Source organism: Oncorhynchus tshawytscha, linkage group LG04 (genome assembly GCF_018296145.1).
Source record: "Oncorhynchus tshawytscha isolate Ot180627B linkage group LG04, Otsh_v2.0, whole genome shotgun sequence".
Taxonomy (NCBI): Eukaryota; Metazoa; Chordata; class Actinopteri; order Salmoniformes; family Salmonidae; genus Oncorhynchus; species Oncorhynchus tshawytscha.
Genome location: NC_056432.1, coordinates 65,946,876 through 66,090,735, shown reverse-complemented (window position 1 = coordinate 66,090,735; position 143,860 = coordinate 65,946,876). Strand labels below are relative to the sequence as shown.

Genomic DNA, 143,860 nt, shown 5'->3' with positions numbered 1-143,860 from the left:
ACAAAATTGAATTCAAATAATTGAACTGAAGTCAATTAGTTGTTAAAAAAAAGAAAGAAAAAAGAAAACATTTAACTTAATTGCTCAGCACTAGTGAGAAGGGACTGACTCGCCTGCGAGGTGGAGCACACTCTCAGTTCTTCTTTGCTTGCTCCCTCAGGCGGGACAATCTTATTGAAGAGTCCTGTGCGAAGGCGAGGGGTCGGCACCAGCAGGGTTTTCCTCGCCTGGAAGCCAGAGGCCAGAGTTTAGTAAGATAAGAGAATATAAACCATAGACAGATGAGTAAAGGGCATCTAATACAAATAACCTAATTCCAGCACTCCATGGTTATGATCTGGTGATGAGACAACACTACTGAACCAATGGCCCAGGCTCATGGTGGCCTGTGACCCAGGGCTACCTGCAGCACGGCCAGCCTCGCCCCCTCCAGCGGCTTGTCAGGGTCCACCTTCACCTCGTCAGTCTCATTGAATACCTGCAGCTCCGACACCTTGGCGCAGGCAGTGTGGGCACCCTGGGGGCAGAGAGGGGGAGAGGGGGTAAGGAGAGAGGATGTGGGTGCACACTTACATCCAGGGTGATGTAGCGTGCCTGCTGCTGGGGTCGGTCCGGGTTCACTTTGACCGTCTGGCTGGACTTGAACTCCTGCAGGGCTGAGAGACGGTCACAGGCCGGGACCGCACCCTGACCGCATAGACAACCACATACAGCAAGACAAGCACGCATCCACACACACAAAGGATAAGGGGTTCAAAAGCATGTGTGTCAAAAATAGGTTTTCTGAAAATAGAGATTTTACCACAGGTCAAAGACAAAGGTACTATGATAGCTACTAGCTTACAATATGACATATCTAATAAGGTAGTTAGGCTAGCTATAGCCTGAAGAACCCAAGTTTAATTGCGTAGAATTCTACTTCGGCAGAAATGAGCGTTTGGATCAGGAAATCTTCCTCTCACGACCTCTACATACCGGTTGTCTGTGTGGTTGGTCCTTTTCAGGTAGGAATGTGAGACAAAACATCTACAGAGTAGCGGTATCAACCTGACCTTCCGTGTGCTAGTCGTCTGTATATCGTTTGTATTTTCAATACTGATGCAATTTGCACGTGGCAAAACACTTGTACAATATGGCAGAGCGTAACCAACGACAAACACTTGTACAATATGGCAGAGCGTAACCAACGACAAACACTTGTACAATATGGCAGAGCGTAACCAACGACAAACACTTGTACAATATGGCAGAGCGTAACCAACGACAAACACTTACAGATACTTGTGAGAAAACGTGCTCGAGTTGACTGAAGGTATGGCAAATAGGTCTGGCAACACAACCGATTAGTAAACATACTGAACATTTAGAAATTATGTGACTAAACTGAATAAAAAGGAACAATACTATGAAATAAAAGATAAATGACAAAGAATGATAGTAAAAAGCGTTGGAGCACCTTAAATTACATTAGGCAAAAAGGCACACTTGGCTCCATCATTCATTGAATCAGATGGCTCATTCATTACAAAACCCACTGATATTGGCAACTACATTTTTTCTTTTCATTGGCAAGATTAGCAAATTCTACACATCCAAGTATAACTGACCAAATTATGAAAGCCAAGCATTGTAATTTTGAACTCGGCAAGGTGAGTGTGGAAGAGGTCAAAAAATAGTTGTCTATCAACAATGACAAGCCACCGAGGTCTGACAACTTGGATGGAAAATTACTGAGGATAATAGTGGACAATATTGCCACTCCTATTTGCCATATCTTCAATCTAAGCCTACTAGAAAGTGTGTGCCCTCAGGCCTGGACAGAAGCAAAAGTCAGTAAAGCCCCCATTACTTGCTCAAATAGCTGACCAATCAGCCTTTTACAAACCCTTAGTAAACTTTGGAAAAATTGTGTTTGACCAGATACAATGCTATTTTACAGGAAACAATTGACAACAGACTTTCAGCAAGATTATAGGGAATTACAATCAACAAGCACAGCACTTACACAAATGACAGATGATTGGCTGAGAAGAAATGATAAAAAGATTGTGGGACTGTTTTGTTAGACTTCAGTGTGGCTTTTGACCATATCGATCAGTCTGCTGCCAGAAAAACATATGCGTATATACACTTCAGCTACTACAGCGACTGTAATGACTGCAACACTGAAAGAGCTGTGGTTAGTTTCAGAATGGGTAGAAAGGAATTAGTTAGTCCTAAATATTTCAAAAAACTAAAAGCATTGTATTTGGGACAAAAAAATAAACCACATCTAAACCTTGTAATGAATAATATGGAAATTGAGCAAGTGGAACTTACTAAACTGCTTGGAGTTACCCTGGATTGTAAACTGTCATGGTCAAAACATGTTGATACAACAGTAGCTAAGATGGGGAGAAGTCTATCCATAATAAAGCTCTTCTCTGCCTTCTTAACAGCGCTATCAAAAAGGCAGGTCCTACAGGACCTCATTTTGTCACACTTGGACTACTGTTCAGTCATGTGGTCTGGTGACAATTGGCTCAGAACAGGGCAGCAAGGATGGCCCTTAAATGTACACGAAGAGCTAACATTAATAACATGCATGTCAATCTCATGGCTCAAAGTAGAGAGATTGGCTTCCACACTATTTGTTTTTGTAAGAAGTGTTGACAAGCTGAATGCACCGAGCTGTCTGTTTAAACTACTATCACACAGCCCAGACACACATGCATACCCCACAAGACCTGCCACCAGAGGGCTCTTCACAATCCCCATATCCAGAACAGACTATGGGAGGCACACAGTACTACATAGAGCCATGACTACATGAAACTCTATTCCACATTAGGTAACTGATGCAAGCAGCAGAATAAGATGTTTAAAAATAATAATAAATACACCTTATGAAAGTGGGTACTGTGAAGAGACACGTACTGACACGCACACTACACACACGTACATTGTCATAATGTTGTATGTGGTATTATACATTCTGTATTTTAGCTATGTAGTGGTGTAATAATGTTATATAAAACCCTCTTAGCCCCCCCCCATATCTGAGATATCTACTGCAGCCCTCATCCTCCACATACAACACCTGTTCTGCCAGTCACATTCTGTTAAAAGTTCCCAAAGCGCACACATCCCTGGGTCATTCCTCTTGTTGAATCCATGTGCACTGGGGCTGGATGGAGAGGGATATGTTAGGCGGCGTCTGGGTGGGTGTTGGGGGAGAAGTAGTGTTGAGCAATCAGTGCTTTTTGAGGTTTGTTCAGTTTATTACTGCAATTCTTTATAAACATGAAATGTACTACGCATTACGTGCGTTGAATGCTGTAACAGAACACAACTGCTAAAAGTCCCATGATGGTAGGGGCTGCTTTTCACTTATTAACATGACTTTACTTTAATATTGCAGCTGTGTGTACATTTGTTTTATTTGATGACTTTATTATTAAATTCCAAGTTATCATCTCATCTCTATAGAGCTGCTGCCTATGCTGTCTGTCAAAACCATTATCTCAGCAGGTCTTTAAAGTAAATAAAGCACGAAGCAACTGCTCTCTATGTGTCCCTTCTTGGTCGCGCATTCTTCTCTCTCTTACATAGCAGGCGTAAAAGAATCCGACCGGACAAGTAGATGCACAATGGATTATGTTCATTGTATTCAACTATCAAGTTCTGTACCAAACTATGTTGGAAACTACAACGTTGCACAGTTTGGGCTGGATCTGATTTATCTCTAGAGAAACTGCAGTGCAATGAGCTCACAGAAGAAAAAAACAGGACAAAATTTAATTCAAATAATTTAACTGGGTCATTCCTCTTTTCAGTTCACTGCAGCTAGCGACTGGAACGAGTTGCAACAAACACTCAATCTCTTCATTCAAAGACTCAATCATGAACACTCTTACTGACAGTTGTGGCTGCTTTGTGTGATGTATTGTCTCTACCTACTTGCCTTTTTTTGCTGTTGTCTGTGCCAAATAATGCTTGTACCCTGTTTCATGCTACTACCATGATGTGTTGCTACCATGCGTTATCATAGGATGGCAGCAACACGTCTTAGGTCTCTCTTTATGTAGTGTCGTCGCTCTTGTCGTGATGTGTGTTTTGTCCTATAGATTTTTTTTTAAATTAATTTTAAAATTTAAATTTATCCCAGCCACCATACCCGCAGGAGGCCTTTTGCCAGGCCATCATTGTAAATAAGAATTTGTTCTTCACTGACTTGCCTAGATAAAAAAATAAACACATTTTTAAATATGATGTACTGTGTTAATGTTTTGTTTTGTGTGTGATGTAAGTGCCTTAATGTGTTTGGACCCGAGGAAGAGTAACTGCTGCCTTGGCAGAAGCTAATGGGGATCCCTAATAAATACAAAGCATATTCGGTTACATTCGGCTATTGTTAACATATTGTGCAAAAAGTCGGGTAAACACTTTCCTGTTGATACCTGATCTCAACCTCCTACAGCCGAAAGGACCAACAGCATGTACAACCGGTAAAGTGTAAATATTATTTTCTTCAACATTGTCTTGTAGAGACTACGGAGTCTTTTCTACAGCTACTTTCAGACTGGTGTCATGGAGTAACCATGGTAGCAGTCTGATGTTTAGGTAAGGCTAGCTAGAGACATTTATTAGTGCAGACCAATGGCTGTGGAGAGCGCACAATGAACATTTTACAATACTTTTCAAAATGGCTATATGGGACCTTACCAGCAGCACATGCAAAATATACATTTAAACTATAGACAAACATGGTTTCAAACTTGATATTTTGACAAATACTAAGAGGGTTAGCTTTAGGAATAATTCAATCAAATTGCAGTACACTGAACCTCCAGAAATGCCCTACCTTAAAATTGGGGATTCTGTTGTGCACAGGCCTTGGAAAGTTTGCAAGATTCTTAGCTTCAATGTAATCCCAAACTTTCTCTCGGATGTCCCATTTCGTGGCCCCTAAACAGAAAACAATTCACATGCTTGATGAAATGACAGTTTTGAAGAAAGGGTCATGTAAATCCCAACTTCATAACGGCAACTGCTAGGCTACCATCCATTGGCATGCGTTAGCATTAGTGACTTTTCGCTAAACACGCAGCAATCATTTACCCGGATTAATCGTAATAACGGCCTCCATTGTCCTCTCGTCGAAGATGTAGACAATTCTCACAAATCACTGACGATTAGTCAAACTATCACAAAGTGACCACAGATTGATTTGCGCACGTGGGAGTTCTGTAACATTGTAGCAACAGCTGCTTGTCAGGGATGTTTTTTTCTGTATGGTAGCTCGGAAAGACCAAACCTTACACCGTCAAAAGCAAACGTGGGGTGCATTCATTAAGCAGATTCTGTTACAAAACGTATAACGCAAGCAACCGTAACTAACGGGGAAGGACATTCCTAAATTTGTGTTAAAGAAACTAACGTTTTAGAACATTTTGCAACTGTTTGGACTAAAGATTGCACATGTCGATTCTCCACTGAGAAATCGCACACTGCACACAGTGGTTGAGACATTGATTTAGCCTATCAGATAAGTGTCTAATTACAATGTTTTATTACTAAGCAGAAGGACAATCATCTAATCAGTCACACTTAATTATTTTATGGCTTTAATGGACATATGAACACAGCAAGATAAAAATAAACTACATAAATGTTAAACAATTGCTAAATAAAATATATATATATTTTTTAAATCAAACCATTAAAGAAAATCTGGAATATTAAAATGGCCAAAATGACACAAAATAAGGAAAAGGCAAAGAAAGCCTCATATACTGTAACCTAATAGCAGACTGGAGTGGAGGGCAACAATATGGACACTCCTAGAACAACATTTGACATAGTGAACATTCAGTTCTACTGGTCACTCTGTGCGTCTTTGTGTCCAGCAGTCCTTTAGGGAAATCTTCTCTCAAGAACTGGGCTCTCTTCTTCTCTGAGACACTGCCCAGCCCGAGGTTGGCCTGGATCTGTAGTGAGTGTCGGCCAATCAAACACACTCTCTCCATTAGGGTTACTACAGGAACAGAGAGACAACCCATTGGCATCATATGAGCTGGTGCACTTATGAATACTTCATCTTACATAGTGTATTCAGACCACTTCACTTTTTCAACATTGTTAAATCTATTCCGAATAACAATATAATGTAAGACACCAAATCCTCAATCTACACACAATACCCCATAATGACAAAGCAAAAACAGATGTTTTCATTTTTGCAAATGTATTAAAAATACAGAAATACCTTATTTTCATAAGTATTCACACCCTTGCTATGAGACTCAAATTTAGCTCAGGTGCATCCTTGAAATGTTTCTACAACTTGGAGTCACCTGTGGTAAATTCAATTGATTGGACATGATTTGGAAAGGCACACACAGTTGACAGTGCATGTCAGAGCAAAAACCAAACCATGAGGTTGAAGGAATTGTCTGCAGAACTCTGAGATGGGATTGTGTCAAGGTACAGATTGAGGGAAGGGTACCAAAACAATTCTGCAGCATTCAAGGTTTCCAAGAACACAGTGGCCTCCATTCTTAAATGAAAGAAGTTTGGAACCACCAAGACTCTAGAGCTGGCTGCCCGGCCAAACTGAGCAATCAGGGGAGAAGGACCTTGGTCAGGGAGGTGACTAAGAACCTGATGGTCACTTTGACAGAGCACCTCTGGATATGGGAAAACCTTCCAGAAGGGCAACCATCTCTGCAGCACCACCAATTAGGCCTTTAATGGTAGTGGCCAGACAGAAGCCACTCCTCAGTAAAAAGGCACATGACAGCCCGCTTGGAGTTTGCCAAAATGCACCTAAAAAGATTCAGAAAAAAAGAAAATTAAAAAAAGATTTATGGTCTGATGAAACCAAGATGGAACTATTTGACCTGAATGCCAAGCATCAGGTCTGGAGAAAACCTGGCACCGTCCCTACGGCGAAGCATCGTGATGGCAGCATCATGCTGTGGGGATGTTCTTCAGCGGCAGGGACTGGGAGACTAGTCAGGATCGAGGGACAGACAAAAAAAAGAGATCCTTGATTAATACCTGCTCCAGAGAGCTCAGGACCTCAGACTGGGGTGAAGGTTCACCATGCAACAGGACAACAACCCTAAGCACACAGCCAAGACAACGCAGGAGTGGCTTCGGGACAAGTCTCTGAATGTCCTTGAGTGGCTGCTTTCACAAAGCCTACCCCAGTGGTCTGCTTTCACAAAGCCTACCCCAGTAGTCTGCTGATGTGACCATGGAGGAGCACTGCTGGAACTCATAGTAGTAGATTAAGCAACCTGAATCTTGCATAGACAGACAAGTGTGTAATGTATCTGTGAATATCAACAGACGATGTCTGTCAACTAAAAAGTCTCAATCATTTAGATATACCATCTTAATTATTTATTCATAATTATCAAATAATGTCTTCCAGGAGGTTTCTAAAGAGAAGAAAAAAAAAATATGGCATCTGATTGGTATAGTTCCCAGTGTATGCCTCACCTCTACACCCCCTGGGACCACAATCAGTAGATCTCCCATAAGCTCCAAGGCATCTGATCCCCACGGGGTCCTTCATGTCACCAAAGTACTCCTCTACGATGATCCCCAGGGCAGAGTGTGGCAGACGCTACCAGGGAGATACAGGGTTTAAAATACAGCTCATGGACCAGACTGCTAGATGTTTCATTATAAAGCTGCCACCAGGGTTGGGGAGAAACTGATAACAAAAAAAAGTAGTGTATTAAGTGTCACTAGTGGATTTTTAATATACCATGTATGTATACATAAACATTGTATATACAGTACTGGTCACAAGATTGGACCCACCTACTCATTCAAGGGTTTCTTTATGTTTACTATTTTCTACATTGTAGAATATTAGTGGACCTCAAAACTATGAAATTACACATATGGAATCATGTAGTAACCAAAAAAAGTGCCAAAACAAAATATGAGATTCTTCAAAGTAGCCACCCTTTGCCTTGACAGCTTTGCACACTCAGCATTTTCTCAACCAGCTTCATAAGGAAAGCTTTTCCAACAGTTTTGAAGGAGTTCACACATATGCTGAGCACTTGTTACCTGCTTTTCCTTCACTCTGCGGTCCAACTCATCCCAAATCATCTCAATTGGGTTTAGGTTGGGTGATTGTGGAGGACAGGTCATCTGCTGCAGCACTCCATCACTCTCCTTGGTCAAATAGCCCTTACACAGCCTGGAGGTGTGTTTTGGATCATTGTCCTATTGAAAATCAAAATGATAGGGGGACTAAGCACAAACCAGATGGGATGGTGTATTGCTGCAGAATGCTGTGGTAGCCATACTGGTTAAGTGTGCCTTGAATTCAAAATAAATCACAGACAATGTCACCACCAATGCACCCTCACACCTCCATGCGTCATGGTGGGAACCACACACGTAGAGATCATCCTTTCACCTACTCTGCATCTCACAAAGACACACCGGTTGGAACTAAAAATCTCCAATTTGGACTCAGACCAAAGGACAGATTTCCACCAGTCTAATGTCCATTACTTGTGTTTTTTGGCCCAAGCAAGTCTCTTCTTCTTGGTGTCCTTTAGTAGTGGTTTCTTTGCAGCAATTCGACCATGGAGGCCTGATTCACACAGTCTCCTCTGAACAGTTGATGTTGAGATGTGTCTGTTACTTGAACTCTGAAGCATTTATTTGGGATGCAATTCCTGAGGCTGGTAACTCTAATGAACTCCGCAGCAGAGGTAACCATGTGTCTTCCTTTCCTGTGGCGATCCTCACGAGAGCTAGTTTCATAATGACTATGTTTTTTGCAACTGCACTTGAAGAAATGTCCAAAGTTCTTAATTTCCAGGATTAACTGACCTTCATGTCTTAAAGTAATAATGGACTGTTTCTCGTTGCTTGTTTGAGCCGTTCTTGACACATGTCAATTTGCCTGTTAATAAAAATGCATTCCAGGGGACTACCTCATGAAGCTGGTTGAGAGAATGCCAAGAGTGGGCAAAGCTGTTATCGAGGCAAAGGGTGGCTATTTAAAGAATCTCATATAGAACATATTTGGATTTGTTTAACACTTTTTTGGTTACTACATGATTCCATGTGTGTTATTTCATAGTTTTGATGTCTTCACTATTATTATTCAATGCAGAAAATAGTCAAAATAAAGAAAAACCCTTGAATGAGTAGGTGTCCAAACTTTTGACTGGTACTGTATATTTCCCAGAGTGTACAGACTTGTTTTGTAGATCCTTTAGAATACTCAATTTATCCATGTCAAGCAGCTGCAAAACTTGTCTTTTGACAAATCACAATCTTTGGTCTGCCTATTATCAGACAAACGTAATTTATATTTTGCATAAAGCCTACCCACTGTTCTATATTAACCAATCAAGTAACAGTCTTGTGTGACAATCAAAGGAGGAACTCTAGGATCTCCTCTTAAAATCAACAGGTTGATAATATTCTGTTATCATCCCAGTGTGTATTTTCCCGTGTACATCATGGTATTAAAAAAGTGGAAGTGAAGTTCCGATTGTTCTTTCACCAGCAAAAATATTGTAATCAGCGGCAGGGTAGCCTAGTGGTTAGAGCGGTGGACTAGTAACCGAAAGGTTGCAAGTTCAAATCCCCGAGCTGACTAGGTACAAATCTGTCATTCTGCCCCTGAACAGGCCGTCATTGAAAATAAGAATTTGTTCTTAACTGACTTGCCTGGTTAAATAAAAAGGTTAAAAAAAAGGATTACAGATACTTTTAAAAAGCTAAATTATTCCTTCATGGATGCTTTTGAAAGAAAATACATTGACACCTTTCTGATGTCATTCAAATCATCATTGAAAAAAGACGCAAGTTTAAGTTCGTTCCACCTGAGCAAGTCTGACCACAAGTCAGAGACCACCATGATGACACACCAAATGCATTTGATGGATCCTTTACTTCGTCTTCTAGTGCCTCTTAAGGAGAAAGTAATCAAAAAGCAACTGAAAGTAATCTGATTATGTCACTGAGTTTGGGCAATCCAAAAGTTACATTACTGATTACAGTTTTGGACAGGAAACTAGTAACTCTAAAAAAAAATACATTTAGAAAGTAACCTACCCAACCCTGTCTGGCACCATACTTCACTAACCAGTTTCTGAAGCATAAACGCCAGGATCATAATCATCATGTTTTCACTGGTCATTTCAAGATCCCATCTAGGAAACAGGAAAAACTGGTAAAAAATAAAATGATAAAAGTACATTTACCTGTAAATTATATGACAGTTTTCATATCTTCATGCAGGGACATACATGTGGGAGCATCCAGCCATACTCATGGTTGTTGATCCCTAGGATGCTGGGGAAGCCCAAGAAGCTCTTAGTCTGCAGGACTTCCTCCGGGTTGGTAGGGATGACTGTCCCATCCCTGTGCACAGACACAGGGATGGGACAGTGGAGAGAGAGGATGGGCCCCAGAATGGAAGTCACAAACAGCCATGTTGTTGCATTCAACAGCCCTATACAGTACAAGTTAGCTAAAGCAGAAACAGCTTGGCATTCAGATACATACACCCCACATACTGTAGGGTGAGTGTGAGGCTCAGAACAAACCTACCAGTGCAGGTGTAGCCACCTCTCTGTCCTGTGGGCTGAGGGCACTGAGGCAGGTCATGAGCTCTGCAGAGTCATCACTGAGACAGCCTGCTCTCTGTGCCACCAGCTGGAAGGAGGAGAGATTGAAACCAGAGCATTTGAATGACTAATTACAACACGTTACATTGTACCAGAATAATAATGACAGTCATAAAACCACTGAAGGTTTTACCAGTTCTGATATTGTATATGAAACAATGTATGGGATCCTTGAGACTTGCTGTTATGATCAGCACACAGTGAAACAGCAGATCACCTGTGCAGCAGGTTTGGGGTCATCCTGGATGAACATAGAGACGAGGGGTTCTCCACTCTGACTGATGGCCTTGTGGAACAGTCCTGATGACAGACAGAACCATGGCTCAGTGCCCAAAGTAAGCCTGCCTACATACAGACAGCCAGTGCATCTTTCTGTATCAGCAAATATCTGTTTTCCTAGATGCACAGTACACACACGCAAAAAAAGACAGCAACACCACCAGCAGACTCTAAAAATGGTGACAGATCCTGGGTCTCCCCTGAAACTGCTGATGGTCTCATGCACCCAGCGCAGGGCACACACCTGGTCCAGAACACCCACGTTCCGGGGTACTGGCCATCTCCAGTGCTGGTCACACAGATATTAGATCAGATATGCCAGGGTTGTGTTCAGTAGACACCAAACAAGAGAAGATATTACTGACCTGAATTTGTGCATTGATCATATTGACCAAATGCCGTACATATGGAAGTGTACCTGAGGAACCCTGGGATACACAAACAGTATTGGAGGATGACCACCAATGTCCCCGAAGGCAGCCAATGAGGAGCCATCACAGAGTGAAGCCCCTCCCATGAGGACCACCAAACCAAAGACATGTTTGTCTACTCTTAAGGTAGATATGAGTACATTCTCATGTCTCTCCTCACTGGTAGTTTCCTTGGGTCCCCAGGTTTGACTGGTGTGTAGATATTCAGATAAAGGGAGTCCTCTGAGGTGGTTAGGACAGGGAACCGACCTCCGTACAGGTCCCCCATCTGTCTAGTGTGGTTCATGTTCTGCAGACACCTATGTGTTAGGAGGACAAGAAAGGTGACATTTTCTTACACTATCAATACAAACATGAATGGCTGAATGTTAATCAAAATACACATGATTCAGAGTTCCCCATTAAACAGTATAGGCTGTTTGTCTCCCTGTCTGTCTGAGACATTACTGCTTAGGCTCATACAGAGGTGGGTAAGCCTTGGCGGCTCTCAGTCCCTGCCACACCCGGGGAGGCTGGGGGACCTGGAACTTCAGCGGCCCGACAAGGGGGCTCAGGGGATCCCCAGGTAGGCAGCCACCTTCCACTGGCTCTCTCTCACTCTGACAAGTCTGTCCTCCAGCTGACCATATCTAGTATGAAGCTGGATGAGGCTCTCTGTACCCTGGAAAAGATTTACATGTTATAGAAAAGGGAATGTAGTAGTCTGTCAAAGGATGCATTAATTGGGAAAGGAGCGATTTACAGCCATTTACAAGCATACCAAATTTTAATATATATATATATATATTTTTGTTTTTGTTTACAGCTAATCAATGCATTTCATATAGTTGTTAAATGTGAATTAAACAGGACATACATTCTTACCTTTGACTGTATGGAAACTCAAACAGGCTCAGACTAATCCATGAGAGTAGGACTCTTCTGCCCCAACCCATCATAGTGGTGCCAGAGAGATTATCCATTCACATCTGTAGAATATCAAACCACATATACTATTTCAGCTGTTGCCGATTTACATAATCTCTATACATTAATGCACAATACATCCCTATCCAGTGAGTAACCAAATATCAATACATTAGAGAGAAAAGTATACCCTCCAGCTAAAGGAATATGAACCGTATGGAGCCCCAATTCAGTTAAATGCCTTCAGTAAATCTGTGGAAGACTGAGGATTGAGCTGCTCTTCATATCACAGGCTGGCATTGGAAACTCCAATGCAACCTGTTATGGATTTTCTAAAAAGCCAGCCGAGTTGATTCAGTCATGATCGAATGTCAAACAGCAGTTTGAAAAGGGTGAGTCCTCTGAAAGAACATCCTGGTTTGTTTTAATCTGCTATAGCTGCCTGGACATGCACTATGAAATTAGATGTCATGCTACTAACTCCACTTATTTATCTTGGGTCTACATTTCTGCCGAGTTCAGAGTGTGCAGAACATCAATAATGACATGATATCAGGCAATCAAATATAAGTAAATTACCTTCAGTTTGGCTCAGGACAGGCCTAGACCTTGAGCTAACCTGGACAGAGATTACATTGAACTAACAGCACCATCATTGACAATACAGTAATCTAAAGTGCTGAAGTTACAGCAGGCTGTAATGTACATTTTAATAGTCCCTGGTGTCACGTATATTCCCTCTCCGACGCTCTAGGTCACCAGGCTGCTCATTACTACGCACACCTGTCACCATCGTTTCGCGCACCAGCGACTCATCAGACTCACCTGGACTTCATCACCTTCCTGATTATCTTCCCTATGTTCGGTCACTTCCTTTGGTTCTTTCCCTAGGCGTTATTTTTTTTCCTGTTTCAGTGTTTCATGTCTGTACACTACTCGTGTTTCTTGTTTTGTTCTATGTTCATTTATTTATTTAATACACTTCCTGAACTTGCTTCCCGACTCCCAGCGTACTCATTACACCTGGTTTTAATGGTATGTCGAATAAGCAATGCATCAAATAAATTATGGGATTACAGTAAACTAGCTGAATGCAATCAACCCACAATGAAACAGTTTATAGGCTAGGCTATAATAGTATTATAATAGTCAACTTACATTTTCAACTATCATGCATTACAGTAAAAGCAGAACTAGAGGCAGCTACTTCAAATCATTTGCAAAATAAAATAAGTATCTTGGCTCACCAGTGAAAGCTGCTCTCCAATTGATAACTCGGTGCAATATCAGGGATTGACATGATTAAAGTCTGCTGTTTAGAAATGCCATAACCTGACAATCTTTCAATACGAAGGAACCAGAAATATCAGTTTTAGTCTACTGGAATCCTGTGCAGTTAGGTTGTTTTCAGTGAAAAGAAAAGGCGCATGCCCAATGAGGCAACCGAGGAGGATCAATTGGACCGATTTTATGTAAATCCCTGACTGTTGCCTAGGGATAGTCACGTGTGTCCACTAGAGAGTTCCTGCACCCAGATGCGGTTACCATGGAGGTAGGATAGACTGAGGCAGTTGTGCTAAGTGCCGACAAAGGCATAAAAGACAGAGGCAGCCTCAGGCTAGCAGGCTCGTGTAAAATGGATGTCTATATTCCCTTTAAGTAAATCAAGATGCAATCCACAACAGAAAAACACACCCACCACAAAACTTCTACCCCCAAGCCATGAGACTGGTAATAGTTAACCAAATAGCTACCAGGACAATCTGCATTGACCCTTTTTGCACTAACTCATTGTACTCATCACATATGCTGCTGCTACTGTTTATTATCTATCCTGTTACTTATATGTACATATCTACCTCACTTACCTCGTAACCCTGCACATATTTTATGTATTCAATATTTTATCAGGGAATAATACTGTGACCAAGGTCTCTTTTACAGATGAGCCCGGAATTACATACATTACAGAAAATACACACATCAAAATATAAATACAAAATGGAAGCAGAAAGAAAAACATGGTCATAATAACAAACACAGCAATCAGTAAAAAGGTCCTCAGTCAGTGTTGATTGAAGACCTTTGGTCTAGAGGCAGCAAAACATCACCTTTAAGAACATTTTGAAGATTGTTTCACAGATAAGGTGCAAAAAAACTCAAAGCTGATTTACCTAACTCATTAGAGACCAAAGGAATTCCCAGAGTTAGCCATCCTTGAGCTCGGGTGTGGTAACTCATGTGTCTACAGTTTAGTAATGATGTTACAATGGGACTTTTTTGTAAAAAGGCTTTATAAATGGAAACATATCAATGTGTCAACCTATGTGACATCAAAGAGGGCCAACCAACTTTCTGGTAGAGAATGCAGAGATGACATCACAGAGGGCCAACCAACTTTCTGGTAGAGAATGCAGAGATGACATCACAGAGGGCCAACCAACTTTCTGGTAGAGAATGCAGAGATGACATCACAGAGGGCCAACCAACTTTCTGGTAGAGAATGCAGAGATGACATCACAGAGGGCCAACCAACTTTCTGGTAGAGAATGCAGAGATGACATCACAGAGGGCCAACCAACTTTCTGGTAGAGAATGCAGAGATGACATCACAGAGGGCCAACCAACTTTCTGGTAGAGAATGCAGAGATGACATCACAGAGGGCCAACCAACTTTCTGGTAGAGAATGCAGAGATGACATCACAGAGGGCCAACCAACTTTCTGGTAGAGAATGCAGGGATGACATCACAGAGGGCCAACCAACTTTCTGGTAGAGAATGCAGAGATGACATCACAGAGGGCCAACCAACTTTCTGGTAGAGAATGCAGAGATGACATCACAGAGGGCCAACCAACTTTCTGGTAGAGAATGCAGAGATGACATCACAGAGGGCCAACCAACTTTCTGGTAGAGAATGCAGAGTACTAAAATTGTCACCCGTAATAAAGCGCAGTGTGCTAGGATAAACTGCATCTAATGGCTTTAATGAAGTGGCAGCTACGTTCTTATTGATGATGTGGCCATAGTCGAGGACTGACAGGAACTTTGACTGAATAATCTGCGTTCAACTATTAAGCGAGAGGCAGGACCTATTTCTATAGAATAACCACATATTGAGAATAACTCCTCAATATGCTTTTTAAAAGACAGCATTTCATCTATCCAGAGGCCTAGATATTTGTAAGCACGGCTCGATCAATATGGGCACCGTCCAAAGTACATATGCTTAAATCATCAGAGTTATTTTTATGCGCTCTTGAGAACAGCATATACTTAGTTGTACCTGCATTCACAGGTAGATCGCCATGCACAATGCCAAGCGTCGGCTGGAGTGTTGTAAAGCTCGCCGCCATTGGACTCTGGAGCAGTGGAAATGCATTCTCTGGAGTGATGATCATGCTTCACCATCTGGCATTCCAAAGGACTCATCTGAATTTGGAGGATGCTAGGAGAACGCTACCTGCACGAACTGTAAAGTTTGGTGGATGAGGAATAATGGTCTGGGGCTGTGTTTCATGGTTCGGGCTAGGCCTCTTAGTGAAGGGAAATCTTAACGCTACAGCATACAATGATATTCTAGACGATTTTGTGCTTTCAAATTCGTGGCAACAGTTTGGGGAAGGCCCTTTCCTGTTTCAGCATGACAATGCCCCCATGCACAAAGTAAGGTCCATACAGAAATGGTTTGTCGAGATCGGTTTGGAAGAACTTGAATGCTCTGCACAGAGTTCTGACTTCAACCAACTGATTTAACACCTTTGGCATGAATTGGAACGCCGACTGCGAGCCCGGCCTAATCGCCCAACATCAGTGCCGGACCTCCCTAAAGATCTTGTTGCTGAATGGAAGCAAGTCCCCGCAGCAATGTTCCAAGATCTAGTGGATAGCATTCTCAGAATAGTGGAGGCTGTTATAGTAGCTAAGAGGGAACCAACTCCATATTAATGCACATGATTTTGGAATGAGCTGTTCGACGAGCAGGTTCCCACATACTTTTGGTCATGTAGTTTATTTTACTGGTTTGTGACTCACTGACACTGCCCCCGGTTAGAGAGGAATAAAGTAGCCCAAGAGTTAACACACAGGAACTTTAATCACACACAATCGTTTTAATCACACACAGGAGAAGATGAACATGGGTATGTACATGGGTATGGTTCTGTAAAGGTACAGAAACAGAGAGACAATGAATGTACACATGGAATGCAATGAATGGAGCAGGATGAATGTATGCATATCAATTGGCCCACATCAGTGAATAAAAATAGAACTGCAATAGCACAATAGGTAAGGACTGTATCTAATAGCCAGGTATTAAATAATTGCACAATAATAACAACAGCAGTTAATGTAAACATATTACATAATACCCTACAATGTGGATATAAAAATGGGCAACATAAATAGTAGCGGTGTGTGGGTAAAATATGTGGCTGTCCATGGTTCTGATTTCTGTGTGCGTGTGTGGATACGTCCATGCGCTTTCATCCAAGTAGAAAACATGTTGACTCACCCTACATGTAGAGAAACGCCAAAGCCATCCTCCTCTCTTTCATGTTGATGAAACGGTCTGTCATGCAGTCCTTGGCTACCTGCCTAAAATGCTTGCTCGCTAGCCTAACTTCCATTCATGGGCAACGTTAGTTAGTTAGTTAACATTAGCCTTCTACATCTAGCTACATATATAGCTTTTGATAACAAATGTGTATTTTGTGGTTGTGACCCAGAAACTCATGACCATTTATTTCGGGATTGTTCTTATGTCAGAACATTTTTGAAGTGAGTTCGCATATTTTATTTTAAAAGAAATGACTATTAATGTTAATCTGAGAGACTCTGATAATATGTTTCATTTTGATCCAAATAATATTGACCCTGATTTAACTTTCCTTGTTAATTTGTTTATCTTTCATGGAAGATTCATTATCCATAAAAGGAAGTGGGCAGAGAACAAACCTCTCTTCACATTATTTAAGATAGAATTTAAATATTATTTTGAAATGATCAGTAAATGTAAAAACAAAAAGCAATACGCACCATAAAAGTATTTAACAAATGTAAAATGAATATTAATATGTAATACCCCTGTCTGTTAGGTGTATGTACTCTTGTTTGTATATTTCAGTTTTTTGTGTTTGTTGTGTTCATAAACAACAACAACATCTAGCTACATATTAAACTTCCATCCTCTCTGGCCAGGGGCACAACAACAATGTATGAATGAATGGTTGGATCAGAATTGCTGTTATAATCATTGGCCAGTATGGAGAATTAAGTAAAACCACTAACATTGAGTGGCTGCTGCCAACACACTGACTCAACTCCAGCCACTTTAATAATGGGAATTGATGGGAAATGATGTAAAATATATCACGAGCCACTTTAAACAATGCTACCTTATATATTGTTTACATACCCTACATTATTAATCTCATATGTATACGTATATACTGTACTCTATATCATCTACGGCATCTTTATGTAATACATGTATCACTAGCCACTTTAACTATGCCACTTTGTTTACATACTTATCTCATATGTATATACTGTACTCGATACAATCTACTGTATCTTGCCTATGCCGCTCTGTACCATCACTCATTCATATATCTTTATGTACATATTCTTTATCCCCTTACACTGTGTATAAGACAGTAGTTTTGGAATTGTTAGTTAAATTACTTGTTGGTTATTACCTCATTGTCGGAACTAGAAGCACAAGCATTTCGCTACACTCGCATTAACATCTGCTAACCATGTGTATGTGACAAATAAAATTTGATTTGATTTGAAGTCCAAATCCATATCTACAACCATGGCTAATTTAGGAAAGGGTCACTTTTAGCTAGCTGGCTAGCCACCAGAGGACAACAACACAACGAGATGCAAAAATGTAAGTTTTTCTGTCAATGATGTATGCTCTCAATGGAATTTGAAAGGATTCAAATCCAAGATGGCTTCCCTTTACACTTTTTTTTGGTACGCCAGGACCATTAACAGTTGAGCTCGCTCAATTTAGCTCAACACTGACTGGCTAATTATGTATACTTTTTTTTGTCAATGGAGGCCAGATGCTCGCAGGCTTCCCTTGACTTCAATGCTACGAGAAGCAACAATGTCATACTTGTTTTGACCAGACAGCATCAGACAGATGACGTACACGTAGAGAGACAGATTGGCTCTGTTTTGCTCACTCGGATGCTTTCTCCTGTGAGATGCGTCCAGCCTCTTGCGAATTGAAGGAAATGATGAAACACAGAGAGATGAAAGATAAATAACTGAATGTATTTTTTTCCTTTGTCAATTTTTTGGGGAAGCCTGGCTTCCCTTGGCTCCATGAATACAAGCCACTGCACTAAAGGTAATAACAGCCAATACAAATAACAACTTCAGCATATAACATTGTACTTAGCTACGTAGTTATATACAAAGCCAAGCTAATCAACAACAAGAACCTACTCTGTTTTCACGCATTCTATCCACATATGTCCACCCACACAGACTGGAATAACATGTTCAGTAATGGCAATATTTACTCTGTTGGAGAGTGTGGGTCAGGCTGACTAGCCAATCAGGACCTGGAGAGACTGCAAGGCTAGAGCGTGCACAAGGGTGAGACATGGCTATTGTCCGATTGGCTGAAGCTATGAGCTGGCGGAGAGATTGGTCTCCCAAGTGAAGGGGAGAAACGGTGAGGATGGGTGAGAAACAGCGCGGCTCCAGAAAAGCAAATAAACAAATGCTCACACAAACAGTGATATAGCGCCCTGTAGCACCCTGTAGCGCCCTCGGCAGGGGGATTCTGTAACAGACACAGCAGGACAGAGGGCTTAAAGTGACCATGCGGGTTGCACGTTAGAGTAGGGCCAGCCCACTATAACAAGTCAGGTGCCGGGGGGAGGGCCCCCGTGTCCAGGGCCGGGGAGAAGAGCAGGCCCAGTGGTGGCGGCTCCCCAACTGAGGCAGGCCAGACCCCAGTAGCGGAGAGCAGATGCGGTGGTGGCTCCCCCACAGAGGCGGGAGGTGCCCCAGCAGAAGAGAGCAGGCACGGCGGCAGACATTCCCTAATTGAGGCAGGCAAGTCCCCCAGTGCAGGAACCAGAGGAGGACCAGATCAGGAGGCAGTGCTGGTGAGTCCAGGACAGATGGTGGATCAGCTCAGACCCCAGGAGCAGGAATAGGTAGTACTCCTGGGACAGGACACTGGAGTGCGAAGTCTGAGTGGTCGGCCCCAGTGAGGTCTGGTGTGTCCCCCACAATCACGTCGGGGGTTGAGTCCAGCGGCAGCAGGACCTGGATTGGAGCTGGGTCAGGTGGTGTACGTTGGGCAGGGACATCCTGGACACAGAACAGGACCCAGGGCTGTGGCTGGGTCAGGGGAAGCTGTATTGTCAGTAGCTGGTGAGGGTTCTGTGGCTGGGTCCCCCCATGGGCCCAGGTCATGGCTGGACCGGTCATCCGGGTAAGCATTAGACAGGTCCAGTGCAGCTGGAGGGTCCCTGAGTGCAGGGACAGGCAGAGAGTCAGACTCGTCAGGTACGTAGCTTTGATTGGGAATTAATTATTGTGTGGGCTCAGTTTCCGTAGAAGGCAACTGAGTACCATGACATGTCCCTGCCCAGTCTCAGTCGAAGCTGTGCCCGACAATGGTGCCGGGGCTGGAGAGGCAATATAGTCACCCCGATGGTCACGGTCACCCGATGGTCACCTGATAAAATTGCTGTACAATATGATCTTGTTGCCATCTGATGCACATTCAGATGTCATAAATCAGCACTGCAGAGCTCTCCCTGTCCTCTGCCGTGCCTTGATTGTATTACTGCTGATGATATCTAGAAATGTGCACGTACACCCTGGCCCAGTTACTGTTGTTAGCCCCAATTCTGACTTGTGCGTTGATATCTGCTTCACTGATTTCTGCTCACGTAAAAGTCTCGGTGTTCTGCACGTTAACACTAGAAGCTTTTACTTAAAATGGATCAATTGAAAGGGTGGGTTCACAGCTTCAATCCAGATGTGTTGGTCATTACTGAGACATGGTTAATTAAGGAAGAGTGTTTGAAAACTGACGTTAACCTTTCTGGTTATAACCTTTTTCGGCAAGACAGATCTTCCAAAGGTGGGGGAGTGGCAATCTTTACCAAGGATCACCTTCAGTGCTCGGTTGTCTCCACCAAGTCTGTCCCCAAACAATTTGATTTGCTGGTTTTAAGCATTAAACTTTTAAATAGCTCTTTGTTGACTGTTGCTGGGTGCTATCGTCCTCCATCAGCACCGGCCTGTACCCTACCTGCCCTAAACTCTCTCCTGGCCCCTTACACTAAGTCTGAATTTGTCCTGCTAGGTGACCTAAACCGGGACATGCTTAAACCACCTGACCAAGTCCTAAAGCAATGGGACCCCCTAAATCTTTCTCAGATTATTCCGAATCCCACAAGGTATGACTCCAAACACCCAGAAAAGGCTACTCTCCTCAATGTTATCCTCACAAATAATCCTGATAGGTATCAGTCTGGTGTTTTCTGTAATGACCTTAGTGATCACTGTTTTACAGCCTGTGTTCGTAATGGCTGCTCAGTGAAACGACCTGTCCTGATTTGTCATAGACGCTTGCTAAACAATTTTAATGAGCAAGCCTTCCTTCATGAACTGGCCTCTGTAAAATGGTATAGAATCAGCTTGATCCTCTCTGTTGAAGACACTTGGACCTTCTTTTTCAGTGGTATTGTTAACAATCACGCCCCAATAAAGAAAATTTGAATTAAAACAAGTTCAGTCCCTGGTTTGACCTTGATCTTGCAGAGTTACTCCACCTCAAGAATTGCATTTGGCGAGAGGCTTGGCACACGAATACTCAGGCTGACTGGCTCTTGTTCAGGCAAATGAGAAATAAGTGTGCTTAGGCTACCCGGAAGGCCAAAGTTAGTTACTTTAAGGAGCAGTTCCCTCTCTGTGGGTTTAACCCCAAGAAGATCTGCAAAACGATTAAAGATCTTGAAAATAAACCCTCCTCCTCACAGCTGCCCATGTCCCTCAATGTTGATGATGTGGTTGTTACTGACAAGAAGCACATGGCTGAGCTCTTTAATCACCTCTTCATTAAGTCAGGATTCCTACTTGACTCAGGCATGCCTCCTTGCCCGTCCAACATTTCCTAATCTCCCATCCCTTCTAATGCAACTATCCCCGATGCCTCTCCCTCTTTTTCCCCTGCCCCGCTACACAGTTTCTCTCTGCAGGCAGTCACTGAGTCCGAGGTGCTAAAGGAGCTCCTTAAACTTGGTCCGAAAGAACCATCTGGGTCAGATAGTTTAGACCCTTTCTTCTTTGAGGTTGCTGCCCCTATCATCGCCAAACCTATCTCCAACCTTTTAACCTGTCTCTCCTTTCTGGGGTGGTTCCCATTGCTTGGAAGGCAGCCACGGGTTGTCCTTTATTTAAAGGGGGAGATCCTAACTGTTATAGGCCTATTTCTATTTATCAAAAGTGTTGGAAAAACTTGTCAATAATCAACTGACTGGCTTTCTTGATGTCTATAGTATTCTCTATAGTAATCTGGTTTCCGCTCAGGTTATGGACGTGTCACTGCAACCTTGGTAAGGTCCTTAATGATGTCACCATTGTCCTTGAATCTAAGCAATATTGTGCTGCTATTTTTGTTGACTTGGCCAAAGCTTTTGATACGGTAGACCATTCCATTCTTGTGCGCTGGCTAAGGAGTATTGGTGTCTCTGAGGGGTCTTTGGCCTGGTTTGTTAACTACCCCTCTCAAAGAATGCAGTGTATAAAGTCAGAAAAACTGCTGTCTCAGCCACTGCCTGTCACCAAGGGAGTACCCCGAGGCTCGATCCTAGGCCCACGCTCTTCTCAATCTACATCAACAACATAGCTCAGGCAGTAGGAAGCGCTCTCATCCATTTGTATGCAGATGATGCAGTATTAGAGTCAGCTGGCCCCTCCCCAGATTTTGTGTTAAATGCTCTACAACAAAGATTTCTTAGTGTAAAACAAGTTTTCTCTACCCTTAACCTTGTTCTGAACACCTCCAAAACAAAGGTCATGTGGTTTGGTAAGAAGAATGCACCTCTTCCCATAGGTGCTATTACTACATCTGAGGGTTTAGAGCTTGAGGTAGTCACCTCATACAAGTACTTTGGAATATGGCTAGATGGTGCACTGTCCTTCTCTCAGCACATATCAAAGCTGCAGGCTAAAGTTAAATCTAGACTTGGTTTCCTCTATCGTAATCACTCCTCTTTCACCCCAGCTGCCAAACTAACCCTGATTCAGATGACCATCCTACCCATGCTAGATTAAGGAGACATAATTTATAGAATGGCAAATAAGGGTGGTCTCGAGCGGCCAGATGTTCTTTACCATTCAGCCATCATATTTGCCACCAATGCTCCTTATAGGACACATCACTGCACTCTATACTCCTCTGTAAACTGGTAATCTCTGTATCCCCGTCGCAAGACCCACTGGTTGATGCTTAAATATAAATCCCTTTCAGGCCTCACTCCCCCATCTGATATATCTATTACAGTCCTCATCCTCCACATACAACACCCGTTCTGCCAGTCACAGTCTGTTAAAAGTCCCCAAAGCACACACATCCCTGGATCGCTCCTCTTTTCAGTTCGTTGCAGCTAGCAATTGGAACGAGCTGCAACAATCACTCAAACCAGACAGTTTTATCTCAATCTCTTAATTCAAAGACTTAATCATGGACACTCTTACTGAGTTGTGGCTGCTTTGTGTGATGTATTGTTGTCTCTACCTTCTTGCCCTTTGTGCTGTTGTTTGTGCCCAATAATGTTTGTGCCATGTTCTCTGCTACCATGTTGTGTAGCTACCATGTTGTTGTTATGTTGTGTTGCTGCCATGCTATGTTGTCTTAGGTCTCTCTTTATGTAGTGTTGTGTTGTCTCTTGTTGTTGTTATGTTGCTGCCATGCTATGCTATGTTGTCTTAGGTCTCTCTTTATGTAGTGTCGTGTTGTCTCTCGTTGTTATGTTGTGTTGCTAGCATGATGTGTTGTCATGTGTTGCTGCCTTGCTATGTTGTTGTCTTAGGTCTCTCTTTATGAAGTGTTGTCTCTCGTTGTTGTTATGTTGTGTTGCTAGCATGATGCGTTGTCATGTGTTGCTGCCTTGCTATGTTGTTGTCTCCGGTCTCTCTTTATGAAGTGTTGTCTCTCGTTGTTGTTATGTTGTGTTGCTAGCATGATGCGTTGTCATGTGTTGCTGCCTTGCTATGTTGTTGTCTCCGGTCTCTCTTTATGAAGTGTTGTCTTGTCTCTTGTTGTGATGTGTGTTTAGTCCTTTGTTTATATTGTATTTTTAATCCCAGGCCCCCGTCCCACAGCAGGCCGTTTGCCTTTTGGTAGACCGTCATTGTAAATAATAATTTGTTCTTAACTGACTTGCCTAGTTAAATTAAGGTTAAAATAAATATATATATATATATATAAATATCTGGCAACGGTGCCTGTTCCGAAGAGACAACCCCTTACATAATGCTAAGAAGACTGTATATTCTGTTCAACACGGGAAAAATGGGCCTCCTGCACACCATGTCCAGCGATGTCCACGGTGCTGCAACGGCACTCGAAAGCAGAAGACAAATCCATGCGCTGGGTTGCTGGGGATGCGGCCCCACCTGATGCTGAGCAGCATCTTACAGGTGGAGGAGAGAGGACATAGGGTCCATGTTGCACCGTCGTCAGGCGGGGGGTTCCCATAGTCTCCAGAGAGAAGGTATAATCCAAATGGTAGTTGTCCACTGGATACCCCGGAACCATACTCCACTGGACCGCAGGTGGGCAGTGCGGAAAGTACCCTGTGTAGTCTCTGTGGGCCACCATATTGTAGTGTCACAAAAGTCACAAATCCGGCGAGGCAAAGCACCATGAAAGAGAGCGACCCGGCTCTACATATTTTCTGGTTTGAAACTCCGCCCCTGACACCACCCCTGGTTAGAGGGGAATAAAGCAGGAACTTTAATCACACACAGGAGAAGATGAACATGGGTATGGTTCTATAAAGGTACATAAACAGAGAGACAATGAATGTACACATGGAATGCAATGAATGGAGCAGGATGAATGTATGCATATCAAATGAGGGACAAGAGTAAATAAAAATGGAACCGAACTGCAATAGCACAATAGGTAAGGACTGTATCTAATAACCAGGTATTATAACCAGTTATTATTATGTTATTAATAGTACAATAATAACAGAAGAGTTCATATTAACATATTACCTAATACCACACAAATGGGCTATACATTCAGGTAAAACTTATGGGTTAATGATTAAGCAACAGGGGGGTAGAGCTCCAGCAAAAATTCATCAAGCATACCAGCCCCAGTGGATTTTTTAAAACATTCATCTTAAGCAAGGCATCTAGCACATCACAAATAGTAAATTGTTGAAATGAAAACAAAGATTCACTTGAAGTTGATGGGTTAACCATCGAGTCAGCTAGAGACTGGCAGAGGGAAGAGCAGTTGATTGACTGACCAGGGTCAATCACTGTTTTTCTCAATTAAAAAGCCTGCCGAGATAAAATGATTAAAGCATCACTTATCCTATTCTTCTGTTATGATGCCAGCGTCAGACAGAACTTGCGTAGGCAAGGAAGAGGAATTTGTGCACTTTAGTCCATTTACTGTTTTCCAAAAATGTAGAAGGATCACCAGAGTTTGAGCTTAAAAAGTAGCTTGATTTAACTTTCTTACTTGAGATAATTGAGTGCTTATACGTTTTGTTCTATGAGATATCAGTCAGTTAACATGACCTTTATGAATTAAGAAGCCTTTGGGTGTCGTTTTTATTATTTTTATTACATACACCGTAAATGCTTCAAAATTCACAAAAGTGATGTTAGCTGATGACGATTAGCTTGTAGAACAAAACATATAAATAAGAAAGATCTCCTAAGCCTGTGTTTACCACAGCCCTTATTTTGGCGTTCATCCAAAAAACCTACAAAATTTTTCCCATAGGCTTTGCTCAATGCACCATGCTGGAATTAGTGCCTACAAAAAGACGCCATTACTATTGCTCTCTATAGCAGGTTGCTCAGAAAAATAACTTTGTTGGCAGTAAGACTCAGGAAATCCTGTTTGAGTTGGGATTTGATAGTCCTGATGATATGCTGATCTACCCTGGTGTCTATGTTGCAGGTTTTTGCCCGCCCTTCACATTTAGTGAGATGACTGAACAAACAAACATGGATCTCATCTCGGCATAAAAACATATATATTGTTGTTCCTTCACCATGTGTGAGTGTATACACATACAGCAGCTGAGATATGTTTTAAAATATGTTTATTTGAAAATGTTTACAATGTATTGGAAAAAGACAAGTTCCTCTTCGCAAACAGAGAGTTGCTGTTGATCTTCAGTAGTATTTCTATCAAACGTTACAATAAAGAGAGAGTGAGATAGAAAGTAGAGTCACATTAGCACTGCAGTAAGTGATAGTCTATGTGGGTCAGGGGAGTATTTGTGTCTCTGAGCCCAGCCTGGGAGCCTCTCATGTGGGGACAGACACCAGGCCTGCAGGGCCCTGGCCCAGGGAGTGTCCAGCCACACTGCTCTCCAGGGGCTTGAAGCCAAGCTCCTCCATAGGGATCCCAAAGGCCTGCAGCTTGGCCTCATAGGTTCTCAGCAGGTCATTATGGGCCTGCCCATCAGACAGAGATGTTAACATTTTTATTGAGAGTAACAGTATATTGACAGACGCTATTATCACTTTTGCCTATGAAGATGAGAATGTATTGATTTTGTATTGGTTAGTTATTCTATTACATAGTTATAATACTGTTGTTTTCCGCTTAATGTACAAAACTAAATAGGGTTCAGACACAAAATGCATTGTATTCAGCCAACATCCTCACCTTACAAACCCGCGCCAACTCATACTGCAAGTCTTTGATCGCAATGTTCTTGGAGTCCAAAACTTCCTGCAAGGACAAAACAAATAGAGTTGTTTGGCTGCAGAATAGTCTACTGTACGCTTCCTCCAGTAACTATACTCACAGGCAAGGTTTACAATTTGATGTGGTTGAGGCCACTTGATAATCAGCTTCTAGGACAGTAGAGTAGAGAAACCTGATAGCAAGGACTTAGCAACAGCAAACATAGTCGCACGATGGAACGAAGATCACATTTTTCTGTTAAGAACACCTCTCTGTTTTAATCTTGAATGACAACTTGGCTTGTAGCCAGTATCCACCACAAAGCAGGTCTGATGAGGTGTGGTGCTAGTTGTTTTCACAACTCTACTGTTAGCTCAACACAAGAGAGTAGGGTACTAGTGTAGCTTCCTTGGTATGATGGAGCTGTGTAGTCTTGTGTAGTCAGGGTGGTTAGGGTTAAGGTTGTGGTCAGGGTTGAACCAGGATGTGGACATGAAGCTAGGGTTAGGATTGTATTTGAGAGTTAGGGCTGAACCAGGATGTGGACATGAAGCTAGGGTTAGGATTGTATTTGAGAGTTAGGGCTGAAGCAGGATGTGGTCATGAAGCTAGGGTTAGGATTGTATTTGAGAGTTAGGGCTGAACCAGGATGTGGTCATGAAGCTAGGGTTAGGATTGTGGTTGAGTTAGGGCTGAACCAGGATGTGGACATGAAGCTAGGGTTAGGATTGTGGTTGAGTTAGGGCTGAACCAGGATGTGGACATGAAGCTAGGGTTAGGATTGTGGTTGAGAGTTAGGGCTGAACCAGGATGTGGTCATGAAGCTAGGGTTAGGATTGTATTTGAGAGTTAGGGCTGAACCAGGATGTGGACATGAAGCTAGGGTTAGGATTGTATTTGAGAGTTAGGGCTGAACCAGGATGTGGACATGAAGCTAGGGTTAGGATTGTATTTGAGAGTTAGGGCTGAACCAGGATGTGGTCATGAAGCTAGGGTTAGGATTGTGGTTGAGTTAGGGCTGAACCAGGATGTGGACATGAAGCTAGGGTTAGGATTGTGGTTGAGTTAGGGCTGAACCAGGATGTGGACATGAAGCTAGGGTTAGGATTGTGGTTGAGAGTTAGGGCTGAACCAGGATGTGGTCATGAAGCTAGGGTTAGGGCTGTGGTTGAGAGTTAGGGCTGAACCAGGATGTGGTCATGAAGCTAGGGTTAGGGCTGTGGTTGAGAGTTAGGGCTGAACCAGGATGTGGTCATGAAGCTAGGGTTAGGGCTGTGGTTGAGAGTTAGGGCTGAACCAAGATGTGGTCATGAAGCTAGGGTTAGGGTTGTGGTTGAGAGTTAGGGCTGAACCAGGATGTGGTCATGAAGCTAGGGTTAGGGCTGTGGTTGAGAGTTAGGGCTGAACCAGGATGTGGACATGAAGCTAGGGTTAGGATTGTGGTTGAGAGTTAGGGCTGAACCAGGATGTGGTCATGAAGCTAGGGTTAGGATTGTATTTGAGAGTTAGGGCTGAACCAGGATGTGGACATGAAGCTAGGGTTAGGTATCCCAGGGAGGGTAGCATACCTCCAGTTTGCGTGTGACCACGCCGAGGGCGGTGTGGTCCAAGTTGGAGGCAGACAGCACCTCGTTGAGCTGAGCCTCCTTCTTCTCCAGGGTGTTGGTCAGAGCCCCCAGTTTCCTCTCCAACAGGAGGTTCTTAAAGCCACTCTTCTGCTGCACCTCCTGGATGGCCTGGGTGAACTTCTTATACAGGTCATCACGCTCCACCTGGACCTGTACCACAGACAAAAGGATTGGCTCAGCTCAGTTAGAAACACAGATCAGTAAGGCATGGATCAATTTGATAGAATTACATTTGATTCAATTCTGTTCCATTTTTGGGGTGTGTGAGTGCATAACAGTGTCCGTCCTTCAATAGTAGCCATTGTATGGGTGAAAAGTGTCCAGTTACTAGGAGGTTTTTAGTCAACCTAATAAACAGTCTGTGTCGTTAGTTTGTGCTGTGGTCTCATAAAAAGACTCATACACAGGGTAAAAGGGCAGAAGGACTCATCCTTGAACTCCTCTGTAATCACCTCAAAGGAAACAATGGTCCAAAAACTCATTTTTTGTAATAGATTGGAACACAGATTTCAGTGTAGACGCCTTTTCAGTTCTAACGCTTAATAACTGGCACTGTGTTCATGAGAGTTTCTCAGATTCTTCTCTGTCCCAAATTTGAAAAGGCTAAACTCTCGGTTGTTTGACATGGGTCCTCAGATCCTCAAAAGGTTTTACATCTGCACCATCGAGAGCACTGGTTGTATCACTGCCTGGTACGGCAACTGCTCAGCCTCCAACCGCGAGGCACTACAGATGGTAGTGCGTACGGCCCAGTGCATCACTGGGACCAAGCTTCCTGTCATCCAGGACCTCTATACCAGGCAGTGTCAGAGGAAGGCCCTAAAAATGGTCAAAGACCAGCCACCTTAGTCATAGACTGTTCTCTCTGCTACAGCACGGCAAGCGGTACCAGAGCGCCAAGTTGAGGTCCAAGAGGCTTCTTAACAGCTTCTACGCCCAAGCCATAAGACTCCTGAACAGCTAATCAAAGGGCTACCCAGACCCCTCTTTTACACTGCTGCTACTCTGTTTATTATCTATGCAGAGTCACTTTAACTCTTTAACTCAGTCACTTTAACCTACATGTACATATTACCTCAACTAACCGGTGCTCCCACACATTGACTCTGTACCGGTACCCCCTGTATATGGCCTCGCTTGTTATTTTACTGCTGCTGTTTAATTATTTGTTACTTTTATTTTCTACTTATCTATTTTTTACTTAACTTGTTTTTTTCTTAACTTCTTAAAGCATTGTTGGTTAGGGGCTCGTAAGTAAGCATTTCACTGTAAGGTGTTGTATTCGGCGCATGTGACAAATAACATTTGGTTTGATTCAATCAAGTGACAACAATTTATGCAACATGTGAGGACAAAAGCCTTTGTCATAACAAACCAGACTTTGTGTGTGTGTGTGTAATTGTAGCTTCTCACCTTACTAAACCTCTGTTCCAGCACTTCGTGTTCCCACTTCAGGTCTTTCATCTCCTTGTCTGCGACCTTCAGATGTGCTTTGGCCCCCTGTCAAGACAGGCACCATTACTACTGTTTACTTTCACCAAGTACCCTACTACATTTCTATTCACTCTCAGATACACCCAACACAAACCATTCATCATAGAACATTTGAGAGAATTTTACTTTTTCATGTTGCTATATGAATATTTTTTATGCATATCTGTCATACTGCTTCATTGTTGCTTTTTGCTGTAAATCTTCTGTATAATTACCATATAACCAGATATCATGTATTCTATTCTGTGTTTGTGTGTGTAACCCACCGCCAGTGAGGTCTTGTCCTTCTCATAGTTGGCCAGTTGTTTCTGCAGCTCGGTCACCTCCTCCTTGGCCCTCTGCAGGGGCTCCGTCAGGCGCTTGTTCTGCAGCAGCACCTCTGCCATGTCCTTCTCCAGACGCTCCTCCTTCCTCTTCATCTCCTCCATTTGTTCCTGACAGACACACACAGGCCATGTAAACAACTGGTTACTAGCTTGTATTGGATTGATGTGTCAGTATATCAAACAGTTTGCCCTCCAGGGCTCTAAACCCTGGCCACTGTCAGTCAGGTTACACCACACAGTGAACCCTTCTGCTAAAGATCAGGACCTATCAGCAATCATACACCTCTATGTTATCGTCTTGTAATACACAAGTGAGTTGATGAGGCCTAGGTTAGGTTTGACGATACTGTACGTTGAGGAATATCTAATCCTCGGTCAGTTGATTGGGCCTAGGTTATTGTTATTGAGCAGAACAAATACCTTGGTCATTAGCTGATATTGTTGTAGTATTGCTAACCTTGAGTGAGTTGATGAGGGCCAGGTTGTTGAGGGTGATGTCATTGTAGTAGTTCTTGATGTCGCTGAAAGCCTTCTCGTGGTTCTTCATCAGCGTGTTGATCTGGCTGTTCTTCCTCTCCTCGATCTCGTGGATCTCGGTCTTCCTCCTCAGGTCCTGCTCCTGACGCAGCATCTGCATCTTCTTCTCATACTTGGCCTCAATTTCTACTCAGCAGGTCAGTCAAATGGCAATAGACAGAGAGAGATGGCTATGGTTCATATTTTGGGTATATGTACGCATGTGAGTACAGTTTAACGGCAACACAGGCACAGCTATAATCACCTCGCACTTGTCTCTCAAAGTCATTTCTCGTTTTGGTAATTTCCTGGTCGTTTTTCTGTTGAAACAGAAATTGAAAGAATTGACAATCAATGCAATGTCACCATAGACGTGTGAGGAAAGCAAATGTGATAAAAAGGCAGAACATTGATCTGGGTGGTGAGAAGCTCATATTGACAGAGAGAGCGAGGACGCCATGCACCAGTTTGAGGCCCTTGACGAGGTTCTCGTTGGAGAGCTCCTGCTCCTTAATGTCCACTTTAAGGGTACGCATGCCCTTGCAGAGCTCGTTCTCCAGCTCGGCGTGCTCTTTCTGCATCAGCTTGTTAGAGACCACGCCCTCTCCCTTCAGCTCTGAGATGCTGTTCTGGTGCTCATACAGCAGATGCTTCACTTTCTGCTTGTACACCTGAGGAACAGAACAGTAACAGTGAGGACCCTGATAAATATTATAATGTGGTTAAACACTGTTTTTGTGTCTGCTACTGTATGTGTGTGTGTTATACCTTGATCTCTACTTGGTGGCGCTCCTCAGCCTCTTCCATCTCCCGGTCTCTGTTCCTCAGGTCTGCCTTCCTCTCGTCCAGGTGTCTCTTGGTGATCTCCCAGAAGGTGTGGATCTTGTCCCTCTCCAGCTGGAAGTAGTTCCTCTCCTCCCTCTCCCTGTCCAGCTCCTCCCGCAGCCGCACAATGTGCTCCTCCAGCTGACACAGAGAGCATCATCATGTAGATTCAGATAAATATATGCTATGCAGCATAACCCATGGATTATCAAGCAAATGGTTTATTTGATACACTCTATCGACAGGACAGAACAGCAGCCTCTGTAAGACGCGGGGTGGGGGCCTATGCATATATGTAAACAATAGCTGGTGCACGATATCTAAGGAAGTCTCAAGGTTTTGCTCGCCTGAGGTAGAGTTTCTAATGATAAGCTGTAGACCACACTGTCTACCTAGAGAGTTTTCATCTGTATTTTTCGTAGCTGTCTACATACCATCACAGACCAATGCTGGCACTAAAACCGGACTCAATGAGCTGTATTCCGCCATAAGCAAACAGGAAAACGCTGATCCACAGGCGGCACTCCTAGTGGCCCGGGGACTTTAATGCAGGGGAACCTAAATCAGTTTTACTTAATTTCTATCAGCATGTTAAATGTGCAACCAGAGGGAACAAAATTCTAGACCACATTTACTCCACACACAGAAACGCGTACAAAGTTCTCCATCGCCCTCCATTTGTCAAATCTGGCTATAACTCTATCCTCCTGATTCCTGCTTACAAGCCAAAATTAAAGCAGGAAGCACCAGTGAATGTCTATTAAAAGTGGTCAAATGAAGCAGATGCTAAACTACAGGACTGTTTTGCTAGCACAGGCTGGAATATGTTCCAGGATTCTTCAGATGGCATTGAGGAGTACACCACCTCAGTCACTAGCTTTATCAATAAGTGCATCGAGGACGTCGTCCCCACAGTGACTGTACGTACATACCCCAACCAGAAGCCATGGATTACAAGCAACATTCGCACTGAGCTAAAGGGTAGAGCTGCCACTTTCAAGGAGCGGGACTCTAACCCAGAAGCTTATAAGAAATCCCGCTATGCCCTCCGATGAACCATCAAACAGGCAAAGCGTCAATGCAGGACTAAGATCAAATCATACTACACCAGCTCCGACACTCGTTGGATGTGGCAGGGCTTGCAAACTATTACAGACTACAAAGGGAAGCACAGCCGCAAACTGCCCAGTGACACAAGCCTACCAGACAATCTAAATCACTTATATGCTCGCTTTCTAGGCAAGTAACACCGAAACATGCATTAGAGCATCAGCTGTTTTGGATGACTGTGTGATCACGTTCTCCGCAGCTGATGTGAGTAAGACCTTTAAACAGGTCAACATACACAAGGCCGCAGGGCCAGACTGATTTCCAGGACGTGTACTAACACTAAGAGCATGCACTGATCAACTGGCAAGTGTCTTCACTGACATTTTCAACCTCTCTCTGTCGGAGTCTGTAATACCAACATGTTTCAAGCAGACCACCATAATCCCTGTGCCCAAGAACACTAAGATAACTAGCCTAAATGACTACCAACCTGTAGCACTCACGTCTGTAGTCATGAAAGGCTTTGAAAGGTTGGTCATGGCTCACATCAACACCATCATCCCAGAAACCCTAGACCCACTCCAATTTGCAAACCGCACCAACTGATCCACAGATCATGTAATCTCTATTGCACTCCACACTGTCCTTTCCCACCTGGACAAAAGGAACACCTATGTGAGAATGCTATTCATTGACTACAGCTCATTGTTCAACACCATAGTGCCCTCAAAGCTCATCACTAAGCTAAGGATCCTGGGACTAAACACCTCAGTCTGCAACTGGATCCTGGACTTCCTGACGGGCCGCCCCCAGGTGGTAAGGGTCGGTAACAACACATCCACCACGCTGATCCTCAACACAGGGTCCACTCAGCGGTGCGTGCTCAGTTCCCTCCTGTACTTCCTGTTCACTCACGACTACACGGCCAGGCACGACTCCAACACCATCATTAAGTTTGCTGATGACAACAGTGGTAGGCCTGACCACCGACAATGATGAGACAGCCTATAGGAAGGAGGTCAGAGACCTGACCGTGTGGTGCAAGGACAGCAACCTCTCCCTCAACGTGATCAAGACAAAGGAGATGATTGTGGACTACAGGAAAAGGAGGACTGAGCACGCCCCCATTCTTATCGACGGAGCTGTAGTGGAGTAGGTTGAGAGCTTCAAGTTCCTTGGCGTCCACATCACTAACAAACTAACATAATCCAAGCACACCACGACAGTCACGAAGGGGGCACGACAAAACCTATTCCCCTTCAGGAGACTGAAAAGATATGTCATGGGTCCTCAGAACATCAAAACGTTTTACAGCTGCACCATCGAGAACATCCCCACGGGTTGCTTCACTGCCTGGTATGGCAACTGCTCAGCACTACAGAGGGTAGTGCGTACGGCCCAGTACATCACCGGGGCCAAGCTTCCTGCCGTCCAGGACCTCTACACCGGTGTCAGAGGAAGGCCCTAAAAATCGTCAAACTCCAGCCACCCTAGCCATAGACTGTTCTCACTGCTACCGCACGGCAAGCGGTACTGGAGCACCAAATCTAGGTCCAGAGAGGCTTCTAAACAGCTTCTACCCCCAAGCCATACGACCCCTGAACAGCTAGTCAAATGGCTACCCAGACTATTTGCATTGCCCCCCCTCTCTACTCTGCTGCTACTCTCTGTTATTATTTATGCATAGTTAATAACTCTACCTACATGTACATACTACCTCAATTACCTCGACACCGGTGCCCCTGGACATTGGCACATTGACTCTGTACGGGCACCCTCTGTATATAGCTCTGCTATTGTTATTTACTGCTGCTCTTTAATCGTTTGTTATTCTTATCTCTTACTTTTTTTTCTTAAACTGCATTGTTGGTTAAGAGCTTGTAAGTAAGCGTTTCACTGTAAGGTCTACACCTGTTGTATTCGGCGCATGTGACAAATAATATTGATTTGCTATAGTTGCTCAGTAGCTAGTACAGTACTTGTTTGCACCGTGTATGTTTGCACAGTTAGCTATCACTGACCTAGTAATGGAGCATCAGAGTGTAGCTAATGTGTAGAGGTGCATGAAATAACACCTACCTGCTCCTTCGACATCTCCTCCGTGGAAAGGCCATCTACTACAGTGGGCGTCTTCCCTTTGGCAGACTTGGCTGCGGCCTTCTTTTTGGGTGGCTGTAATGCAACGAAATCTAAAAATGTTACTTCTAACTACCGAGCTAGATAAAAGGTAGCGGTTTAACTCCTAGCTAGCTAACGTTACATCGATTCGCCCAGTTCAAAAATTAAACGCCCACCTTTGTTTTTCCTCAGAAGTTTCGTGCCTTTGTTTGCTGAAATACATACTTTTTCAATAAAAACTTAATCATATACAACCACCGACTGGTCTCGGCTCCACTCCGCGGTGAAGTTAATTATAGACTTCCTTTCCCATTGCGTGGAGTTTAGTCCGTTTACGTTAGCTAGCTATAATGCAGACATGTATTCATGAAGCTAGATGAACATTACAGTACTAGTAGCTAGCTAACGTTAGTTAGCTAAACGCTAACGTTACCACACTGCAGTGAATCTAACTATAACGCTTTATTATATTGTTGAAAAGACAATACACGTACTTACCATTCTGAAATACTGCTACCTCGCACAGATATAGCTGAAAAGGGACTATCTTTGAAAAAGTAAACAGCTAGCACGCTGCCTAGCTAAACATATCCATCTGTGATAGCTCGAACGACAACAAAGTGTCGTCATGGCAACGTTGATGAATATCTCGCGAGACTGCTCTGTAACACAACTTTTCGTTTGGCCACTTTTGTAATATCTCTCAAGATTGCATTTTCACTATGTTTTAGATTATAATTTAATGTAACGTTTGCCGAAGAAATGAAAACAACCTTTGTGTACCGATATGCATTAAAACAGAAATATATGTTTCCGCCCGGTTTCGAACCGGGGACCTTTCGCGTGTGAGGCGAACGTGATAACCACTACACTACGGAAACTGTTGTATTGATTGTAGATTCATTCTTTTTTCATGGTTCAACCTGTCTTCTCATTTAATATAGAAAGAGGCATGGAGAGAGGATGTGAGGAATCAAGAAAATATAATTTTGAGATTCACCCATGGACTGATTGAAGTATATCAGAAATCTGTATATAATGACGACGTGCTCATGTATCCGCCTTGATAAATGCGAGTCAAACCCATAGCAACGCTTTGGGTTTATTTTGCACAGAGTTTTTCGAGAGATAGCTAACTCTCTCGCTTCACCTCTTCTTCTCAAGGTATTCTATTGACTATAGTAAATTCAGTTTTCAATGTAAATTCTAACAAAAATAATTCTAACAGATTAGGTTTTCATTGGCATGATGATGGGAGCTAAGATACCACTTTTTTTTATAAACATGACAAATGCTTGAACTTTAGCTATATCTTCAACATCGACTTCGCAATGTCTGTTGAGAAATATGTTGGAATATTTGTAACATTTTGGCCTTACCCAGGCCTTCTTTAAGGCTCCATAATATTTAATATGTAGGTGCTGCAAAGCAACAATTGGTGTCATATTAAGTTTTATCTCAGTAATTATGAGTACTATTTTGATTTAATCGATTGAATATTGAAAATATAGAATCGTGAATATAGAAACTACAAAATTTGTGTCAATATATTGTCGAACATAATACACTCTACGGGCGTATCAAAGTTCCAGGGTGGGATCTCAGCTACTTTTTAGAGTTATGATCCAATTTGTAAGCAGAGAAAATGTGATAATGGATTCAAAATGATTGCCCTCTGCTGGTGGTTTGCAGGACGTGCAATGATACATGTAAAAGGAGGGTATATTATACTGAACAAAAATATAAACGCAACCATGTCAAAGATTTTGGTGAGTTACAATTCATATAAGGGCTCTTTCTCTTCCGGAAAATTCAGCGTGACCGACGTTTCGTGTCTGTTAAGACTTAAAAATGCGTTACGTGTCCGCTTACCTCCTGCCTGTGCTCGGTGGCAACACCAGCCCCTCCTCCAAGACCATTTGGGGGAGTGTAGGAATCGAGGCCGAAGATGAGCGCCTAGACAAGAGTGTCAATGAATTGAATACAAAAGAAGTCATGAACTCTGGTTTCTAAAGTGTCCTCCGTGCCAGCAGGGGGAGCTGTGGCAGCCCCTGCTGCTGCTGGGTCTGCTGCAGCTGGCGTTGCTCCTGTTGCTGCGGAAGAGAAAGAGGGATCTGATGATGACATGATATTTGGACTCTTTGATTAATCTTCCTTCCGTTAGAAGTTGAAAAACCAATAATAAAATGCAAATGGTTAGAAAAATATAAGGAAATCACTCATAGGCCCACCCACTTGGCAGTCAGTCCCACCCATTGAGGAGCCAGGCCCAGCCAATCAGTTTTCCCCCCACAAAAGGGCTCTATTACAGACAGACATAAATACAATGTTATATTTTCATATTTGTTTTTATTTGACTATATTCCTCAATGAATTGAAACATTTTTTTATAGAAGTCAAAATACTACTCATATTACAGAGCAAGTGGTAAAGCTTCATATGACTAGCATTTTGCTTTGTAGGACCTACAGATGAAACATTATGGTCTTAAAGGAGGCCTGGGTAAGGCCAAAATGACTGCAGTTACACAGGCATCCCAATGTTTTTTTTCTGTAATTGGTATTTTAACCAATCATATCAGCTCTTAAAAAGATATGTGAAAAGATCTGATGTGATATGTCAAAAGACCAATTAGTGGAAAAAATATCAGAATTGGGCTTCCTGTGTAAATGCAGCCAATGTCACAAATGTTCCAACTTCAATCATTTATTCCTCAATTATGCTTTAAAATACAATTGTCAAATATATGTCAACAATCCTTCCTCCAAAGGACCCTTCTATGGATTACATTTTGTGAAGATCCCCAAAAGGATGGTCTTTTTTTGTTCTAGTTAATCACCCATTCGCTTACAAACCATAATAGGTAACATTAAAAAGCAAAACTCTCTGACAATAGCGTCATCTGTTATAAACATCTTCATTTGAAGCAAACTCGTTTTATTTGAATACTTCCTATAGAAGCATTAAAGCTACTCCTTGCATTCACCTACCTCGCTTTCTTCTTCTTCTTCTTTGGTATCATGGCATTCGCACATTTAGTTTGTGCATGTGTTGTGTGTGGTCAATCGCATTACATTTTTTATACAAAAATAAAAAGGAAGAGGTGAAAAGGAAAAAATTGCACCACCAACTAACCCTCTACCTATATACCACTATTACATACCACTACTATTACCCACTCACCGACAAATTCTCACAAGGCACCCAGACCTGCGTTAAAGAAAACATCTTTGTTCAGTTCGAGGTGAGTAATCGCTGTTCTGATATCTAGAAGCTCTTTTTCGGTCATAAGAAACGGTGGCAGAAACATTATGTACAAAATAAGTTACAAACAATGCGAAAAAACACACAAAATAGCACAATTGGTTAGGAGCCACCCGTAAAAACGTCAGCAATCTCCTCTGGCACCATCCTATCCCTGGCAACTTCAGCCTATGTGAGAATGCTGTTCATTCCGTTCAACATCATAGTGCCCTCCAAACTCATCACTAAGCTCAGGACCCTGGGACTGAACACCTCCCTCTGCAATTGGATCCTGGATTTTCTGACGTGCTCCCCCAGGTAGTGAGGGTAGGTAACAACACATCTACCACACTGACCTTGAACACGGGGCCCCTCAGGGGTGCGTGCTTATAGCCCTCCTGTACTTCCTGTTCACCCACAACTGCGTGGCCGCACACGACTCCAACACAATTATTAAGTTTGCTGATGACATGGTGGTGGTAGGCCTGATCACAGACGATGAAAAAGCCTATAGGGAGGAGGTCAGTGACCTGGTGGCGTGGTGCCAGGAGAAAAACCTCTCCCTCAACGTCAGCAAGACAAAGGAGCTGATTGTGGACTACAGGAAATGTAGGGTGAGCACACCCTAATCCACATCGACGGGGCTGTAGTAGAGCGGTTGGAGAGCTTTAAGTTCCTCGGTGTCCACATCACTAAGAAATTAACATGGTCCACACACACCAACACAGTCGTGATGAAGGCACCCTCAAGAGGCTGAAAATATTTGGCACTGGCCCTCAGATCCTCAAAAGGTTCTACAGCACAATTAAGAGCATGTTGTCTGGTTGCATCGCTTGGTATGGTAATTGCTTGGAATCCAACCGCAGGGCGCTACAAAGGGTAGTGCGTATAGTCCAGTATATCACTGAGGCTGAACTCCCTGCCATCCAGGGCCAGTATACCAGGCGGTGTCAGAGGAAGGCACTAAAAATTGTCAAAGACCAGCCACCCAAGTCATAAACTGTTCTCTCTGCTACAGCATGGCAATAGTTACTGGTGCAAAATCTGGAACCAACAGAACCCTTAAAAGCTTCTACCCCCAAACCATAAGACTCATAAATAGTTACCCAAACGGCTATCCGGACTATCTGCATTGACACCCTTTTGCACTAACGGTTTTGACTCACATACTCTGCTGCTACTGCTTATTATTTATCCTGTTGCCTAGTAACTTTACCCTTACCTATATGTATATACTGTATCTACCTCAATTACCTCGTACCCCTGCACAATGGCTTGGTACTGATACGCTGTGTATACAGCCAAGATATCGTTACTCATTGTGTATTTATTCCTTGTTTTCCTAGTTTTTAATCAATCATTTTTCTAGAATTGTTATATTTTTCTGTTGGGAAATAAGCATACCACTGTTAGTCTACACCTGTTTTTACGAAGCATGTGACAAATACGATTTGATTTGATTTGACACTCACACACAGACCAAACTCATGTGTCCATCCATCCATGTTTTGTCTCCTGCACCTACAGTACTAGTCAAAAGTTTGGACACACCTACTCATACAAGGGTTGTTCTTTAATTTTACTATTTTCTACATTGTAGAATAGTAGTGAAGATATCAAAACTATAAAATAACACATGGAATCATGCAGTAACCCAAATAGTGTTACATTTTAGATTTTTCAAAGTAGCCACCATTTGCCTTGATGACAGCTTTGCACAGTCTTGGTATTCTCTCAACCAGCTTCACCTGGAATGCTTTTCCAACTGTCTTGAAGGAGTTCCCACATATAATGAGCACTTGTTGGCTGCTTTTCCTTCACTCTGCGGTCCAACTCATCCCAGACCATCTCATTTGGGTTGACTTCGGGTGATTTGTGGAGACCAGGTCATCTGATGCAGCACTCCATTACTCACCTTCTTGGTCAAATAGCCCTTACACTGCCTGGAGCTGTGTTGGGTCATTGTCCTGTTGAAAAACAAATGATAGTCCCACTAAGCGTAAACCAGATGGGATGAGTAATGAGTAGGTGTGTCCAAACTTTTGAAAGGTACTGTATGTTAGAGAGTGATGTACTGTTGTAGAATATTAATTTGAGCCAGTTAGCTACAGCAGGAAAATAATCCTGCAACAAAAGGAAATGTGAATTATTATGTGGATTATAATAAATGTACCTTTTTGTAGGGGTTAATACAGTTTTCGTAAGGGAAAATCAAGTCTGAAATTTCAAAGTGGAAATTACAAACTTCAGAAGCCTTTTCAAACCTTAAATATAATTATAATTATAATAAATATAATTCAAACCTTAAATATAATTCCTACATTGCAGGGAAGTTTTCCTGCAACAGGGTGATCAAATTAAGATCTTACATCTGTATCCACATTTCCAAAGGCAAATGGGTATTGTGCCATCTCTCTCTCTGCCCGGTCCCTCTACTAGAGTAAATCATTTTTAGTACTGTTGTCCTGTGCTTATCTTCTTATTTTTATGCTTCTGTGGGACAAGGCTTAAAACTGGACTGTTAAGATGTTTAAATAATAAGGTATATGCACATTCGCATACACCAGTGGAGAACTGCCCGCTCTCATTAATGAGAGAGGTTTTAGGCTGGGTTTCTGTACAGCACTTTGAGATATCAGCTGATGTACGAAGGGCTATATAAATACATTTGATTTGATTTGATTTAAGGCCAACTGCGGTACTGCAGGCATTGTTTGCAGAAAAATGGGAATCTTTGTGTAAATAATACTGATCAATAGTTGCCTTTAATACACCAGATGTACAGTATGTCCTTGAACCAATTACTTTAAAATCACACAGAGAAGAAGGTAAAAGGATAATTTAATTGTGGCCTGCTGTACCATAGTCAGCCTTCAACTTGAGTTTCTCCTTTTTTAAATTTAACTAGGCAAGTCGGTTAGGAAAAAATTCTTATTTACAATGACGGCCTACACCGGCCAAACCCGGACAACGCTGGGCCAATTATGTGCCACCCAATCACAGCCAGTTGTGATACAACCTGGATTCAAAACAGGGTCTGTAGTGACACCTCTAGCAGTGAGATGCAGTGCTTCAGACCGCTGCACCACTCAGGAGCCCATTTAGAGGGGACAGCACTGAGCAAGCTGGAGTAGCTCCACTTCCTGGAGTAGCTCAAACTGTGCATGTTATGTCTCCATGATATGCCGTCTTCACTGACTTCATTTGGCTATTGAGTCTTCACATAGGATTGCATGGTGTCATGTGATCAGTGACTTTGTCCATTCATATATGCAGTCATTGGCACACACAGACACACACACTCACACTCATAGTGACTGTGATACTTCTCCACCACCCATGTGGTGTATCCAACTCTCCCCTCCTTCACTTTATCCAAAGCCTCACCAACACCCTTCCTACAGCCCCCCCCTCTCTCTCTCAATCTGGGCAGTCTGCCAGTGTGCCCATCCTGCTCTCTCTCACTTTCTCACTATCCCCCCTCTTTTTCTCCCTCTCTCTAGATCTCTCTGTATTCTGCATTCGCCAAGCTCTTTCACAATGTGCTTATAGAATATTGCTGTGTTCTCTCTCTCTCTCTCTCTCTCTCTCTCTCTGTGAGGCAGGCAGGGCAGCAGAGCGGTGAACTCAGCGTGTTCTCACATTTGTATTGGGCAGGCTGGTGAGTTTGTGAGAGAGCACTGAGCAGGGATGAGCACCAGACAGTGAGGAAGAGAACGACAGAGGAGTAAAAAAAAGGAGTGCAGCTGGAGTCGGATGCTGTGGTGAACGAGAGCTGGCATACCTCTCTCTCTCCCTCCATCTCTCTCAGTCTGTCTCCCCCACTCCCATGCTGTTGTGATAGACAGCACGGCACTCTCGGCTCGGCTGCATGGAGGCACAGGGAGGGGCAGGGAGCCCAGGTAGGTGCAGCTTTATGTTATTCACTGTTAGCATAGAATCCATCAGCCTAGACCAGACTGTTCATCACCATGTCTTTCCAGACTGACTCTATGTTATGTTATGTCTATTCATGGTAGTCTATCATACCAGCCTCTTTCACTCTATTGTCACATTTAAATCCTCTGTTAGCCCAGACTTGGTTTCTGAGAATAGGTGCTCTGTTTTACCCCAGACATATACTCTAGTAGCCTAGATGTTTATGTTAGTTAAATCATGTACTCTGCCAGCTTTGACTGTATATTATTGTAGTTAATTATCTTATCAGTGGGTTCTGTTAATGTATTAGCCCTCCTGCAGTGCACATCAGTGGACTGCAGATGATACTGTAGAGTAGAGGAAACAGTAGCCAACATTAAGGATGGAAATAAGATAGTGATGGATGTTTCTACAGGTCTGAATAGGAGAATATATAACGTGTTAATGAATCCATACTATTCTTAGTATGTTTAGACTAAATGCACATGAAATATGTGTTGAATGCTTACATGTAATGACATGGTTGGGAACGGAAGGAAGATGAACACATGTTCATGTTGCTGTTTTCAGATATGAAGGATGTTGTTGTGTGTAGAGCTATTTCAGTGACCTGTGTTGACACAATGTAGTTAATAAGAAGTGGTAAACAAGATATGATTTGTATGGTATCAATTAGACACAATACCTTAATGACATTGATATAACGGATCATAGCAACATCATTTCCTGTAGGATGGATTGTTATCTGTGATAAAGGAAAAAAGGATGGATGTTTGATGAGAGAAATAACAGTGTGGTGGGAGAAGGGTGTGGAGAGACTTACTTCCTGTTGCCTTTACTGTTGAAAGGAGATTGATTTTATTGAACCGATATGTTGAGTTTGATTAAACTATTGTGGTGAATGCAATCAGTGTGTGTGGGAGTGTGTGAGAGAGAACCTGATTCAGAGGAAGTCATGCGTGATTGCTAGGAGCAGTGTAAGCCGAAGCCTGAAAGAGTGGCCTTTCAAACAGCACACTCCAGTCCTTTCAATGTCGGCTGGTGGTGTGTTCACCATGTCCCATTAAACATACTGTGTACGGATGGTGCTCAGAGTGCTCAGTCAGTAGACATTTATAGTAGGACACACTGGGTTAAGAGGAGCCTGAGGTAGTGTCAGCTCATTCATCACGTTGACTGACCTATTAGAGACTGTCCTAGTGAATAAGACCCCATCCAATTACTCATTTGATATGGCTTGGTTATACCAGAGATCTCTGCAGTAGGCTAGGTTAAGTTTATTACTTTCATATGATCAGTAGGATTGTATAATAAACCATTCCAGAGCATTGAGAAACAGATTAACAGTCCTCTCTTTTGAAAAGTGTCTCAGGTTGGGGGCACGTTAGGTGGCTAGGCTAGCTACCTGACTCATTGACACATTTACCCTAGACCATGTAGGACTGACACTCATTCATCTAGGATTTATGTCTGACCCACTAAGGATAAAGACACATACAACCTCAGTCCCCAGAGCCACATATGTACAGTAGCTGGTTTAGTCAATGAGTCCAATGAGTCTCCTCATATGTCACCTACCACCGCAATACCTAGCAGATCCATCTCATTCTAGAGCATTCTTTACAGTACACATATTTACAGTATCAACATTGACATGTGCCATGTACAATAATACTTGGTGGCTAACAAAATAAAGGAAGCAAGGCATTACATACTGTGATGAGCCTTTCATACTATGATGTGCCTTTGTGTAATGGGAATATTTCAAATGAATAAAGTTCATTTTACACAGTGCTTAGCATATTTATATGTTTTCCTTTTGTGCCGGCTAATACACAAGATTTCCAGTGTTCTACTTCAGACACAAATGTCTGTATGGGTTGATGGTCACTAGACCTGATACGGAATGTTATGGATTGTTCTCATATCTGTAGATAGTGATTGACGCCAGACTGGAGGTACACGGACAGAGGACATGGACTGTTATCGTATTCTGTGACACTGTGATCCTGTAGCAGCTGATTCTGTGACTTCCTACAAGCCTCTCAGTGGGTGTTGACGGAACATTGGTGCTGTGAGATTAGAATATGCTCTCTGCTTCTGTTCTGGAGGAGTTGTGTTAAACCAGATTGATTTTGATTCACTTCATGTGTGACTGCTTTTATTTTTTATTCCCCTTGAAAATCCCTACTACACTTTGATTGAATACTATGTGTGTGTCTATGCAGGTAAAGCATGTACACGACTACACTTGGCAATTGATATGAGGCGTAAACCACAGGAGGTTGGTGGCACCTTAATTGGGGAGGATGGGTCTGTGGTAATAGCTGGAGTGGAATGGTATCAAATACATCAAAGACATGGCTTCCATGTGTTTGATGCCTTTCCATTCACTACGTTCCAGCCATTATTGTGAGCCATCCTCCCCTCAGCAGCCTCCACTGGTGTAAACATTAATTGTGTGTGACTATGAGGCAGAGTGACAGACAGAGGGGGGTAACAGATATGGGGAATGAAGCAGCAAACGGTAAATAGTATCACCACCTCATTATAGAGAAGGGAAAGTGGAGCTGTATTCTCTCAGCTTGTTTGAACCCTCGCTGCAAAAAAATAAATCGATAGCCAACAGCAAGCCTTGTATCCAGGGTGAAATGGGAATCCATCATGTTTAGTCTGTGACTTGCTTTGCCAACCCTTTGAAATGCCACACCCTTCTCTGTGTGACACACAGACACACATACACACACACACACACACACACACACACACACACACACACACACACACACACACACACACACACACACACACACACACACACACACACACACACACACACACATAATCTGTGCCAAAGATGCTCTTCTCCATTCCTAAGGACGTGGATGTTTCCACAGTGATTGTGCAGTCTGAGGGACAACATGATGATGATGTCCAACAGAGGGCTGGGGAGAGCAGCCCAGCAGGGAGTTAGGATGTTAACCTCTAGAATGCTCCTGCTGCTACTTTCTCACCTATCTCTTTCCTCTTTTCACCCACACCTTCATCCCGCTCTCCCTCTCTTCTTTCTCACCTATCTCCATCCCCCTCTCTTCCCTGTCTGCTGTGTTCTGCGCTAACGCTTGTTGCTGCAGAGTCAGTGAGGTGGCAATGTGCCGCATGACTCAGAGGAATTTGGAGATCAAATCAAATTGTATTTGTCACACAAGCCGAATATAACAGGCGTAGACCTTACAGTGCAATGCTTACTTACAAACCCTTAACCAACAATGCAGATTTAAGAAAAATAGTTGATAAGTAAAAAATAGAAACATTTAAAAAATGACCCAAAAAATGAATAATAGTAATTAAAGAGCAGCATTAAAATAACAATAGCAAGGCTATATACAGAGTCAATGTGGAGACTATATACAGAGTCAATGTGGAGACTATATACAGAGTCAATGTGGAGACTATATACAGAGTCAATGTGGAGACTATATACAGAGTCAATGTGGAGACTATATACAGAGTCAATGTGGAGACTATATACAGAGTCAATGTGGAGACTATATACAGAGTCAATGTGGAGACTATATACAGAGTCAATGTGGAGACTATATACAGAGTCAATGTGGAGGCTATATACAGGGAGTACCGGTAAAGATTCAATGTGGAGGCTATATACAGGGGGTACAGGTAAAGAGTCAATGTGGAGGCTATATACAGGGGGTACAGGTACAGAGTCAATGTGGAGGCTATATACAGGGGGGTAAAGAGTCAATGTGGAGGCTGTATACAGGGGTACCGGTACAGAGTCAATGTGGAGGCTATATACAGGGGGTACCGGTAAAGAGTCAATGTGGAGGCTATATACAGGGGGTACCGGTACAGAGTCAATGTGGAGGCTGTATACAGGGGGTACCGGTACAGAGTCAATGTGGAGGCTATATACAGGGGGTACCGGTACAGAGTCAATGTGGAGGCTGTATACAGGGGTACCGGTAAAGAGTCAATGTGGAGGCTATATACAGGGGTACCGGTACAGAGTCAATGTGGAGGCTATATACAGGGGGTACAGGTAAAGAGTCAATGTGGAGGCTATATACAGGGGTACTGGTAAAGATTCAATGTGGAGGCTATATACAGGGTGTACTGGTAAAGAGTCAATGTGGAGGCTGTATACAGGGGGTACCGGTACAGAGTCAATGTGGAGGCTGTATACAGGGGGTACCGGTACAGAGTCAATGTGGAGGCTGTATACAGGGGGTACCGGTACAGAGTCGTCAATGTGGAGGCTATATACAGGGGGTACCGGTACAGAGCCAATGTGGAGGCTATATACATGGGGTACTGGTACAGAGTCAATGTGGAGAATATATACAGGGAGTACCGGTACAGAGTCAAAGTGGAGGCTATATACAGGGTGTACTGGTAAAGAGTCAATGTGGAGGCTGTATACAGGGGGTACCGGTACAGAGTCAATGTGGAGGCTGTATACAGGGGGTACCGGTACAGAGTCAATGTGGAGGCTGTATACAGGGGGTACCGGTACAGAGTCAATGTGGAGGCTGTATACAGGGGGTACCGGTACAGAGCCAATGTGGAGGCTATATACAGGGGGTACTGGTACAGAGCCAATGTGGAGGCTATATACATGGGGTACTGGTACAGAGCCAATGTGGTGGCTATATACATGGGGTACTGGTACAGAGTCAATGTGGAGAATATATACAGGGGGTACCGGTACAGAGTCAAAGTGGAGGCTATATACAGGGGGTACCGGTACAGAGTCAATGTGGAGGCTATTTACAGGGGGTACCAGTACAGAGTCAATGTGGAAGCTATATACAGGGGGTACTGGTACAGAGTCAAAGTGGAGGCTATATACAGGGGGTACCGGTACAGAGTCAAAGTGGAGGCTATATACAGGGGGGTACCGGTACAGAGTCAATGTGGAGGCTATTTACAGGGGGTACCGGTACAGAGTCAATGTGGAAGCTATTTTCAGGGGGTACCGGTACAGAGTCAATGTGCAGGGGCACATGTTAGTTGAGGTAATTGAGGTAATATGTCCATGTAGGTAGGGGTAAAGTGACGATGCATAGATAATAAACAGAGAGTAGCAGCAACGTAAAAGAGGGAGGGGGTGGGACAATGCAAATAGTCTGGGTAGCCATTTGATTAGCTGTTCAGGTGTCTTACGGCTTGGGAGTAGAAGCTGTGAAGGAGCCTTTTGGGTGGGCTAGAGTTAGTACAGGATACCACCCTGAGACGTGTGTGTGTGTTTGTGTTTTGTGTGTGTGTGTGTGTGTGTGTGTGTGTGTGTGTGTGTGTGTGGATGTGTGTGGGTCGGTGCACTTGTACACTTACATGTGTGAAAATGTGTGTGTGAATGTGTGACAGTTTGATCAAGTGTGTATGGATTTCTACTAGAGTGGGGAGTGTGCTCTGTAGATGACTGTGCATATGAGTTTACCGAATGTTCAGGTGTATATCGGCATGTTTGAGAGACTAGAGGCTGTGTGTTGGTTTGTGAGTCTTCTAAGATACACCTCAGCTCCCTGGATAATATTCCGTGACTCAGAACCTGGTGGAATGCAGTCTTCCCCCAAGGAATGTGTTGTCTCCGAACATCAGATGAGACAGCCGTTTTCAATTTAAATATAATTGAATGTCCAACTCGGCGTAGTACACAAGCACATCCACATCAGTCTCTTTCCATCACTGTCTGTACGTGACTCTCACACACTGGAGGAGATCTAAATTACCTTTACACACAACTTCATACATTCAAACACACACACACACACACACACACACACACACACACACACATAACATAGATACTGTGAATACTACATTTATTTCTAGATAAGACCCCCTATGTGTAAACCTGTCTATGGTCAAACCCACAGCATGCAGTGTTAAGGAACAGAGCTATTCAGGGGTTCATGTGGATACAGTAGGTGATATAATAACCTGGGGATTAATGTTACTGTAGATTATCATCAGTACTCATGGTTAACCTTCTGTTCAACCCCTCCTATTACACTAAATATTACACTAGATTTGAGGGAGTTATTCAATAGAAAGTGGATCATTTAACTGTGTGAGCCTGGTAGAAAAGTAATATGAACTTTGATAAAAATCTCATGTTGGTGCCATTTCATCCCCTTAGCCTCTTTGAAAAGCTACACAGAATGACAGCCCTGTGGTAATTGCAGTCCAAAGGGATAAAAACCTGAACTCTGAAATGAGAGGGGAAATAAAGGGGTAGAGAACCACAGTAAAAAGGTTTAGTGAAGTGGATAAAATGAGAGTTTCAGAGTTTTAACTCTTTAAATTAAACATGTGAGTGAGTATAGGGAGGCTCTGAGGCGGTGGTTCATTGAAACGGAGGTAGTGAAACTGAAACAGTAGAGCTACTGTCACTAGACAACCTTTTACATAACAACACACATTGTCTTTTCCCTGTGAGCAAAGCACAGCACAGGACAGCACAGGACAGCACAGGACAGCACAGGACAGGACAGGACAGGACAGCACAGGACAGTGAAACAGTAGAGCTACCGTCACTACATAACAACACACATTGTCTTTTCCCTGTGAGCAAAGCACAGCACAGGACAGGACAGCACAGGACAGGACAGCACAGCACAGGACAGCACAGGACACAGCAGGACAGGACAGGACACGACAGCACAGGACAGGACAGGACAGGACAGGACAGGACAGCACAGGACAGGACAGCACAGGACAGCACAGCACAGCACAGCACAGGACAGCAGGACAGGACAGGACAGGACAGGACAGGACAGGACAGCACAGGACAGGACAGCACAGGACAGCACAGGACAGTGAAACAGTAGAGCTACCGTCACTACATAACAACACACATTGTCTTTTCCCTGTGAGCAAAGCACAGGACAGCACAGGACAGCACAGGACAGCACAGGACAGGACAGCACAGGACAGCACAGGACAGGACAGCACAGGACAGCACAGGACAGACAGGACAGGACAGCACAGGACAGCACAGGACAGGACAGGACAGGACAGGACAGCACAGCACAGGACAGTGAAACAGGACAGGCAGCACAGGACACACAGGACAGCACACATTGTCTTTTCCCTGGACAGCACAGCACAGGACAGGACAGGACAGCACAGGACAGGACAGCACAGCACAGGACAGCACAGGACAGCACAGGACAGGACAGCACAGGACAGGACAGGACAGGACAGCACAGGACAGGACAGCACAGGACAGCACAGGACAGGACAGCACAGGACAGGACAGGACATCACAGGACAGTGAAACAGTAGAGCTACCGTCACTACATAACAAAACACATTGTCTTTTCCCTGTGAGCAAAGCACAGCACAGGACAGGACAGCACAGGACAGCACAGGACAGCACAGGACAGCACAGGACAGCACAGGACAGGACAGGACACGACAGCACAGGACAGGACAGGACAGCACAGGACAGACAGGACAGGACAGCACAGCACAGGACAGCACAGGACAGGACAGCACAGGACAGCACAGGACAGTGAAACAGTAGAGCTACCGTCACTACATAACAACACACATTGTCTTTTCCCTGTGAGCAAAGCACAGGACAGGACAGCACAGGACAGGACAGCACAGGACAGCACAGGGACAGGACAGGACAGGACAGCACAGGACAGGACAGCACATTTGATTTGACAGGACAGCACAGGACAGGACAGTGAAACAGTAGAGGACAGCAAAGCACAGGACAGGACAGCACAGGACAGGACAGCACAGGATGGCACAGGACAGGACAGACAGGACAGCACAGGACAGGACAGGACAGCACAGGACAGGACAGGACAGCACAGCACAGGACAGCACAGGACAGGACAGCACAGGACAGCACAGGACAGGACAGCACAGGACAGGACAGGACAGCACAGGACAGCACAGGACAGTGAAACAGTAGAGCTACCGTCACTACATAACAACACACATGGTCTTTTCCCTGTCAGCAAAGCACAGGACAGCACAGGACAGCACAGGACAGCACAGGACAGGACAGCACAGGACAGGACAGCACAGGACAGCACAGGACAGGACAGCACAGGACAGGACAGCACAGGACAGCACAGGACAGGACAGCACAGGACAGGACAGCACAGGACAGCACAGGACAGGACAGCACAGGACAGGACAGGACAGCACAGGACAGTGAAACAGTAGAGCTACCGTCACTACATAACAAAACACATTGGAGCAAAGCACAGGACAGGACAGACAGGACAGGACAGCACAGGACAGCACAGGACAGGACAGCACAGGACAGCACAGGACAGGACAGGACAGCACAGTGAAACAGTAGAGCTACCATCACTACATAACAAAACACATTGTCTTTTCCCTGTGAGCAAAGCACAGGACAGGACAGGACACACAGGACAGCACAGGACAGGACAGGACAGCACAGCACAGGACAGCACAGGACAGCACAGCACAGGACAGCACAGGACAGGACAGGACAGCACAGGACAGCACAGGACAGCACAGCACAGGACAGCACAGGACAGGACAGCACAGGACAGCACAGGACAGCACAGGACAGCACAGGAGCACAGGACAGCACAGGACAGCACAGGACAGGACAGCACAGGACAGGACAGGACAGTGAAGGACAGGACAGAGCAGGACCGCACAGGACAGGACACACAGGTCACAGCACAGCACAGGACAGCACAGGACAGCAAAGCACAGCACAGGACAGGACAGCACAGGACAGCACAGGACAGGACAGGACAGCACAGGACAGCACAGCACAGGACAGGACAGCACAGGACAGCAAAGCACAGCACAGACAGGACAGGACAGCACAGGACAGCACAGGACAGGACAGCACAGACAGCAGCACAGGACAGCACAGGACAGGACAGCAGGACAGGACAGCACAGGACAGCACAGGACAGTGAAACAGTAGAGCTACCGTCACTACATAACAACACACATGGTCTTTTCCCTGTGAGCAAAGCACAGGACAGCACAGGACAGCACAGGACAGGACAGGACAGAACAGGACAGCACAGGACAGGACAGCACAGGACAGGACAGGACAGGACAGGACAGCACAGGACAGGACAGCACAGGACAGCACAGGACACAGAGGACAGGACAGCACAGGACAGGACAGCACAGGATGGCACAGGACAGCACAGGACAGCACAGGACAGGACAGCACAGGACAGCACAGGACAGCACAGGACAGGACAGGACAGGACAGCACAGCACAGCACAGCACAGGACAGGACAGGACAGGACAGCACAGGACAGCACAGCACAGGACAGCACAGGACAGCAAAGCACAGCACAGGACAGCACAGGACAGGACAGGACAGGACAGGACAGCACAGGACAGCACAGGACAGTGAAACAGTAGAGCTACTGTCACTACATAACAACACACATTGTCTTTTCCCTGTGAGCAAAGCACAGGACAGGACAGGACAGCACAGGACAGCACAGGACAGGACAGACAGGACAGCACAGGACAGGACAGGACAGCACAGGACAGTGAAACAGTAGAGCTACCGTCACATAACACACACAGGTCTTTTCCCAGCAAAGCACAGCACAGGACAGCACAGCACAGGACAGGACAGGACAGCACAGGACAGCACAGGACAGCAAAGCACAGGACATGACAGGACAGCACAGGACAGCACAGGACAGGACAGCACAGGACAGCACAGCACAGCACAGGACAGCACAGCACAGGACAGCACAGGACAGCACAGGACAGCACAGGACAGCAAAGCACAGGACATGACAGGACAGCACAGGACAGCACAGGACAGCACAGGACAGGACAGCACAGGATAGCACAGCACAGCACAGGACAGCACAGCACAGCACAGGACAGCACAGGACAGGACAGCACAGGACAGCACAGGACAGGACAGGACAGCACAGGACAGCACAGGACAGGACAGACAGGACAGGACTGCACAGGACAGGACAGCACAGGACAGCACAGGACAGGACAGCACATGACAGGACAGCACAGGACAGCACAGGACAGCACAGGACAGGACAGCACAGGACAGGACAGCACAGGACAGGACAGGACAGCACAGGACAGGACAGGACAGCACAGGACAGCACAGGACAGGACAGCACAGGACAGGACTGCACAGGACAGGACAGCACAGGACAGCACAGGACAGGACAGCACATGACAGGACAGCACAGGACAGCACAGGACAGCACAGGACAGCACAGGACAGGACAGCACAGGACAGGACGGCACAGGACAGGACAGGACAGGACAGGACAGCACAGGACAGGACAGGACAGCACAGGACAGCACAGGACAGGGCAGCACAGGACAGCACAGGACAGCACAGGACAGCACAGGACAGGACAGCACAGGACAGCATAGGACAGGACAGCACAGGACAGCAAAGCACAGCACAGGACAGCACAGGACAGCACAGGACAGCACAGGACAGCACAGGACAGGACAGCACAGGACAGCACAGGACAGTGAAACAGTAGAGGACATTGTCTTTTCCCTGGACAAAGCACAGGACAGGACAGGACAGCACAGGACAGCACAGGACAGGACAGGACAGCACAGGACAGTGAAACAGTAGAGCTACCGTCACTACATAACAACACACATTGTCTTTTCCCTGTGAGCAAAGCACAGGACAGGAAAGCACAGGACAGCACAGCACAGGACAGCACAGGACAGCACAGGACAGGACAGGACAGCACAGGACAGGACAGGACAGCACAGGACAGCACAGCACAGGACAGCACAGGACAGCACAGGACAGGACACGACAGGACAGGACAGCACAGGACAGGACAGCACAAGACAGCACAGGACAGCACAGGACAGGACAGCACAGGACAGCACAGGACAGCACAGGAAACACGACAGGACAGGACAGCACAGGTCAGGACAGCACAAGACAGCACAGGACAGCACAGGACAGGGACAGGACAGCACAGGACAGGACAGCACAGGACAGCACAGGACAGGACAGCACAGGGCAGCACAGGACAGGACAGCACAGGACAGGACAGCACAGGACAGGACAGCACAGGACAGCACAGGACAGGACAGCACAGGACAGCACAGGACAGGACAGGACAGGACAGCACAGGACAGCACAGGACAGGACAGCACAGCACAGGACAGGACATCACAGGACAGGACAGGACAGCACAGGACAGGACAGCACAGGACAGGACAGCACAGCACAGCACAGCACAGGGCAGGACAGCACAGGACAGGACAGGACAGCACAGCACAGCATAGGACAGGACAGCACAGGACAGTGAAACAGTAGAGCTACTGTCACTACATAACAACACACATTGTCTTTTCCCTGTGAGCAAAGCACAGGACAGGACAGGACAGGACAGCACAGGACAGGACAGCACAGGACAGCACAGGACAGCACAGGACAGGACAGGACAGTGAAACAGTAGAGCTACCGTCATTACATAACAACACACATTGTCTTTTCCCTGTGAGCAAAGCACAGCACAGGACAGCACAGGACAGGACAGCACAGGACAGGACAGCACAGCACAGGACAGGACAGGACAGCACAGGACAGCACAGGACAGCACAGGACAGGGATAACAGGGCAGGACAGGACAGGACAGCACAGCACAGCACAGGACAGGACAAGACAGGACGGGACAGGACAGTGCAACAGGCTCTGTAGAAAGACAGGAGCACCAAGATATCTGGAAATAGAACAAGTAAGACAAACGCTTTCTGATCTCACAATTGAAATGCTATAAAAACAGAACTTTCCACTTTGAAATGTACACCGTGGGGTTATATTGCAGAAACGTAATAATTATAGATTTTTCAACACATTTTGAAATTCTAGATTGGTGGTTATATTCTTTCTGTTGCAACCCAAATGCCAATACTGGTATTTTATGAAGTGTTTATTTACTATGTGTGTGTGTGTGCATGTGCGTGTGTTTATCCACGTATGTGTGCACGCATGTGTGCAAGTGTGTGTGTCTGTGTTTTACAGCATTGTGCACAGCAGGGTGGGTCCATAAACAAATGTCACATAAGACATCCTCAGGAGAAGATGGATGGGCATGGTCACCCAGAATATCCTATTAGTCACACACTGCTTCCTGAGGCGAGACGCACAGTGGCTAAATATGATTACCAGCACACAGCATAAATGCATCACAAAACACACATGCCAAACATGAACAAAAGGAGATCATGGATGCAGGAAGGGCTAGACTGTGACAACGAACACTCACTCTTATCTGTCTCATTTGCTCTCTCCCACTGTTTCTGTATGTGTGCGTACGTGTGTACTTACTTACTTACTTACTTACTTACTTACTTACTTACTTACTTACTTACTTACTTACGTGTGTGTGTGTGTGTGTGTGTGTTTGCCACCACAGAGCCCAATAAAGACATCCAGAAGTTGCTGAAGCCCTCCAGCTCAGGGGACCTTTCCAAGGAGTTGTACCATCACCCAGTGGGGGAAGAGGAGGGAGGGCTCCCAGGACACACCACTGGCCTGCTGCACGTCACCGAGAGGAGACGTGAGTACCGGGGTAAGGGGAGCGATGGAGGAGTGGTGGATGGATGGATGGATGGAGGGAGGGAGGGTGGATTGGATGGATAGAAAAAAGGAGTGGGGGAGGATGGGGAGGATAGTAATTAAGGGATGGCTAAGGGATGGTAGTTGGATGGAATTTTAACAATATAATATGGCTAGTAAGCCAAAATTTTAAAAAATCTGTAAGGTTCTACAAACCTTTAGATTGAGAAAAGTTATTTATAGAACCAACCAAGGGTTGTAACAATAGCGGGACCCTTTTTATTGCTATATGGACACTTTAAAAAATATATTTTATAAAGAACCATGAAAAAAGATTCTATGTACAGTAGCACCAAAAAAGGGCCTTTCTCAATCTCAAAGGTTCTTTGTAGAACCGTAGCATGGTTTTTATTCTGGTTTACTAGCCATTTTATATTGTTAAAATCCCATTGCAGTTATTATTGTGTTTTATTAACAAGTTAAATCAGGTGTGCCAGCTCTGGAATGGCTGTGGGTCCCTGAGGAGATTATTGATAACTACTGACTTCGTCAATCATTGACACAAGGCCATATGTGAATCTTTCACAAGAACACATCACTGGCCTTTGTCACATATAACATGTGACAGCATGAGACAACAGATTACATCAACTGGAATTACACCCTCACTCACGGTTGCACAAAAAGAGCCACGCCCCAAAATATTTGAATGAGCCGCCGCAGCTACATTTTAATTATCACTAAAGTCAAATAAAATTGAGCTGCAAAGAACCATTGAAGGGCTCAAATGGTTCTTTGGGTCAGGATTGTTCCATATAGAACCATCCCCCTTCCCAAAGAACCCTGGAGAAACCTTAATTTCTTTGTGTGTAAGAGGTAGGTAATTTTTTTTGGGGGGGGGGGCACAGGTACACACTGTGGTCAGTTCGTCACTTCCTCTGGGGTTAAATTGGAATATATTGCACCCATCTGTCCCATCCCCACTTCCAATCCCCCAGCTAAAAGGCATCATTGTGTGTCTGTCCCCCCACAGAGGGAACCATGTGTCACTGTGCCTATCTGCACCAGGCCCAGGGCTGAGCCAGAGGCAGACAGACACAGAGACAGACACAAGCCTCACAAGGAGGCCTTTATCTACACAACGACTAAACACCCATTCAGGGAGACGGCCACTACAGCCCAGTATCTGTGTCCTTCTGCCTTAATGAGACACCTGGGGCACAGTTACCCTACAGACAGAGAGGGAGGAGGGTGAAATGTGGTACTCTGTCAAATCCCATGTGTGTTCCTTTACAAAAACCCTTTAGTTACATCATAAAACTAGTACATTTATTCGCTCCCCATGAATTGTGGGGAGCGAATAACAATTGGATAAAGTTGTTAATAGCCCTCTTGCTGAGTTTGGCTGGACCCAATGACTTTGTTACCTCTAGATAAGGCCAAGTCCAGTTTACTGGCCCTGAGCCAAGCATCTCACTGTGCACTATAACCAATCCTACTGAGACACAGTGAAAGCCCCTGTTAATGCCTGAGTGTATCAGAGTGTTTGGGAATCATTACAGCCTCATTACAGGCTGTTGTTGAGACTGGCAGTTCTATACTGTGCTCATCGTTTTGCTAAAGGGGGAGACCCTGACAACCATTTCTCTAGCTTACCCCGCCCCCCTCGATCCTCATTAGGCTGCTCTGGCTAGGCTAATGATCAGTGAGCCATGGGGAGGCTGGGGGCCTTACAACCACAGAGGGGGGGGGGAGTGGAGTGAGATACAGAGGCATTCTACTTTTTGATGGAGCCCCTAGTCTCTCCACTGCTCCCTCAGCCAGACTACTGCTATTGACAGCCATGCCTACCAGGCAATTATCTCAGTCTTCACTAAGGCAGATTGCGACCTGGCCAAGATAAAGCAAAGCAGTTCGACAGATACAACGACACAGAGTTACACATGGAGTAAAACAAACATACAGTCAATAATACAGTATAAACAAGTCTATATACAATGTGAGCAAATGAGGTGAGAAGGGAGGTAAAGGCAAAAAAGGCCATGGTGGCAAAGTAAATACAATATAGCAAGTAAAACACTGGAATGGTAGTTTTGCAATGAAAGAATGTGCAAAGTAGAAATAAAAATAATGGGGTGCAAAGGAGCAAAATAAGTAAATAAATGAAAATTAAATACAGTTGGGAAAGAGGTAGTTGTTTGGGCTAAATTATAGGTGGGCTATGTACAGGTGCAGTAATCTGTGAGCTGCTCTGACAGTTGGTGCTTAAAGCTAGTGAGGGAGATAAGTGTTTCCAGTTTCAGAGATTTTTGTAGTTCGTTCCAGTCATTGGCAGCAGAGAACTGGAAGGAGAGGCGGCCAAAGAAAGAATTGGTTTTGGGGGTGACTAGAGAGATATACCTGCTGGAGCGTGTGCTACAGGTGGGAGATGCTATGGTGACCAGCGAGCTGAGATAAGGGGGACTTTACCTAGCAGGGTCTTGTAGATGACATGGAGCCAGTGGGTTTGGCGACGAGTATGAAGCGAGGGCCAGCCAACGAGAGCGTACAGGTCGCAATGGTGGGTAGTATATGGGGCTTTGGTGACAAAACGGATTGCACTGTGATAGACTGCATCCAATTTGTTGAGTAGGGTATTGGAGGCTATTTTGTAAATGACATCGCCAAAGTCGAGGATTGGTAGGATGGTCAGTTTTACAAGGGTATGTTTGGCAGCATGAGTGAAGGATGCTTTGTTGTGAAATAGGAAGCCAATTCTAGATTTAACTTTGGATTGGAGATGTTTGATATGGGTCTGGAAGGAGAGTTTACAGTCTAACCAGACACCTAAGTATTTGTAGTTGTCCACGTATTCTAAGTCAGAGCCGTCCAGAGTAGTGATGTTGGACAGGCGGGTAGGTGCAGGTAGCGATCGGTTGAAGAGCATGCATTTAGTTTTACTTGTATTTAAGAGCAATTGGAGGCCACGGAAGGAGAGTTGTATGGCATTGAAGCTTGCCGTCAGCCAAAAATAGCAGGACAAGAAGGACAAGTGGTTGGTTTGGGTGTGTGTGTGTGTGCTTCACAAGTGGGCTACCGCTTAGCATCCTTTAAACAGCTGCCATACTAGTCTACTGTATGACTGACACCTTTCCTTCTCAATGTGAATGTATTATGGGTCTAGTCCCGCCAATGGGCTCCCAGAGAGACACTTAATGAGTTGAGAGAGAGCAGCAACCGTTCTCTCCATTTCTCTCACCAACCTTGCTGGGAGAGAAAATGTGTTACTGATCAATTATTCAAGGAGAAATGGGGTTGGGAGAAGACAGGAAAGAAGAGAGGAGGGGTTAGAGGTGAGTAGAGGACCGGTAGAGGAAAGAAATTAACAAAGGGGACTGGGATGACTAACTAGTTTAGAGAGAGACAGAAAAAGAGAGAGATAAAGCGGAGGTGGCATTTCTTTATAACCCCTTTCTGTCTTCATCTCCCCTCTCTCCCTCTCTCTCATAACTCATTCTAACTACTTCTCTTCCCTCCCTCTTTCTCTCCCTTTCTCTCTCCTGCTCTTGCTGGGAGATTCAAAGAGACAGACAGCCATGGACAAGCCTATTCCGGGCCTCTGGGGAGAACTCATCCAGTAGAAGCTATTCTCAAAGTCTGATCTTAGTCCCTCCCTCCCTCCCTCCCTCCCTCCCTCCCTCCCTCCCTCCCTCCCTCCCTCCCTCCCCCTCCCTCCCTCCCTCCCTCCCTCCCTCCCTCCCTCCCTCCCTCCCTCCCTCCCTCCCTCCCTCCCTCCCTCCCTCCCTCCCTCCCTAACCCTCCCTCCCTCCCTCCCTCCCCCTCCCTCCCTCCCTCCCTCCCTCCCTCCCTCCCTCCCTCCCTCCCTACCACACACACACACAAACATTGTACCCTACATTCCTCTTCCATATTCACACTTCCCCTCCATCCCTCAATACATTCTTAAACCCAAATAATTTTCTCAGGGAGGGGTTGCACCTGATATGCCCTGAGGGTGTGTCGGCTTAGAGTACTGATGAAGTAGAATATAGTATGGGGTTATTAGAGTACGACAGCACCCTCCATATAATAGATTTTGTAGACTTATTAAAATATGCATGGGCACATTTCATTATCCAGCTTGCTCAGAATCTAGTCTAATGGCTAGAATATAGCCTAAACCATGCCACATACCAGGGCTTCATTCAGAATCAGAGCTGCTCTGCTGCTGTGGTGAGACTGCTGACAGCTGTGGACACAGTCTCTTTCATTTCCCCCATCAAAACCAATATGGGGCAGGTGTTGCTTCTTTCAGGTCTGTTGCTATGGCTATCATGACCTTTTTAGCCTTGTGTTATCTCAGCCTCAGAGTCTGAGCGATGCTAATGTCATGCTGTTACGCCTGACAGGCTTCGGTAATGCATTTTATTAAAGCCGTAACGTGGGTGAGCAGACCAGCTTTATATCTGATCAGGTAGTTGAAGAGCCTGGCCTGCACAGATCTAATGGCTCTGCTTAATACAGTCATGTCCAATTCAATTCCCTGTGTAGCGTGTTTGTGCTCGGGTACTCCAACCATTTCACACCATTATATCTAATTGACCTTATGTCATCCACGCTGGTAAATATTGCTACGCTATTGCATGTCACAACCAGCTAAATACTAAAGATTGTTTACAGAGATGGGCTTTTTTTTGATGCAGTGCATCTGAAGCATGGTAAATGGATTCAGTTGATTAATAATATAATCCTTTATTTTATATAGCGCTTTTCATACAGAATCTCGCTTTAAAAAAACATACAAAAATCATTCAGGGAGCTGGCAGTTCATGAGAGATGGTCTTCCACAGCTGGATGATGATACAGTAAGTACAGGAGTAGCTTGAGTGGATGGTTCAGCGGGGAGGGAGAAACATTGGTCAGACAGGCAGGTCCGGAGAGCTTCATCAGGCAGCATCTGTCTCGGAAATTCACAGCTACTCCTCCTCTGTAGGTAGGCTGGAACAGATCCACCACTAAAAAGTGTAGCACTCACCTGGATGTAAGCACCTGAGTAACCACCACACCTCAGCAGTAATCAGCAACAGTCTCCTATGAGGCGAGCCTCTGTCATCCCCTCACACCACAGTATACATCCTTCCAGAAACCGGGGCAGGTGGAACAAACAGTCGGTGAATCGTTCAAATTTAGATTAGCCAAGTGAACCAAGCAGGCCTGTAGAGATTTACTCTGAGGAAACAGTTAGCACACCATGGAGACAGAGCTCTTGACATCCCATAATGCTAATCAGGCCTTTATCACTGCATATGGTTCAGCTGATGCTGTGGAGTTCAGTTAACCCCTCAGACACACACTAACTGACCCGTAGTCTCTCCATCTATACGGATCTAAGGTCAGTTGTGTGCTTTTCCATGTAAGATGATCCTAGATCTGTACAGCAGGCTAGCCCAAAGCCCTAGGGAGGTAGAAGTTGCCCTTAACCAAAGATCGAGGATCAGCTTAACCTCCCCAAATCCTGGCCTTCACCATTAAGGTTGGATAATGTAAAACTAATCTTCGATCAGTGTCTAGTGTCAACTTCCTCCCATCCTGTGAAGGAGGAGTAAGTAGTGCTCATTAAGCGAAAGTGAAACAGGAGTGTCTGCTTCTCTGTCTCTGATCCTCTACGGCTGCAGTTGTCTCATTAGAAGACTTCAAACGACAGAGGAATGTCAACCCACAATATCTTTACCTTCCTCTCCTCTCATCTCTCTCCTCACTGGCGTTCCTCTCATCTTTACTGTGTCCCACTCCTTCTCCTCTCCTCTCCCGTTCCACTTGTCCCCTCACATCTCCTCTCATTGGAGCTAGTGTCTGGAACACACATGCAGATGGACTCAGTATTTATACTGTCTGTGGACAGGTCTGGTACAGAGGAACAAGACAATAGAGATTGTTGGAGGATTTTATATTGTACTTTTCATCAAGTACTGTACAAAATGTCTCTTGTTGTAGACATGTGTTGTTGTGAGTAGCAGGGTATCCCAGGCAAAGCAAGGCCACCACTCACTGTAAGAGCCAAAGGTATACAGAGTTTGGCAAACCATCATTCATGTTGGCACCAATCATTCAGTGACAATAATACTGTAATCCACAGAAGGGCTTACCAGGAAGAACTTCCAAATTCCAGGTGGAAAGGAGTTGGAGCAGAGATGGATATATTTGAGCTCACTTTAATCCATTGTTGAGGACAATTTATATTGTAGAATTCAATTGTCTGGGAACTACTGGCACCCAATGACATTCTCCATCTCTGTAACTCTGCCCATGTCTCCTCACAATGTGTGAAATACAGCAGAGCCACCACCAGGATTATGATTTAACATGGTTATCAACTCTCTCTGACTTATAATAATATGGTTAAAGGTTTTTATCTTCTTAAATCAATGTCTGCGCTATATTTATCAGGAGAGTGAGAGAGCAGTGAGAGAATGGGGCTGTGCAGCTGCGGAACAAAGGAGTGTTGATGAGAGGGCTGCGATCCACCCTGTGGCAGTATACTGCCTGGCTGGTAAAGAGAAATGAGCTGGGAAACGGTATCCTTAAAAACCCTCCACCCCCGCTCTCTCTCTACACTCAGACACACAGCTATATACACCCACTCACAAGCCAAAAATACTAGGTGTTCACAGAGATACGCCTCCACAGCACATACATAAAAACACACTCATACATAAACACACACACACATGAAGTACATACAGTCCCTTACTATTAACACCACATAGAGCACACGGTCAGCCGTTATGCCTCACCCATGATCGCTAAAGAATGCCAGCTCCACCCAGCCCAAAGCATTGTGTCAGACAAGCATGGGGCTGCCATAGATGTGGCAAAATATACATTTAACTGGGAACTGTCATGCTCTTATTTTAACGTGAATAAAAACAGTACATGTTAACGGCACAGTTGTGCCGCTCTGGTGTATCAATAGACATTGGAGCAGGGTCTGGGGTATCAATAGACATTGGAGCAGGGTCTGGTGTATCAATAGACATTGGAGCAGGGTCTGGTGTATCAATAGACATTGGAGCAGGGTCTTGTGTATCAATAGACTTTGGAGCAGGGTCTGGGGTATCAATAGACATTGGAGCAGGGTCTGGGGTATCAATAGACATTGGAGCAGGGTCTGGTGTATCAATAGACATTGGAGCAGGGTCTGGTGTATCAATAGACATTGGAGCAGGGTCTGGTGTATCAATAGACATTGGAGCAGGGTCTTGTGTATCAATAGACTTTGGAGCAGGGTCTGGGGTATCAATAGACATTGGAGCAGGGTCTGGTGTATCAATAGACATTGGAGCAGGGTCTGGTGTATCAATAGACATTGGAGCAGGGTCTGGTGTATCAATAGACATTGGAGCAGGGTCTGGGGTATCAATAGACTTTGGAGCAGGGTCTGGTGTATCAATAGACTTTGGAGCAGGGTCTGGTGTATCAATAGACATTGGAGCAGGGTCTGGGGTATCAATAGACTTTGGAGCAGGGTCTGGTGTATCAATAGACTTTGGAGCAGGGTCTGGTGTATCAATAGACATTGGAGCAGGGTCTGGTGTATCAATAGACTTTGGAGCAGGGTCTGGTGTATCAATAGACATTGGAGCAGGGTCTGGTGTATCAATAGACATTGGAGCAGGGTCTGGGGTATCAATAGACATTGGAGCAGGGTCTGGGGTATCAATAGACTTTGGAGCAGGGTCTGGTGTATCAATAGACTTTGGAGCAGGGTCTGGGGTATCAATAGACTTTGGAGCAGGGTCTGGTGTATCAATAGACATTGGAGCAGGGTCTGGTGTATCAATAGACATTGGAGCAGGGTCTGGGGTATCAATAGACATTGGAGCAGTGTCTGGTGTATCAATAGACTTTGGAGCAGGGTCTGGGGTATCAATAGACTTTGGAGCAGGGTCTGGGGTATCAATAGACTTTTGAGCAGGGTCTGATGTATCAATAGACTTTGGAGCAGGGTCTGGGGTATCAATAGACATTGGAGCAGGGTCTGGGGTATCAATAGACATTGGAGCAGGGTCTGGTGTATCAATAGACATTGGAGCAGGGTCTGGGGTATCAATAGACATTGGAGCAGGGTCTGGTGTATCAATAGACATTGGAGCAGGGTCTGGGGTATCAATAGACATTGGAGCAGGGTCTGGGGTATCAATAGACATTGGAGCAGGATCTGGTGTATCAATAGACATTGGAGCAGGGTCTGGGGTATTGGGGACTTTTGGAATCAAGAACAGGTGCCATACACTCAGGACAGAGGGTGAGGAGAAGGAACAGTCTAACCATGTTGTTTTAATTCTATTTCTGGCATCTCTGGCCCTTGTCCTGATGCTACAGTCAAACATTGGCTGTTAAGAATGGTATCATTCGGAACCAAAGACCCATATCTCTTCCACAGGACAGCTCAGCACACTAAGCCCAGCTGTCTCTCTGTGAAGCAGATAAAAGAGAGGCCTTGTTTTTATCTTTCTATTACAGTATGGCTCAGAGCATCAAAACAACACAAGAGATAAGTTCCACACCAGGGGGCACTGAGAATGTGAGGGAGGGTCAGGGGGGTGTGGGGGTTGTGTATGTGTGTGTGGCGGAGGGGGTGTTCTGGGTAAGTTGTGGAGATAGCATTGAGTTGTAGTGAGATATTACACATCTACTGGGTTGTTATTCAGTTTATCATAAAACCCACCAGCTACTCCATATCAGTCCATAACTATGACCTTACTAATTTCCTCTCTCTCTGACCCTGCAGAGCCTCTGAGCAGCGTGTCCTCCCTGGAGGTGCACTTTGACCTCCTGGACCTGACAGAGCTAACCGACATGTCTGACCAGGAGCTGGCTGAGGTGTTCGCTGACTCTGATGAGGAGAACCACAACGAGTCCCCAGCAGGTTAGACCATTTTAAGATACTCAATTAATCAGCCAATTAACCAATAAATCTACTCAATTCATTAACCAATTAACCAATCAATCTACTGAATTCATTAACCATTGAATGGTGGATTTGACAACCCCTGTGTTCTCTAACCAAGACGACCCTAGTGTGATGGACTGGCTAAAACATTGTCTTTGTTCGCTTTGAGAGAACCATTACCCAAATTACCTAAAAACTCTGTCCACTAGACAGACTCATTCACATATCACCCCATTCTGTAGTATACGACCCCATTACATCAAAATCTAAAAGGTTTAGCTGATAGCAAGTGTGTGTGTGTGTGTGTGTGTGTGTGTGTGTGTGTGTGTGTGTGTGTGTGTGTGTGTGTGTGTGTGTGTGTGTGTGTGTGTGTGTGTGTGTGTGTGCGCGCGCCGGGTCTATAGAGCACTCTAATAAAAACCTTACAGTTGTGTTCTCTTTGGCTGCAGGGAAAGGGACACATGGGAGAAACCCAATACAACTTCAGCAGCACATTGGATTGAACCTTCCTCTGAATTCTTACTGCAATTCAAGCAGTTCTCTATATTTTGTGATATTGACCAAGATACAGTATATTCCTGTCATGCGTCTCTGGGAGATTCTCATTTCAGTTTGTGCCCATGTCAATGTTGATAGTTATTGGCACCAGATCCCAGGCTGGGCACAATAGACTACTGTAGCATAGTGCTAATTAGCATTAGTTAGAGGGGAGTCTGATTAACCTGTGATCAGGGACGCGTCCGGGCCCAGCAAACCGCCCTCCTCACAATCAGAGGAAGCAGGAAATCCATCCAATGTATTACTTATGATCCATAGCCCCATGTTTCCTGCTGAGAGGGAGAATGATCCTCATAGAGCTCCACATCATCACTCTGTTCAAATGCTTTACGCTCACACTCTCACCTCATCTCTCTTAAGAAGAGTGTGCACTCTCAGGAGCTGACTTGGGAACAGTACTCAGATGTTCACTTTACAATACACCTGTTCTAAACGTATGTATGTTCTCAGCATGGGGAACCACAGAGAGCTATGTTCAGCTTTATGTGCGGGATATTAAAATGACCTCACAAAGGTGCACTTTAAGAAATACAGACATCTTGCTTAGACATCACCCACACTCCTTCCCCTTACCCCCAGGATGGACCCATGCCAATTTATCACATTACTCCCCATAAAAAGGTATTGTGTTTCTCCCTTGTCTGACCTTAGCCCGTAAGTCAGGGGTTCCGAAACTTTTTTGGCCCACAACCACATTTTGATAGTGGAAAATTCTCACGACCCCAACCATGTGAAAAGAAATATGTAATTAACAGCCAATGTTAGCCCCCCCAAAAAAACGTTATGGCAGTCATTTGAAAAACATTCTAACAGTATTTTTGATTGTCTTCTCAACTCACCATCACATACATTTTATGTGGGGCTATGACAGTCATCTGCAAATTAGTCTGACATAATGTATCTTTTCTCACTACCAATAACGAGATGGGTGTACTTGATGCATGTGGCGTCGGAGTATCTCAAAGTCCGGGGACACGTTTGACAGTGCGCACCTCATTTCTGCTGTCACATCCAACCTGGACCGATATTTGGTTATAATGCAGACGTGAGCACAGAATCCAGCTTTATCCATATATAAGTTGGCAAAGGGTACCATGAGTTTAATGGTGCTTTTAAGACAACTGGGAAACAAGGTCAAATAATGATGTCAGTGATCTTCAGGTCGGAAAGTCAGAGCTCTAAGAGGCCAAAGTTCCAGAGTTGGAATTCCGAGTTGGATGACCATTCAAAACAAAAAAAAATCCAGTCGGAGCTCATTTTTTCAGTTCCCAGTTCACTTGATCGCACTGAAGTCGGAATTCCCAGTTGTTTTGAATGCAGCATCAAATCAAATCAAATCAAATTGTATTTGTCACATAGACATGGTTAGCAGATGTTAATGCGAGTGTAGCGAAATGCTTGTGCTTCTAGTTCCGATAATGCAGTAATAACCAACAAGTAATCTAACTAACAATTCCAAAACTACTGTCTTATACACAGTGTAAGGGGATAAAGAACATGTACATAAGGATATACGAATGAGTGATGGTACAGAGCAGCATAGGCAAGATACAGTAGATGGTATCGAGTACAGTATATACATATGAGATGAGTATGTAAACAAAGTGGCATAGTTAAAGTGGCTAGTGATACATGTATTACATAAGGATGCAGTCGATGATATAGAGTACAGTATCTACGTATGCATATGAGATGAATAATGTAGGGTAAGTAACATTATATAAGGTAGCATTGTTTAAAGTGGCTAGTGATATATTTACATCATTTCCCATCAATTCCCATTATTAAAGTGGCTGGAGTTGAGTCAGTGTCAGTGTCAGTGTGTTGGCAGCAGCCACTCAATGTTAGTGGTGGCTGTTTAACAGTCTGATGGCCTTGAGATAGAAGCTGTTTTTCAGTCTCTCGGTCCCAGCTTTGATGCACCTGTACTGACCTCGCCTTCTGGATGATAGCGGGGTGAACAGGCAGTGGCTCGGGTGGTTGATGTCCTTGATGATCTTTATGGCCTTCCTGTAACATCGGGTGGTGTAGGTGTCCTGGAGGGCAGGTAGTTTGCCCCCGGTGATGCGTTGTGCAGACCTCACTACCCTCTGGAGAGCCTTACGGTTGTGGGCGGAGCAGTTGCCGTACCAGGCGGTGATACAGCCCGCCAGGATGCTCTCGATTGTGCATCTGTAGAAGTTTGTGAGTGCTTTTGGTGACAAGCCGAATTTCTTCAGCTTCCTGAGGTTGAAGAGGCGCTGCTACGCCTTCTTCACGATGCTGTCTGTGTGAGTGGACCAATTCAGTTTGTCTGTGATGTGTATGCCGAGGAACTTAAAACTTGCTACCCTCTCCACTACTGTTCCATCGATGTGGATAGGGGGGTGTTCCCTCTGCTGTTTCCTGAAGTCCACAATCATCTCCTTAGTTTTGTTGACGTTGAGTGTGAGGTTATTTTCCTGACACCACACTCCGAGGGCCCTCACCTCCTCCCTGTAGGCCGTCTCGTCGTTGTTGGTAATCAAGCCTACCACTGTTGTGTCGTCCGCAAACTTGATGATTGAGTTGGAGGCGTGCATGGCCACGCAGTCATGGGTGAACAGGGAGTACAGGAGAGGGCTCAGAACGCACCCTTGTGGGGCCCCAGTGTTGAGGATCAGCGGGGTGGAGATGTTGTTGCCTACCCTCACCACCTGGGGGCGGCCTGTCAGGAAGTCCAGTACCCAGTTGCACAGGGCGGGGTCGAGACCCAGGGTCTCGAGCTTGATGACGAGCTTGGAGGGTACTATGATGTTGAATGCCGAGCTGTAGTCGATGAACAGCATTCTCACATAGGTATTCCTCTTGTCCAGATGGGTTAGGGCAGTGTGCAGTGTGGTTGAGATTGCATCGTCTGTGGACCTATTTGGGCGGTAAGCAAATTGGAGTGGGTCTAGGGTGTCAGGTAGGGTGGAGGTGATATGGTCCTTGACTAGTCTCTCAAAGCACTTCATGATGACGGAAGTGAGTGCTACGGGGCGGTAGTCGCCTAGCTCAGTTACCTTAGCTTTCTTGGGAACAGGAACAATGGTGGCCCTCTTGAAGCATGTGGGAACAGCAGACTGGTATAGGGATTGATTGAATATGTCCGTAAACACACCGGCCAGCTGGTCTGCGCATGCTCTGAGGGCGCGGCTGGGGATGCCGTCTGGGCCTGCAGCCTTGCGAGGGTTAACGCGTTTAAATGTCTTACTCACCTCGGCTGCAGTGAAGGAGACTCCGCATGTTTTCGTTGCAGGCTGTGTCAGTGGCACTGTATTGTCCTCAAAGCGGGCAAAAAAGTTATTTAAGCTGCCTGGGAGCAAGACATCTTGGTCCGTGACTGGGCTGGATTTCTTCTTGTAGTCCGTGATTGACTGTAGACTCTGCCACATGCCTCTTGTGTCTGAGCCGTTGAATTGAGATTCTACTTTGTCTCTGTACTGACGCTTAGCTTGTTTGATAGCCTTGCGGAGGGAATAGCTGCACTGTTTGTGTTCGGTCATGTTACCAGTCACCTTGCCCTGATTAAAAGCAGTGGTTCGCGCTTTCAGTTTCACGCGAATGCTGCCGTCAATCCACGGTTTCTGGTTAGGGAATGTTTTAATCGTTGCTATGGGAACGACATCTTCAACGCACGTTCTGATGAACTCGCACACCGAATCAGCGTATTCGTCAATATTGTTATCTGACGCAATACGAAACATCTCCCAGTCCACGTGATGGAAGCAGTGTTGGAGTGTGGAGTCAGCTTGGTCGGACCAGCGTTGGACAGACCTCAGCGTGGGAGCCTCTTGTTTTAGTTTCTGTCTGTAGGCAGGGATCAACAAAATGGAGTCGTGGTCAGCTTTTCCGAAAGGAGGGCGGGGCAGGGCCTTATATGCGTCGCGGAAGTTAGAGTAACAATGATCCAAGGTTTTTCCACCCCTGGTTGCGCAATCGATATGCTGATAAAATTTAGGGAGTCTTGTTTTCAGATTAGCCTTGTTAAAATCCCCAGCTACAATGAATGCAGCCTCCGGATAAATGGATTCCAGTTTGCAAAGAGTCAAATAAAGTTAGTTCAGAGCCATCGATGTGTCTGCTTATACGGCTGTGATTATAATCGAAGAGAATTCAGAGGGAATGTCAGAGGGAGATGGCAGGGTATTCCCTTTGAGTCAGGAACCAAAACTCCTCTGTAGTGATCTGTGAATGACAGCTTAATCAGCTATTCAATTTCCCTTAGCAGCATGTCAATTGAGCAAGGATCACAGTCAAATGGATTGAGAAGTAGGTGCCAAAGTGCTCTTCCAAGCGTTGGAGGTCAGTAGTCATCACTTGTGTGGGACACTTACTGATGCTGTTTTCTGTTAGAAAGGGAAGGGAAGGGGGCATGGTTCACTTTTGAATGACTCTCTCCAATAAGAATCCTTTCCTCTGAATCCACTGATTCGGTCACTCATCTGTAGAAGGTTTTTGAATTTCCCCTGCATGCTTGGGTTCAGTTCGTTCAGTTTCCCAAACACGTCTGTCACAGGCAAGGAGACACATTTTCTTTTCATTACACAGAAAGTCAACCAAGTCTGTTTTTTCACACACACACACACACACACACACACACACACACACACACACACACACACACACACACACACACACACACACACACACACACACACACACACACACACACACACACACACACCTACAACTCTCAGGCTGCTTTAGTCACTGCATTGTGCTGTACCCCAAAACCTCCTCCTAGAATAATCCCGCTGAGGGGGAGGAAGAGGAGGCACCTGACTAGGTAGATCAGTGTGCTGGGGACCCCTAGTGACAGAGAGAGGCAGGAGGCAGAGAGGAGAGAGGGAGAGGGAGTATTACAAAGAGAGAGGGAGGGAGAGAGGAGAGAGGGAGAGGGAGTATTAAAAAGAGAGAGGGAGGCAGAGAGGAGAGAGGGAGAGGGAGTATTAAAAAAGAGAGGGAGGGAGAGGAGAGAGGGAGAGGGAGTATTAAAAAGAGAGAGGGAGGGAGAGAGGAGAGAGGGAGAGGGAGTATTAAAAGAGAGAGGGAGGCAGAGAGGGGAGAGGGAGAGGGAGTATTAAAAAAGAGAGAGGGGGCAGAGAGGAGAGAGGGAGAGGGAGTATTAAAAAGAGAGAGGGAGGCAGAGAGGAGAGAGGGAAAGGGAGTATTAAAAAGAGAGAGGGAGGCAGAGAGGAGAGAGGGAAAGGGAGTATTAAAAAGAGAGAGGGAGGGAGAGAGGGAGAGGGAGGGATTATTAAAAAGAGAGAGGGAGAGGGAGTATTAAAAAAGAGAGAGGGAGGCAGAGAGGAGAGAGGGAAAGGGAGTATTAAAAAGAGAGAGGGAGGGAGAGAGGGAGAGGGAGAGGGAGTATTAAAAAGAGAGAGGAGAGGGAGTATTAAAAAGAGAGGGGGAGGGAGAGAGGGAGAGGGAGAGGGAGTATTAAAAAGAGAGGGGGAGGGAGAGAGGGAGAGGGAGAGGGAGTATTAAAAAGAGAGGGGAGGGAGAGAGGAGAGAGGGAGAGGGAGTATTAAAAAGAGAGAGGGAGGGAGAGAGGAGAGAGGGAGAGGGAGTATTAAAAAGAGAGGGGAGGGAGAGAGGGAGAGGGAGAGGGAGTATTAAAAAGAGAGGGGGGGGAGAGAGGGAGAGGGAGAGGGAGTATTAAAAAGAGAGGGGAGGGAGAGAGGAGAGAGGGAGAGGGAGTATTAAAAAGAGAGAGGGAGGGAGAGAGGAGAGAGGGAGAGGGAGTATTAAAAAGAGAGAGGGAGGGAGAGAGGAGAGAGGGAGAGGGAGTATTAAAAAGAGAGAGGGAGGGAGAAAGGCAGACACATGAAAGAGAAATACATGAGAGGTGGTGATTCCCTCTCCACCGCAGCAAAGGTTTCCCATTTCTCCACAAGAGACTGATGGCTCCCTGAGTTCCAGTGAATATGCCAGATATCCTGGTCCTGACGGCAGGACCTCACCACAGGGCTCGTGCGGTGAGCACCACAGCCATAAAACTCACAGGAAGAACAACAGCATATCCCCAGCCATCCAGCTATAGCCTCTGATATAGTGCAGCAGTTTTACTGACGAATCGGACAATAAAAAGCCCAGCAGGAGGAATAAGCAGCGTCGTGTGATGGCCATAATCTCACTCAGTGGGGTGATACTGTCGAGGAGGTCAGGGACCGTGCGGAGATTTTAGGTGTTGTGTTAAGACCTATGGCTGGTGAATGGGACTCAGGACTAGTGTACTAAGATAGCAAAGTGGTGGTAAATGGGATCAAAACACCAAAAATATTGTCTCAATGTGTAATACAGACCCTGATAAAAGTGTTTATTTTCACATCTACACAGTGCATTCAGAAAGTATTCAGACCCCTTGACTTTTTCCATATTTGTTTACGTTACAGCCTTACTCTAAAATGGATGAAACTATTTTTTCCCCTCCTCAATCTACACACAATATTCCATAATGATTTTTTTTTGTTGCAAAAGTATAAAAAACAAAACAAAAACAGATACCTTATTTTCATAAGTATTCAGACCCTTTGCTATGAGATTCCGAAATTGAGCTCAGGCGCATCCTGATTCCATTGATCATTCTTGAGATGTTTCCACAACTTGATTGGAGTCCACCTGTGGTAAATTCATTTGATTGGACATGATTTGGAAAGGCACACACCTGTCTATATAAAGTCCCACAGTTGACAGTGCATCTCAGAGCAAAAACCAAGCCATGAGGTCGAAGGAATTGTCCATAGAGCTCCGAGACAGGATTGTGTTGAGGCACAGATCGAGAGAAGGGTACCCAAAAATTATGCAGAATTGAAAGTCCCCAAGAACACAGTGGCCTCCATCAATCTTAAATGGAAGAAGCGAGACTCTTCCTAGAGCTGTCCGCCCGGCCAAACTGAGCAACCGGCGAAGAAGGGGCTTGGTCAGGGAGGTGACCAAGAACCTGATGATCACTCTGACAAAGCTCCAGAGTTCCTCTGTGGCGACAGAATAACCTTCCAGAAGGACAACCATCACTGCAGCACTCCAACAATCAGGCTTTTATGGTAGAGTAGCAAGACAGAAACCACTCCTCAGTAAAAGGCACATGACAGCCCACTTGTAGTTTGCCAAAAGACACCTAAAGGACTCTCAGACGATGAGAAACAAGATTCTCTGGTCTGATGAAACCAAGATTGAACTCTTTGGCCTGAATGCCAAGCGTTATGTCTGGAGGAAACCTGGCACCATCCTTACGATGAAGCATGGTGGTGGCAGCATCATGCTGTGGGGTTGTTTTTCAACGGCAGGGAGACAAGTCAGGATACTTATTTTCCTCATTAAAATGCAAATCAATTTATAACATTTTTGACATGCGTTTTTCTGGATTTTTTTGTTGTTATTCTGTCTCTCACTGTTCAAATAAACCTACCATTAAATTCATAGACTGATCATTTCTTTGTCAGTGGGCAAACGTACAAAATCAGCAGGGGATCAAATACTTTTTTCCCTCACTGTATCTGCATTCAGTAGATGTATGCTGGTTTGCATCCTATCTTCATTGCCAAGTAGCTCAATGTGCTTTGTCATTGGCTGGTGTTTTCTCTATTTCCCACTCATAGATCAGACAGTGACACTCTGACTCACTCCAGCAGTGGCACAATGTGCTCAGATATGAGTGTGTTTTGCGTGCGGAATCAAGAAGGGATACAGAGATACACATACCCTTGCAAACACACACACTCATACACACATGCATGACTAACGACTACAGCTGCTCTCTAGTGTCCAGGCCAAACTATCCAGATTGTACAGCTGCTCCCCAGTGTCCAGGCCAGACTATCCAGATTGTACATCTGCTCCCCAGTGTCCAGGCCAGACTATCCAGATTGTACAGCTGCTCCCCAGTGTCCAGGCCAGACTATCCAGACTGTACAGCTGCTCCCCAGTGTCCAGGCCAGACTATTCAGACTGTACACCTGCTCCCTAGTGTCCAGGCCAGACTATCCAGACTGTACAGCTGCTCCCCAGTGTCCAGGCCAGACTATCCAGACTGTACAGCAGCTCCCCAGTGTCCAGGCCAAACTATCCAGACTGTACACCTACTCCCTAGTGTCCAGGCCAGACTATCCAGACTGTACACCTGCTCCCTAGTGTCCAGGCCAGACTATCCAGACTGTACAGCAGCTCCCCAGTGTCCAGGCCAGACTATCCAGACTGTACAGCTGCTGCCCTGTGTGTGTGTGTGTGTGTGTGTGTGTGTGTGTGTGTGTGTGTGTGTGTGTGTGTGTGTGTGTGTGTGTGTGTGTGTGTGTGTGTGTGTGTGTGTGTGTGTGTGTGTGAGAAAGAGGGAGTTGTTTATCAGGGGTTAGTGTTACCTTACCCAGGGAGGACAGGACACATCTCAGCTGTGAGATCCAGCTGTTCTGTTACTTCCTTGTTATATCTGTGTTCCCTCAGTATCACCACCTGCTCTAATGATAAATAACAAGCTCAGTAGCCAGAGGTATAGAGTGTATTACAGTGAAGGAAGAAGGTGGCTTGCTTGTTCAGTAAATGGATTGTCTAACTGCTTATCAAGGTGAAAGGATCTAAAGACCTTGACATGGCTACATGAAGGGAATGTATGGGTGGATAATGTGCATAATATGTAGACTGTAGTCTTTAAAGGTAGAGTGGCTGGGTATTCCATAGGAGTGTGTTATGAACCTAGGTCAGTAGGCGGGAGGAAGTCATTTCAGTCAGTGTAAAGCCGTGGGAAAAAAGGAGAGGGTGAGTTGGGGGTAAGAGCAGATTGGCTGGGGAAAAGCGGGTGGAGGAGAAGGTGAGGGGGGCTGTTGGGGAAGAGGGTGAATGGAGGGTTAGTCAAAGGTAAAAGGAGAGAGGGGAGGAAGAGGAGGGGAAGGCCAGGGGGAGAGTGGGATAGTGAGATTGGTTTGTGTGGGAAATGGAAGGTGAGGAGGAAAGGAAGATAGGGGAGGCTGAGGGAGTTCACTCTGAATGCAGTCCTGAATGATTTACTGTTCTCAGCTGGATACAAGGCCAGGGCTCTCCTGAGTTGTAGATACTGTTATCATCATCAGGCCTTAAACAAAATGACTGCACACTTACACATTATTTATGTATCCCTCTTATTTTCTTCTGTTTTTCCTCTTTTCCATCCCTTTCCTTTATTTTATTTTCATTTCTCTCCTCTCCTCTTTAACTGTATACTGGACAGACAGGGGTAATGGAAGCTGTGTGGGCACTTATGTTTTGGACACCTGCCAGTCAGGACAGCCCAGGGATCAGAGTTGGCAGATGAGATGGTCAGAAGAAATGGAGGGGCTGGGGGGATGAAGGGATGAGGAGGGGATGGAGGGATGAGGAGAGGATGGAGGGATCAAGGCCAGAGAGAGTTAGAGAAGTGAGGGAAGACCAGAGGAAAAAGGGAGGGCAACAAATTAGATAAGCTAAATGTGTACAGCTGCATTGGTAGGCCCCCACCCCTCTGTACAGTCAGTATCTGCATCTGTTCTGTGTATGTAAAATAGATATATAACAAGAGATGACATACCAGATCTCTACAGAGACTACAATGCCCATTATGACCATTATCACCTCAAAGATCCTTTTTAAACTACAAACCCCAGGATCACTTTGACCACCTTAAAACTCATCTGAGGAGGAATGAGACAGTAGAATGGAGTTGCCCCTAGACACTGATCTACGGTCAATTTTGTGTGCCCCCCCAATGGTTAAGATTAGTATAGGGGGAGGGAAAGCTGATCCCAGATCTGTGTGGAAGTGAGTCATCTCCTCTACAGTGTTCTCCGGGAGAGCCCAGGCTCCGACAGTCACACCCTGTGATGACACAGGAGGACAGAGAGAGGACACTGCAGCTCTTACTGTCACCACTTTACCAGAGATAGTCACTGGTGGTCTCATTACAATATACAGCAGCATATACCCTTTTGCTGCCTTCAAATCTGCTACCATGGAAGGGGGATGGGCAACACATGGTGATGTTTCCAGATCGATCCAATCTGTGTGTTTTGATGCTGTGGTTCCTCAGTGTTAACAAGGCAAGTTGAAGCTTTCCAAGCAGACAAAAATAACACAACCACCCACTATACTGTAGCAGCAGCTGTGGGCAAGACTGGGGGAAAACATTTCCATTCAGGGTAACTGTAGTAGTCTTGCTCATAAATCTTTAGGAGTCCACTGGGGCCTCTGAAAGGACTGCACAAAGAGGGGCACCATAACTGACGTCCCCGTCCCAGTCCCAACATGAAACACACACACACATTCGCACGCACGCACACACAGTAAGCAGGTGTAACACACACACACATTCGCACACATACACGCACGCACACACAGTAACCAGGTGTAACACACACACACAGTCGCATGCATGCACGCACACACAGTAACCAGGTGTAACACACACACACACAAACACACACATTCGCACGCACGTATGCACGCACGCACACACAGTAACCAGGTGTAACACACACACACAGTAACCAGGTGTAACATACACGGTACACACACACACACACACACACACACACACAGTAACCAGGTGTAACATACACGGTACACACAGTGTGTTGGCGCCATACTGGCATTGTGCTTCCCTGTGGTTTAAGAGCCTTTGTAGAGCACAGGCTGGTGTTTTCTGTGGACTTTGTTCTCACAGCAACTCACAGGTTGTGGAATCTGATGGAGCCAACAGCACAGAAGGGCTTATTAGACAGAGGGGTTTAGTACAGCGAGACACTGCAGACATGGTGGCTGGGAGGCAGGGAGGGAGGTAGGGAGGCAGAGAGGCAGAGAGGGAGAGAGACACTACAAGAATGAGATAGAAGGGGGGGTGCCTTTGTGCTGATGGGGGATTGAGTTAAGGAAATTGGTTTGGATTGTGCAAACATAACTGAGTGAAGCTGCATGAACTAAATTCTATTCTGAACTAAATGGGAGGACTCTCAAGGGAGTTGGTTATGAGTAGGTCCTGAGCAATAGGGAAAGGGGTGGTTGGGGGTCCTGATATGAAGGTCTGAGGGTAAGGGATGTTAAATGAGAGATAGATAGAGGTGTGTGTTTGTGGGGTAAGAGCCTCATCCTCTGCTCTGTCTCTGTCAGCACCCTGCAGGGAGAAGATGAGGCTTCTCCTGCATCCATATTCATAGAGCTGTCAATCACAAAACCCTGACCAGGGATGGGCTGACTCATACAGCGACTATAGCATTCTAGTCACACACAGAGATAAACAGGGACACAGATAGAGACATACTGGTAGAGATGCAGAGACACATCATGAAAGTAGGGATATACACACACAAGGACCAGCGGTGGCAGATACAAAGTTTAATTAACAAGCACTCAGGATGCTGAGGAGGCTCTTGTCCCTCCCATTAAAATCCAATGGAGACACCATCAATCTTCAGGGATCAATACCGTGTGTGTGTGTGTGTGTGTGTGTGTGTGTGTGTGTGTGTGTGTGTGTGTGTGTGTGTGTGTGTGTGTGTGTGTGTGTGTGTGTGTGTGTGTGTGTGTCAAATTTTATTTGTGTGTGTGTGTGTGTGTGCGTGTGAACATACATCACTGCTGGTTTATCTATAGTTACAGCATTTAACATAGAGAGTGAGAGCTGGGACGTGCCTTACGATTAGACAGTAATTGCATTGATCTGTGTGCAGTAGAGGGTTAAAAAGCTACACCTATTAATCCTGTGATCTCTGTAACAAGGAACAGCACCACCAAGTGGTGTAAAGATGCAGTGCTTCTTTATTTCATATGCCCCTTCGTATGACCAATATTCATGTGAACTTGCTTGACACCGGTCCCTTTTGTGCACTCAATGTCATGCAGATTAACACATATGAGGGGAGGGGGTTGATTCAAGATTAAAGAGAGCGGGGAGATAGACACAAAGAAAGAGAGGTACCGTAGGAGAGAGACAGAGAAAGAAAAAGTGTAGTAGTGGAAAGAGAGGGAGGGGGTACAGGAGGAGAGAGAAAGAGATAGGTACTCAGGGAGAGAGACAGAGAAAGAAAGGATGTAGTAGGGGAAAGAGAGGGAGGGGGTACAGGGGGAGAGAGAAAGAGATAGGTACTTGGGGAGAGAGACAGAGAAAGAAAGGATGTAGTAGGGGAAAGAGAGGGAGGGGGTACAGGGGGAGAGAGAAAGAGATAGGTACTCTGTGAGAGAGACAGAGAAAGAAAGGATGTAGTAGGGGAAAGAGAGGGAGGGGGTACAGGGGAGAGAGAAAGAGATAGGTACTCGGTGAGAGAGACAGAGAAAGAAAGGATGTAGTAGGGGAAAGAGAGGGAGGGGGTACAGGGGGAGAGAGAAAGAGAGAGGTACTCGGGGAGAGAGACAGAGAATGAAAGGGTGTAGGAGGGGAAAGAGAGAGGTTGGGAGCGGGAGAGAGAGAAAGAGATAGGTACTCGGGGAGAGAGACAGAGAAAGAAAGGGTGTAGTAGGGGGAGAGAGAGAGAGAGAGGAGAGGGAGATGTCGAGGGAGATGGAGTGTAGTAGATCAAGTGCGGCATCCTATTTGCCAAAACATTTCACAAACACATTCCTCTGATGTCATCACCTCATCACCTAAACACTAATCAGCTCTCATTTCTACTCCCCTTAGTAGTTAGCGAACCAATCATATTCTCTATCCATGATATCACCGCTCTACAAAACTGAAGTGGTAGAATCTCTATCTAGCATGCTGATGGCTATAGGCCAAAGAGACACCGGAGAGCTGTGTAGTGGTTCTGTGTAGTGGTTCTATGGTGGAGTTCTGTTGCCTCGAGACACTGAAAAATAAGTGTGAGACAAATGTCTGTGACAGCTAAAACAAGCAGCCATTGTGAGCATAATGAACTGGAATAACCAGCCAGCAGGCTAAATGGAGCTGATGATTAGAGGAGAGGTGACCATGTGACTGTTTTAGAGCAATAACAATGACCGGAGAGGAGATGAGAAGCAGAGAGAGAGATCAAACTAAAATGATCTATCATCTACTACACACGTAGGCACATGCACACACACACACGCATGCACACAGCGCTCCTACTTTTCTAAACTCCTCCATTTCTCTTGGGATTCAGTGTCTTTGAGACACATACATGTATAGGATACACATTAACATACACTAACGGATACTCAGTTCACTGCACACTGCCTCTCTGACAGAGTACTTCATAGTTTCACCTGCCTCTATATTCAAGGCAACTCTATCATGCTGTAAGGACCTTTTCAGAATCCCAGAGGAATAGGTCATGTGGAGCTGCATGAACTAAATTCTATTCTGTTCTTTACTGTGTTTGCGATCGGGATGACTTTCAACCACAGCCAATTGATCTATTTTACAGTAGGGAAACAAACTGCACTCACTGTACCACTGTGTACTGTTGTAAACTATTTTTGGAGAACCTTGGGAAAACATGGTTGACTGAAGTGGCATAGAGAAAGGAAGCTTTTAGAGGCATTAGGTGACTTCAGGGAGTTGACAGTCCCTGCTGACTTGATTCACTTTGTTAAATGAGTTACAGTATGGTGACCATTGGGGGAGATAGCAGGTAGACTAGTGGTTAAGAGTGTTCCACAGGGATGCTGGCCCATGTTGACTCCAATGCTTCCCCCAGTTGGGACAAGTTGGCTTCAAAATATGTCATATTTCTTTAACCTGTCTCCTCCCCCTCACCTACACAGATTGAAGTGGATTTAACAAGGGATAACAATAAGGGATCATAGATTTCACCTGGTCAGTCTATGTCATGGAAATGTTCCTAATGTTTTGTCCACTCAGTGTATATGATATACGTGACAGACAGGAAGTTGCGTAAACTTAATCCAGGGCCTCTGGGTTACGTGGTCAGCATGTTTGAGCTGTATAGAGCGGTTCACAACATACATGTCCCCTAGTCTGTTTTCTTTCCATAAAAATATCAGGATACGTGAGAGGCGTGCACTTTGACCTCACCTTGCCTGTACATGAGTTTTATGTGTGTGGTTAAGAGACGTGCATGTCTGTATGTGTGTGATCCATAACTTACCTCCTCTCATCACATGTATGTGCATAGCTTGACCCTTCTCCTCATTATCATCCCCAGGCCACCACCAGCCACCCCTGCCCAGAGGAGGTTACATGCGCTCCCCCTCGTGGACCCGTTGCAGCAAGGCTGAGCCCCCCAGGGAGAGGAAGCACCACAGTGACTCCGACACCACCGCAGGGCCCTTAATGAAGCTGGAGAGGCCTAAGCAGCCCTGAAAGCCTGTGGGTCTCGGAAAGAGAGAGGCCCAGAGCGGACACACCGAGAGCGGGCACAGAGACCACACCAACTGCCCCAACCCCTGGTCCGGGCACTGAAACAACCATGGTGCTGAAGACACTACAGACAGACTGAGCTCTCGATGCTGTGCACTGTATTATAAACTTAACATGAAACCATGTCTGTGAGTGAAATACACACACACACACATACAAACACACACAAAATGACACACGGATATCTGCAAAATCACACACACGTACACACATGCTATTTATTGTGTTTTCCATGCAAGGGGTTCCACTGGCACAAACACTGGAGGGCCAGTGTGCTTTTTAAGGCTTTGTTTGGGATGAACAACAGGGTATAAGGCTGTCCCAGTGTGGGAAGAATGCTTGGTTAAAAGCCTCCCCATCCCTGCAGCATCTTAGGGGTGGGAGAGTGGGCTTGGAGGGGTGGGACGGACCCTGAAATCTGTGACAACCTCGGCTACAAAATATCATGTGGCAAAGTTAACGGGAATACCCACTCCAGTCAAATAAATGACTGGAATATGGATGTCATTATGCGATAGTACAGCAGGCAATCTGGAAGTCTTCTTTGTAATTAGAATAAGAGTCCAACCTGAATCTATTGCACAATGTTCTTCCTTAAAGTGCCAGGGCCATCTGCTCTCTGAATTACTTTCTGCAGGCTTTCTGTAGGTTGTAACTAACAGGATGCAATGGGTAGTGTTTCAGTGGGGCCACTCTCCATTACTCTCTGAATTACTCTCTTCAGGCTTTCTGCAGGTTGTAACTAACAGGAGGCAATGGGTAGTGTTTCAGTGGGGCCACTCTCCATTTCTCTCTGAATTACTTTCTGCAGGTTGTAACTAACAGGAGGCAATGGGTAGTGTTTCAGTGGGGCCACTCTCCATTTCTCTCTGAATTACTTTCTGTAGGTTGTAACTAACAGGAGGCAATGGGCAGTGTTTCAGTGGGGCCACTCTCCATTTCTCTCTGAATTACTTTCTGTAGGTTGTAACTAACAGGAGGCAATGGGTAGTGTTTCAGTGGGGCCACTCTCCATTTCTCTCTGAATTACTTTCTGCAGGTTGTAACTAACAGGAGGCAATGGGTAGTGTTTCAGTGGGGCCACTCTCCATTGCTCTCTGAATTACTTTCTGTAGGTTGTAACTAACAGGAGGCAATGGGCAGTGTTTCAGTGGGGCCACTCTCCATCGCTCTCTGAATTCTTTCATCTAACAGGATGCAATGGGTAGTGTTTCTTCCCATCCTCTCCCTTCTAACAGGATGCAATGGGTAGTGTTTCTCTCTCCACCTGAATTACTTTCTGTAGGTTGTAACTAACAGGAGGCAATGGGCAGTGTTTCAGTGGGGCCACTCTCCATCACTCTCTTTTCTTCCCATCCTCTCCCTTCTACCTCTCTCTACCTGAGAGGAAGCCGGTGTGGCCACAGTAAACTAAACGTATTTGCAGATATGATATGATGTACGACAGCAGCCCTTCTCACCAACATTACATTCAACACTGTGAATCTTGTCCTTTGCCAAACCAAGTGATGTGGGGATGAGTGGTGAGAAAAATAAAGAATTTCTTGCAAACAAAGTGAATTTTCTCTGTGGGGGATTTTTGCATTAGAGCACTAACCAAACATTGTGCAGCTGTAGGTTGTCTGATAGGGTATTATGAACAGCAGTCTGAACGTTCCATTATTTATGCTCAACAGACCAAACAAACAAACTCTCTCGAATTCCTGCCAGGAACACTGTGGAAAAAAACAGCATCAGCAACATGAAAACAGTTCAATTGAAACCACATTGAAATACTTTAGAGTACACACTTAATCACACAGTGGACAGAGAAGTATTGAATAGCCTAAATGTTCAAAGGAATAACTTTAATTTGATTTTGGCGAAGCTGACAAGAATAATGGGCTCTGGCAGCTCTGTAGAGGTTTAAAATGTCTGCTTTTTAAATGGTGACTGCAGGTTCCTAACTGAGCAGATAGAGGGCAGAACAGAATAAAGTGGGGAATGCAGATGGACTTACAGTATACAGTCATACACATATCCATAAACAGCTTTATACCATGGCATTGTTGAATACTCGTTTCTGATTGGCTTGAAGTACATTCTAGAGCGTGCATTGTTTAAGTGATAATGCCCAAGAAGCTGGTGTTTGGAGGATATATTGGCACAGGTGCTGTTAGGCCCGAGACGAAGTGGAGGGCCGGCAAACCGTGCCAATATATCCTCTAAACACCGGCTTCTTGGGCTTTATCACTTGTATACAACGGGTCACCAACATATTATGGGCTCTCCAGAGGGTGGTATGGCCTGCACAACGCATCACCAGGGGCAAACTACCTGCCCTCCAGAACACCTACAGCACCCGACGTCACTGCCTGTTCACCCCAATATCATCCAGACGGCGAGGTCAGTACAGGTGCATCAAAGCAGGGACCGAGAGACTGAAAAACAGCTTCTATCTCAAGGCCATCAGACTGTTAAACAGCCGTCACTAACACAGAGAGGCTGCTGCCTACATACAGACTTGAAATCATTGGCCACTCTAATAAATGGATCACTAGTCACTTTCTTAATGCCACTTTAATGATGTTTACATATCTTGCATTACTCATCTCATATGTATATACTCTATTTTACACCATCTATTGCATCTTGCCTATGCCACTCAGTCATTGCTCATCCATATATTTATATGTACATATTCTCATTCCATCCCTTTACTTAGATTTGTGTGTATTAGGTAGTTGTTGTGGAATTGTTAGATATTACTTGTTAGATATTGCTTGTTAGATATTGTTAGTTAGATTACTTGTTGGTTATTACTGCATTGTCGGAACTAGAAGCACAAGCATTTCGCTACATTCGGAATAACATCTGCTAACCATGTGTATGTGACCAATACATTTTTATTTGATATTCAAATAATGATTGACAATTTCATTAAAAACCTTATTTTTATTAATTTATTCATACTATTTCATACTTCCACAAGATACAGTCCCAACACAAATCTAGGGTTGCTACCCAAGCCGGCTGGTCGTTCGTTCTATCGGTCCCTTGCTTGCTAGCTAGCCAACTACGGCTAATTTACAGTCACATCAAAAAAATGCAGCCAGAATAACAGAAAAATAGCCACATTTATATGAACCATGTATATAGGAACCACAGGAGGCTGCTGAGGGGAGGACAGCTCATACTAATGGCTGAAATGGAGTGAATGGAATGGTATCCTTGGCAGTAGATAATGGGGATCCATAAGAAATACAAATACCATTTAATTGATTCAGGTGCAGCCATTACTATGAGCCCATCCTCCCCAATTAAGGTGCCACCAACCACCAACAATCAGAGGCATGGACTGTGTACATGTAACTGCTAAAATAAAGGAAACATGAGGAATGAGTAAATGAGTAATACAAAGTATATAGAAAGCAGGTGCTTCCACACAGGTGTCCTTCCTGAGTTCATTAAGCAATTAAAATCCTATCATGCGTAGGTTCATGTATAATATTGCTGGGAAAGCCATTCTTTTTGGCTACCATCCACAGGGCAGGAGTGCTCACTGAATGGTTTGACGAGCATTAAAACGATGTAAACCATATGCCATGGCCATCTCAGTAACCAGATCTCAACCTAACTGAACACTTATGGGAGATTCTGAAGCAGCACCTGAGACAGCATTTTCCACCACTATCAACCAAACAATTCCAAATGATGGAATTTCTCATGGAAGAATGGTGTCACATCCCTCCAGTAGAGTTCCAGACACTTGTAGAATCTGTGCGAAGGTGCACTGAAGATGTTCTGGCTTGTGGTGGCCAAGCACTCTACTAAGTCACTATGTTGGTGTTTCCATCATTTTGGCAGTTACCTGTACACTACTGTATATAAAGCAACACAAAATGTGCCCCCTGTTCCTATGGAATGGGATTTCACATCCAGTATAATTAGTGGCACAAATACTCCTGATTTAAGTCATCCTTACAGCATTCACACTGGGACATAAAATCAAGAATTTATTGTTGAATGTCAGATGTTGATAATATATCACATAGCAAACTAAACATTTCTGGATGTATTTTAGTGTTGACTTTTTAAAAATGTCTTTTGCATTGAAACAGTCATATACACATTCCTTATAGTACTTTAAGCAAGATCACTAGATAAACTGAGCCACAAGAACCAGCAGTTAGTCAATCAGGCAGAAAAGCAGGATTGGAATTTAAACACAGTTTAGGCTACACCAAGACATCTGGAATGTACTGTAAAAACATTGTATTTTTTGTTTACGCTGACCCACACAACTAGGCATAGAAGTAGAAACATATTGTTTTATACATATGGTCCGGAGTGTAACAATTCTCATTTTCAATATAAATCCATGTAGGTAATTGCGGAGTTCCAAAAACTGTCAGAAATACTGAGATTGAGTGAGGTAGTGACTCCTTTATTTTCAGCAGTAAAAGGTAAAAAAACAACCTTCAGAAAGTGCAATGCAGATCGGTACGACATCATCTCATTACTTCTCCAAAAACCCCAATACCCTCTATTCTGAGAAGTGGAAACCAAAACCCCTCTACAGGGTTTCTCCAGGGGCGTGGGAGTAAGCATGGCTCGGCTGGCGTTGCTATGGAGATATATAGTACCAGTCAAAAGTTCGTACATACGAACTCATTGAAGAGTTTGAAATTATTTTTAAAAACTATTTTCTACATTGTAGAATAGTGAATATATCAAGAGGACAAGTACATTAGAGTGTCTAGTTTGAAAAACAGATGTCTCACAAGTCCTCAACTGGCAGCTTCATTAAATTGTACCCGCAAAACACCAGTCTCAACAACAACAGTGAAGAGGCGACTCCGGGATGCTGACCTTCTAGGCAGAGTTGCAAAGAAAAAGCCATATCTCAGACTGACCAATAAAAATAAAATATTAAGATGGGCAAACGAACACACACTGGACAGAGGAACTCTGCCTAGAAGGCCAGCATTTCAGAGTCACCTCTTCACTGTTGTTGAGACTGGTGTTTTGCGGGTACTATTTAATGAAGCTGCCAGTTGCGGACTTGTGAGGCGTCGGTTTCTCAAACTAGACACTAATGTACTTGTCCTCTTCTCAGTTGTGCCCCGGGGCCTCCCACTCCTTTCTATTCTGGTTAGAGCCAGTTTGCACTGTTCTGTGAAGGGAGTAGTACACAGCATTGTACGAGAGTTTCAGTTTCTCGAATGGAAAAGCCTTCATTTCTCAGGACAAGAATAGACTGACCAGCTTCAGAAGAAAGTCTTTGTTTCTGGCCATAATCAGACCCACAAATGCTGATCCTCCAGATGCTCAACTAGTCTAAAGGCCAGTTTTATTGCTTCTTTAATCAGAACAACAATTTTCAGCCGTGCTAACATAATTGCAAAAGGTTTTTCTAATGATCAATTAGCCTTTAAAATGATAAACTTGGATTAGCTAACACAATGTGCCATTGAAACACAGGAGTGATTTTCTTCAATTAGGCCGACTAACAGTTTGAACCTATAAAATACAATGTAAATATCATACTGTCCCAGTGTTACAGTCTGCTCTGCATGGACTGGATTTCTGCTGAGCTTTCTGAAAACCCTCTGCAGTCACATGGCTGTTTAGTTAACAAGTGTCAATGACTGAAGAGAGACATGGGAACATGAACACGTCTCTGAAATTCAATAAGGTCAGAAGGTAGCAAAAACGTTGAGGATTATACGTAGCACGGCAGGTAGCCTAGCGGATAGAGCGTTGGGACAGTAACTTAAAGGTTGCTAGTTAAAGGTTGCTAGAACCCAGAGCCAACAAGGTGAAAACCAAATCTGTCAATGTGCCCTTGAGCAAGGCACTTACCTACAGGGTCGCCGTTGATAATGGCAGACCCTGGCTGTCCAAATCACACACGGTATTAATATACACTTGTACATGTGTGAAAGAGGACAAATTAGCACCACACACACTCACATAGCCCTTCATGTTCCAATATGAAATCTAAAAGAAACCATCTCACTTCAAATGAGATGTACATCAGGGATGGGTAGTATTGATGGGGGTGGGGGCCACAAAAAAACTGAACTCATCATGAGGGGCCGCAGTTGCTCACAGATCTGCATACCTACAACATAAAAATACATCAATAAAATTGCTAATTGACTAACATAACAGAAAAACGGATGTGCAACCAAATGTAGAAATTGCACCTTGTGTATTTTAACTCACAACAGTAAGTTGGGGGGGATTTATCCAAGGGCCTTCAAAATGGCCACAGACAGTCACCCATCCCTGATGTACATGATCATATATTCATAAAAATGTTGCATGTCAGACAAACTCATCCAACACACAATGAAAAAGGTCAAATAATGAATACTACAAAACTATTAAAACAATATCTTTTCCCTGTGACGACCATGGTCTCTAGGGCCCTGGAATGCACTATGGTCAGGATAAAGGAGGAACATAGTACAGCAGGGAATCTCCAGGGAAGGAAAGGAACAGCATCGTGGAGGATATCCTTCACAGATTGATGAATCGCATGCCCTGCAAAACCAAAATACAGGAACACCTTTTTTCCCAAACAAATTTTAAAAAAAGTCTACATGAGAATTGGCACAATCTAGGCTGTTGGAACAGATCCCCTGCTGCACCCCACAACCCTCAATCTGTAGCCATCAGGGACACGGTGCAGGGGTGCCTTCTTAAACCTGACACCCTCTCCTGTTATCAGTCTGTCTGGGTCATGTCAAGTGCCCTCCCCTCACCAAATTAAGTCTCAACATGTTCCTCCAGTGGCCTGGTTGGGTGGGGGCCAGGTCAGACGTGGTGTCAGTCTACAGGTAAAGAGCCTGCTTGCGTTGCTGCTCCTGGGGAGGCTCTTCCGTCCCCCGGTCCTTGTTCCAGTTCTTGAGGCCCTCTGGAAGGGAGGTGTCCTCCTTCATGGGCCCCGTCCCCTCCACAAACTCCTCATACGTAGACTTCTCCTTGTAGGGGCGAGGACCCAGCAGCTCCAGCATATCAGCCTTGTCCAGAACCTCCTTCTCCAGGAGACGCCTCCCCACCTGGAGGGGAGACACACGGGAGGGGATGGAGATTAGACCACTTTTCAACCATGCTCTATATACCTTTCTGATAGGTTATCGATGCGATTGCCATCCTATTTCTCCCCCTCTTAGGGTTAAGAGATTTGGACCTCCTCTCTCTAGCCCTCTCCATATGTTCCTCCTCTGTCACCATCTCTCTCCTACATACCCCTCTCTATCCCCCTCACCTTCTCTACCACATCTCTCTTCTCAGTGATGAGCTGCTGTGTGCGTTGGAAGGCAGCGTCTATGAGTGAGCGGACCTCCTGGTCTATGAGCTGGGCCGTGGGCTCGCTGTAAGGCTTCTCCATCACCATCTCTCCCTGCCTGGGGAGCTCAAAAGACACCTGGCCCACCACCTCACTCATCCCAAACTGAACCACCTGAGAGAGGGATCGAAGGGGAGAGAGAGGTTAATTAGAGTGTGTGTGTGTGTGAACATACATCCCTGCTGGTTTAAACGCGCATGCGTTTACCTGTGCGTAGGCAGACTGCGTGACCTTCCGGAGGTCATCCTGTGCCCCTGTGGTGATCTTCCCAAAAAATACCTGCTCTGCCACACGTCCCCCCAGCATCATACACATCCTGTCAAACAGCTGCTCCCGTGTGAACAGGTACTGCTCCTTAGGGAGGTACTGAGCATACCCCAAACCCTTCCCCCGGGGGATGATTGACACCTGGGAGAGGAGAGGAAACCAACAGGTAAAATCCTACATTCTGCTCAGGGTGAAATTGAGGGATAGGTAGGTGTTAAGGGATTTTTATGAATAATGACTAAATTATGTATACATTTAAATCAGAACTATAACTAAACAGAATACTACTATGTTACTGTATGGATGTATGAATCTTATTATAATCATAATACTGAATGTAATGTGTGTAGTTTTCGTCAAGAATTAGAACAAGGACTTTCTGTTCCTTGTTAGAAATGAATGGAGTTATCGTCAGACTGGCTGGAATACTGTGTTCCTTACAGGACATTCTGTCCCCACCCAGGGAGGGGAGAGACCTTGGGCTAGTAGTAGATTGTTTAACAGGAGGCAGACAATGTGGGAAGGCTTGTGAACTATATTGCCATTGTATCTGAGAGGAGGAGAGACATTTATGACAAAATGTGATGTATATAAACCAATGTACATTGGATTATGACCAGAGCTCTCGAAAATAAGCGCTACTGATTAATTATGAGACTGGTCTCTGTCCATTCTATGCAAATAAGTATCTTACAAATTCTTAGAAACGGACAGAGTGTTTTAATTGAACATATAGGAAATCAATTCCTCTAACAGTAGGGTAGGTAAAACAGGGACAGTAAGGACAGAAGAGACAGTGGGTGGGGATAAAAGGCAATAGGAGAGGGGAGAAGAGAATGTTATTGAGGGGGGGAAGAGATGGCCACACCTTGAGCAGAGGGTCAGCATGTTCCAGGTACCAGCCCACCACAGCATGGCCAGCCTCGTGGTATGCTACAGTGGTCTTCTCTAATGGCTGTAGTACCTGGGTCTTCTTCTCCAGACCTGGGGGGAAAGGAGGGCATGTTTACAACCACAAAGTGTGTGTGAGTTTCATGTCTCAAGGCTGCACTTGTGTGTGTTAGGGGAGGGGGCTTGGTTACTTGTTCAGGAGTAAAAGAGTGGCCTCACTGGCCCCGACAGACAGGGCAGAAAGGTCATGTCAACACCAGACAGTCTGACAGTTACATTCCAAAGATTAACTCCCTGTTTGAGCCCTGACCCCTGACATCCACTCTCCCCACCATCCCCCAGTCAGTGACAGTAGCTTACCTCCGATGACCCTCTCGATGGCCTGCTCAAAGTGCTTGACGATGATAGACTCGTTAAGGTAGCGTGCTGCTATCAGGGCCGCCTCATTACACACGTTGGCAATATCAGCTCCTGTATGTTGACAGAACCATGTACTGTGTTAATTTCATCATTACTTTTAAAGGGATAGTTCGGGATTTTGGCAATGAATCCCTTTATCTACTTCCCCCACGAGCAAATTCTAACTAAATTCTAACAAAGAATGGAAGTATGTGGGTAAAGCTAGCGCAAAGTCAAAGTCTCGCTAATGCTAGGTAGCATTGGCCTGCAAAGCTACCTCTAACTTCCTTCATAGTGGACACAGAGACATACAAATGGTATCCATGAGTTCATCTGACTCTATGGAAGTAGATAAAGGGCTTAATTTCCAAAATCCGAACCATCCCGTACACAGCTAGCTGTCAACGTGCACACAGACAAACACGCCTGGCCCTGCACTCACCAGTGAAGCCAGGTGTGAGGGCAGCTAGTTTCCTGGCCAAAGCTTCAGAGTCTATACTGGAGTCCAGCTTCAGAGGCCTCAGATGGACCTTAAAGATGGATGCTCTGCCTTTTATGTCTGGTGGACCTGAGAGGAGAAGAAGAGAGAGAAAGACGATTTGAAATAGAGTAGGGATAGAAAGGGAAAGAGAGGGGGATCAGGTTTGACAGGGAGGAAGTATAACATATTTATGGAGACAGATCACTGGTTCAGGCTGGAGGAAGAGGGAAAATATTGACACCCTAGTCACAGGGCCCAGGGGAGCAGCTTGCCTCGCTTCCTATCCCTAATGGTTACTATCCCCCGGTTACATAACCCTTCGGTTTATAGAAGCTCTCGCTCAGGCTGCAGTTAGTTTCCATGGCAGACAGAAGAATGCAGGCCAGTGAGGCCAGGCCAGAGCTGCCTACCATTGTACAGCTGGACTGGACTTGGAAAATGGATCCCAGCCGTAAGAAATCTCACCTCACTCACAAAGGGTACAACCACATCCACACAGCTGACATAACATGTTACTGCAATGTTGGGCACAGCTCAAATCAGACCGCTATCGACACAAGGCAATTAGGCAAGTTATGATAGTATTGATGGCAAAAACATTTTGCACAGTCCGTGCTTCTGCACCTGTACTTTTGCCAAGAATGTGCCCAAAAATATATATATATTTTTTTTTAAATCTCTGTGCACTTCAAGTTTTCACTTCTAAAATGGCTTGATAACAAGGACAAAAACCAGGCAAGCTTTTACTGCATTGCTGAAATGGGGTCATGCCAAATTCTAATCATGTCGGCAAGGGCTGCAGGAAGTGGTTTCACTACCCAGGGAAAGGTGACAGAAAAAAAGCCTCTGTATATTTAACCACATTCATTTCAGCCAGGACTGTCTGGGAATAGAATCTGGACCAGGAGTTCTCAATGACCACAGGACCCAACAGCGAAAAACTCTGGGCCCTAGTTAGAATTTATAGCACTGACTTTTTCCTGTTCAGGTCAAATTCCTTTCCCAAAACTCACAGAGCCAGGCTAGCGTGTTACTATGGTAATGGGGGTCAGGTCAGGAGAGGCGGAACTGGACAGGCATGGCGTGCTAATGTCATGAGATATGCTGGCCGGCTCAGGCTGGGTAATCCCCCAATAGACTGCGCTGAAGATGCTAATCTGACGACAGGGCAGAAAAGCTCATTCTGTTTGTGGGCTGTTGACCAGAGAGGAAGAGTTGTCAGAGAGCAGAGCCAGAACAAAGAAATAAACGCTAATGCCACGTTAATCCTGGGAACTCTAATCCAGGTAAACTATGTTTAATCCAAGTAAGCTACGCTCTTTGAGTCACAGTACTGAACACACTGATAAAGCACTGTTAAAGTACCTTTTACTGTAGAAATAGACAGCATTGTGTATACCGTACAGCGGCTAGGTAGCAGCATCCACATACTGTGGCTTATATCTACAATATATATATATTTTACCTTTATTTAACAAGGCAAGTCAGTTAAGGGCAAAACAGATTTTTACCTTGTCAGCTCGGGATTCCGATCTTGCAACCTTCCAACGCTCCACTAGGCTACCTGCCGCCCTGTATATGTGAGATACTGATAGAGCTGGACTCTGAAAGAGGGGCCAATGAATTGTCTGATAGTCTGTAACAATGGCTGTGCTGATATGTGGCGACAGGTAGAGAAAGATTAGGTCCTGCTAAAGTTAGACTATCTGTACCTACTACAGTATTTAGATCATTGACAGAACAGAGAGCCATGACAGAACAGAGAGCCATGACAGAACAGAGAGCCATGACAGAACAGAGAGCCATGACAGAACAGAGAGCTATGACAGAAATAAACAGTTCCAGGCCACGCAGATGTTATTTATGGAGTGGACTGACTGTACCTATGTAAATCTGTCTGTCGAAGCGCCCAGGTCTCATCAGTGCTGGGTCCAGGATGTCTGGTCGGTTGGTTCCAGCCAAGACGACCACGTTAGTGCTGGTGTTGAACCCTACAGACCCAACAGAGAAGTGATGGGGAAAAAAACAGTTGAGATTGTATGGAAGGGTCACATAATAAACAGGACACATAACTATGATTAATTAAACATGGCACATTCATTGAGTGTCTTTGGGAATCATTTCCCTTTTGCTTCATTTAACCTTGATTTAACCAGTGTAAGACGACCAAACCAGACCTACCATCCATCTCCACTAGCAGCTGGTTGAGTGTGTTCTCCTGCTCACTCTGTCCCCCAAAGTTCCCTCTGCCTCTCTTCCTGCCCACGGCATCTATCTCATCGATGAACAGGATGCAGGGAGCATTCTTACGGGCCATGGCAAACATATCCCTTACCTGGAAAAGGAATGGGTTACATTACTGGGTGGGTCCACAGCACAACAAATCAACACTTTAGCAAAGTTTATCATGCTTTTTCTATAAAACTGATGTCAATACAGTGATACATGTATTTATTCCCATGGAGGAGTGAAACAAGTGCGTGACCTCAAAGCAAATATTTAGACAAAAAGAGGAAAAGCTAACAGAAATCCACCCTGTTATCCAACTGTCCCTCTTCCTCCCCTCTCCCCTGGGGTAGTACTCACCCTGGCTGGACCCACGCCAACAAACATCTCCTGGAACTCAGATCCGTTGACGGTGATGAAGGGGACATTGGCCTCTCCGGCTGTGGCCTTGGCTAGCAGGGTCTTCCCTGTGCCAGGGGGACCCGACAACACTGCACCCTGGGAAGCACATGGTCATAGCTGGTATAAGTGGGCACTCTTGTGAGTACAGTGGTGCAGTGGTGACAGATACAATGGAAATGTCTATGCAAACAAACAGCCAATTAACTATAATCTCAGCTCGTCATACCACATACACAACAGCAGTGTTTTCCTGACATGGCCATGAAATCCAACACACTGCTATTTTTTTTCTTGGTGAGCATTCTCCTGTACAACAGGGTTATTCTGAGTAGTATTTCAGATGCTGGTATGGTATCTAAGGAAAGAGTTACCTTGGGAATCTTGGCCCCCAGGTCCTGGTACTGCCGGGGGTTCTTCAGGAAGTTGACAAACTCTAGGATCTCCATCTTGGCCTCTTCGCAGCCCGCCACATCCTTAAATCTCACATCAATGTTGTCCTTCATGACCTTGGCCTTGGATTCCCCCATGCTGAAGGGGTTGCCCCGCCCCCCGCCACGGCCTCCTGCCATTGGTCCCTGGCGCATGGTGAAGAGCAGGAAGCCAACCAGCAACAGGGTTGGAAGAATGCTCATCAGGAGGGTACTATATATAAATAAGAGAGGAGAGATCAGCATTAAGGGGCCAATCAATCTATCAACATCTCCAGGGTCAGTGAGTGCATGATAGAGAGGACCTTCAAATGAGTTCCAACCACACAGCTCCTAATCTGAACAACATTCAAATAAAGTCTTCCTGTTCCCACAGCTCTCCACCCATCCCATGGCCTAGACCTCATGATGTCTCACCCGTCGCTCTCGCTTCCATAGATCACAGGTACTCTGTGTGTAGAGTCCAAGCCCATCTCCTGCTGGGCCAGCTCCAGGTTGCGTTCAAACGTCTCCACGCTGCCGATGTTGAACCACAGGTAGCTCTGTGACACACAGAGAGACAAGGGGATGTGAACACACAACTGCTGGCATTCCTCACTGGTTAAATACCAAGCAAAACATTCTGGAACATAACCACATAAGACAGCTAAATCCAAATGCATATCATACTAACTTGTAAACTCTGTACATTTCTTGAAGTCTAAAGAAAGGGGACCTATGGACAGTGTAAAAAAAACAAGGCTCCCAAATGTCTCCCCTGTGATTATTTGGTCCATACCACCTCTGACGTGTTGACTCCATGCACTGGGATGACTCTGACATACTGTTTGTTGACTACCTCCAGACGGTCCACCTGTACAGAGAACACATCAGACACATCAAATAATGAAGACCTCAGACTCACTGTTCCACACACAAACAATGACATAACAGCTCCAATGAAAACACAAGCAATAATACTTTACTTATGGGTCTTATAAAATACATAGTAATTACATAGTAACTAGTGAAGAAAAGTAAACATAGCCCCTGTCTCTCACCAGTCCTCTAGCCAGGTAGTTATTTACAAAGTCCTTCCAGGAGACTTCCTTCCCAATCTCTCGGAAGTAGAAATACAGGAACGCAGAGGCCATGCCGGCGAATCCGATCGCGACATTGCGCATGGTCTTCTCATCCAAGGGGAAATCATTCTGTCAGATTCAGAGGAAACAATGAGGGGAAACAGGGTGGAAATGTATACATTAGTCTCATCAACACACACACACACACACAAGCGAACACACACAGACACAGTGTCTGAGTGGAAGCAAGCAGAGTGGTGCTCTTGCCAGCGTCTGCCTCCCTCTCATGCAAACTGTCAACTCCCCCATTAGCATTATGATAAAAGGTTACCCTTTATCCTCTTACACAGCAGCCCTTTAGAAATAGAAACTCAACTTTTTTAAACTTTCCTCTCTCTTCCATTACATAACAGGCTGCCAGACGAGCCATTATTGACTGACGTGTTTATGTAGGGTCTCTGGTTCAGATCAGGTAGATTAAAGGGTTGGAAAATCAAACATGAGTGATGACAGAGTGCTGTTGCTACGGAGAAAACAGGCACATCTTGTTTGTTTACATGTCTGCTCTGTAGAAAGCGGAGGCTTTGAAACAGACCTGGAAGCGTGTCCACCAGTCTGATTCATCCTTCCTTCCGCCTCTCCTCCTCTTTCTCTCGCCACTTTCATTTTGTCCCTCTTCTCCTCCGCCCTGAGACTCTGTCTCTTTGGTCTTCTCATCTAAACAAGCAAAATGACACAAGAAATTAAATCACAAGACAACTGGCTGTCCATCATTGACATCCCAGTGTTTGAACAGTGTGCCAGTAGAGAGACAGGATATAGGCTTTCAGTAATACCTCCGGTCTCTTCAGATGATTTGTTCACTCCAGGAGTGTCCTCACTCTTTGGGAAGAACTTCTCAAATCCTGAAGCAATTAAAACATCTAATTAGCATAAGGATTGAAGATGTAGGACACAATCAAACAACAACAAAAATGAATTGCACAGTCATCTGTAATTGCCATGGTCATTACATGCATAGATGATAACATCAACATATTCCTGGTGTTGGAGTGATTTACCTCGTGGGGGTTTGGAACTGAGCAATCGAGCCAATGTGAAAGTGCATTGATTTAATCCCATGGGATTGATTCGTTTTAATGCAGAACACTGAGGAGAGAGCAGGATTGGATTAACACAGCCTACCTTGATATTCAACAATACACAGTTGAAGACTATTCAGATGTTATTCACTGAATATTCTAATTATGATCCCAAACATTTAAATGGGTATAGCAACCGACTTTCTTTTTATAGTTTACTCTGCCCCACTACAAAACATTTTTGGGTGTGCATCATTTTTACCCCTGACTATTAATTGAATATAAAACACATCCAGACATAATAACTGAACCAGGCAAACTGATTATTATTACAGTAAATAATATTTAAGTCCTTAATAAACAGATTAAGTCATTGAATTTATGTTAGGCTATAAAAGCATTAGATTTGGCAAGAGGCCTTTGAATGTTTCACACAATTTGGGTCAAGGCTAGAATAATACGAAAAGCTCAGAGACCGTTGCGACAGGATGCAGTTTGTCAAATTTACGTCAAAAGTAGATTTGCAAAAGTTTTTTGCATTTTATCTAACACTAAGAGATTGTCTTCAGCTTAACCCAATTATCCTAAAATGATACGTTAATTCTCCTAACCTGCTGAGTAAATTATCCTAACCTGATACGAAAAATCAAATCTGACGTTAATTTGATCAAAACTGAAGTGATCGCTTCTAGCCATGACCCACAATTTGCTGCAGCTGAGACGCCCCATTCCCCACAGGACGCAGCAACTCTATATGTTATGAAGTGAATGAGGGGAAAAATGTTTTATAAGCAAGGACGGGATCTTTGTGCAATCAACTCTTTATGACAAAGTTCATCAAGCATAGGCAAACAAGGCTTAATCATGCATTTTTAAATATATTTGCATATCTGTAATCAATGTTGTGTGATAGCATGACATGGTTCTTTTGCAAGTTGATGGCGGACGGCATTATTTAAATAAATTGCACCCTACCTTCGATAATGAGCTAAAGTTATTGTAGCGAAAAGCTGCGTGGATGGTGGCGCAGCCTCTGCCCCAAGCCTGCACCCCGTTCCGCAGGGGCACAACACTCACTGAAAGCAGCCCCATCATGTGAACCATACTTCGGCTGGAGCAGGCAGAGTGTCCCCGCTGTTGGGGTCGATCGACTCCCGAGCCTCAACAGTTTAAAACTAGCTACGATTACGCCGAGTGAGATAAACCAAGTCAACAGCCTGACGTAAAATAATTTAAACAAAAAATAACATTCACAAATATGTATCTATGCATGAATCACTTCTGTCAATCATTGGTTTTGTGATTTGTACAATAAGGACATTCAATTAATTTAAGTTAAAGTATTCACATTTTATTATATTTATGTTCGTGCATACCCACGACCTCATCAGGTCCTTCGAAAGACCGGACTGCTGCTTTGCGATTGGTCAATATGCGTGGAAAGATAACAACAAGTGACGTTTATGAAAATGAGGGAGTTCTATTAACCTGAGCCGCGGTGCACCTGTCAATGGCCCGTGACATAACGAGCAAAAGCGGCGAAGGAGCGCCCTTCTCAAACCTTACAGTAATTCTGCAAGGTTGCCAACAAGGCAGCAAGGTCTATACATTTACATATCCTGTCCATAAAATATATGTCGAATTTTCTAACTAGTTTTTATTTTAAATTGATTTAACTAGGCAAGTCAGTTAAGAACAAATTCTTACTTTCAATGACGGCCTAGTGGGTTAGCTGCCTGTTCAGCGGCAGAACGACAGATTTGTACCTTGTCAGCTCGAGGGTTTGAACTTGCAACCTTCCGTTTACTATTCGAATGCTCTAACCACTCCAGGCTACCCTGGGATGGGAATGCAGATAAAGCGTTTTTATAAAAAGAAATCACTTCTGCATGTGAAAATACCGAATCCTACTCTTTTACCCCACGTGTTTGATCTAGCCCAGGCTATGTCACTTTTCTTTGGAGCCGTGGGCTTTGAACCACTGAGGTTGGGGGCAACTGGCTCACTCCCGGGAGTCAGCCCGGTTCCAAAACGAACGCACACCTAAACAAACTCCTCCCACCGGGCCAGATAATTGAATCCCCTCATTCACTGGTCACATTTTCCACGACGATCAGATAGAAACAATCCCTCTCAATCCTTTTTAAATAGTTTGTTGGTACACTGTTCAAAACAGCATTCAGTATGGCCAAGGTACACAGTAACATATGCATTAGCCTCTGCCACAGGCCTGGAGCATAGGGCTACATTGGCAAAGGCTGCCACAATGTCAGCTAAAACACTCCTCACAACATAGAATTTATTAATACATTATTCATGCTCAACTTCACATGATCTTACAATTCATGTTAATATCTGGATTTTCACTAAGACATGGAACATTACACTTGCATGTTATGAAGATCATTATGTAGAGAAAAACATAACACAGCCAAATACTCATTATTTTAAAACAAATAATTTGTCAACATCATCATGCTCATGTCCCCAGAAGTATCATTCGTCAACTTTCTCATCTGTGAAAAGAATGTGCCATACCTTGATGCGGGCTGCAAAACCCCTCACAAAAATACTGTAAATAGATCACTTGATCAATGGGTAAATGCACACAGTGTTCAATTGGAATTCCAAATATGTCAGCACAAGTGTGTCAACTTAAGATATAGTTAATCAGCACATCATAATGAGCTCTCCTTCACTTTACTCTCTTCACATTGTTTACATGGCTGCCCAATAATTCTACTGTAAAAAAGGTACTACATTAAAGTTCCCTAAGACATAACATACAAACCACATGTTCTCTTAAGTGTTTCAGGCAGATAATTCTGTGGTGTTCAAATAAACAATAAAAAAAAAAACATTTTAGTGTCATTGTCCATCATTTAACGCATTGTTTCACAACAGTGGGGTGAAATACCTCATGCCCATAGGGAGGAACTCTTGAAGAGCTACGACCTAACCTCATTAAAATACCTGTCTCGTTATCGATGTCAGTTAAGGCCTGGAGGTGAATGGTAGTTTTGTTAAATTGATTTGTTAAGATTAATTTGGAATTTAACACCTACTTCAAGGTAGTTAAAGATATTTGATTGTTAAGAGGTAAAGACAATTATGTGACCCACATTGCAATTCATGCCTGCAACATAATGCCCATACAGTACTCTCTCACAGTAACACACAAACTGTACAACATTGGTTAAGTGCTCAGGGATTCGTTACTGTGGGCTATACAGTGCAGCCAGTCTCAGAGCATCACACTTCATTACCGGATCATATAAAACTCTAGTATCCTGCTACCATCTTCCGTAGTCCACTGAACTGGAACAAAGTAACTTGAAAACATCCCCACAAAAACAGAGAGAGAGAGCAAGAGGGAAAGCTAGTCATGTTTGTGTCATAAAAATGTCTTGATGGTCCTCAACATAAGAAAAAGTGCCATGGCCACTCCCACAGGTTGTCAGTCACAGTGACAGGCTTAGATCGACAGGGCTACTTGTCTTTTGGGTCCGGCGGATCGTCGTGCTTGCGTTCGGTCATCCGGGCACATTTCGGGCAAGTTGTGGAATTGTCATAGAAACAGTCCCTAAAGAGAAACAGCATACAGGGAAAAAGGCAAGTGTCAACCAATCACTGATATTATACATGAACACTACATATGTCTGATAAACGTGTCTGCCAGTGGAGGCTGGTGGGAGGCGCTATAGGAGGACTGACTCAATGTAATGGCTGGAATGGAATAAATGCAACAGAGTCAAACATATGGTTTCCATATGCATGATGTGTTTGTAATGGATGGAATGGAACAGTATCAATGAGCTCATCTTCCTATAGCTCCTCTCATCAGCCTCACCTGGTGTCTACAGATAGGGGACTGACCTGTGGAAGACAGCAGAGCAGTCGTGGCACACTGAGGTGTGGCTGTCAAACGGGAACAGGATGTCTCCCTCCTTACACAGCTCACAAACAAAGCCTTTGGCTTGGCACCGCTGGAGAGGGCAAAAGACAGGGCACAGCTCAGTATCACAGGTCTCTACAGCTCAGTAAAACATCTACCTGCTCAACTGGTTTTCTCCCCAGAATGTTTCCTGTTCTTCCTCACCTTTGTGATAGACAAGTACAGTATAAAACTCACGTCACAGTCCAGTTTGATGTGCTTGGCAAAGGTAGTGTGGATCTCTGTGAGAGAGCAGCTGAGTCTGCCACTGGAGATGTCTATCAAATCCTGCAGCGAGTACATGTCATTGTTCTCCACAAAGTGCTGGCGATCATGGAGCTAAGAGAGGACGGGAGATTCAAATACAGTGGGGCAAAAAAGTATTTAGTCAGCCACCAATTGTGCAAGTTCTCCCACTTAAAAAGATGAGAGGTCTGTAATTTTCATCATGGGTACACTTCAACTATGACAGACAAAATGAGAAAAAAATTCCAGAAAATCACATTGTAGGATTTTTAATGAATTTATTAGCAAATTATGGTGGAAAATAAGTATATATATATATATATAATTTTCTTTTTTATATCATTTTACTCATCTTCAAAACACTCTCCTGCAACCCGCCTCACCAATTTATATTTATAAAAAAGTATTATTTACCTCAAATCTGTAATCCTCCAAGAAGCTAGCCAGAAACTCAAAGAAGCTAGCCTGAAACTAGCCAGAAGCTAATCCAGAAGCTAATCAGAAGCTAGTTCAGAAGCTAGTTAGCTTCTTTACTGGCAAATCGTTAGTATTCAGCTAACCACGGTTTGTGGTCATCAGCTATCCTTTAGCTCGAAAATCTATCGCCAGTTCTGTACGGCGCAGCGCGGCTCGGAACGGAACATACCGGACCAATTTTTCTCTCCATGTCCCTGGATTTCGACTGCTCTCTGGACATTCATACCCGGATCTCACAGCTAGCTAGCTGCTATCCGTGTGACTATCGACCTTCGTCGATTCCGGAGCAAACATCAATTATTCCGGAGCTAGCCAGCTCCATCAATCACTCCTGAGTTCCATCAATCACTCCTGGGCTGCAGTCACCTATCCGGACCCGTTTTACTGCCTACGCGGAGCCCCACCACCGGGCCTTCACAACTGGACTGCCGACGTGATCTACCCGAAGGAGATCCGGCTGGCTCCTCCGTCGCGACGTTACCTGAACGCCCATCTGCGGCCTGCTAACCGTTAGCTGTCTTACCGGCTGCTATCTGAATAGACAATCGGACAATTTATTTATTTTTATTATTATTATTATGTTTTCTTCTTGGGCCTCTATAACTATATCTATTGTTTTTATTTTTGTTGTTGTTGTGTGATTTGGATTAATCCCCTCTACCACACGGAACCCCACTAATCTACTGACGGAACGCAAGAGGTGGCTAACAACAGACCTCCATCCTATGCTAGCTTGCTACCGATGGCCTGGCTAGCTGTCTAAATCGCCGTGACCCCCAACCAACCTCTCCACTCACTGGACCCTTTTGATCACTCGACTAAGCATGCCTCTCTATAATGTCAATATGTCTTGTCCATTGCTGTTCTGGTTAGTGTTTATTGGCTTATTTCACTGTAGAGCCTCTAGTCCTGCTCACTATACCTCATCCAACCTATTAGTTCCACCACCCACACATGCAATGTCATCTCCTGGTTTCAATGATGTTTCTAGAGACAATATCTCTCTCTTCATCACTCAATACCTAGGTTTACCTCCACTGTATTCACATACTACCATACCTTTGTCGGTACATTATACCTTGATGCTATTTTACCGTCCCCAGAAACCTCCTTTTACTCTATGTTCCAGACGTTCTAGACGACCAATTCTCATAGCTTTTAGCCGTACCCTTATTCTACTCCTCCTATGTTCCTCTGGCGATGTAGAGGTGAATCCAGGCCCTGCAGTGCCTAGCTCCATTCCTATTCCCCAGGCGCTCTCTTTTGACAACTTCTGTAACCGTAATAGCCTTGGTTTCATGCATGTTAACATTAGAAGCCTCCTCCCTAAGTTTGTTCTATTCACTGCTTTAGCACACTCTGCCAACCCGGATGTTCTAGCTGTGTCTGAATACTGGCTTAGGAAGACCACCAAAAATTCAGAAATTTAAATTCCAAACTACAACATTTTCAGACAAGATAGAACTGCCAAAGGGGGCGGTGTTGCAATCTACTGCAAAGATAGCCTGCAGAGTTCTGTCCTACTATCCAGGTCTGTACCCAAACAATTTGAACTTCTACTTTTAAAAATCCACCTCTCTAAAAACAAGTCTCTCACCGTTGCCGCCTGCTATAGACCACCCTCTGCCCCCAGCTGTGCTCTGGACACCATATGTGAACTGATTGCCCCCCATCTATCTTCAGAGTTCGTGTTGCTAGGCGACCTAAACTGGAACATGCTTAACACCCCAGCCATCCTACAATCTAAACTTGATGCCCTCAATCTCACACAAATGATCAATGAACCTACCAGGTACCTCCCCAAAGCCTTAAACACGGGCACCCTCATAGATATCATCCTAACCAACTTCCCCTCTAAATACACCTCTGCTGTCTTCAACCAAGATCTCAGCGATCACTGCCTCATTGCCTGCATCTGTAATGGGTCAGCGGTCAAACGACCTCCACTCATCACTGTAAAACGCTCCCTGAAACACTTCTGCGAGCAGGCCTTTCTAATCGACCTGGCCGGGGTATCCTGGAAGGATATTGATCTCATCCCGTCAGTAGAGGATGCCTGGATATTTAAAAAAATGCCTTCCTAACCATCTTAAATAAACATGCCCCATTCAAGAAATTTAGAACCAGGAACAGATATAGCCCTTGGTTCTCCCCAGACCTGACTGCCCTTAACCAACACAAAAACATCCTATGGCGTTCTGCATTAGCATCGAACAGCCCCCGTGATATGCAGCTGTTCAGGGAAGCTAGAAACCATTATACACAGGCAGTTAGAAAAGCCAAGGCTAGCTTTTTCAAGCAGAAATTTGCTTCCTGCAACACTAACTCAAAAAGTTCTGGGACACTGTAAAGTCCATGGAGAATAAGAACACCTCCTCCCAGCTGCCCACTGCACTGAAGATAGGAAACACTGTCACCACTGATAAATCCACCATAATTGAGAATTTCAATAAGCATTTTTCTACGGCTGGCCATGCTTTCCACCTGGCTACTCCTACCCCGGTCAACAGCACTGCACCCCCAACAGCAACTCGCCCAAGCCTTCCCCATTTCTCCTTCTCCCAAATCCATTCAGCTGATGTTCTGAAAGAGCTGCAAAATCTGGACCCCTAAAAAATCAGCCGGGCTAGACAATCTGGACCCTTTCTTTTTAAAATTATCTGCCGAAATTGTTGCCACTCCTATTACTAGCCTGTTCAACCTCTCTTTCGTGTCGTCTGAGATTCCCAAAGATTGTAAAGCAGCTGCGGTCATCCCCCTCTTCAAAGGGGGGGACACTCTTGACCCAAACTGCTACAGACCTATATCTATCCTACCGTGCCTTTCTAAGGTCTTCGAAAGCCAAGTCAACAAACAGATTACCGACCATTTCGAATCTCACCATACCTTCTCTGCTATGCAATCTGGTTTCAGAGCTGGTCATGGGTGCACCTCAGCCACACTCAAGGTCCTAAACGATATCTTAACCGCCATTGATAAGAAACATTACTGTGCAGCCGTATTCATTGATCTGGCCAAGGCTTTCGACTCTGTCAATCACCACATCCTCATCGGCAGACTCGACAGCCTTTCTCAAATGATTGCCTCGCCTGGTTCACCAACTACTTCTCTGATAGAGTTCAGTGTGTCAAATCGGAGGGTCTGCTGTCCGGACCTCTGGCAGTCTCTATGGGGGTGCCACAGGGTTCAATTGTTGGACCGACTCTCTTCTCTGTATACATCAATGAGGTCACTCTTGCTGCTGGTGAGTCTCTGATCCACCTCTACGCAGACGACACCATTCTGTATACTTCCGTCCCTTCTTTGGACACTGTGTTAACAACCCTCCAGGCAAGCTTCAATGCCATACAACTCTCCTTCCGTGGCCTCCAATTGCTCTTAAATACAAGTAAAACTAAATGCATGCTCTTCAACCGATCGCTACCTGCACCTACCCGCCTGTCCAACATCACTACTCTGGACGGCTCTGACTTAGAATACGTGGACAACTACAAATACTTAGGTGTCTGGTTAGACTGTAAACTCTCCTTCCAGACCCATATCAAACATCTCCAATCCAAAGTTAAATCTAGAATTGGCTTCCTATTTCGCAACAAAGCATCCTTCACTCATGCTGCCAAACATACCCTTGTAAAACTGACCATCCTACCAATCCTCGACTTTGGCGATGTCATTTACAAAATAGCCTCCAATACCCTACTCAACAAATTGGATGCAGTCTATCACAGTGCAATCCGTTTTGTCACCAAAGCCCCATATACTACCCACCATTGCGACCTGTACGCTCTCGTTGGCTGGCCCTCGCTTCATACTCGTCGCCAAACCCACTGGCTCCATGTCATCTACAAGACCCTGCTAGGTAAAGTCCCCCTTATCTCAGCTCGCTGGTCACCATAGCATCTCCCACCTGTAGCACACGCTCCAGCAGGTATATCTCTCTAGTCACCCCCAAAACCAATTCTTTCTTTGGCCGCCTCTCCTTCCAGTTCTCTGCTGCCAATGACTGGAACGAACTACAAAAATCTCTGAAACTGGAAACACTTATCTCCCTCACTAGCTTTAAGCACCAACTGTCAGAGCAGCTCACAGATTACTGCACCTGTACATAGCCCACCTATAATTTAGCCCAAACAACTACCTCTTTCCCAACTGTATTTAATTTTAATTTATTTACTTATTTTGCTCCTTTGCACCCCATTATTTTTATTTCTACTTTGCACATTCTTCCATTGCAAAACTACCATTCCAGTGTTTTACTTGCTATATTGTATTTACTTTGCCACCATGGCCTTTTTTGCCTTTACCTCCCTTCTCACCTCATTTGCTCACACTGTATATAGACTTGTTTATACTGTATTATTGACTGTATGTTTGTTTTACTCCATGTGTAACTCTGTGTCGTTGTATCTGTCGAACTGCTTTGCTTTATCTTGGCCAGGTCGCAATTGTAAATGAGAACTTGTTCTCAACTTGCCTACCTGGTTAAATAAAGGTAAAATAAAATAAAATAAAATAAAAAATGAGGTGATGGCAGTGGATGAATGGCACGACAATGGGCCTCAGGCTCTCATCATGGTATCTCTGTGCATTCAAACTGCCATAGATAAAATGCAATTGTGCTCATTGTCTGTAGCTTATGCCTTCCCATACCATAACCCCACCAGCAAACCACTCACCCAATCGACACCACACACACACTACACTGTCTGCCATCTGCCCGGTACAATTGAAATGGGGATTAATCTGTGAAGGGCACACTTCTCCAGCGTGCCAGTGGCTATTGAAATCGGTTACGATGCCAAACTGCAATCAGGTCAAGACCATGGTGAAGACGTTGAGCATGCAGTTGAGCTTCCCTGAGATGGTTTGAGAGTTTGTGCAGAAATTCTTCTGTTGTGCAAACCCACAGTTTCATCAGTTGTCCGGGTGGCTAGTCTCAGATGATCGCAGATGAACGTGGAGGTCCTGGGCTGGCGTAGTTACATGTGGTCTGCGGTTGTGAGGCCAGTTGGACATACTGCCAAATTCTCTAAAACAACGACTTATGGTAGAGAAATTAACATTAAATTCTCTGGCAACAGCTCTGGGGTGACATTCCTGCTGTCAGCATGCCAATTGCACACTCCCTTAAAACTTGAGACATCTCTGGCATTGTGTTGTGTAACAAAACTGCACATTTTAGAGTGGCCTTTTATTATCCCCAGCACAAGGCACACCTGTGTAATATTCATGCTGTTTAATCAGTTTCTTGATATGCCACACTTGTCAGGTGGATGGATTAACTTGGCAAAAGAGAAATACTTCCTAACACATTCATGCACAAGATTTGAGAGAAATATGCATATGGATATCATACATGTGGATATATGCATATGGACAATTTCTAAGATCTTTTATTTCAGTTCATGAAACATGGGACCAACACTTTACATGTTGCGTTTATGTTTTTGTTCAGTATTTACAGCCAAGCTATCATTGCTCATTGTGTATTTATTCCTTGTGTTCGTTTTTTCTATTATTAAATATACAGTACCGGTCAAAAGTTTGGACACAATCACTTATTCAAGGGTTTTTATTTTTACTATTTTCACATTGTGGAATAATAGTGAATATATCAAAACTATGAAATAACACATATGGAATCATGTAGAAACCAAAAAAAAAAGTGTTATTAACAAATCAAAATATATTTTATATTTGAGATTCTTCAAATAGCCACCCTTTGCCCTGACGGCTTTGCACACTTGGCATTCTCTCAACCAGCTTCATGAGGTAGTCACCTGGAATGTATTTCAATTAGCAAGGTGCGCCTTGTTAAAAGTTAATTCCATAAATTTCTTTCCTTCTTAATGTGTTTGAGCCAATCAGTTGTGTTGTGACAAGGTAGGGGGGGTATACAGAAGATAGCCCTATTTGGTAAAAAACCAAGCCCATATTATGGCAAGTACAGCTCAAATAACCAAAGAGAAATGACAGTTCATCATTACTTTAAGGCATGAAGGTCAGTCAATACGGAACATTTCAAGAACTTTGAAAGTGTCTTCAAGTGCAGTCGTAAAAACCATCAAGCGCTATGATGAAACTAGCTCTAATGAGGACCGCCACAGGAATGGAAGACCCAGAGTTACCTCTGCTGCAGAGCATAAGTTCATTAGAGTTATCAGCCTCAGGAATTGCAGTCCAAATAAATGCTTCACAGAGTTCAAGATAACGGACACATCAACATCAACTGTTCAGAGGAGACTGTGAATCAGGCCTTCATGGTCAAATTGTTACAAAGAAACCACTACTAAAGGCCACCAATAAGAAGAGACTTGCTTGGGCCTGGAGTCCAAATTTGAGATTTTTGGTCCCAACCTGGTGTGGGTGAACTGATGATCTCCGCATGTGTATTTCCCACCGTAAAGCATGGAGGAGGAGGTTCTTTTCTGGTGACACGGTCTGTGATTTATTTAGAATTCAAGGCACACTTAATCAGCATGGCTACCACAGCATCCTGCAACGATACGCCATCCCATCTGGTTTGGGCTTAGTGGGACTGTCATTTATTTTTCAACAGGACATTGACCCAACACACCTCAGGCTGTGTAAGGGCTATTTTACCAATAATTGGAGTGATGGAGTGCTGCATCAGATGACCTGGCCTCCACAATCACCCGAAATCAACCCAATTGAGATGGTTTGGGATGAGTCGGACCGCAGAGTGAAGGAAAAGCAACCAACAAGTCCTCAACATATGTGGGAACTCCTTCAAGGCTATTGGAAAAGCATTCCAGGTGAAGCTGGTTGAGAGAATGCCAAGAGTGTGTGACGCTGTCATCAAGGCAAAGGGTGGCTATTTGAAGAAATTCTAAGATATTTTGATTTGTAAAACACTTTTTTGATTACTACATGATTCCATATGTGTTATTTCATAGTTTTGATGTCTTCACTATTATTCTACAATGTAGAAAATGGTAAAAATAAAGAAAAACCCTTGAATGAGTAGGTGTTCTAAAACTTTTGAACGGTAGTGTATATTTATTTTCTTTATTGTATTCTGCATTGTTGGGAAGGGCCCGTAAGTAAACATTTTACTTAGTCTACATCTGTTGTTTACGAAGCATGTCACATTTTAAACTTGATATGATTCTTATATCAGCATGTTATTAATAAAATGCCAGAGAGTGGCGCTGTTGCAGCACATTCTGGGCCATGACATCAGCAAAAATGGGTTCCTCTGGGTTGTTTAACAATACTGCTGCAAGACCCTTATGCAAGGCACTGGACGCAAATGCAATGTCCTTTATACAGAGATTGGAATGTGATATTTATGTGATGCTATGGCTGTGGTGAAGATGTCGTGGAGGTGTTGGGATGATGTTGTGTTGATATTGCGGGGATGTTGCTGACCTGCAGTAGCAGCCGTGCCTCCATGGCCTCCTTACAGGTGATGAAGTAGGGCTTCATCAGTAGGATGTCCTGACGGAGCTTCTGCAGGGAGGAACACATTCACACACTTGCCATTAGTCACACCCTGATTCCATGGGCCAATGTCAGACACACCATGTTCTATGGAAAATCGCTTTTGAATGTGAATATTTCTAATTTCATGAAACTATCTGATGAAGCTAGTTCTTTTATATACCATAAACAAGTGTCTTTCTTCTCTGGCCCGACAATCTCCCCAATGACAGAAACAGCTGTCTATCTCCCTCAGTATTCTAATCCCTCACCACAAAACACACTGGCACAAATAGAACCGCTGACTGGTGAGAATGTCCTGAAAACAAAAGCCTGGCCTACTGTGTGATAGTACAGAAAAGGAAGAGCTCCCAAAACAAGTTCTATAGCAAACCCAGACCTCATCCCAGTTCATATGGAGTGGAAATGGAGTGCAAGACAAAACCAAAAACTATACAAAAAGACAAAACCACATTTTAATGAATTTATGTCACAAACATTCAGTACACACTATTCATGCAGAGTCCCTGTTGCTGATATGTCACCTACCCTGATCTCCACTAGTTCCTCCACAAAGTTGAAGAGCAGTGGGTTGACCTCCCTCAGTTTCAGTACAGGCCGGGGTATCATCAGGGCCAGGTAACGCATGGAGGAACGACATACCTGACCAGAGAGCAGGGGACACACTGTTAGAGATAGAACTGCACAGAATGAAAATAGTCAAAGACAGACGCTAAGAAAACAGTGTTTTAATGTGTTCTGTCTCCATGCGATACACTGTGATAGGGTTATATGCTCTCAACATCATAGGATCATTATTATTCCCGGTTTCAGGCCTGGTTCTTCAGTGATTTTTATCCATTACACGGTCACCAAAGGAAACAGAGGTGCATTCTCTTACCAGCTGCTCATCATGTAATATAAGGTAGAGTTTGTTGAAGTTCCTGCTTGTGTAAAAAATATATATTGATACCTTGCGTGGCTCAAACTCCCAGTTGTGGATGACGCGTGCAGGGATGACAGCGGTGTCATTCCAGTGGCAGGTGCTGCAATAGTACTGGCCCGTGTAGTCACACTGCCTGGCCTCGCTGGGCACGCCCCCTACAGCACAACACAACACAGTGAATTGCAGTGCAGCATGGGGCTCCGTGAGCGATTAGGACACCATGCCACACAACCCTCACTGACATAACTGTCTCAGAGATAACTCACTGATCATGCAACTAACACTGTCACACAACACTCACTGACACATTCCAGAACAAATATTTTCCTAACCACAACATAATTAAACTCTTAATGAGATACTACAACTCAGCATATCTTTTGATTTACATTCAACATCTCCCAGGGAGGAGAATCCTGGCAAGTAACTATTGCTGTAACTTTTAATGATCACATTACACTATCAAAGCTGATTTAACTCTCTAAGCTCGATGTGAGTGCATTAGATTAGCAGGCTGAGTTAAGCACCATCTGTTCTATTAGCATAGAGAGTGGATGAGTGACTGTGCTCTAGCTAAATCTCTTTAGATCCCCACAGAGAAACACTTACTGGGCTCCAGGTTTACCTTGTACAGTACAGTAGGTTTAGTCACATTAGTCTTTGAGAGGAGAAGAATGTCCACACAGCCCATTGACCCAGAGGTTAGGCATTGCTTTTATAACTGTGATTGTGTTAAAACAACAAGGGTCCATAGACATCATGCCCATATATTTCAATTTGTGCTGACTGCTAATTGGCTATCAAGTCGGTCTCATAAAGGCTGAACACCCACTTAGTGACACAGGCGTGCGGCACTCGGCACAGCGGTAGTCCTGCCGGTCCAGCCCGATCTCTGGGCAGATGCTTAGCTCGTACTCTGACTGGTGGCTGACCTTTGACCTCACACAGGGCTTGTTGATGAGGTTCAAGCACTTGCTATGGCAACGGTAGTAACATCCTGCGAGAGGGACAGGAAGACAGAGATATTAGTCAACAGCTAACTACCGTTTTAAAATTCAATATGTGACTTAAGATTCTGGAGAGAAAGTTGGCCATACGGTACACCAATTCAATTTCTCTCTCCAACTCAATTAATTCACCAGGGCCAACGTCGACCAATAGAGGAGAATAGAAGGTCTCAGGAGGGCAGTGTTGCCTAGCAACTAACGCTATTCAGTTTTGGTTGCTTAGCAATGCTCTCTTTTATAGTTTACCCATACAGCTGTAACCGTTCAGTGTCCATGAGGTTTTACCACTGAGAACATTTTGACTTAGTTTTAATGCACTCTTACCTGTGCAGGTGTACCAGGTCTGGATGAGGCCCCAGATGATAGTGCTGCACTTATCACACGTCTGTTTCACACTCTTGCTCTTCTCCTTGGAGAAACGATGCTCCAATAGTACCCTCAGGTTTGGCTCATCCTCTTCAGGGTCCTGTTGAGTGAGCAGAGTCAATCAAGGAGCAGAGTCAATCAGAACACAGCATTGTGTCAGAGACCTACACTATAGTCTCTGTTATTAATCAACTGGACGAGTTCACTGCAGCACTTTCAACCCACTCATTCTCACAGTGTGTGTATGACACCAAAACAACCCATATTTTAAACAATTCAGGTAATCCCAGCAGAATCCAGACACTGCAAGGGCTATACGGGGTGGTTTCAAATGGTTTTTTAAAAGTTCAAATGTGACAACCACAGCGAGAGACTGACATAACATGGACACGAAGACCAAAACAAGACGTACATTGCCTTCAGAAAGTATTCACACCCCTTCGACTTATTCCACTTTGTGGTTATAGTCTGAATTAAAAATGGATTAAATTGATTTTTTCTCCCTCTCACCCATCTAAAAGACAATACCCCATAATGACAAAGTGAAAACATGTTTTAGAAAGTTTTGCAAATGTATTGAAAATAAAATAAAGAATTCTCTCATTTACATAAGTATTCAGACCCCCGAGTCAATACATCACCTTTTGCAGCGATTACAGCTGTGAGTCTTTCTGAGTAAGTCTAAGCACCTTGCACACTTGGCTTGTACATTATTTGCCCCATTATTATTTTTTAAATTCTTCAAGCTCAATAAAGTTGGTTGTTGATCATCGCTAGACAGCCATTTTCAAGTTTTGCCATAGATTTTCAAGCTGATTTAAGTCAAAACTAACTTGGCCACTCTAGAATATTCAATGTCATCTTGGTAAACAACTCCAGTGTATATTTGGCCTGTGTTAGGTTATTGTCCTGCTGAAAGGTGAATTTGTCTCCCATTGTCTGTTGGAAAGCTGACTGAACCAGGTTTTCCTCTAGGATTTTGCCTGTGCTTAGCTCTATACCATTTATTTCTATTAAAAAAAAAAAAAACCTCAGTCTTTGCCAATGACAAGCATACCCATAACATGATGCAGCCACCACCATGATTGAAAATATATGGAGTGGTATTCAGTGATGTGTTGTGTTTGCCCCAAACATAACACTTTGTATTCAGTGCATGAAGTTAATTTCTTAGCCACATTTTTTGCAGTTTTACTTTAGTGCCTTTATTGCAAACAGGATGCATGTTTTGGAATATTATTTTTCCGTACAGGCGTCCCTTCTTTTCACTCTGGCATTTAGGTTAGTATTGTAGAGTAGCTACAATGTTGTTAATCCATCTTCAGTTTACTCCTGTCACAGCCTTTAAACTCTAACTGTTTTAAAGTCACCGTGGGCCTCATGATGGAATCCCTGAGCGGTTTCCTTCTTCTCCGGCAACAGAGTGGCTGAGTTTATTGATATGCCATTCAAAGTGTAATTAACAAGTTCACCATGCTCAAAGAGATATTTCAATGTCTGCTTTTTTTTACTCAATTAGGTGCCCTTCTTTGCGAGGCATTGGAAAACCTTGCTGGTCTTTGTGGTTGAATCTGTGTTTGAAATTCATTGCTCGACTGAGGGACCTTACAGTTAATTGTCAGTGTGGGATACAGAGCTGAGGTACTCATTCAAAAATAATGTTAAACACTATTATTGCGTCCATGCAACTTATATGACTTGTTAAGCAAATGTTTACTCCTGAACTTATTTAGGCTTGGTATAACAAAGGGGTTGAATACTTGACTCAAGACATTTCAGCTTTTCATTTTTAATTAATTTGTAAACATTTCTAAAAGCATAATTCCACTTTGACATTATGGGTTATTGTGTGTAGGCCAGTGACACAAAATCTCAATTTAATACATTTAAAATTTAGGCTGGAAAACAACAAAATGTGGAAAAAGTCAAGGGGTGTCTACTTTCTGAAGGCACTGTATGTTACACAGTAATATTGTATTGACATTTCCAGAGGTAGTGAATGATTTGTGAATGGCTTTCATGCATACACAGTGCACACACAGTTCATGTTCACAAGTAAGTGCTCTGACTCTTCTACGTTGGTCGACTCTTCTTACGTAGATATGACTACTGCCATCTACCTCCCATGACTAATTCCTTACCCCCTTGACTCATGGCCTCTGGGCAGTTCAATACGTCCCTCTAGCCTCCCCTCTCCCCTGGTCTTACATTGAGCTCCTGTAGTTTGAGGCGTAGGTGGATGAGTTTGACCACAGTGTCCTTCTGTCTCTCTGAATGCTCAGGCAGCTCCAGGATTAATCTCTTACACTCCTCTATGGCCATCTTCAGCTGCTCAATGTCCGACGCTACAAACGAGCCCTGCATGGGGACATACAGTAAAAACACACAAACACACATAAGTCCATGCATGAGCAGGCACCAAATCTCACATTAACACATACTGATTGCCATTTAAACTGCACATAGACAGACAAGTGTATCCATCACAGTTGTGTTTTCACTAAGAATGACTTTTCATGCAACCACACCGACTAGTCAGTGGTTCACCAACATCCAAAATGGACGTATAAGGATTGTTCTTACAACAGGTCGAGAGAAGTGGTCCTCTGCCAGTCCCAGGTCCATGGCTCGGTCCAAACTCTGGTTTCTGCTCTTAGAGGAGAAGAGCTCAGGTCTCAGCTCTGAGGAAAGACAGACAAGAAGTACTGTAAGAATTGTTCTCTCTCTCACACACACACACACACACACACACACACACACACACACACACACACACACACACACACACACACACACACACACAGTAAAGCTCACGCACGCCCACTTAAACCTCACACATGACTACACACACACAACCTTTTACAGAACACACATTTGTCTAAAAGGAGTTTCACCCTCTGAGTGGATAAAGCAGTCACAAGATACTCTTTTTATACAAATATGTCTCTGTTTAAAACCAAAGGGAAACTGCCTTTGAAGTGCTAAAGGTCGCTAGGTAACAGACTTAAGCCTATACAGCCTCAAGATTAACAGGCAGATATGATTCATCTAACAGTCCCACTGTACAGATGTGGGTATGGATTGTGGGCCAGACATCAGCTTACGCTCCCACAATTTACACCTCACCTATTGGATTTAACAAAGACTATTGTCCCTGATTTGCAATAATCTTATTCTTCTTCGTAAAATTATTTGGGGCACGTTTATGCTACTTCATTAAAGGGTTTGACAACAAAGAATTTAGAATTCTAGTACAAAGGCAAGTCATGGCAGATAGGAGCTTTATTCTCTGACACCAACTCAAATGTGGGTTGCTGTATTATCAGACTAATCACACAGATCAAAGCAATCTGACAATCTGATGAAGAAAGTTCTCCTTGGTTTAGCTCGGCTCCCAACTTCAGCACCAGAGCATACACAGTTCAGCTCTCCAGTCTTTAAATCAAAGGGAGTGCTAGTAGGCTTGGGGGGCATGTAAACTGATCAAATATTTAAAGCCTTAGAGGAACCAGAGAGAGGCTTTAAGCCATTTTGTGTGGTTTTGTGCCAGGGTACCAGACATTGGCTGAGGGCTAGCCTCTTTGAAACTCTAAGCTTCTACATCTCCAAAGACCACTTCCTGATAAAAAGCTGCTTCCCAAAGCTTTTATTTTTGACTGTAACAGACGCCTCAACACAGTAAGAAATTGATCAATTAACCCTAAAGATCACGAGGGACAAGATTCCCCTCCTATCATCATAAAAAAAATATATATATTATGAAAATACAGAGATGCTACATGACATGTGCTATTACATCAGCAGTTAGCCTGGACCCTCGGCAATAAGCATTTTGGATGTCTAACAACTGACTAGTTCAACAGATAGACCTAGAGCCAGAACATATAATTACAAACAACATTCAGCAGGTAGTAGTCTCAAGGTAGCCCGTATCAAGTAAACCCATAGCTAATCTCACTATCTAGGCCTGCATATTGTTTGTACCTGCATACACCTCAGATGACATCATGGTAGCGAGAGACAAGACATCCTGAGTCGCTGGCTGCCAGAAAGTGCTGGAGAGGCAGACAGATGCAGCTGAAGCCTAGACAGTGTTCTAGTGAACTGAGCTAAGTGTAGGCATATGATTACAGGAATCGTTCTGAACCACAGTACCACCTAATGCTCCTATCTCAGTTCCTCTCATTACTTTTGGCACATAACTACAGATCCAGGGCCAGTTGATGTTGTTGATGAGCTCATAATGGTTAGGGCGCTGTTGCAAGAGTGGTACTAAATCAGATATTAAGCAACAGAGATATGGAAAGGACAGCAGCCTTCTTCCTCTTTCAGTCTATGCTGTTGTTTAGCTGTACAGTCAGTCACATCATTTCAAAATGTATAGATTGTTCCATCTCTTGCAGACTATAGTTCTGCAGACAAAGCTTGCTCTGGTACCGGTTGCAGCACTAAACTTGCAGATGCAGACTGGCTGCACAGACAACATGAACTGACTTCCCACCAGGCTACTGCACTACTCCATCTTCCATAAGAGACTGCTGCAGTGTCATCAGGTTGCCGGCTCATCCATTCTCCAGGCCTTTGCTGAGATGAGTAAAACACACAGAATCTGCCTCTGCATTCTCTTTTCATCACATGGCAATCACATTCAGCACTGGTGTTAATTCATTTCACATTCTATAACACATGTATATTGGGACCCATCAATGAACTAGGCTACTATTCAACCCGCCAGTCACACTCACCATCTCGAGAGGGGGTTTTACCCCCTGGGGGGCCGCCCTCCTCCTCCCCCCGATCAAAGGGGTTGAGGCGGGCTTGGCGAAAAGAAGCAGGTCTCTCATGATATTCCATCTCACCGGCTACATCTGTGGAAGACACACAACACATGGTCAGTCATGAACCAGAAGGACAAGAGACACATGGACTTGGCTACGTTCCACCAAGCCAAGCCTCAAGAGAAAGGGGGGTCAAACTCGCTCTAACTTGACACTCCCTCAAGGACAGAGTGGTTATTTTCTATCCAGTCAATATGGCTGTACTGCCATTTATTGCTTTGTAATTTGATCCTGTGAGTGTTGATCTTCCATGTTTTATAGATGAAGGTGAGCTACCATAAGCATGAGGATATGGGTACAGAGAATTGGTACTCAGGCATGGTTGATATGCCATGTTATGATGTCTTGTAGGGATCAGATAGACACATCTAATATGCATTATCATAGACACATAACCTTAGCAGTCATCAGAACTGCAGGATCAGCTCAGATGAGCGACTGCACTGCCTGAAAACAAGCAAGACTCCCATTAAAAGTAATAGTTTAGAGAGTTGTCACTGTTTTTGCTTTGACTTATAGCCTAAACATGTCCTCAAATACTATATTTTATTATTTTACATGCATTTAGAAGCTATTTTACCAGAGGTGGACCAAGTCACTATTATTCGAGCGTCAAGTCACAAGATGAGCCTCAAGTCGAGTCCCAAGTAGAACAGTTCAAGACTCGAGTCAAGTCCAAGTCGTGCATTCTAAGAGCAAGTCAAGTCGAGTCCCAAGTAGAACAGTTCAAGACTCGAGTCAAGTCCAAGTCGTGCATTCTAAGAGCAAGTCAAGTCGAGTCCCAAGTAGAACAGTTCAAGACTCGAGTCAAGTTCAAGTCGTGCATTCTAAGAGCAAGTCAAGTCGAGTCCCAAGTAGAACAGTTCAAGACTCGAGTCAAGTCCAAGTCGTGCATTCTAAGAGCAAGTCAAGTCGAGTCCCAAGTAGAACAGTTCAAGACTCGAGTCAAGTTCAAGTCGTGCATTCTAAGAGCAAGTCAAGTCCAGTCACAAGTTTAAGCCACGTCTCAAGTAAAAAAAATAACTATACATGCCAACGCCTTGTCCAACTATAAATCTTTGTCTATCTATTGAGGCTACCAGACAGCCCTTTCCAGCCCTTTTGACTAGACTATGTAATAGTAAAATAGGGACCTTGTAGCAGTCATAAGGGCAAGACATCAGCAGAAGACACGTCAACGTGCTCAGAATGTAGACTTATTTACATGTCTTGGTAATCCATTGGTGAAAGCCAGATCATACAAAATATATGAGTAGATTGACCAAATATACACAGGCAATAGCCCAAAAGAAATAGCCTCTGTATCAGGCTTAACCTGTCCTATCTGAATGGACACAGGTCGAGGGCAAGACTGTACACCCTCCCCCCTGAGAAACCAAATCTACCAGGAGCTCAGAGTAAGAAATGGTTGGCTAAATGAAATGGTATCAATCGTATGTTAATCAAACCAGAAACATAAATCTCTACGTGTTGCAATAAACGGTATGAATATAGAATGATGAAACTTTAGCAATTATTGTAGTATTTGATGGAATATAGATTTACCTCATAAGGGCATATGCATTTAAACGTGTGAAAGCAACAGCAAACATTTTAACAACGGGAAAAAAGCGGAGGCTAGAGCCGCGCAGGAGGTTATGGTGCGTCTTCGCCACAGTAATAATTCATTTTAACAACAGGAAAAAAGCGGAGGCTAGAGCCGCGCAGGAGGCTGGGGTGCGTCTTCGCCACAGTAATAATTCATTTTAACAACAGGAAAAAAAAGCGGAGGCTAGAGCCGCGCAGGAGGCTATGGTGCGTCTTCGCCACAGTAATAATTCATTTTAACAACAGGAAAAAAAGCGGAGGCTAGAGCCGCGCAGGAGGCTGGGGTGCGTCTTCGCCACAGTAATAATTCATTTTAACAACAGGAAAAAGCGGAGGCTAGAGCCGCGCAGGAGGCTGGGGTGCGTCTTCGCCACAGTAATAATTCATTTTAACAACAGGAAAAAGCGGAGGCTAGAGCCGCGCAGGAGGCTGGGGTGCGTCTTCGCCACAGTAATAATTCATTTTAACAACAGGAAAAAGCGGAGGCTAGAGCCGCGCAGGAGGCTGGGGTGCGTCTTCGCCACAGTAATAATTCATTTTAACAACAGGAAAAAAGCGGAGGCTAGAGCCGCGCAGGAGCCTATGGTGCGTCTTCGCCAAAGTAATAATTCATTTTAACAACAGGAAAAAAGCGGAGGCTAGAGCCGCGCAGGAGGCTATGGTGCGTCTTCGCCACAGTAATAATTCATTTTAACAACAGGAAAAAAGCGGAGGCTAGAGCCGCGCAGGAGGCTGGGGTGCGTCTTCGCCACAGTAATAATTCATTTTAACAACAGGAAAAAAGCAGAGGCTAGAGCCGCGCAGGAGGCTGTGGTGCGTCTTCGCCACAGTAATAATTCATTTTAACAACAGGAAAAAAGCGGAGGCTAGAGCCGCGCAGGAGGCTATGGTACATCTTCGCCACAGTAATAATTCATTTTAACAACAGGAAAAAAGCGGAGGCTAGAGCAGCGCAGGAGGCTATGGTGAGTCTTCGCCACAGTAATAATTCATTTTAACAACAGGAAAAAAGCGGAGGCTAGAGCCGCGCAGGAGGCTATGGTGCGTCTTCGCCACAGTAATAATTCATTTTAACAACAGGAAAAAAGCGGAGGCTAGAGCCGCGCAGGAGGCTGGGGTGCGTCTTCGCCACAGTAATAATTCATTTTAACAACAGGAAAAAGCGGAGGCTAGAGCCGCGCAGGAGGCTATGGTGCGTCTTCGCCACAGTAATAATTCATTTTAACAACAGGAAAAAGCGGAGGCTAGAGCCGCGTAGGAGGCTGGGGTGCGTCTTCGCCACAGTAATAATTCATTTTAACAACAGGAAAAAAAAGCGGAGGCTAGAGCCGCGCAGGAGGCTGTGGTGCGTCTTCGCCACAGTAATAATTCATTTTAACAACAGGAAAAAGCGGAGGCTAGAGCCGCGCAGGAGGCTGGGGTGCGTCTTCGCCACAGTAATAATTCATTTTAACAACAGGAAAAAGCGGAGGCTAGAGCCGCGCAGGAGGCTATGGTGCGTCTTCGCCACAGTAATAATTCATTTTAACAACAGGAAAAAGCGGAGGCTAGAGCCGCCACAGTAATAATTCATTTTAACAACAGGAGGCTAGAGCCGCGCAGGAGGCTGGGGTGCGTCTTCGCCACAGTAATAATTCATTTTAACAACAGGAAAAAGCGGAGGCTAGAGCCGCGCAGGAGGCTGGGGTGCGTCTTCGCCACAGTAATAATTCATTTTAACAACAGGAAAAAAAAGCCGCGCGGAGGCTAGAGCCACAGTAATAATTCATTTTAACAACAGGAAAAAAGCGGAGGCTGGGGTGCGTCTTCGCCACAGTAATAATTCATTTTAACAACAGGAAAAAGCGGAGGCTAGAGCCGCGCAGGAGGCTGGGGTGTGTCTTCGCCACAGTAATAATTCATTTTAACAACAGGAAAAAAGCGGAGGCTAGAGCCGCGCAGGAGGCTGGGGTGCGTCTTCGCCACAGAAATAATTCATTTTAACAACAGGAAAAAGCGGAGGCTAGAGCCGCGCAGGAGGCTGGGGTGCGTCTTCGCCACAGTAATAATTCATTTTAACAACAGGAAAAAGTGGAGGCTAGAGCCGCGCAGGAGGCTATGGTGCGTCTTCGCCACAGTAATAATTCATTTTAACAACAGGAAAAAGCGGAGGCTAGAGCCGCGCAGGAGGCTGGGGTGCGTCTTCGCCACAGTAATAATTCATTTTAACAACAGGAAAAAGCGGAGGCTAGAGCCGCGCAGGAGGCTTGGTGCGTCTTCGCCACAGTAATAATTCATTTTAACAACAGGAAAAAAAAAAAAAGCGGAGGCTAGAGCCGCGCAGGAGGCTGGGGTGCATCTTCGCCACAGTAATAATTCATTTTAACAACAGGAAAAAAGCGGAGGCTAGAGCCGCGCAGGAGGCTGGGGTGCGTCTTCGCCACAGTAATAATTCATTTTAACAACAGGAAAAAGCGGAGGCTAGAGCCGCGCAGGAGGCTGGGGTGCGTCTTCGCCACAGTAATAATTCATTTTAACAACAGGAAAAAAGCGGAGGCTAGAGCCGCGCAGGAGGAGGTCTTCGCCACAGTAATAATTCATTTTAACAACAGGAAAAAGCGGAGGCTAGAGCCGCGCAGGAGGCTATGGTGCGTCTTCGCCACAGTAATAATTCATTTTAACAACAGGAAAAAGCGGAGGCTAGAGCCGCGCAGGAGGCTGGGGTGCGTCTTCGCCACAGTAATAATTCATTTTAACAACAGGAAAAAGCGGAGGCTAGAGCCGCGCAGGAGGCTGGGGTGCGTCTTCGCCACAGTAATAATTCATTTTAACAACAGGAAAAAGCGGAGGCTAGAGCCGCGCAGGAGGCTGGGGTGCGTCTTCGCCACAGTAATAATTCATTTTAACAACAGGAAAAAGCGGAGGCTAGAGCCGCGCAGGAGGCTGGGGTGCGTCTTCGCCACAGTAATAATTCATTTTAACAACAGGAAAAAAGCGGAGGCTAGAGCCGCGCAGGAGGCTGGGGTGCGTCTTCGCCACAGTAATAATTCATTTTAACAACAGAAAAAAAAGCGGAGGCTAGAGCCATTTTAACGCAGGAGGCTAGAGCCGCGGGAGGCGTCTTCGCCACAGTAATAATTCATTTTAACAACAGGAAAAAGCGGAGGCTAGAGCCGTCTTCGCCACGTAATAATTCATTTTAACAACAGGAAAAAGGAGGCTAGAGCCGCGCAGGAGGGGTGCGTCTTCGCCACAGTAATAATTCATTTTAACAACAGGAAAAAAAGCGGAGGCTAGAGCCGCGCAGGAGGCTGGGGTGCGTCTTCGCCACAGTAATAATTCATTTTAACAACAGGAAAAAGCGGAGGCTAGAGCCGCGCAGGAGGCTGGGGTGCGTCTTCGCCACAGTAATAATTCATTTTAACAACAGGAAAAAGCGGAGGCTAGAGCCGCGCAGGAGGCTGGGGTGCGTCTTCGCCACAGTAATAATTCATTTTAACAACAGGAAAAAAGCGGAAGAGCGCAGGAGGCTAGGGTGCGTCTTCGCCACAGTAATAATTCATTTTAACAACAGGAAAAAGCGGAGGCTAGAGCCGCGCAGGAGGCTGGGGTGCGTCTTCGCCACAGTAATAATTCATTTTAACAACAGGAAAAAGCGGAGGCTAGAGCCGCGAGGAGGCTGGGGTGCGTCTTCGCCACAGGAGGCATTTTAACAACAGGAAAAAGCGGAGGCTAGAGGTGCGTCTTCGCCACAGTAATAATTCATTTTAACAACAGGAAAAAAGCGGAGGCTAGAGCCGCGCAGGAGGCTGGGGTGCGTCTTCGCCACAGTAATAATTCATTTTAACAACAGGAAAAAGCGGAGGCTAGAGCCGCGCAGGAGGCTGGGGTGCGTCTTCGCCACAGTAATAATTCATTTTAACAACAGAAAAAAAAGCGGAGGCTAGAGCCGCGCAGGAGGCTATGGTGCGTCTTCGCCACAGTAATAATTCATTTTAACAACAGGAAAAAGCGGAGGCTAGAGCCGCGCAGGAGGCTGGTGCGTCTTCGCCACAGTAATAATTCATTTTAACAACAGGAAAAAGCGGAGGCTAGAGCCGCGCAGGAGGCTGGGGTGCGTCTTCGCCACAGTAATAATTCATTTTAACAACAGGAAAAAAAGCGGAGGCTAGAGCCGCGCAGGAGGCTGGGGTGCGTCTTCGCCACAGTAATAATTCATTTTAACAACAGGAAAAAGCGGAGGCTAGAGCCGCGCAGGAGGCTATGGTGCGTCTTCAGTAATAATTCATTTTAACAACACAGTAATAATTCATTTTAACAACAGGAAAAAGCGGAGGCTAGAGCCGCGCAGGAGGCTGGGGTGCGTCTTCGCCACAGTAATAATTCATTTTAACAACAGGAAAAAGCGGAGGCTAGAGCCGCGCAGGAGGCTGGGGTGCGTCTTCGCCACAGTAATAATTCATTTTAACAACAGGAAAAAAGCGGAGGCTAGAGCCGCGCAGGAGGCTGGGGTGCGTCTTCGCCACAGTAATAATTCATTTTAACAACAGGAAAAAGCGGAGGCTAGAGCCGCGCAGGAGGCTGCGGAGGTGCGTCTTCGCCACAGTAATAATTCATTTTAACAACAGGAAAAAGCGGAGGCTAGAGCCGCGCAGGAGGCTATGGTGCGTCTTCGCCACAGTAATAATTCATTTTAACAACAGGAAAAAGCGGAGGCTAGAGCCGCGCAGGAGGCTATGGTGCGTCTTCGCCACAGTAATAATTCATTTTAACAACAGGAAAAAAGCGGAGGCTAGAGCCGCGCAGGAGGCTGGGGTGCGTCTTCGCCACAGTAATAATTCATTTTAACAACAGGAAAAAGCGGAGGCTAGAGCCGCGCAGGAGGCTATGGTGCGTCTTCGCCACAGTAATAATTCATTTTAACAACAGGAAAAAGCGGAGGCTAGAGCCGCGCAGGAGGCTGGGGTGCGTCTTCGCCACAGTAATAATTCATTTTAACAACAGGAAAAAGCGGAGGCTAGAGCCGCGCAGGAGGCTATGGTGCGTCTTCGCCACAGTAATAATTCATTTTAACAACAGGAAAAAAGCGGAGGCTAGAGCCGTGCAGGAGGCAATGGTGCGTCTTCGCCACAGTAATAATTCATTTTAACAACAGGAAAGAAGTGGAGGCTAGAGCCGCGCAGGAGGCTGGGGTGCGTCTTCGCCACAGTAATAATTCATTTTAACAACAGGAAAAAAGCGGAGGCTAGAGCAGCGCAGGAGGCTATGGTGAGTCTTCGCCACAGTAATAATTCATTTTAACAACAGGAAAAAGCGGAGGCTAGAGCCGCGCAGGAGGCTGGGGTGCGTCTTCGCCACAGTAATAATTCATTTTAACAACAGGAAAAAGCGGAGGCTAGAGCCGCGCAGGAGGCTATGGTGCGTCTTCGCCACAGTAATAATTCATTTTAACAACAGGAAAAAGCGGAGGCTAGAGCCGCGCAGGAGGCTATGGTGCGTCTTCGCCACAGTAATAATTCATTTTAACAACAGGAAAAAGCGGAGGCTAGAGCCGCGCAGGAGGCTATGGTGCGTCTTCGCCACAGTAATAATTCATTTTAACAACAGGAAAAAGCGGAGGCTAGAGCCGCGCAGGAGGCTGGGGTGCGTCTTCGCCACAGTAATAATTCATTTTAACAACAGGAAAAAAAGCGGAGGCTAGAGCCGCAGGAAAAAAGCGGAGGCTAGAGCCGCAGGAGGCTATGGTGCGTCTTCGCCACAGTAATAATTCATTTTAACAACAGGAAAAAAGCGGAGGCTAGAGCCGCGCAGGAGGCTGGGGTGCGTCTTCGCCACAGTAATAATTCATTTTAACAACAGGAAAAAGCGGAGGCTAGAGCCGCGCAGGAGGCTATGGTGCGTCTTCGCCACAGTAATAATTCATTTTAACAACAGGAAAAAGCGGAGGCTAGAGCCGCGCAGGAGGCTGGGGTGCGTCTTCAGTAATAATTCATTTTAACCACAGTAATAATTCATTTTAACAACAGGAAAAAGCGGAGGCTAGAGCCGCGCAGGAGGCTATGGTGCGTCTTCGCCACAGTAATAATTCATTTTAACAACAGGAAAAAAGCGGAGGCTAGAGCCGCGCAGGAGGCTGGGGTGCGTCTTCGCCACAGTAATAATTCATTTTAACAACAGGAAAAAGCGGAGGCTAGAGCCGCGCAGGAGGCTATGGTGCGTCTTCGCCACAGTAATAATTCATTTTAACAACAGGAAAAAGCGGAGGCTAGAGCCGCGCAGGAGGCTATGGTGCGTCTTCGCCACAGTAATAATTCATTTTAACAACAGGAAAAAAGCGGAGGCGCGCAGGAGGCTGGGGTGCGTCTTCGCCACAGTAATAATTCATTTTAACAACAGGAAAAAAGGCGGAGGCTAGAGCCGCGCAGGAGGCTGAGGGTGCGTCTTCGCCACAGTAATAATTCATTTTAACAACAGGAAAAAAAGCGGAGGCTAGAGCCGCGCAGGAGGCTATGGTGCGTCTTCGCCACAGTAATAATTCATTTTAACAACAGGAAAAAGCGGAGGCTAGAGCCGCGCAGGAGGCTATGGTGCGTCTTCGCCACAGTAATAATTCATTTTAACAACAGGAAAAAGCGGAGGCTAGAGCCGCGCAGGAGGCTATGGTGCGTCTTCGCCACAGTAATAATTCATTTTAACAACAGGAAAAAGCGGAGGCTAGAGCCGCGCAGGAGGCTATGGTGCGTCTTCGCCACAGTAATAATTCATTTTAACAACAGGAAAAAAGCGGAGGCTAGAGCCGCGCAGGAGGCTGCTGGGGTGCGTCTTCGCCACAGTAATAATTCATTTTAACAACAGGAAAAAGCGGAGGCTAGAGCCGCGCAGGAGGCTGTGGTGCGTCTTCGCCACAGTAATAATTCATTTTAACAACAGGAAAAAGCGGAGGCTAGAGCCGCGCAGGAGGCTGGGGTGCGTCTTCGCCACAGTAATAATTCATTTTAACAACAGGAAAAAGCGGAGGCTAGAGCCGCGCAGGAGGCTATGGTGCGTCTTCGCCACAGTAATAATTCATTTTAACAACAGGAAAAAGCGGAGGCTAGAGCCGCGCAGGAGGCTGGGGTGCGTCTTCGCCACAGTAATAATTCATTTTAACAACAGGAAAAAGCGGAGGCTAGAGCCGCGCAGGAGGCTGGGTGCGTCTTCGCCACAGTAATAATTCATTTTAACAACAGGAAAAAAAAGCGGAGGCTAGAGCCGCAGCAGGAGGCTATGGTGCGTCTTCGCCACAGTAATAATTCATTTTAACAACAGGAAAAAGCGGAGGCTAGAGCCGCGCAGGAGGCAATGGGTGCAGTAATAATTCATTTTAACAACGCCACAGTAATAATTCATTTTAACAACAGGAAAAAGCGGAGGCTAGAGCCGCGCAGGAGGCTGGGGTGCGTCTTCGCCACAGTAATAATTCATTTTAACAACAGGAAAAAAGCGGAGGCTAGAGCCGCGCAGGAGGCTATGGTGCGTCTTCGCCACAGTAATAATTCATTTTAACAACAGGAAAAAGCGGAGGCTAGAGCCGCGCAGGAGGCTGGGGTGCGTCTTCGCCACAGTAATAATTCATTTTAACAACAGGAAAAAGCGGAGGCTAGAGCCGCGCAGGAGGCTATGGTGCGTCTTCGCCACAGTAATAATTCATTTTAACAACAGGAAAAAGCGGAGGCTAGAGCGCAGGAGGCAGGAGGCTCGCCACAGTAATAATTCATTTTAACAACAGGAAAAAGCGGAGGCTAGAGCCGCGCAGGAGGCTGGGGTGCGTCTTCGCCACAGTAATAATTCATTTTAACAACAGGAAAAAGCGGAGGCTAGAGCCGCGCAGGAGGCTGGGGTGCGTCTTCGCCACAGTAATAATTCATTTTAACAACAGGAAAAAGCGGAGGCTAGAGCCGCGCAGGAGGCTGGGGTGCGTCTTCGCCACAGTAATAATTCATTTTAACAACAGGAAAAAGCGGAGGCTAGAGCCGCGCAGGAGGCTATGGTGCGTCTTCGCCACAGTAATAATTCATTTTAACAACAGGAAAAAGCGGAGGCTAGAGAGCCGCGCAGGAGGCTAGGCTGGTGCGTCTTCGCCACAGTAATAATTCATTTTAACAACAGGAAAAAAAAGCGGAGGCTAGAGCCGCGCAGGAGGCGCAGGAGGGGTGCGTCTTCGCCACAGTAATAATTCATTTTAACAACAGGAAAAAGCGGAGGCTAGAGCCGCGCAGGAGGCTGGGGTGCGTCTTCGCCACAGTAATAATTCATTTTAACAACAGGAAAAAAGCGGAGGCTAGAGCCGCGCAGGAGGCTATGGTGCGTCTTCGCCACAGTAATAATTCATTTTAACAACAGGAAAAAGCGGAGGCTAAGAGGCTAGAGCCGCGCAGGAGGCTATGGTGCGTCTTCGCCACAGTAATAATTCATTTTAACAACAGGAAAAAGCGGAGGCTAGAGCCGCGCAGGAGGCTGGGGTGCGTCTTCGCCACAGTAATAATTCATTTTAACAACAGGAAAAAAAGAGCGGAGGCTAGAGCCGCGCAGGAGGCTGGGGTGCGTCTTCGCCACAGTAATAATTCATTTTAACAACAGGAAAAAGCGGAGGCTAGAGCCGCGCAGGAGGCTGGGGTGCGTCTTCGCCACAGTAATAATTCATTTTAACAACAGGAAAAAGCGGAGGCTAGAGCCGCGCAGGAGGCTCATTTTAACAACAGGAAAAAAGCGGAGGCTAGAGCCGCGCAGGAGGGTGCGTCTTCGCCACAGTAATAATTCATTTTAACAACAGGAAAAAGCGGAGGCTAGAGCCGCGCAGGAGGCTGGGGTGCGTCTTCGCCACAGTAATAATTCATTTTAACAACAGGAAAAAAGCGGAGGCTAGAGCCGCGCAGGAGGCTATGGTGCGTCTTCGCCACAGTAATAATTCATTTTAACAACAGGAAAAAAGCGGAGGCTAGAGCCGCGCAGGAGGCTATGGTGCGTCTTCGCCACAGTAATAATTCATTTTAACAACAGGAAAAAAGCGGAGGCTAGAGCCGCGCAGGAGGCTGGGGTGCGTCTTCGCCACAGTAATAATTCATTTTAACAACAGGAAAAAAGCGGAGGCTAGAGCCGCGCAGGAGGCTGGGGTGCGTCTTCGCCACAGTAATAATTCATTTTAACAACAGGAAAAAGCGGAGGCTAGAGCCGCGCAGGAGGCTATGGTGCGTCTTCGCCACAGTAATAATTCATTTTAACAACAGGAAAAAAAGCGGAGGCTAGAGCCGCGCAGGAGGCTAGAGCCGCGCAGGATGGTGCGTCTTCGCCACAGTAATAATTCATTTTAACAACAGGAAAAAGCGGAGGCTAGAGCCGCGCAGGAGGCTGGGGTGCGTCTTCGCCACAGTAATAATTCATTTTAACAACAGGCTAGAAGGCTGGGGTGCGTCTTCGCCACAGTAATAATTCATTTTAACAACAGGAAAAAATGGTGCGCGGTAATAATTCATTTTAACAACAGGAAAAGAGGCTAGAGCCGCGCAGGAGGCTGGGGTGCGTCTTCGCCACAGTAATAATTCATTTTAACAACAGGAAAAAGCGGAGGCTAGAGCCGCGCAGGAGGCTGGGGTGCGTCTTCGCCACAGTAATAATTCATTTTAACAACAGGAAAAAGCGGAGGCTAGAGCCGCGCAGGAGGCTATGGTGCGTCTTCGCCACAGTAATAATTCATTTTAACAACAGGAAAAAAGCGGAGGCTAGAGCCGCGCAGGAGGCTATGGTGCGTCTTCGCCACAGTAATAATTCATTTTAACAACAGGAAAAAAGCGGAGGCTAGAGCCGCGCAGGAGGCTGGGGTGCGTCTTCGCCACAGTAATAATTCATTTTAACAACAGGAAAAAAGCGGAGGCTAGAGCCGCGCAGGAGGCTGGGGTGCGTCTTCGCCACAGTAATAATTCATTTTAACAACAGGAAAAAAGCGGAGGCTAGAGCCGCGCAGGAGGCTGGGGTGCGTCTTCGCCACAGTAATAATTCATTTTAACAACAGGAAAAAAGCGGAGGCTAGAGCCGCGCAGGAGGCTATGGTGCGTCTTCGCCACAGTAATAATTCATTTTAACAACAGGAAAAAAGCGGAGGCTAGAGCCGCGCAGGAGGCTATGGTGCGTCTTCGCCACAGTAATAATTCATTTTAACAACAGGAAAAAGCGGAGGCTAGAGCCGCGCAGGAGGCTGGGGTGCGTCTTCGCCACAGTAATAATTCATTTTAACAACAGGAAAAAGCGGAGGCTAGAGCCGCGCAGGAGGCTATGGTGCGTCTTCGCCACAGTAATAATTCATTTTAACAACAGGAAAAAGGCGGAGGCTAGAGCCGCGCAGGAGGCTGAGGTGCGTCTTCGCCACAGTAATAATTCATTTTAACAACAGGAAAAAAGCGGAGGCAAGAGCCGCGCAGGAAGCTATGGTGCGTCTTCGCCACAGTAATAATTCATTTTAACAACAGGAAAAAAGCGGAGGCTAGAGCCGCGCAGGAGGCTATGGTGCGTCTTCGCCACAGTAATAATTCATTTTAACAACAGGAAAAAGCGGAGGCTAGAGCCGCGCAGGAGGCTGGGGTGCGTCTTCGCCACAGTAATAATTCATTTTAACAACAGGAAAAAGCGGAGGCTAGAGCCGCGCAGGAGGCTGGGGTGCGTCTTCGCCACAGTAATAATTCATTTTAACAACAGGAAAAAGCGGAGGCTAGAGCCGCAGGAGGCAGGAGTAATAATTCATTTTGGAGGTGCGTCTTCGCCACAGTAATAATTCATTTTAACAACAGGAAAAAAAAGCGGAGGCTAGAGCCGCGCAGGAGGAGGCTGGGGTGCGTCTTCGCCACAGTAATAATTCATTTTAACAACAGGAAAAAAGCGGAGGCTAGAGCCGCGCAGGAGGCTGGGGTGCGTCTTCGCCACAGTAATAATTCATTTTAACAACAGGAAAAAAGCGGAGGCTAGAGCCGCGCAGGAGGCTATGGTGCGTCTTCGCCACAGTAATAATTCATTTTAACAACAGGAAAAAAGCGGAGGCTAGAGCCGCGCAGGAGGCTATGGTGCGTCTTCGCCACAGTAATAATTCATTTTAACAACAGGAAAAAAAGCAGGAGGCTAGAGCAGTAATAATTCATTTTAACAACGCGGAGGAGGCTGGGGTGCGTCTTCGCCACAGTAATAATTCATTTTAACAACAGGAAAAAGCGGAGGCTAGAGCCGCGCAGGAGGCTGGGGTGCGTCTTCGCCACAGTAATAATTCATTTTAACAACAGGAAAAAGCGGAGGCTAGAGCCGCGCAGGAGGCTATGGTGCGTCTTCGCCACAGTAATAATTCATTTTAACAACAGGAAAAAGCGGAGGCTAGAGCCGCGCAGGAGGCTGGGGTGCGTCTTCGCCACAGTAATAATTCATTTTAACAACAGGAAAAAAGCGGAGGCTAGAGCCGCGCAGGAGGCTGGGGTGCGTCTTCGCCACAGTAATAATTCATTTTAACAACAGGAAAAAAGCGGAGGCTAGAGCCGTAATAATTCATTTTAACAACAGGAAAAAAGCGCAGGAAAAAGCGGAGGAGGCTGCGTCTTCGCCACAGGTGCGCGCAGGAGGCTTCGCCACAGTAATAATTCATTTTAACAACAGGAAAAAGCGGAGGCTAGAGCCGCGCAGGAGGCTGGGGTGCGTCTTCGCCACAGTAATAATTCATTTTAACAACAGGAAAAAGGCGGAGGCTAGAGCCGCGCAGGAGGCTATGGTGCGTCTTCGCCACAGTAATAATTCATTTTAACAACAGGAAAAAAGCGGAGGCTAGAGCCGCGCAGGAGGCTATGGTGCGTCTTCGCCACAGTAATAATTCATTTTAACAACAGGAAAAAGCGGAGGCTAGAGCCGCGCAGGAGGCTGGGGTGCGTCTTCGCCACAGTAATAATTCATTTTAACAACAGGAAAAAGCGGAGGCTAGAGCCGCGCAGGAGGCTGGGGTGCGTCTTCGCCACAGTAATAATTCATTTTAACAACAGGAAAAAGCGGAGGCTAGAGCCGCGCAGGAGGCTTCGCCACAGTAATAATTCATTTTAACAACAGGGTGCGGAGGTCTGGGGTTCGCCACAGTAATAATTCATTTTAACAACAGGAAAAAAAGCGGAGGCTAGAGCCGCGCAGGAGGCTATGGTGCGTCTTCGCCACAGTAATAATTCATTTTAACAACAGGAAAAAAAGCGGAGGCTGGGGTGCGTCTTCGCCACAGAGCCAGGAAAAAGCGGAGGCAGGAGGCAATGGTGCGTCTTCGCCACAGTAATAATTCATTTTAACAACAGGAAAAAGCGGAGGCTAGAGCCGCGCAGGAGGCTGGGGTGCGTCTTCGCCACAGTAATAATTCATTTTAACAACAGGAAAAAAGCGGAGGCTAGAGCCGCGCAGGAGGCTATGGTGCGTCTTCGCCACAGTAATAATTCATTTTAACAACAGGAAAAAAGCGGAGGCTAGAGCCGCGCAGGAGGCTGGGGTGCGTCTTCGCCACAGTAATAATTCATTTTAACAACAGGAAAAAAGCGGAGGCTAGAGCCGCGCAGGAGGCTAGAGGGGTGCGTCTTCGCCACAGTAATAATTCATTTTAACAACAGGAAAAAGCGGAGGCTAGAGCCGCGCAGGAGCTATGGTGCGTCTTCGCCACAGTAATAATTCATTTTAACAACAGGAAAAAGCGGAGGCTAGAGCCGCGCAGGAGGCTGGGGTGCGTCTTCGCCACAGTAATAATTCATTTTAACAACAGGAAAAAGCGGAGGCTAGAGCCGCGCAGGAGGCTGGGGTGCGTCTTCGCCACAGTAATAATTCATTTTAACAACAGGAAAAAGCGGAGGCTAGAGCCGCGCAGGAGGCTGGGGTGCGTCTTCGCCACAGTAATAATTCATTTTAACAACAGGAAAAAGCGGAGGCTAGAGCCGCGCAGGAGGCTATGGTGCGTCTTCGCCACAGTAATAATTCATTTTAACAACAGGAAAAAGCGGAGGCTAGAGCCGCGCAGGAGGCTATGGTGCGTCTTCGCCACAGTAATAATTCATTTTAACAACAGGAAAAAGCGGAGGCTAGAGCCGCGCAGGAGGCTGGGGTGCGTCTTCGCCACAGTAATAATTCATTTTAACAACAGGAAAAAGCGGAGGCTAGAGCCGCGCAGGAGGCTGGGGTGCGTCTTCGCCACAGTAATAATTCATTTTAACAACAGGAAAAAAGCGGAAGAGCAGGAGGAGGCGCCACAGAGCCGCGCAGGAGGCTGGGAGGTGCGTCTTCGCCACAGTAATAATTCATTTTAACAACAGGAAAAAAAGCGGAGGCTAGAGCCGCGCAGGAGGCTATGGTGCGTCTTCGCCACAGTAATAATTCATTTTAACAACAGGAAAAAGCGGAGGCTAGAGCCGCGCAGGAGGCTATGGTGCGTCTTCGCCACAGTAATAATTCATTTTAACAACAGGAAAAAGCGGAGGCTAGAGCCGCGCAGGAGGCTGGGGTGCGTCTTCGCCACAGTAATAATTCATTTTAACAACAGGAAAAAGCGGAGGCTAGAGCCGCGCAGGAGGCTATGGTGCGTCTTCGCCACAGTAATAATTCATTTTAACAACAGGAAAAAAAAGCGGAGGCTAGAGCCGCGCAGGAGGCAGGAGGCTGGGTGCGTCTTCGCCACAGTAATAATTCATTTTAACAACAGGAAAAAGCGGAGGCTAGAGCCGCGCAGGAAGCTATGGTGCGTCTTCGCCACAGTAATAATTCATTTTAACAACAGGAAAAAAGCGGAGGCTAGAGCCGCGCAGGAGGCTATGGTGCGTCTTCGCCACAGTAATAATTCATTTTAACAACAGGAAAAAAGCGGAGGCTAGAGCCGCGCAGGAGGCTATGGTGCGTCTTCGCCACAGTAATAATTCATTTTAACAACAGGAAAAAAGCGGAGGCTAGAGCCGCGCAGGAGGCTATGGTGCGTCTTCGCCACAGTAATAATTCATTTTAACAACAGGAAAAAAGCGGAGGCTAGAGCCGCGCAGGAGGCTATGGTGCGTCTTCGCCACAGTAATAATTCATTTTAACAACAATTCATTTTAACAACAAAAAAAAGCGGAGGCTAGAGCCGCGCAGGAGGCTATGGTGCGTCTTCGCCACAGTAATAATTCATTTTAACAACAGGAAAAAAAAGCGGAGGCTAGAGCCGCGCAGGAGGCTAGAGCCGCGCAGGAGGCTGGTGGTGCGTCTTCGCCACAGTAATAATTCATTTTAACAACAGGAAAAAAGCGGAGGCTAGAGCCGCGCAGGAGGCTGGGGTGCGTCTTCGCCACAGTAATAATTCATTTTAACAACAGGAAAAAGCGGAGGCTAGAGCCGCGCAGGAGGCTATGGTGCGTCTTCGCCACAGTAATAATTCATTTTAACAACAGGAAAAAGCGGAGGCTAGAGCCGCGCAGGAGGCTATGGTGCGTCTTCGCCACAGTAATAATTCATTTTAACAACAGGAAAAAGCGGAGGCTAGAGCCGCGCAGGAGGCTATGGTGCGTCTTCGCCACAGTAATAATTCATTTTAACAACAGGAAAAAAGCGGAGGCTAGAGCCGCGCAGGAGGCTGGGGTGCGTCTTCGCCACAGTAATAATTCATTTTAACAACAGGAAAAAGCGGAGGCTAGAGCCGCGCAGGAGGCTATGGTGCGTCTTCGCCACAGTAATAATTCATTTTAACAACAGGAAAAAGCGGAAGAAGGAGGCGGCCACAGATTTTAACAACAGGAGGCTATGGTGCGTCTTCGCCACAGTAATAATTCATTTTAACAACAGGAAAAAGCGGAGGCTAGAGCCGCGCAGGAGGCTATGGTGCGTCTTCGCCACAGTAATAATTCATTTTAACAACAGGAAAAAGCGGAGGCTAGAGCCGCGCAGGAGGCTGGGGTGCGTCTTCGCCACAGTAATAATTCATTTTAACAACAGGAAAAAGCGGAGGCTAGAGCATTTTAACGCAGGAGGCTAGAGGTGCGTCTTCGCCACAGTAATAATTCATTTTAACAACAGGAAAAAAGCGGAGGCTAGAGCAGCGCAGGAGGCTATGGTGCGTCTTCGCCACAGTAATAATTCATTTTAACAACAGGAAAAAAGCGGAGGCTAGAGCCGCGCAGGAGGCTATGGTGCGTCTTCGCCACAGTAATAATTCATTTTAACAACAGGAAAAAAGCGGAGGCTAGAGCCGCGCAGGAGGCTGGGGTGCGTCTTCGCCACAGTAATAATTCATTTTAACAACAGGAAAAAGGCGGAGGCTAGAGCCGCGCAGGAGGCTATGGTGCGTCTTCGCCACAGTAATAATTCATTTTAACAACAGGAAAAAGCGGAGGCTAGAGCCGCGCAGGAGGCTGGGGTGCGTCTTCGCCACAGTAATAATTCATTTTAACAACAGGTAATAATTCATTTTAAAAAGCGGAGGCTAGAGCCGCGCAGGAGGCTATGGTGCGTCTTCGCCACAGTAATAATTCATTTTAACAACAGGAAAAAGCGGAGGCTAGAGCCGCGCAGGAGGCTGGGGTGCGTCTTCGCCACAGTAATAATTCATTTTAACAACAGGAAAAAGCGGAGGCTAGAGCCGCGCAGGAGGCTGGGGTGCGTCTTCGCCACAGTAATAATTCATTTTAACAACAGGAAAAAGCGGAGGCTAGAGCCGCGCAGGAGGCTATGGTGCGTCTTCGCCACAGTAATAATTCATTTTAACAACAGGAAAAAGCGGAGGCTAGAGCCGCGCAGGAGGCAATGGTGCGTCTTCGCCACAGTAATAATTCATTTTAACAACAGGAAAAAGCGGAGGCTAGAGAGGCAGAGTCTTCGCCACAGTAATAATTCATTTTAACAACAGGAAAAAGCAGGAGGCTGGAGGCTATGGTGCGTCTTCGCCACAGTAATAATTCATTTTAACAACAGGAAAAAAGCGGAGGCTAGAGCAGCGCAGGAGGCTATGGTGAGTCTTCGCCACAGTAATAATTCATTTTAACAACAGGAAAAAGCGGAGGCTAGAGCCGCGCAGGAGGCTGGGGTGCGTCTTCGCCACAGTAATAATTCATTTTAACAACAGGAAAAAGCGGAGGCTAGAGCCGCGCAGGAGGCTATGGTGCGTCTTCGCCACAGTAATAATTCATTTTAACAACAGGAAAAAGCGGAGGCTAGAGCCGCGCAGGAGGCTGGGGTGCGTCTTCGCCACAGTAATAATTCATTTTAACAACAGGAAAAAGCGGAGGCTAGAGCCGCGCAGGAGGCTGGGGTGCGTCTTCGCCACAGTAATAATTCATTTTAACAACAGAAAAAAGCGGAGGCTAGAGCCGCGCAGGAGGCTGGGGTGCGTCTTCGCCACAGTAATAATTCATTTTAACAACAGGAAAAAGCGGAGGCTAGAGCCGCGCAGGAGGCTGGGGTGCGTCTTCGCCACAGTAATAATTCATTTTAACAACAGGAAAAAAGCGGAGGCAAGAGCCGCGCAGGAGGCTGGGGTGCGTCTTCGCCACAGTAATAATTCATTTTAACAACAGGAAAAAAGCGGAGGCTAGAGCCGCGCAGGAGGCTGTGGTGAGTCTTCGCCACAGTAATAATTCATTTTAACAACAGGAAAAAAGCGGAGGCTAGAGCCGCGCAGGAGGCTGGGGTGCGTCTTCGCCACAGTAATAATTCATTTTAACAACAGGAAAAAAGCGGAGGCTAGAGCCGCGCAGGAGGCTATGGTGCGTCTTCGCCACAGTAATAATTCATTTTAACAACAAATTCCAAATGCCAGCTTCATAAGTAAATTACCAATTTCAAGCAATTGTTATTAACCAAAACACCAGTAGGCATATGATCATAAGTGTTGCCCCGTTGCTGGTGAGTTTACAAAGTAAACCGTTAATATTCTTGATCCCCATATTTTTTTGGAGCTGCATATTTATCGTCTCTTTTGCGCTACACTCGATCGTATAGTGGTACAGCAAATCATCAATCGCTTCGCTAGCTCACCTAACCGGTGTTGATTGACAGTTTGCTGGTTGATCAGAATACCGAGTGTGCGTTTCACTAGCCAATCTGTTGCAGGTTTTTTGCAAGGGCGATGCTGCGGCTGCTGTCTCTGGCTACGTGTAGAAGTAAATCCACAGTATAATCTGTGCCACAAAATATTACAAACCTGGCCAGATCATTTTAATTCATAAATCTCATGTCAAAGTCAAGTCCTTTTCTATCAAGTCATCAAATTTCATCAAGTCATGTAACTGGAGCCCACAACTCTGCTTTATACAAAAAATTGGTATACAACCTGTATAATTCCATTACAATATTTTAGGTTGACAATAATTATATTAAACAATTTGATATCACATGCCATACTTTTATTTTGCTGCATAACTAAAATCCGGAGTATGCCTCTACTGCCATGTATTCAATTTAGACTGTTTTGGATATCTCCCTGGCCAATATGGCTGCCATATCACTACATTCTGGAACGTCAAGGGTTTCTGACATTAGCCCTCTATCTAGTAATTTAATAGTATCTCAACTAGCTAGTTACATAACGTTACCTACAAAACGAAAGGGTAGCACGTAAGAAGGTTCCGAGTTTTAAAACATTGGAAGACTTGCATGAGCCAAGTAGCCAGTAACTATAAACGGCACTGTTATCAACAATGTTAGCTCTGAAAACTAAAATCACTGTAAATAGTAATAGCCAGCTTGCTAGTAAAACAGTCGTTAGCTTAGCTAGCTAGCCTACTTGCTAGCTAACATTCCCTAGACAGTTTACTTACCCCATTGTCCACCTTCAAACAACAAGATTTCATCCGTATATTATTGATGTTGGACACTTTGAACGCTGTGCAATCAGTTTTCTTCGCAAATATATCCTGTATCCTTTGGTTCTCTGTCATCACCATCACACAGAATGATTCCAATGCTTTTCTCTGTCAGCGCAGGAATACTTCTTAGCAGCGATACCTCGCGGGAAATTTATGTAACAACAACCATGACTGGTGTTTTGCTGGCAATAGTGGTATGCACTTGATGCATGCGTACATGATACAACATTCATAAATCAACCTGGATATCGTGGCATTTTGTTTCTTGAATCACTAGCTCTGTCTCAACGCCTCAAAAAAAGAGCTACACAAAATCTGAGTAGCGTTTGGTGAAGATTGCTTAGAGACAAGTGTTTTTTTGTTCATTGTCTGCTTGTTTAAAACCAACAGGGTCATCGTCAGCTCATGAATGCCAGAGCAAGAAAGGAAAATATTGCTTTTGTGTTGGGGTCATTATAGAGCCACCTCTCAAGTAGCTCTTCTTCTCATCTCTCCTCTATAATGTGTTAACATAACTAGATATGGCCTTTACTTTGCTAGCAGTGTCAAATACTTTTCCTCTACCATTTTTGGCAGTGTTGTCTGGATATAGCTTCCTTACTGTGCCCCTCTATTATCATCCTTCCTCCTTGTTTCCTTTGGCAGGAGAGAACAAATAGATAGATCTTCCTCAATGGTACTATCTAATTATTGCAACTGTTGCACTGAAGTCTCCCAATTGCTGCTGGATTATCTAAAGCAGGAAGCACCAGTGACTCGTTCAATAAAGAAGTGGTCAGATGACGCAGATGCTAAGCTACAGGACTGTTTTGCTAGCACAGACTGGAATATGTTCCGGGATTCCTCCGATGGCATTGAGGAGTACACCACATCAGTCACTGGCTTCATCAATAAGTACATCGTCGATGTTGTCCCCACAGTGACTGTACGTACATACCCCAACCAGAAGCCATGGATTACAGGCAACATCCGCACTGAGCTAAAGGGTAGAGCTGCAGGCTTCAAGGAGCGGGACTCTAACACAGACACTTATATGAAATCCCACTACGCCCTCAGACGAACCATCAAACAGGCAAAGTGCCAACACAGGGCTAAGATTGAATCGTACTACACCGGCTCCAACGCTCGCCAAATGTGGCAGGGCATGCAAATTATTACAGACTACAAAGGGAAGCACAGCCACGAGCTGCCCAGTGACACGAGCCTACCAGACGAGCTAAATCACTTCTATGCTCGCTTCGAGGGAAGCAACACTGAGGCATGCATGAGCGCATCAGCTGTTCAGGGAGACTGTGTGATCACACTCTCCACAGCCAACGTGAGTAAGATCTTTAAACAGGTCAACATTCACAAGGCCGCTGGGCCAGACGGATTACCAGGATGGGTGCTCCGGGCATGTGCTGACCAAATGAAATTTTCAATATGTCCCTGATTGAGTCTGTAATTCCAACATGTTTCAAGCAGACCACCATAGTCCCTGTGCCCAAGGACACTAAGGCAACCTCATCACTAAACTAAGGATCCTGGGACTAAACAACACCTTCTGTAACTGGATCCTGGACATCCTGACGGGCCGCCCCCGGGTAGTAAGGGTAGGTGCAACACATCTACTACGCTGATCCTCAACACTGGAGCCCCTCAGGGGTGTGTGCTCAGTCCCCTCCTGTACTCCCTGTTCACCCACGACTGCATAGCCAGGCATGACTCCAACACCATCATTAAGTTTTCAGCCGACACAACAGTGGTAGGCCTGATCACTGACAACGACGAGACAGCCGATAGGGAGGAGGTCAGAGACCTGGCCCGGGTGGTGCCAGAATAACAACCTATCCCTCAACGTAATCAAGGCGAACTCCCTTTCCAGGGAGTTTTTCCTAGCCACCGTGCTTCTACACCTGCATTGCTTGCTGTTTGGGGTTTTAGGCTGGGTTTCTGTACAGCACTTTGAGATATCCGCTGATGTACGAAGGGCTATATATTTTTTTTGTTGATTTGATTTGATTTGAAAGGAGATGGTTGCGGACTACAGGAAAAAGAGGACCGAGTACGTCCCCATTCTCATCGACGGGGCTGTAGTGGAGCAGGTTGAGAGCATCAAGTTCCTTGGTGTCCACATCACCAACAAACTATTATGATCCAAACACACCAAGACAGTCGTGAAGAGGGCACGACAAAGCCTATTCCCCCTCAGGAAATGAAAAAGATTTGGCATGGGTCCTCAAAAGGTTCTACAGCTGCAACATCGAGAGCATCCTCGATGGTTGCATCATTGCCTGGTACGGCAACTGCTCAGCATCCGAATCCAGCCACCCCAGTCATAGACTGTTCTCTCTGCAACTGCAAGGCAAGCGGTACCGGAGCGCCAGGTCTTGCACCAAAAGGCTTCTCAACAGCTTTTACCCCCAAGCTATAAGACTGAACAAACAGCCAATCAAATGGCTACCCAGACTATGCATTGTGCCCCAAAACCCCCTCTTTGTTTATCATCTATTCATAGTCACTTTAACTAATCCTACATGTACATATTACCTCAAATAGCCCAACAAACTGGTGCACCCACACACTGACTCTGTACCGGTACCACCTGTACAGTTGAAGTCCGAAGTTTAAATACACCATAGCCAAATACATTTAAACTCAGTTGTTCACAATTCCTGACATTTAGACCTAGTAACAATTTCTTGTATTAGGTCAGTTAGGATCACCACTTTATTTTAAGAATGTGAAATGTCAGAATAATAGAGAAAATTATGTATTTCAGCTTTTATTTTTTTCATCTTTCATCACATTCCCAGTGGGTCAGAAGTTTACATACACTCAATTCGTATTTGGTAGCATTGCCTTTAAATTGTTTAACTTGTGTTTTGGGTAGCCTTCCACAAGCTTCCCACAATAAGTTTGGTGAATTTTGGCCCATTCCTCCTGACAGAGCTGGTGTAACTGAGTCAGGTTTGTAGGCCTCCTTGCTCACACACCCTTTTTCAGTTCTGCCCACACATTTTCTGTAGGATTGAGGTCAGGGCTTTGTGATGGCCACTCCAATACCTTGACTTTGTTGTCCTTAAGCCATTTTGCCACAACTCTGGAGGTATGCTTGGGGTCATTGTCCGTTTGGAAGACCCATTTGCGACCAAGCTTTAACTTCCTGACTGATGTATTGAGATGTTGCTTCAATATATCCTCATAATTTTATCTATATTTATCTATTTTGTGAAGTGCACCAGTCCCTTCTGCAGTAAAGCACCCCCACAACATGATGCTGCCCCCCCCCGTGCTTCACGGTTGGGATGGTGTTCTTCGGCTTGCAAGCCTCCCCCTTTTTCCTCCAAACATAACGATGGTCATTATGGCCAAACAATTCTTTTTTTGTTTCATCAGACTAGAGGACATTTCTCCAAAAAGTACGATCTTTGTACCCATGTGCAGTTGCAAACCATAGTCTGTCTATGTTATGGCGGTTTTGGAGCAGTGGCTTCTTCCTTGCTGAGCGGCCTTTCAGGTTATGTCGATATAGGACTCGTTTTACTGTGGATATAGATTCTTTTGTATCTGTTTCCTCCAGCATCTTCACACGGTCCTTTGCTGTTGTTCTGGGATTGATTTGCACTTTTCGCACCAAAGTACATTCATCTCTAGGAGAAATAACGTGTCTCATTCCTGAGTGTTATGACGGCTGTGTTTATACTTGCGTACTATTGTTTGTACAGATGAACGTGGTACCTTCAGGCATTTGGAAATTGCTCCCAAGGATGAACCTTGGGTCTTGGTTGATTTCTTTTGATTTTCCCATGATGTCAAGCAAAGAGGCACTGAGTTTGAAGGTAGGCCTTGAAATACATCCACAGGTACATTGACTCAAATGATGTCAATTAGCCTATCAGAAGCTTCTAAAGCCATGACATTATTTTCTGGAATTTTCCAAACTGTTAAATGGCACAGTCAACTTAGTGTATGTAAACTTCTGACCCACTGGAATTGTGATACAGTAAATTATAATTTAAATAATCTGTCTATAAATAATTGTTGGAAAAATTACTTGTGTCATGCACAAAGTAGATGTCCTAGCCGACTTGCCAAAACTATAGTTTGATAACAAGACATTTGTGGAGTGGTTGAAAAACGAGTTTTAATGACTCCAACCTAAGTGTATGTAAACTTCCGACTTCAACTGTATATAGCCTCGCTACTGTTATTTTTTACAGTTATTTTTTTATTTATCTACTGTTTACCTAATACCTATTTTTACTTAACTGCACTGTTGTTTAAGGGCTTGTAAGTAAGCATTTCACTGTAAGGTCTAAACCTGTTGTATTCGGCGCACGTGACAAATAAACTTTGATTTGATTGGCCCCTCCATACGTTCTGTGTGTCGTGATCCAGTGCATCAGCCTAGCTGGTCTGTGCTGTGAGCTGTATATGTCACTTTCCTCTACAGCTTGGCTGCAAGTGAGACACTGACTCACTAGGCCTCTCCCTACAGTCAACAGGCCTTCCTCATCTCGATGCTTCCCACATGAGAAAATACTACAGTTTACTATAGAATACTACATAGAATTCTATAGTAAACTGTATAATAATATACTACACCCATGTCCCTTGATCATGTGTAGTACTTACCATAGCATGTTGTAGTATTCTGTAGAATACTATAGTAAATACTACAGTATTATCAGAAAAAAACCTGTAGTAAATACTACAGTAATGTCCACAAAAACACTACCCTTTTTCACTATAGTAAATACTACCGTATTTAATTTGCATACACCCTGCTCATTCCTCTCCTCCATATCGCAATTTGTGACAACCATAAGTGAGGAACCTACATGCCAAGTATAAACCATATATTGTATTCCCTACAGGTTATAGAAGAGAGCAGAAGCTCTGAGCTGTCCATTCAGACTCCCAATCCTATTTACAGGTTATGGAAAATGTGCTATATTAGTATTTCTCCAAAAGGTTTCCTGAAGGAGAAAGCCTCCACTTCTATGCCAAAGATAAAACAAAAACACAACAGTAAATACTAAAGTATACTACAATATGTAAAGACACTACATCAATTACTAAGGTATATACTACAGTTTCTTTTACCAGTATTTATACTGTGTGTTCTGTGATACTGTATAAAGAGCTGCGCTGCTCAGGGCCCCTTCACACAGGCTCTAAGTGCTGAGGCATCGCCAGCATGTGATCCACCCAGCCGACTGGCCCCATACATTGTAGAAGAGAGAGCACAAACAGCCTCCATCTCTCTAATCAGAGAGATAGTCACTTCTCCTGTTTCTTCAAGAAATGCAGGTGTTTTCTTGGGATTGTTGATTTGTTTTTGAACGTGTCATATTCGCGGCACTCTCCACATTTCACCTGTTCCTCCTTGTCCTTCAAATCAATTGGCTCTAACCGTATGCACTAGTGTCTGCCTCCTTTTAAAACAGGGGTAAGCGACTAGATTTTGTTTCAACAAGGCACCACACCTGACCATCTAATCTAATTGATCAGTTGAGTGATTGCCTAAACTCAACACACCTGGTCTTCCAGGTCGGTTAAATCCAAAACATGAAGTGCCTGCGACACTCCAGGACCAGGGTTGCCTACATGTTTTAGACCATGCAGATACGTATGTAATTGGAAGGCCTTCAGCAGACTATCTTGTAGATCAGCGGTGTCACACTCATTCCATTAGGGCCAAGCCCTAATCTGCTGTTTTTTCCTTTCAATTAAGACCTAGACAACCAGGTGAGGGGAGTTCCTTACTAGTCAGTGACCTTAAGTCCAAGGGAAGAGAAAAAACCCAGACACGCAATCCCTCTGTGGAATCAGTTTGACACTTGTTGTAGATCATCCACCATCTTAGCTCCTCACAGCCTGTTCTATCCAGACTCCACCCATGCTGCCCAAGGTGTGCCTCAACCTCCAGGGGACTGAGATCCAGTATTTTTATCCAGCATCTAGGTCACCTCCACATGGGACTGTCATGCAGTGGAGTCCAAGTTCAACAAGGCTCTGCTTTATCCTATTTTTCTAGAAGAAAGACCCCTAGTCATTGTACTGCAATACACTGTTCCGGTTTCCACTAAAAACAACATCAGAAACCCTGAACACAGTGTAGCAAAACAAGATGGTGTATAATATTATTCATGTTTAATATCCCAAAACAAGTCAGAAAAAGCTAATTACAAAGTAGGCTTGAACATGTTTATTATAAGAAATTAAGGGCTATTCGTCATCAGTTTATGAGACACTTTATTTCACCCATTCAACTTAGTGGTCTGTCTGGGAGGTTTTTATCAACAGGATAAATCAACAGGAGGCCATGAGTTGGTCAGAGGGCTAAGGGAAGTGGGGCTAACAGTTAGCAAGGGAAGTGGGGCTAACAGTTAGCAAAGACAGTGAGAGCAGGGGGGGTATAGGGAGGGAGGGTTATACAGTACAGTGTACATGAGGCAGATAATAACCCTGCTACACATAGACAAAGCGCTGTCAGCTGGGTTTACACAAGCTTGGCTCTTCTTCCAAGGTGTTCACCGGGCCTGGCTCTCTGACTCTTCCTCATCGTCTTCATACATCTCTCCCTCCTCCTCGGTGGTGGCGTCCTGGTACTGCTGGTACTCTGACACCAGGTCGTTCATGTTGCTCTCTGCCTCGGTGAACTCCATCTCGTCCATGCCCTCTCCGGTGTACCAGTGCAGGAACGCCTTGCGGCGAAACATGGCGGTGAACTGCTCGGAGATGCGTTTGAATAGCTCCTGGATGGCCGTGTTGTTCCCGATGAAGGTGGCGGACATCTTGAGACCGCGGGGCGGGATGTTACAGACGGCCACTTTGACGTTGTTGGGGATCCATTCAACAAAGTAGCTGCTGTTCTTACTCTGGATGGCCAACATCTGTTCGTCCACCTCCTTCATGGACATCTGACCTCGGAACACCATGGCCACGGTCAGGTAGCGTCCGTGACGCGGGTCGCAAGCGGCCATCATGTTCTTGGCGTCAAACAACTGCTGGGTGAGCTCGGGCACAGACAGTGCATTGTAGCACGCACTGCCACGCGCCGTGAGGGGGGCGAAGCCAGGCATGAAGAAGTGCAGACGGGGGAAGGGGACCATGTTGACAGCCAGTTTGCGGAGGTCAGCATTGAGCTGGCCGGGGAAGCGGAAGGAGGTAGTAACACCGCTCATGGTGGCCGACACCAGGTGGTTGAGGTCTCCGTAGGTGGGCGTGGGGAGCTTGAGCGTGCGGAAGCAGATGTCGTAAAGAGCCTCGTTGTCAATGCAGTAGGTTTCGTCTGTGTTCTCCAGCAGCTGATGGATGGACAGGGTGGCATTGTAGGGCTCCACCACGGTGTCTGATACTTTAGGGGAGGGCACCACGCTGAAGGTGTTCATGATGCGGTCAGGGTATTCTTCCCGGATCTTGCTGATGAGCAGGGTCCCCATGCCAGAGCCTGTGCCCCCTCCGAGGGAGTGGGTGAGCTGGAAGCCCTGAAGACAGTCACAGTTCTCACATTCCTTTCTGACTACATCCAGTACTGAGTCCACCAGCTCTGCTCCCTCTGTGTAGTGGCCCTTGGCCCAGTTGTTACCAGCTCCACTCTGACCTATAGGGCAACAACACACTTCAAGATAGAGCTTCAGCAGTTATCAACGCTGCATTTGTACAGGAGCTACACATTTACATAATGTTTTAATGACATTTGGGAGCATTTACTGTAAGTAAATAAAAGCAAATGTCTTTAATGGAAATATTACATCAAACTATTTATGTTGTTAGTGATAATGAAAGAAGAGACTGTGAATGGCAGATTGTGGTTAGGCCGTAACAGCCACTCTTCTAATGCTATCACTGAGCACTGTGGCCATATTTAACCCACGTTGGACAGACAGATACTGACCGAAGATGAAGTTGTCTGGTCTGAAGAGTTGTCCGTAGGTCCCAGAGCGAACACTGTCCATAGTTCCTGGCTCCAGGTCTACTAGGATGGCCCTGGGGACGTACTTAGAGGCTGGGGAGAGACAGCAGATGATGTTACCTGCAACGCCCTAATAAATAATACTGTATATCACAGTCAAGTTCAGTACAATAGGATTAAAGTGGATATTCTCAAGTCTAGGTCATTACAAGTATTGAGCAACCGGGATTTTAGTGTTGTGTTGTTTCTGGGCTTGTGTAGATGTGTATTTAGTTCCAGTATCAGACTCACATGAGGCCTCATTGTAGTAGACACTGATCCTCTCCAGCTGCAGTGGGGAGTCGCCCTCATAGTTCCCTGTAGGGCTGATGCCATGTTCATCACTGATCACCTCCCAGAACTGCAGAACACAAAGACACAAACATTACCAGTAAAACATAGTTCTATACAAGCAAAGTGGATGGAAACTTCTCAGCAGATTTATAGTCGGGACCATATTGAACTATCACTGGGGTACTTGGAGGTGAATTAATGGGGGGGCTCTAGTAAAAACTGTGGGCCAATGTAAGTTGGGATAGTGGGCATCTAGGCTTTGTCTGCCATCCGTCCTGGGTTCTGCTCCATGACCCCATTTAAGCCAACAGTTAGTCCAGCTGTCTCCACCCTCCCCCAGGGCCACAAGAATCATACTGAGGTAGAGGCCCTCTCAGAGGGGACAGACTCCATCTGGAGAGGCTCTCTCTGCTTCAACACACACACATACATACATACATAAATATGCCTCCACACACGTACAGAAAGTGTGTTGCTAGGTTAAAAGACAAGAGGACACTGCCTAATGTAGTCCCCTTGATCACTTCAAATATGTATACTGTCACTGAGTATATAGCCCAGTGTGTGTGTGTGTTTATCAGACAGAGAGACAGACAAAGGGAGACAGAGACCCATGAAAGTCTAAAATAGAACACAGACAGACCCCCGCAGGCCCACACAGTCATCACTATCAAGGGCAAACACAGGACACGTACTTGGAAGGAGGATGCCAAATGGCCATATCAAATCATAGATTAGATGCTGTCAATTTTACTGTGCTAATCTCAGTTTCTCATTACTATGCAATAGAAGGTCCTTATCTGCAAAGTGCTGTTCTCCTTTAAGCAAAAAACACCATCTGGGCATTCACTAAAAGCAGACAAACACCAAAACGATACTGTGCACAATAACAATGGTCACTCAAAAGCCCCATATCAATCCCATATTGGTATCAGTGTGTTAATCCCATATCTGTGTCACTCAACAGCCAGCCAGATGGAGTGACATTAATCCCATATGGTGTCAGTGTGTTGACAAAAATGACCTTTCCTCTATCCGGCTGTCTAGACTGCTGTGACCAAGGGCACCACACCCAGTACGAAGACTATTTTAGGTCTGAGTTCCGACAATGGGGTCCCTCTTCCTCTCCCCAGGTGAAGTACTCCCTCCCTCTACTCCGCAGAAGACACTCCTTAGTTCTCTAATTATCTATCTTGTCCCAAACAGATGTCCCCTGCCATCTAAATCAGTAATTAGGAGTTCCTCTTGTTCCTTAATTATGGCTCTGTAACTTAATCTGGCAATGTTTCTTCTAGGGGACAAACAAAGAAACAGACAATAAATCCAAAAGGGAGAGACAGAGAGATTAAAGGGAAACTGCTAGACAGCGATAGAGAAATACAGAGTTAGATGACTAAAGACTATGTAGGGAATTTCTGCTCTCTCATTCTCAGTTACGATCGCTACACTGGCAAAAGTGTAGATTTCTTCCGTTGTTATCTGACTTCATCATGTACTGCATTAGCAATGGCAGATGTGTGGTGCTAGTAGACAGACTGCCATATCATAGTTGAGCATCAAAATGAGGTCACCATTGCAGTATATCAGATGACAAAAAGTCCCACTCCCAACACATTCTCTCCCCCTCCCCATCTCTCTGGGTCTCTCTTTGTGGGAGTAACCTGAGCATTATGAACAAGTCATTTTCCCAACAACTGCCCCATTAGAGAAACGGTGGTCAGAATCAGCAAAAGAGCCGAGTCACTAGTGAAATACTCCAGAGGGGAGTGAAGAAAAGTGGACACATGACACGTTCACTTGTTCAGCTGTGGTCAAACAAGTATGTTTCAGCTGATGCTGTAGTTGTAGATTTGGTTCTGGGTAATGATGATTATGGTGATGCGGCTGATTATGATGATGAGGTTACGTAGCTGTCCAAAATCACTACGGAGGCACCTGAGGCTCAGGAAAGGCTGCCTTACATGTTATGAATAATACATGTGCTCATCAGGTTGACGAGACAGTATCATTACCCCTCTATGTCTTTCACTCTGAAATGATTTCCATTTATGATCCACCATGTTGAACAAATCCATGATAAATCATCTCCAGCTCCAGTAGAGACTCACAGATCATAGTGAACTAATGTAGGCTATTCCCAGATGGTCAAAACACAACAAAAGAGAAGAAGACCTGTAGACCGGTTTAGTTTTAGATGGTCACTTACAACATCACCTGATTGGCTGGCTGTAAGTGCAGGTGATGTCATCCAAAACAGAGCAACAACAAAATAAGAAACTGTCAACTGTAGGTTAAAAAACAGCCTCACAGTCACGGACCATAAAAAAATGCATTACAGTTTAGACAGAAACACTTTCAGCATTTAGTCAATACCCTTCCTGAAGACTGTCTAATAGACCATCAAACCTGAAAGCAACCCAAACCACTAGTCAGTGCGATTGTAGGCTATCTGCAGTGGTAATTTAGGACCAGTTATCATAATTTGATCCTCCGTTAACAAAACTTGGATTAACTGACCCATTCAGTTTGCTGCGAAGTCAAACATGTCATATATGTCTATCTATATAGGCGATCAACTACCACATCTACTGGGGGCTGGCATGCTGCTTAGAAAAAGAGAGCTATACTTGTCATTGTGACAGGGGCCTGTAAACTGTGCTCGGCCCTCAGTGGAGTGTTTGCGCAGCGGGACCAGCCCCAACAGTCCGAGCCTTTGTCTGGCCCCCCTGCAGTCCACCCGAGGGCGTGGTGGTTTTCAACAGTGTCTCACCACGCCTTTCTGTGCATCAACACTCGCAGTTTACAAAAGATGGTGGATCTCAGGCCGTTTACCATTAAAACAAATGGTCACAGTTCCGGTCTGGTTAAGGTGTGGGCTCTCCCATAGGCACCAATGCGACAGCATCTGGGTCACGTCTGTTTACTCTATTGACTGTGTATGACCCAGAAAAAAGGAGCGAGTGAAATGCCTCACTTCCTTTCCCGTCTCTGAGTTTAGTTCCATCTACCCAAACTACGCATCTATTGCAATCTGCGACACAGGCGGGGATCCCAAACTATTCAACTAACCTAACGTTACTGAGTAAACCCGCTGCCCCACAACTTCGGTATAACTACATATATACGAATGCATTACATTAAAAATATATATTATCACAATGCTTTAAAATGGCACAACGGCACTTGCGTAAAAATATTATAACGGTTAAACTAGTTAGTTGTTGGGAAGATTATTTTGTTTATACCTTGGCTCCGATCTGGTTGCCACACTGGCCGGCTTGAAGGTGCACTATTTCCCTCATCCTGTCCTCTGTGTGTTATGTTCGTCTTCTTGTGGATGTGGGCGAGTTGACTGTTGTGGGCGAGTCGGAGAGAGCGCTGATCCCAGTCGCACACGGAAGCAAAGGGATTGGTATGTGCTGAGTAGAGGTTTTATCTTGCGCAGGTCTGCTGTGTGGCGAAACGGGTAGTGTGTTCCACCAATTGCTGACGTCATCTATGTCCTGGAGAGAGACGGTCGCTGACCAATGGCAGACACCTGCGACAGAGCACCCCAGTGTGTGAGTCAGGGAAAAACTAACGGGACGCGGCTGACTTGCAAACTTGCAAACCGATAATTAATTTTCGAATTGGTTAACATTTGGTGAAGGTAAGGGTCAGTAATAGATCTTGGCTAGTCGTGGCTGTCAAAGGGATGCTGGTCAGAAACACACATGTACACACACACACACACACACACACACACACACACACACACACACACACACACACACACACACACACACACACACACACACACACACACACACACACACACACACACACAGACACACCACCACTACAAACACGACCACCAACATTTGAAAAATCCCAGAGTCATGGTGGAAGCAACAACACAGCTTAGTTAGATGTCAGGGTGATGAGAGAGGAGAGAAAATGATCTTAAACACTGAACAGTGTTACTGATTCTTGCTCTGTGTGCACATAGTCTTGTGGCATGGTGCATTTTTTCTATAGACTAGGAGATCACACACACCTACATATCCTTAATGACAGAGATTAACAATTTCTTACAGAAAAATATATATTTTCCCAAAGTCAGTCCCTTAACTGTAATCTCAGAAACATGAAGATTCAGTATCGGCAGATTCAGGGAGGAAGAAGAGTGGAGCACAGTGAACACTGATGACCACAACCTTGCTGTGGCCCTTATTAGCATGAACACTGCAATCATTATACAGTGAATAGTCTGGTCCAAGGATGTTTTATCTATGCCTCAACTCTCTGCAGTCTCTGCCCGCTGAGATATGTATTGATTGCTGAGTCAGGTAGCAGTTGTGGTTAAGTGCTCTGAGGAAGACTCCAGTGGCGCTCCTCATGGACAGATGGTCTGCCTATGAAGCAGGTCCTGTTTGTGTACTTGTTTGTTTGTGTGTGTGTGTGTATGAGACATCTACAGTACATGCATACAGTACATCTCACACTGTAAGTTGCGTCTGTTCCAGTAGCCGTGTGTTCTGATTTCCAGAAACACGTTTGTGATGGGCCATTAGTCTCTTTGGATGTCTGGGCCTGCTTTGTCTTCACACGGAGCCTGTGGAGAGGATGACAAGCCAACAGCCGTGAAACCAACAGCTGAGGAACCTCTGCTCAGAGCACAGAAACCAGTATGAGG

The 143,860-nt window shown here is 45.1% G+C and overlaps 6 protein-coding genes, 1 long non-coding RNA gene, 1 other non-coding gene and 1 pseudogene across 16 annotated transcripts in view; 2 read left to right on the top strand and 7 right to left on the bottom strand.

Annotated features, from left to right (window-relative positions):
* mthfsd (methenyltetrahydrofolate synthetase domain containing) overlaps positions 1-5,289 on the bottom strand; it is a 9,003-nt gene extending 3,714 nt beyond the window's left edge. The window contains 4 exon segments of the mRNA XM_024419050.2: positions 114-227; positions 404-517; positions 4,844-4,947; positions 5,101-5,289. Of these exon segments, the coding sequence (XP_024274818.2) occupies positions 114-227; positions 404-517; positions 4,844-4,947; positions 5,101-5,128 (360 nt within the window). The 5' untranslated portion in view covers positions 5,129-5,289.
* A 300-nt stretch (positions 5,290-5,589) lies between these two features.
* LOC112249252 lies at positions 5,590-13,717 on the bottom strand. Of its 5 annotated transcripts, none has more exons than XR_002953331.2 (8): positions 13,522-13,717; positions 12,233-12,336; positions 11,529-12,029; positions 10,876-10,958; positions 10,582-10,686; positions 10,233-10,392; positions 7,489-7,615; positions 5,590-6,016 (listed from the first exon to the last, which is right to left on the bottom strand). It is a non-coding gene; the product is annotated as an uncharacterized LOC112249252 (long non-coding RNA). The 5 variants fall into 5 exon arrangements; XR_002953330.2 differs by having other exon boundaries at positions 10,876-11,667; positions 11,831-12,029; XR_002953329.2 differs by having other exon boundaries at positions 10,876-12,029.
* Positions 13,718-25,600: 11,883 nt separating this feature from the next.
* gas8 (growth arrest-specific 8) lies at positions 25,601-34,816 on the bottom strand. Of its 3 annotated transcripts, none has more exons than XM_024419047.2 (11): positions 34,666-34,815; positions 34,129-34,221; positions 30,943-31,140; positions 30,639-30,845; positions 30,440-30,494; positions 30,116-30,321; positions 29,599-29,766; positions 29,252-29,338; positions 27,779-27,988; positions 26,190-26,255; positions 25,601-25,975 (listed from the first exon to the last, which is right to left on the bottom strand). In XM_024419047.2, exons 1-11 carry the CDS (start codon positions 34,666-34,668, stop codon positions 25,826-25,828), a joined length of 1,443 nt encoding a protein of 480 aa, XP_024274815.1. In that variant the 5' UTR covers positions 34,669-34,815; the 3' UTR covers positions 25,601-25,825. The 3 variants fall into 3 exon arrangements, with proteins under 3 accessions (XP_024274815.1, XP_024274817.1, XP_024274816.1); XM_024419048.2 differs by lacking the exon at positions 25,601-25,975 and adding an exon at positions 26,332-26,380 and having other exon boundaries at positions 34,666-34,816; XM_024419049.1 differs by lacking the exons at positions 34,129-34,221; positions 34,666-34,815 and having other exon boundaries at positions 30,986-31,011.
* A 159-nt stretch (positions 34,817-34,975) lies between these two features.
* trnav-cac lies at positions 34,976-35,048 on the bottom strand. The gene has a single exon. It is a non-coding gene; the product is annotated as a tRNA-Val (tRNA).
* Positions 35,049-35,965: 917 nt separating this feature from the next.
* LOC112249756 lies at positions 35,966-36,316 on the top strand (annotated as a pseudogene).
* A 4,617-nt stretch (positions 36,317-40,933) lies between these two features.
* LOC112249250 (dysbindin domain-containing protein 1) lies at positions 40,934-78,106 on the top strand. 2 transcript variants are annotated; one of them, XM_024419044.2, is made up of 4 exons: positions 40,934-41,312; positions 53,764-53,919; positions 62,677-62,814; positions 77,484-78,106. In XM_024419044.2, the coding sequence occupies exons 1-4, from the start codon at positions 41,282-41,284 to the stop codon at positions 77,639-77,641; spliced, it is 483 nt and encodes a 160-aa protein (XP_024274812.1). In that variant the 5' UTR covers positions 40,934-41,281; the 3' UTR covers positions 77,642-78,106. The 2 variants fall into 2 exon arrangements, with proteins under 2 accessions (XP_024274812.1, XP_024274813.1); XM_024419045.2 differs by having other exon boundaries at positions 40,935-41,312; positions 53,764-53,907.
* Positions 78,107-83,068: 4,962 nt separating this feature from the next.
* Positions 83,069-93,472, bottom strand: LOC112249247 (AFG3-like protein 1). Its single transcript, XM_024419041.2, has 17 exons — positions 93,250-93,472; positions 92,254-92,341; positions 92,029-92,097; positions 91,788-91,909; positions 91,172-91,321; positions 90,910-90,984; positions 90,549-90,673; positions 90,075-90,345; positions 89,662-89,799; positions 89,257-89,410; positions 88,959-89,066; positions 87,037-87,162; positions 86,556-86,666; positions 86,173-86,288; positions 85,245-85,445; positions 84,957-85,151; positions 83,069-84,747 (listed from the first exon to the last, which is right to left on the bottom strand). Exons 1-17 carry the CDS (start codon positions 93,376-93,378, stop codon positions 84,520-84,522), a joined length of 2,406 nt encoding a protein of 801 aa, XP_024274809.1. The 5' UTR covers positions 93,379-93,472; the 3' UTR covers positions 83,069-84,519.
* A 1,087-nt stretch (positions 93,473-94,559) lies between these two features.
* LOC112249248 (differentially expressed in FDCP 8 homolog) lies at positions 94,560-131,390 on the bottom strand. 2 transcript variants are annotated; one of them, XM_024419042.2, is made up of 12 exons: positions 130,902-131,390; positions 111,439-111,561; positions 109,277-109,374; positions 108,902-109,051; positions 106,652-106,793; positions 106,153-106,317; positions 105,348-105,475; positions 104,924-105,037; positions 104,324-104,404; positions 96,407-96,547; positions 96,151-96,260; positions 94,560-95,857 (listed from the first exon to the last, which is right to left on the bottom strand). In XM_024419042.2, the coding sequence occupies exons 2-12, from the start codon at positions 111,545-111,547 to the stop codon at positions 95,764-95,766; spliced, it is 1,332 nt and encodes a 443-aa protein (XP_024274810.1). In that variant the 5' UTR covers positions 111,548-111,561; positions 130,902-131,390; the 3' UTR covers positions 94,560-95,763. The 2 variants fall into 2 exon arrangements, with proteins under 2 accessions (XP_024274810.1, XP_024274811.1); XM_024419043.2 differs by lacking the exon at positions 130,902-131,390 and adding an exon at positions 110,678-111,277 and having other exon boundaries at positions 111,439-111,562.
* A 5,737-nt stretch (positions 131,391-137,127) lies between these two features.
* Positions 137,128-142,658, bottom strand: LOC112249588 (tubulin beta-3 chain). The gene is made up of 4 exons (XM_024419386.2): positions 142,431-142,658; positions 139,144-139,252; positions 138,835-138,945; positions 137,128-138,540 (listed from the first exon to the last, which is right to left on the bottom strand). The coding sequence occupies exons 1-4, from the start codon at positions 142,485-142,487 to the stop codon at positions 137,468-137,470; spliced, it is 1,350 nt and encodes a 449-aa protein (XP_024275154.2). The 5' UTR covers positions 142,488-142,658; the 3' UTR covers positions 137,128-137,467.
* Between the last annotated feature and the right edge of the window lie 1,202 nt (positions 142,659-143,860).

Bases quoted from the DNA above. Each gene is read 5' to 3' on its own strand.
- LOC112249248 (XM_024419042.2), bottom strand. From the start codon at position 111,547: ATGGAATATCATGAGAGACCTGCTTCTTTTCGCCAAGCCCGCCTCAAC. The intron at 109,375-111,438 runs GTGAGTGTGACT...GTCTTTCCTCAG, and splicing joins TAAAACCCCCTCTCGAGATG to AGCTGAGACCTGAGCTCTTC. The intron at 104,405-104,923 runs GTAGGTGACATA...TCCTCCCTGCAG, and splicing joins AGGAACTAGTGGAGATCAGG to AAGCTCCGTCAGGACATCCT.
- LOC112249588 (XM_024419386.2), bottom strand. From the start codon at position 142,487: ATGAGGGAAATAGTGCACCTTCAAGCCGGCCAGTGTGGCAACCAGATC. The intron at 139,253-142,430 runs GTATAAACAAAA...TGTGTTCTGCAG, and splicing joins GCAACCAGATCGGAGCCAAG to TTCTGGGAGGTGATCAGTGA. The intron at 138,946-139,143 runs GTGAGTCTGATA...GTCTCTCCCCAG, and splicing joins CTACTACAATGAGGCCTCAT to CCTCTAAGTACGTCCCCAGG.
- LOC112249250 (XM_024419044.2), top strand. From the start codon at position 41,282: ATGGAGGCACAGGGAGGGGCAGGGAGCCCAG. The intron at 41,313-53,763 runs GTAGGTGCAGCT...TTGCCACCACAG, and splicing joins GGGAGGGGCAGGGAGCCCAG to AGCCCAATAAAGACATCCAG. The intron at 53,920-62,676 runs GTAAGGGGAGCG...CTGACCCTGCAG, and splicing joins GAGGAGACGTGAGTACCGGG to AGCCTCTGAGCAGCGTGTCC.
- gas8 (XM_024419047.2), bottom strand. The intron at 30,322-30,439 runs GTGATTATAGCT...CCTGCTGAGTAG, and splicing joins CTTTGAGAGACAAGTGCGAG to AAATTGAGGCCAAGTATGAG. The intron at 29,339-29,598 runs GTGGGTTACACA...CTGTCTTGACAG, and splicing joins AGGACAAGACCTCACTGGCG to GGGGCCAAAGCACATCTGAA.
- LOC112249247 (XM_024419041.2), bottom strand. From the start codon at position 93,378: ATGGTTCACATGATGGGGCTGCTTTCAGTGAGTGTTGTGCCCCTGCGG. The intron at 91,322-91,787 runs GTCTGTTTCAAA...TGAATCTGACAG, and splicing joins ACTGGTGGACACGCTTCCAG to AATGATTTCCCCTTGGATGA. The intron at 89,411-89,661 runs GTGAGTACTACC...TTCCTTTTCCAG, and splicing joins TTGGCGTGGGTCCAGCCAGG to GTAAGGGATATGTTTGCCAT.